Source organism: Lissotriton helveticus, chromosome 8, assembly GCF_964261635.1.
Source record: "Lissotriton helveticus chromosome 8, aLisHel1.1, whole genome shotgun sequence".
Classification (NCBI taxonomy): domain Eukaryota; kingdom Metazoa; phylum Chordata; class Amphibia; order Caudata; family Salamandridae; genus Lissotriton; species Lissotriton helveticus.
In genome coordinates, this window is record NC_136069.1 from 1,320,113,803 (window position 1) to 1,320,257,981 (window position 144,179).

Genomic DNA, 144,179 nt, shown 5'->3' on the forward strand with positions numbered 1-144,179 from the left:
TTTCGCTCGGATAGGGTGCAGTTGGGCGCTGATAGTCTATTGGGTCCACTGTATGATCATCGCAAGGTGAGCACTCTGGTCGGCCCCACCAAATTAACAGTGCAGATATGGCACGCAGCTACGGCAGCTCTGGGCTGGAAGGGGAGGGTCACGGGGATGACTCCGCTGTGGGACTCACGCACACTGGGCAACCTGAGGAACACCAAGGGGTTCGCACAATGGGACACGATAGGCATCTCTGCGGTGGGTGACCTGTGGGAGAGGAATGAAGTGGTCCCCTTTGCCCGACTGAAGGAACTCTATGAGCTCAATGACAGGGAACTCTACAGATACATTCAGGTTCGTCACGCGCTGCTGGCAGTCATTCCGGCAGGCACACCGCTCCCTGAGTCCTCGCCTTTGGAAGATCGCCTCCTCACCGATTACATGTTAGAACGGGCGACATCCCTCACTTACCGTAAGCTACTCAATAACAGCCCTGACCCCACGTCGCACCTGAAAGAGAAATGGGAGGGTGAGATTGGCGACATGGATGAACCTGAGTGGCACGAAGCACTTGGGTCCCCTAGAGAGGTAGGCATCTCGGCACGCATGCGGCTAGTGCAATTTAAGATTTTACACAGGGTTTACTATACCAGGACGATGCTGCATCACATACACAGGGCGCCTCATCCCTACTGTCTGCGGGGGTGTGGGGAGGAAGGCACGTTCTTCCATACTATATGGGACTGCTCCAAGATCCAGGAATACTGGAAACAAGTGCTCCGCACACTTTCGCAGACATTGGATCACTCCATACTACCTGACCCGAGGAGGTGCTTGCTAAATATATGGGAGCCTACCGACTTAACCAGATACGACCGACTTTGGGTCACGGCGGGACTAATGGTGGCGAAACGAGACATAGCACAGCGCTGGGGGGCTGCAGAACTGCCAACCAAGTCCATGTGGTGCTTGAACATGGATCGAGTAATGTTGACCGAGCGAGCAGTGTACATCAACCGAGCCTGTCCCGGGAAATGGAATAAGATATGGCTGAAATGGAATGAATACAGGGGGGACATCTGCGAACCTTTGCGTGAAGATGATCAGGATGAGTCAGACGAGGAGGGAGAGGAGGGCTAAACCTAGGCGGGAGGAGGGGACGGGGTGGAAGCCCGGGCTGCTGCAGGGGATTTCCTCTTAAAGCTTAGGCAGGTGAGCCGAGGGGGCAGGGGCGGGTGAGGTGCGTGGAGGCATGCGCGCATGGTGTAGGGCTGTTAGGTTCCCATACTCCCAAGAGGCACTAGAAACTTGAAATTCTTTGATTTGTGTTGGACCACACTGTCATTCCTAACTGTTGTTGTTATGTGTTTGTTATTTTTCGAACATCGATCAAAAACCAAAAAAGTGAAAAATCCATCAAAACCTCAATTTCTGCCTTGAATAATTGCACAACCGGCGCTTTTATTTTTTAAGTATACTCCATCTCGAATTTATTGTAACTGTAATTTTGTTATCCTTTTTGCTGAAAATCACTGTATACAACGATCCTCCGATGGCGGCCAGCCCACAGGGTTGTAGGCATTCCGCTGTGTACTATGCAAAGTGCAATAAAGGTTTTGAAAAAAAAAAAAAAAAAAAAAAATACAATTTAGCCTCCGACCACTGTTGTCCTATCTTATCAGTCCACTTTGTTATTGCCAGCACCGGTATATCAATTCAATGTTTAATTAACCACTTATACAGTTTTGTTATGTATTTCCCCATTTCTTCTAGTCTAATGGTTCCAGTGACGGGTTCTAAGGCTGGGGGCTCCTCAGGGAAAAAGGGATAGGCTGCTTTTGCAACATTATGCAACTGGAAATAAACAAAAGTGTCTAGTAAGCTGCTCTGTGCCAGCTTTTTAAAATGTGACTAATTATCATAGGGGTGATTTTAATAGACCTTTGAACTACCCTCCACAATCACAGATTTGACAAGGGACGAGGAGGCTTAATGGGGTTTCCCAGAATTATTTGGTCCAACCAAAAAACAGTTATCGTGTATGGGGCAGCAGCTGGAGTCAGGGGGAACAGTTCAGACTTCTCCCAAATAATGTGAAGTCCCAAAGTTGCCCCAAACTGCACCAGCTCCAGTAGCAATGGGGAAACATATTCTGCTGGTCTCTTCCTTTCACAAAAATAAGTCATTGTCTGCAGTTGTGTTCTCTACTGGAACAGGCCAGGGACTCTATTACTTGTGCAAATGGTAGGGTGAGTTGCCCTGTCTGGTGCCTCTGCTAACTGCAAAAGACCTTGAGACAATCCATGGAGCATAGCTGTGGCAATGAGGTTTGAATACAATACTTTCATAATTCTCAATGCCCAGGAAATAATACAAATAGTCCCACCCTAGTGATTTTTTTTTAGCATCTAGCATCACAGAAGTCGCATTCAACCAGGACCATAATAGCATACAACAGGCATAAATTATAAGCTGTTTTTTCTGCCAGGTATGAAGCCCGCATGTTCTAATATGACCAGACCTCTCACCAGGGGCATAAGTCTATTCACCACAATGTGCCGCAGTATTGTAATACTAACATTCAGGAGACAGGGGTCTGTACGAATACGTTATAAGAAGGTCTTTCCTACGTTTTAATAAGGGGATCATGATTGCCTCTCAGCACAGCATGCACATTCTATGGGTTAGCCAGCCCTGCCCCAAAAAATATTTTTAAAATGTAGAAAAATAGGAGAGCTTCTTCCATTTGGTTACATAATTTAGAAATACTATGTATTATTAACTCTGTGAATTTAATTTGTTTGTTAATGAGTGTGTATTGCATGGAAGCTGGAAAATGGAACCACAAATTCCGGATCTTTGCCTAAATCCCATTATTGGCATTATAGAGTCCCCAGCATCCATGCAAGGAAATATGTGCTATTCATTCAGAGCCAGGGAGCCACAGCAGTTGGTGCCAGCATCTGTCCACGTTACCTATGAATGTAAAACCTCTGTAAAATTAGAAAAAGGTGAGGGTTAACCTTGATGTATTCCTGCACATGCTTTACTTGTTTTACTGCCAAAGGTAGCTATCTTTTGGTATAAGTGTGACAATTAAAGTTTGAATTTTTCAGAAGAGCTTTTTTGCACATATGGTTTAATTTGTTACTGGCCCTAAATTAAGTCATGTTCTTAGACTGTCACTGTGGAAAGTAGTGTTGACTTAAAACAGACACAGTGTCTGTTCCCAAGTGTGCATTTTTTCGAAATGTATTATTTGGGTTTGCTTCAGATTACCATTGGATCTGGCTGAGATACATTTTGGATTAGGTATTGTTTTGAACATTGGATATTAAAATACAGAGTCAAAAAGTAACCTTCCACAGATGTCATTCTTTTTTTACTTTAACAAACAGAGCATTAATTGACTTTTGGCCAGAAGCATGACCATTTGTTTTGCGAGTCACAAATTGCAATGTTTTGCAACCTGCAATTTGCAACTCACGAAATAAAATGTACTACTATGTCTCAGACACATTTAGTGATTCCCTATGGGATCACAAATGACCTGCCTCATCAAGTATTCATGAGGAAAGACGCAATTTGCTACCATTAGGAATGGGCTACAATCACAGGGATGGTGGCCTGCTGGGGACATCAGACCACTGTGTCACCATATCTGTGTTTGCTTTTTAAATAAACTAATATATGTTTTTCAAATGCAACTGGTTTTCCTTAAAGGAGAATGGGACGTATCTAAAAGAAAAAAATGAAAAGTTTTCTTTAAATCTTTTAATGGGACCACTGCCTGCCCCTAAAAATATTTTCGCTGCCAAACACAAAGGGGAAGGGGTCCCATGGGGACCCCGTCCCATTTTCAACTGGCTTACCACCAATTTGAAATTGGTGGTAACTGCGATTGCAAAACAATCTTACATTCCCCATGCAACTAGCTGTTATAAAAGGACGCCTTTTGCATGCCCCTTCCTAGTAGCAACTTGCAAACCCCGTTTTCGAGTCGCTAATAGGTTACCAACTCACAAAATAGGGTTTGCACCTGCTATAACCCTTTTTAGAAGTCGCAAACAGCCCTATTTTCCATTGGTGACCGTTAAAACAGCCATACATCTGACCCTATATTTAGTAGTTGTGAACCTACTCACTTAAGAGCTGCATACTACATTACAAACCCTTAGAGGCTATATTTTAATTTATATGTGTATGTTCACAAATATAAAGGTTACTGTGTACTTTATATGGCAGTTTGCCTTCAGCACAAAACAATTTCTCATTCAAGTCTTGCATTGTTTGAACGAGTGAAAGAAGGGCGAGTTTGGTGTGCGCAATTCATCTATTTTCCTTTTGCTTAATTATGCAACATTTCAGGAAAATTAAGTAAAAAGCAAATCTGACATTTAGCACTATATTTCAACTGTCCCTTATTCCATTGTGAATATGAGGATGCATTTTATGCAAAAAATAGAGCAACAAAAACACAGGTGACACGAGCAAAAGTAACTCGTGTTCTGTGCATTTTTGTTGTTACTGTAGTCCTGCAATAGGATTTTTTATTGAACAAGCTTGAAATTGTGGGACAGAATGGGAGAAATGTGTAAATTTTCTGAAAGAGTAACGGGAAATGCGAGAAATTATGTGACATTATGTTTTCGAGCAACCTGTGATGTCATTCTAAAAGTACTTGTTAGAAATTCGAAATTAAAACCTAAATGAAGTGTCTTGAAGTTTTGAAATGTTGCTAAGCCAAATACATAATGTATGCGGTCGCATGCTTAGATTGAAGTGCAATTAGATAAAGCTTATGGTGTTTGGATTTAGATGACTATTGGAATGGAAAGATATATTTGCTTAGTTTCAATTCTTCTGTGTTGTAATGGTGTTACTGTCCAGCTGTCTGCGTTAAGCAGAGCTATGAGTTGATGCTGTTTGAAAAGGAAATCTGATCAATCTTATATTATTATTTTTTTTTTTTAAACTTTATTTTTGTGCAGGTATGAAAAGAATACAGTTGTGACACGTCCATCCCAATATGTCAAACGTACATCAATGAATTCGTCCACAGCCGTCATGCCCACAACCCGGAGGCCGGGCGGCAACACCTAGGTATTCCAGTAGTGTGCACATGTGTCCATTTTTACGCGTTCCGCCTGGAACCTTATAATCCTGCTTTTGTCATTTTCTCCCACAACACCCCCCCCCTTCCCCCACCACCCCCAACAAACAAATAGCACGTCCCCCACAAGGGGTGATAGACAGTTCCCATGTTCATCATACAATGCGTCACCAGTCCGCCGGTTCCCTTCGTGTCCAGTGTAGTAGTGCTTGTCCTCACTCCCATACCACAATATAGCATCTCTTATACAAGGAGTCTCTAAGGGAATCACCGTCTCAGGTTTGTATGGATACTCGTCGTTATCAGGTGGTCCCTCCCGCCCATCCCCGCCCGCTGCCCCTCTATGGGTTGCCTCCTATGTGCCCTGCCTCTAGGCCATGGTATTGTCTCCATTTGCTCCATATCCTTCGGAACTTTTTTGGACAGCCTCTAGCTTTGTATGTCACTCGTTCTGCTGCCATATAGAGGTCCAGACCTCTCCTCCATTCCTCAATCTCTGGCCGCTCCGCCACACCCCAGTATTTCGCTATGTCCCTCTTTGCCACCACCAGGGCCAACACCAGGAAAATGATATGCGGGCGCGGCAGGTCCACTTCGGTCACCATTCCCAATAGCGCCAGTTTCGGGTCTAGTGTTAGCTCTGTTCCCAGCACCTCCCCCAATTCTGTGAAGATGTGAGACCAATACGTTTGAATTTGCACACATGACCATATGGTGTGGTAGAAATCTCCCTGTTCAGTATTACATCTAAGACACGTGGCGTCCGCTATCCTACCCATCTTGTGGAGACGCCTCCGGTCGAAGTATGTCCTGTGTAGCACATTTAATTGGATCAGCCTCAACCGTGACTTAATAGCGACTTCTCGGGGATGCATCAGTATTAGCTCCCAGTCTAAGTCTTCTAGCTGCCCCACTTCCGCCTCCCATGTACCTCTGAGTTTCGCCAAATTACCCAACATGTTGTTTGTGAGGGTTTTATATGTAAGCGACACTGCCTGATGTACCATCTGTTCCTGTAGGAGTCTCCCTTCCAAAGGTGCATATTCCGGTATGTCCTGTAGTGATATCTGCTGTGCATGCCAGGCATGTGCTAGCTGTAGGTGTTTGTATCGTTGTGTGTGGTGTAATCCGAACTCTGCCTGCAGCATAGCGAAAGTCTTCAGCTCACCTTTGCTAATCACGTCCCCAATAGTGGAGATCCCTATGTCGTCCCACCTTTGGAAGCCTTTCAGTTTACGGAGTTCCGTGAACCATTTGCAATGCCACAGTGGTGTCTGACGTGTTGGCCTCCCCTCCCATCCCGTGGATTTAGTAGCTCGGGACCATGCTCTAATCGTAATCAGAGTCGCTGGCAAGAGCGTTCTCTCCGCCTTTCCCCCATATAGATAGTGGAGTATATTGTGTGCGGACAATTTATGCCTCTCCAGTGCATACGTTGGGTGGTCCGCTGGTGCGTGCAGCCAGTCATTAATGGGGGTCAGGTGTTCCGCCCAGTAGTATGCCTCCAGGTTCGGTAAGGAGATCCCCCCATTATATTGATGACGTTGGAGTGTCCGGAGCGCTATGCGTGGTTGTTTGCCTAACCATATGTATGACCGCAGGTCTGCGTGGATTCTAGTGATAGTATTAGTCGGCAGCGGATAGTACTCATTTTGAAGTGCGTATAGGAATTTGGGTAGGGTAATCATCTTATACATCGCCGCCCTTCCCAGTAGGGTGAGCGGCAACTGTCTCCATCTTGTCATATCCTCTACCGCCTCCTTTAGTATCCATTCCACATTTTTCTGGAACGAGAGCTTTTTGTCCAAAGTGACATACACCCCAAGGTACTGGAACCCCTCGGTGGTGGTGAGTAGACGGTCCGGCAGCGGTATTCCCTGTACTGCTCCCTGTGGTGTATACAAGACCGATTTATGCCAGTTGATGGTGTGGCCGGCCAGTGCCCCAAAGTCTTCCAACTCTCTGAACAACTTCCCTACGGAGACCTCGGGGTTCGTGATGTACAACAGTACATCGTCTGCATACAACGAGACCTTTTCCTGAGTATCCCCCGACTCGGTACACCTGAAGCCATGGATCTCTGGGTTCTGACGGATTTTGGCCGCCAGTATCTCTATAGTGAGAGTGAAAAGGAGGGGGGACAGCGGGCATCCTTGTCTGGTGCCCCTCTCCACCCGGAATTCGCGTGATAGGCACCCATTCACTCGTACCCGCGCCTTCGGTGCCGCGTAGAGCAACCCTATCCATTTCTGAAAGTGTGGGCCAAAGCCAAACCGACGCAACACTGCCATGAGAAAGGGCCAATGTACCGCATCGAACGCTTTTTCAGCGTCCAAGGACAGGAACCAATGCGGTTCCGTTCTACCCTGTATTTCTTGGAGCCAATTATGGGTCCGTCGGAGATTGAGTTTTGTCGCTCTGTCCGGCAAAAATCCGGACTGGTCAGTGTGTATAAGGTCTGAGACCACCGTCCGTAGGCGCGCCGCTAGAATTGTGGCCAGTACTTTGACCTCCATATTTAAGAGGGAGATGGGGCGATATGAGGCACAATCGTCCTCCGGCTTGCCCTGTTTGTATATCGGCACTATGGTTGCTAATACTAGGTCTCGAGGGAGTCTCCCTAGTCCGTATGCTTCAACATAGAGCGCCAACAGATGGGGCGTCAATAGGTCGGCCGTCTTTTTAAAGAATTCCGCCGGGAACCCGTTGGGCCCCGGTGTTTTCCCCGTTTTTAATTTATTAATGGCAGTGGAGATCTCCTCCAGTGTGATTCTCACCTCCAGAGGGGTGCTGAGGTCCTCATCCAGTACTGGGATATCTAGATTTTCCATATAGAGTAGGGCCTCGTCCACTGACCCGAGGTCCCGGCCTCTATAGAAGTTCTCATAGTGTAGCGCGAAAGCTTCTGCTATGTCCCTATCGGTAGTTTCCAGGCCCCCCCCCCATCCTTTCTGATTCTTTCCACCCATCTCGCGGCTTGTTCTTTCCTACTGAGCCACGCCAGGAGCTTGCCTGACTTGTCGCCTACATCATACAGGCGGTGTAGCGTTGCTAGGGCCTGCGTCTTCGCCTCATTAGAGACCAGTTCCCTATACTCCTTCTGTTTGTCCTGCAGCTGCCGCAGTATACCTTCCTCTCTGTTTACAAGGTAGCGTCTTTCCAGGGTCAGGATTTCAAGTTCTAACGCTGCTGCCTCCCTGTGCCGTTTGCTGCGTTCGTCTCGCAGCCTCCCTCTAACCCTATCTCTCACCACCGGTTTCATGGCCTCCCAGAAAGTAATGTTAGATTCCACTGAGCCCTTGTTCTCCGCTACGTACACTTTTATGTCTGCCCTCAGACCCCGCACTATTTCCGGGGATTGAATATCCCAGGCTGCCAGGCGCCATTCCGTCTCACGCCTTTCGGTGTTCTTCCCTAATAGTGCATATAGGGGGGAGTGATCCGATATTCCCCTAGCCTTGTACGTGAGTTCGTCCCCCTCTGATAGGTACTGTCTTGCCACAAAAATATAGTCCAGCCTGGAAAAGGTTTTGTGGGCCCCTGAGTAAAAGGAGAATGTCTCTTGTGTCGGGTGTCGCCATCTCCATGCGTCAGTGAGTCCCATGTCCGCCACATATTTTGCAAGGGCGGTTTGTGTCCCCCCTCTGCGTGTTGCCCCTGAACGATCTAAGTCTTCCGACATGACATCGTTGAAGTCTCCCCCCACTATTTGCATCGTGTCCGCCGTGTCTAGTAAGATGGACGCTACCTCCCTAAGTGTGCGTGGTTGGAGTTTTGGAGGGGCATATACTGAGATGACTGTGATGCGTTGTCTGCACCATACTCCCTGCACTCCCACATACGTACCCTGTGTATCGCTCCATGTGCGCGCTACGGTGAAGGGGTGTGTTTTGTTAATTAGTATTGCCACTCCCCTAGCGCCTGACGTGTAGCCCGCGTGATTCAAGACTTTGTATCTACCCCTCGCTATGAATGTGCATTTTCCCGCCCTAAGGTGAGTTTCTTGCAGGAGGATGAGGTCCGGGGCGGTCCTCTTTATGTATGAATTAACTAATCCCCTCTTGATTTTGGAGCCCAGGCCATTAACATTCCAAGTCATAATGGAGATCCCCTTGTGTATCCCATCTGTGTTTGTTAGTGTACCTGCCATACTGTGTAGGTCTTCTGGAGGTCAATAGGCGACCTTAGCGGCTGTGCGTGACAATGTTGACTCCCATTCCTCAGGTTGTGCCTCTTCGTGCCATTCCTTGCCCAACTCCCTCCCCAACTCGGTGAAATTCCCCCGTGCCCTCTCCCACCCCCCTCCCCACCTCTCTCCCCTTCCAGACTCGTTCCCATCAAGGTCCAAGCTGTTAGTAGAAGTCGGTCTGTCACCCCCCCCACTCCCTCCCTCTATAGAACTATGGCCCGCTAGAGCCCCCTATAGCGGCCCGTGTTGTATCCCCCCCGTCGGGCTTTTACCCCCGACAAGGGTATGCACCACTCCTGGGCTCTTGTCCAAACTGTTAAGAACCGTTGTTGCTAACAAGTAAACTGTTCCTGAGACCACAAAAAGATTCAACGAGAGGAAAGAAGAAACAACAACTAAAAGGGTGCTGGTCACTTGCGTGTCATGGCCGCGTCCCGGCCAACAATCCGATCATCCACTTCTTCCAGGTTCACGAATGTGAGTCTTGTGTTGTCGGTACTGTGCTGCAGTGTTTGTCGGATATGTCCTGTTCCAACAGCCGGATCTCCGTTTCCAGTGGGTGTAAGGAGCGTTGATCAGTGTCTGACGCCTCGTCCTCCACCTCCGAGTCCCTGAGGTGTTCCCCTTCCCCTTCCGAGCGTGCCTGGTCCCGTGGCCCCTCCTGAGTTCCGTGGGCCGTCCTCGACGTCCCGGGTGACTCCGATCTCCCCCTCCTGGATCCCGCCGATGTGCGCGAATGGTACGGGGTGCCTGTGTATCTCGAGTAGAGTCTCCGGGATCTCCTCCTCTGCCGTTTTGGCGAGCCCCACCTCGCCTTGTCCTGTGCCACCCTCACCAGCTCCTCTCTCCCTGCCGTTTCCCGACTGTTGAGGACCGGTCTCTCCTCCAGCCATTGCCATGCATCTTCCGGATGGCTGAAGAAGTGCGCCTTGTCCTTGTAGATGACTTTGAGTTTTGCAGGGAAGAGCAGCATATACGTAATGTTCAATGATCTCAATTTGACTTTCACCGAGTCAAAGGAGTGCCGCTGCTTCTGGACCTCCTGACTATAGTCCGGAAAAATCATTATGTTGGTGTTCTCAACTCGGATTTCGCCCATTTTCCTCGCTTCCCGCAAAATTAAGTCTCTGTCCGCGAAGTTCAGGAATCGCGCGATCACTGGCCTGGGCCTCGCGCCCTCCGGAGGTTTCGCAAGGAGCGCCCTGTGCGCCCTTTCGATTACAAAGCAGGAAGAAAAACGGGCTCCAGGGAAGGTGTCCGTGATCCACTTGTGCAGGAAGGCTGCCATACTGTGCCCCTCGATCCCCTCTCTAAATCCTACGAATCGGAGGTTGTTCCGTCTCGCCCTGTTTTCGGCGTCATCCACCTTCCAGAGCAGCTGTTTGTGCGACGCCTGGAGCTCCGCCATTTCTCTCCGAAGGGTGGTTATCGAGTCCTCAGCCTCCCCAATGCGTGTTTCCGTTTCAGACACCCTGGCAGAGAGATTCTTGAAATCTTGGCGCAGGAGTGTGACTTCAGCGCCCACTTCCCCAATTTTGCCCTCCAACGCGGATCGGGATTCCTGGATATCCGATCTCGATGCCTGGATCGCTGCCAGCAACCTGTCCGTGTCAGTTGCCCCCTCCGCCGCCGCGCCCGAGTTGTCCCTGGGTGTCCTTGGCGCCGCGAAGAGCTCCAGAGTGCCCTGTTTAGGATGCTTGGGTGGGAGGTCTCTCTTCCCCATCCTCACTGAGTCAGTGGCGAGTCCAGCTATGAGGGATGTGTGTAGAGCCCCCTCGTTGTGGGCCCAACAGGGATCTAGGGTGTCCAGGCACTGCCCTCCGTGTGTCGAGCCTCCGATGCCAACCCGTCACTCGGCAACCCCCCCCTTATCGCCTCACTCTGATCGTCCCAGGTGGTGTAGTTGGTTGGTGCTCCTCGCCTTCCCCGCCGATCTGGTAGCGGGTACTCCGGCCGTGTGTCCCGAAGTGACCCTCCGCTCTGCCCGCCCCACTTCGCTTCGGTGCCACTGAATGCGGTGTGTCGCGTCGCCCCTCAGAGGCCGCTCTGGTGGGCCCTCCCAATGCAGAGGCAATGCAGAGGCAATGCAGAGGCACCTCCAGCAAGGTTCCTACTGGGGCCCCCGTCCACACCGTCGCAGGTTGCGGCCACAGCCCTCCTCCAGGATCCTTCAACAGTGCAGCGTAAATGTCCCGTCTCCCCTGCTCTCCAACCTGCGCTGCACCACCCCTGGTTCTTTGCCGGGCCGGCCCCCTCAGTACCACTGGTCTGCGCAGCAGTGCGGCCTCGGAGCGGTCATGGGGCGCCTCTCTCAGATTTGCGTGGTTGCCGGTGTGTGGCGCCGGTGTTGCCTGGTCGCTCCCCTCCGTGGGTCAGTAGTGAGGGCGGGAGGAGCGGTGGGGGCGGGGGGGGGGGGGGGTGGGGAGGGTAGCTGCCACAGTCTTCCCCCGTTGCCGGGTAAACTCACCCCACCACCTGTCTCTGTGCGGCTGGGTACGCAGGGCTGCCTTTCCTCACCCCGCTCACTCACCGAGTGCGTCCGAGGTCGCGGCCGCCATCTTGGTGAAGTCGGGCTCCCGGTGTCCGCTGCTCCCCCGCTCCGGCCGTGACCAGCGTGCCTCCTCCGCTTCTCCGCTGTCGCCGGTGTGGGCAGGGAAGTCCCTCCTCCCTCCGGGGTCCTCTCCGGTCGTCAGTCCGGTGAAGCGGCCGCCATGTTGGATAGGTGTGCCTCAAGTCCCAGCGACACCCACAACACCCGGTCCGTTCCGCTTGCGGCCCGACGTCTCTCACCGGTCCAGTCGAGGTAGCCTCATAACACGCTCCTCCGGGCACCAGCTCCTCCGCGCTCCGCTTCCCTGCAGCCGACCCGCACCTGGGCGCCTCCGCTGCGTTCCTACACTTCGCCCGGCGGGCGGTCCTGCAGGTTCCCGGGCTCGCGTGGCTCTCCGGGTTCGGCTGGTTTAAGTTTCCGACGGCGCCTCAGCACACACTGGTAGTCTCCAGCGCCTCACGGGATGCGGCGCTCTGCCCCGGGCCGGTCACCGAGCCGCCGTCTTGCTCGGCCGTTACCCCTTCACTACAGGCTCCGCGCCAGGGTCGGCTAAACACCCTCTAGACGGTTCGGTCTTGGGCTTTGCCTCGTTCGTCCCTCTCCAGGCGTCCTCCGACAGCTAATAAGTGAGTTTTATCCAGTTGAGATGTGCAAATTGTCGGATATTTAGATGTCGGCCGGGAGCTCCCGGGAGACACGTCTAGCCCTGCATGCTGCTGGCCACGCCCCCTCCTGATCAATCTTATATTACAGATGGAATGCAGAAATAATGCGGAATAGAGTTGGTTGTGGAATTGCCCTATACAGATAGACATTTTCAAAAGTAATTTCCAGCCTGGCAAGTAACGCGGTGGTTTCGCATACTTTTTTTTTGCTCATAAAATGAGAAACGATTTATTGTGTGGTCTGTTTTGGAAAATATTCGGTTTCAAAAAATAACTGAACTTTATGGGTATCCCTTGCATTATTTGTCTTGCTTTTTAAATGTCAAAGTATGATTACAGTGCACTACTAGTTTCTGGCTGTGTCTGTGTGATTGAAAATAACTTGGGAAATGACACAAATAGATTAACAAGCTGAATATGTGTTAACAGATACATTTACGTGCAGATTTTCTAAACTTCAGTGCCTGGATGCTTGCTATGCAAGGGGGTGCAACACAAATGGCAGAGTTGATCAAATTCAGGCACAACAATATTTTAATCTATGTTCACAAGTCAAAAGCTGAAAAAGCATTGCTTCATGTAACTAGAAACCCCTAATAATCTATACAAAGTCAGTGTAACAAGGCACGAACGCCGCAAACACCCTTAGGATTTCAGGAAAAGCCAGAACAAAAAAAACTGTTTTAACTGGCTTTTTGTGGATTGTAGATCCACATTAAACCATGCACAAGCAATGGACAGGCTGAATTTTGTTTGACATTTCCGGACTTAACAACTAAGTTCCTAAAAATTGTACACTCAATGCAGTTTTTCCTTAAGGCAGTTGTCAGACTGCAGAAAGTTGTATTGAGCCATGTTCCTTAAGTTCAAGTCTCACGAAAGAGGCCACTTGCTTTCCTATGCACCATGGCATCATCATGCTTATATTAAAGTCTTCAACCTTGATAATGAATTGGTGGTAGTGGTATTTACAGTGTGAAAGTGTAAACAGTGCATAAATGTACTGGCCATTTTGATCACAATATAAACATTGCATCTGATATTTATTCCATGTGCTAAATACTACATGTATGTGGTCATGTGTGGTCTATTTATCTTGTACTATTTGGAGCAAATCATATTTACCACATGTGAAGCATCACACTTGTGTTAAGTTACTCCCAAGTAAAAGTATGAGAAATCATTAAAAGCCAGTAGAACATATCACCTTAAATACCTCCATTCAATAGCAGGTAATACAAGTGTAGGGAATGAACCAAAACCTGTTAATCAATGCAAAACAAACTAAGACCAGCACAATAATGCAAGAAAGCATAGAACATTCATTGTTTGCGCACAAAGGGCCAGAACTATGAAGGCATCCATGGGCAGGGGAAATTTTGACAGATTGACTGGAGAAAATCACACTTCTATTCTGCAATTTACTACCATAGATGCAGCACTGCTAGGCCACTATATCATGCTCTGCCAGATCCCTTTTCTGCTACAACAAACCATGCAGTATGAGAATGGCATGCAGGCCACCAAACCATGGCCTAAACGGCACAGTATTGGAGGATGAAAGTCAGGAGTGACAGGATAAGGTTAGAACCCATAAGCATGAGACAAATTGATATCCAAGAATATACATGATCAATTTGGGCACGATACATTAAACATTTGCATCCTTATAGAGCCCAACATATGGATAGTAGGAGGCTGGCTTTGTATATGGTACACACTTATTTAACTGATGCACCTTTCACTAATCCAGGCAAACCTTAGGGTGATTTAAGTGGTCTTTGATAACCATCGAAAGCTCTCAAAGTGGTCAGCTGTGGAGAGCAGCCTTCAGGCTTATCTGTGAGGAGCGTTAAGCAGCTTGTTTTGTCAGTTCAATCATGTAGTGCAGCTTAAATGAAAAAGAACCACACACTGTTTATATAGCAGTACTTCTATTTATTACACAACACTCACTAACACCTCCTACCAGGAGATATCAACACAATCCACAAAACTTCTTTAAATGCAATTAGGTAAGTAGCACAAAATACAGTGATCCCCAGGGGGAGACCAAACAATATACTAAGGAAGCGGAATGCGAACTGCAAAGGAGGACGGGACTTGGACCAGAAAACCCGTAAGGAACCGAGACACAGGTACCCACCCATGGTAAGTACCCAGGAACCCCACGGAGGCTGTAAGCAGAGTGGGAACACATCTGCATGCCCAATGGAAGTAAATGGATATGTTGTGGTTGCAGTTATGCAGAAGAAGGATGGAAGGTTGAAGAGCCATTCTACCCATGGCACCAGGTTACTTACACCAGGGGAGCCAGGTGCGTAGGGGTGAAGAGACATTGGAAACCTCTGTAGCTGACAATAGAAGACTTGGAAGAAAATGCCTCTGGAGAAGAAGTTGAAGTAGTCCGATGGAAGCTTCTTGTTGCCTGATAATCTCTAGAGTCCAGAATCCACAAGCCTTGGCAACAGCAGTTTGACACAGCGCAAAGGGTTCAGTCCCAGTGGTTCTGATGAGGGATAAGGCCTCAAAGTTGCTGAGAGGTCAGGTCAGGTCCAGAGGGAGTTGCAGAACCACCACCTGTCTTGCTAAGCCACAGGAAGTTCAGAGAATGACAGGAGCAGCAGACCACTCAGCTTTGTTGCGCAGCCTGCAGATGCAGTGCACTGATTCCTTCACTCCAAAGAAGATTACTTCGGGTGTCCTTGATGCCCACAACTCTGTTAAAGATCCTGGAGGAAGCACTTATATAGATGATGAAGAAGACTTGCAGAACAGTCAGACCAGGTGCAGCAGAATACTTTCTTGGTGCAGTCTCGGTTCCGGCTGAAGTCAAGTGAAGTCCAAGTGTCCAGATGGTCGAAGAGTGATGTGGTTTCAGACGTGAGTCTTGTCCCACTATAACTCTACTGAACCACCCACAGGTAAGCCCTTAAAAACCCTAGAGAAAGGGTTGTGATGACTCAGGGGTCCCCTCCCAGAAGAGTGTTTGCAGCCCTGATGGACCCTGTTTAGGGAGAAACGCGTTGGCTTCATGTTTCAAGAATTGAAATCATTAAAGAAGAATTCTGTATTCAATTGAAGGCTCAAGAACGTTCTTGTCTGTTATACGACTGTTTATACCTGTTGCCTTTCTTTCCTTTTGTGTATTAGCTAGTAGTTTTTATGGTCCATAAGCAGCGGACCTTAGAGGTGGGCAATAGTTTATTTAAAGAAACTCAAGTTGCTGTTATATATTGAAGTGACTAATTGGGCTGTGCGGCTTTGAAAATCCTTTGCTACTTTTTTTTAATATCTAGAAGTGACTACACAGTGGACAGTACAATTGGTGCACTGCATTTCTCAGTCAACTTCAGCAAACTACTCTGTTTAGTTATGAATGCGTTGCAGAGAGTGAATGGGCATCATGTTATGTTATGTTAGCAGTTTGTAAAGCGCCTGCTTACTCCAATCTTGAATGTCCTCGCGCTAGATTTCAATCAACAGAACTGGCAGCAGGCTTCCCTTAGTTGTTAGTAGGCGTTACACTTCCTGAATAGCCAATTTTCCAAGTGATTTTGAAAAAGAGCCTCCGAAGGCTCTAATCTGAGATGGGGCAGTAAACTATTCCATTGTTTAGCTGCTAAGAATCAAAAGGAGCTGCCTCCAAAACTCGTTCTACAAAATTTTGGGATGCTTGATAGGCCTATTCCAGCTGATCTAAGACAGCGGTTAGGGAGATAGGGCTGAATCAGAGGACGGAGATAGCCAGGGCCTTTCCTATGAAGGATCCTATGTACGAAGTACATGGCTTTGAAAGAAATCCTTTCCTCAATGGGAAACCAATCGAGTTTTTCATAGGCTCACCTCATTGGGGCACATTTAGGAATATTCAGCAACAGGCGAGCTGCTGTCTTTTCTATTCTCTGGAGCATTAGAAGGCACTTCTTATAGGCCCCTAGAAAGAGAATTTTGCTGTAATCAAGCCGTGCTATCGCAAGAGCCTTGACTGCAGTTCTTTTCGCAGAGGCCAGGAGAAGCCCCAGGATCTTCTGGAGCATTTTCAGGGTGTCAAAACACATAGTTACAAGAGTTGAGATTTGATCTCCAAAAGATGGAGCAGGGTCGAACCATACTCCTAGATGTTTCACTTTAGATTTGGGAGTCGGCAAAGGGCATAACTCATTTGGCCACCACAAAGTGGACCAGATGGACGGTTGTTTCCCTATCATCAGAATCTCAGTTTTGGTCACATTCTGCTGCAGACAGCTATTTTGTTATTGAATTGGCCAGATCTACTAGACTGTGTTTAAAATCATCCGCTGCTTGGTTGTTCTCCTGAGCCAGCGTGATGATCAATTGTGTGTCATCAGCGTAGGATGCTGTTTGAATGCCATGGCCCTCAATAAGTTTGGCCAAAGGTCGCATATAAAGATTAAAAAGGATCGGAATCAGGGCAGTGCCTTGAGGCACTCCCTGCTGTAGCGTCCGAACCTTGGATGTATGCGGCTGTTGGAGGTCCTGAAACGTGTGGAAAAAGAGAAAACCCACTAGCCAGCCCAACATGGTGCCAACCACCCCTGAGTTTTCTAGCCTATCAAGCAGCAGTCCATGAGAGACCGTATCAAAAGCTCCACTTAAGTCAAGCATGACAAGTACAGCTGTTTTACCTTCATCAGCCGCTTGGCAGAGCGATTCTGATGTGGAAAGGAGGGCAGATTCTGTACTAAAAAGTGGCCTGAACCAGATTGCAAATCGTGTAGAAGAGCTTTTTCTTCAACAAAATTCATCATCTGTTGATTGTCGAATTTTCCTGCAATCATCGCAAAGAAAGGCAACATGGATATTGGTCTTAAATTCTCAGGTACAGAGGGATCTAAGGTTGATTTCCTTAGGAGTGGAATTACCATAGCGTGCTTCCATTCCTGGGGGACCTGCCTGGCGAGAAAGGATAAATTGAGCACATCAGTGAGTACAGGAACAATGGCTTCTTGGCCTCGCTCAAGTATAGCTGGAGACGTTGGGTAGAGAGGCGATCTGGAAGGTATTTTGGACATTAAGCTGTGAGTCTCAGCTGCTGATATTGCTTTAAGATTTTAAAAAGTACCTGGAGAAGCCGTAACGTTCCAGGCGGAAGCAGCAAACTGGAAATTCCGAACACTCTCAGGGAAGGAAGAGTACATATTTTCTATCTTATCAAGGAAGGAAAGTGAGATCTGATCGCAGAGGGCAATGGTGGAAGGGACTGATGCCACTGTCCATTCCAGGGAAGTCAAAGATTTAATTATCTGAAAAAGTTCCTTCAGGGCATTTTTTTACTGCTCGATTTTATGAGCAATGAACAGCGCACATGCCTGCCTTATAGCCTTATGAGAGTCTCCTAGGGAGGCCAGATATGTAATTTTGTGGTGTTCTTTGTAGTCTTTGTGCCATATGCATTCCAACCACTTACAAGATTTCTTTTTTCCAGCAATGCATCTGATGGCTGGGACGCATGCTGGTGATGGTTTTCCTGGGAGCCATATCATCTAGGGACTGATTAATCCACTTCGTTAGTTGTCTGTTTCAAATCTGGGGACAAGAGTTGAGTACAGGTGTTTCCTGCTTGTACAGCATGTATAGTTCTCCTTGGACACCCAACCAGCCAATAACCAGTATAGCAAACATCTATGATGCAACAGGATTTCCTGACATCCTAGTGTCAGCTGACTGCACGTATGCACACCTGGTAGCCTTCTGTAGACAACAGCCAAGTTTGATGCAATTGAAAAATCTCACTAATAATGCGAAAGGTCTGTGTGATGTGGACCTGTGCATAATGAACTGCAGTGTTAAGTGCCTTGAATGAGGTGCCTTGAATCAAACCACAATGCAATGGCCCCACGGAGAAGCAACAATAGTCATACTGTGCTGACACATCACCCAGATTACAATGTGTTATGATTGTTGTATTCTACCTCAACATAAGTGAGCAATACCATTACAGAGTTGTGCCACATACATTGATTAATGTGAAAATGTATAACAAATTACATTGTTATGGAAGTTGGTGGCTGGGTAGATAAGGCACACACAGAACCAGTGTCAATAGTAACACTAATCAGATAAATACAATTAATACATTATTATAAACAAAAAGGTTGGGTGCTCCAGGGTGAAGGAAAGCCACCAAGTGTTCTTCAAGGAGGACAAGTTCCCTAGAGAGAAAGTTAATCACCGAGCAGTCCATCACAAAAACGCCTCACTCTTGTGTAAAACATCTTCTCATGTTCTATATTCATAAACTGCAGTTATCGTATCCTTTGATGTAAAGTTCACGACTGGATAGTTATATTCCAACTGACTTCCTCATGGCTAGACAAAGTAACAAGCATAGAAACATTACGATACAAGTTTAAAAAGGAAACCTCCACCAAATTTCCAGGAGAACTAAAAACTCTGCATATCAAAAATAACTGAGTGGTGAATCCATAGTTATAGTAAAAACAGCATATCCAATATAAATAGTAAATGAGATAAAATTCTCAAGTGTGTTACATCAAGTATAGTGCTTCCTAATGTAACATACCAGAGCTGTCGACACCCACAAAACAAGCCTTAAGTGAGAAAGCAATCTGAAGAATAAAAGATGTGGATGTTTAATTAAACTGAAATAGTTCTGGCAGAAAAATGGGACGTAGCCAAAATAAGAGCTTGAATAGTAATATGGATGATACTATTTGAGTCACTAACATCTAATTTAGATAGCAACACGTTCCTTATGCACTGGAAGATAGCAACAAAACCTTGTAGTGAGTGATTCCTCTCACTGTAATCAACATAATTATACACTGACTAAACCCAAGTCTCTCATTATCAAGAGAAACCAGCGCAAAACTGAAAGCTCACCTTACATATCCAAAATAACCTATCATCCCATGGATGTAGTTGATATGATAAGCCTGAAAGAAAGGGAAAATAAAATGTTTGGCCGTATAAATCAGCACCATATTGGAGTGGGTTGAGTACCAAACCTATGAAAGAGGGCTAGTCTAAATCCTCTCAAGAAGGTATCTTAAAGGTACACATTTCTAGGTAACCTAGATCAGTTTGGGAATACAAATGTTCAAACTAATGACTCAAAATAAGGAGAATAAAAGGAACAAATCATTATCAATAACATTAATATTATAAATCAGTGCTGTGTTAAATAAAAAGAGTGTTTATTTTTGTACGCAATTATTCTTGGATGCAATACACAGGATGCTCATTGATTTCCTGATTTTCATATGGTCTTCCTTCAGAATGTTCTGGTAGTGAGGTGATCTTAGCCCCAGAGCGTGGGTGCATGTACTTACTACTATTATCTATAGTACATATTTTACTTATTCATTGAAGAATTTATTTTTTTGATCAAGAGCAGCAGATTTAGAAGGCTACTATGAATATTGGTTATGTAGCTACGTTTTTTTTCTTTTGCTGTATGGACTTTGTTTATGACTTAATTTACCTCGTAACAGTAACCTAAGAAGGCTGCCCTTTTCAACCTACACTGAATATATTGCCATATTTGTGACATCCTCTTTTTATTTTCATGCTAACAGTAGTATTTGATACCAGATGATCATAATATAATATATCATATCCTGGGTCTGACTGTCCATAGACGATTTACAACATAGGTAATGTTCCATCTTTTGTTGACTTTCGCTATTGATAATGACTGTTATGAACGCTTATATTCTAGGAATGGTATTTTTCACCATGTTATTGTTAAGTACATCTACATCTTAGTACTGGTATAATTGACCCAGGAATCCAGCTTTCCAAGATGGCTGTCATGCTAATTGAGAACTAGATATACACTCTTTCCAATATTTGATTTTTTTAAACAAGGCATTGACTTATAACGTTCACATTCTTTGATAGTGATTTGTTTTTGATTCTCGTTGTTTTGAGTGATTAGTATGAACACATATATTCCTGAACTGGTCTAGGTGACTTAGGGATGTCAACTTTTAATATGGCTCCTTGGGACATAGACTAATACTCTTTTGTAAGTTTGATATGTAAGCCGCTCTAATATGGCGCTGATTCACAATGCCACAGAAGTTAATTGGAGTTACATCGCTGAGGACTATAGCTCCTACTCAGTAAGTTTTGCTTCAATTGTTCTTTGAGATTTTACTCCATATTTTTTGTCAAGCGGAAAGAATATTCACCCACTCAATACGGTTAGTGTATTTGTTGTCAGGCAAGGAAGGATTTCCTTGCCTGATGTTTTATATTTGCTTAGTTAAGGGTATGTTTACTTATATGAGCTTAATGCAATATATTTTGCCGTTCAGTCACTATAATTTATTCCTAATTATTTATTTCTGTTATCAGTGCTACCTTGTGTGTCAAAGTACCTGTCCAATCTGATATTAGGGGTGTCATATATTATTTTCGGTAGGCAGACAAAATATCGATTTTTTTAATATCGACCTACCATAATATCGATGTTTTAATATCGATGGGACAGAATATAGAAGGTAAGTAATATCGATTTTTTTAATACCGAAGGGACAGAATTTCGGAGGTAAGTAATATTGATTTTGTTAATATCGATGTAGGTAATATCGATATTACTAATATCGATTTTTATATGATTTTTATGTATATTATTATGTATTTAATATGTATTATTTTTTTGAATGTAATTTAAGTAAATGTTGTATTTTAGTACCGTAGCGGGTTGTGGGTTTATAGGGCAATAGGGTGGGAAGTAATTTAATTATATTAAATTAATTATAACATTTTTAGGAATGATAAATTAATTTTAATTAATTGGTAAGTAATTTGTATTAATTGGTAATTTATTTTAATTCATTGATTAATTGATAATTATGTTCTGTAGCGGGTTGTGGGTTTATAGGGGAATAGGGTGGGAAGTAATTTAATTATACTAAATTAATTATTAATTTTGTAGGAATTATAAATTAATTTTAATTAATTGGTAATTAATTTTTATTAATTGGTAATTTATTTTAATTCATTGATTAATTGATAATTATGTTTTGTAGTGGGTTGTAGGTTTATAGGGGAATAGGGTGGGAAGTAATGTAATTATAGTAAATTAATTATACATTTTTTTAGGAATTATACATTAATTTTAATTAATTGGTAATTTATTTTAATTAATTGATTTATTGATCATTATGTTCTGTAGCGGGTTGTGGGTTTATATGGGCATAGGGTGGGAAGTAATTTAAATGTACTTAAGTAATAATTTATTTTCATTAATCGTTTTTGCTAATTATATTATTGTTAATTAATTATTACTTGGTAATTCATTTTTATTAATTGGTAAGTCATTTTAAATAATTGATTAATTGATAATTATGTTAAGTGTATTATTTTATTATTGGCGGTTGTTGTGCTTTAAAAGTGTGTAAAGTAATTGATATGTAACTAAGTAGGTATTACATTTATAGTTGGGTATTGATAATTAATTTATTGTATACTAATTATTAAGTGGTAATTATTTTTTTAATAATTATTTATTGGTATTTGTAAATAGTTTAGATTAATTTAATAAATATTTTTTTTATATTTTAAAATATTAGTTTATTTATAAGTATGTTATTTTTAACTTCTACGCTATCCAACACTTTCCCTACTGTTGCACTCTCTGGAGTTGGAATAGTAATTTTTACCCCTACGCTATCCAACACTGTCCCTACTGTTGCACTCTCTGGAGTGGGAATAGTCATTTTTACTCCTACGCTATCCAACACTTTCCCTACTGTTGCACTCTCTGGAGTTGGAATAGCAATTTTTACCCCTACGCTATCCAACACTTTCCCTACTGTTGCACTCTCTCGAGTTGAAATAGTAGTTTTTACCCCTACGCTATCCAACACTTTCCCTACTGTTGCACTCTCTGGAGTTGGAATAGTAATTTTTACCCCTTCGCTATCCAACACTTTCTCTACTGTTGCACTCTCTGGAGTGAGAATAGTAATTTTTACCCCTACGCTATCCAACATTTTCCTTACTGTTGTGTTTTTTGGGAGTTGGAATAGTATTTTATTCCCTCTGTACTTAATATTTTTTGTATTGTTTTAGTTAATGTAGAATATAATTAGTTTAAAAAATATTAAAACGAATTTTTTTTAAATTTGTTTTGCATAATTATTTAATTTGTATTTATGTTATTATTTTATGTGTATAGATGAATTTGTAATATATAATATTTTTAATTATTTATAAGTTATTACAATAAATATTACAACTGATTATTAGGTATATATATAATATGTATATGTTTAATTGTTTTTTTATTAAATTATGTATATTACTTATTAATTTTAAATATTATAATATATTTTGTACTATGTTTATTATATTTGTAAGTATTTTTAATTAATTTAAAAGAAAATTATCAAAAAAACGATATTTTTAAAAAAACGATATTTTTGACATCGATATTTTTTTTCTCGATATTTTTGTACTTACCTTTTAGTAGATAGGATGTCGATATTGTTGACATCGATATTATTGCTCCGATATTTTTGTAGGTCGATATTTTGTTTTTCTATATTTTGTCATACATTCATTATTTTCAATGCCATAGGTTGAATAATACTTTTCCGTTCAATGTTACTTACACATTGCAGATCACTTTACACTATAAGTATACTGCCATAGTTTCTGAAGATACTACTATCAGTTTTGGAGATTTAAAAACTTTTTATATCCCTTTCCCCCAGGGCTTACCATATCAAATAAATGTATGGGCTTATCAATTATTTTGAATATGTAAGGTGAGCATTGTGTTTTGTGACTTTTTCCCATGGTGATGAGGGGCATGTTGGTTAGATTTTTCGTGAACACTTGCATTATCATATGACCCTATTTGGCCTGACTAGGGGTTAGCCAGTTCATGATTATGGTAACTACAGTTGGAGGAATTACTTACTGCAAGTTTTTTCTGTTATCTTTCAGTACATAAGGAACATATTCCTATCTAAACTAGATGTTAGTGACTTGAATAGCAATATTAATGTAAGGTGATATCTTATTTTGGCTATGTGCCATTTTTCTGCCTCTACTATTTCAGTTTAATTCATCATTACATCTTTTATTCTTTGGATTTCTTTCTCATGTATCTTTCTCATGTATTGCCGAGTTTGTGGGTGTCAACAGTTTTGATATGTCACATTAGCAAACACTACGGGGTTGATTACGATCTCGTTAGGGAGGGCACCGAATCCGATTCCGGCATGCAGAATCCAATTCGGAACCATTGTTTCCAACCGAATCGTACCCAGTTCCGAACAACCGATTACGATGCCTGGAAACCATAAGGGCTCTCTGAATCAGTTCTGAAAGGTATTCAGACAGGTTGAGCCTTTTGGAGCCGAATTGTACAGCTCAATGGATTCGGTTTCCGCGTGAGCAATTACAAGGACCGATTTGGACAGCCGTTCCGATTCAGTATGCCTGGAACAAAACGTCTGTCAGAATCGGTCTTTGGATGCCTGTAGCAGGCCCCCTTTCACCCAGGGTCCTCCAAATCTGGCCGGTGGGAGTACCCATGGATCCTCTCTCCCCAACTATGCATACTGTGGTAGGCACAATGGGCTGCCCGCCACAGGGTGCATGATTTTCCCCAGCCACCGCTTTCTTCAATGGGAGCCTCTTTTCTCATTCGGAACACATGCTCCCATTAAAGTTAATGGGAGTACAACCGAATCGTATCCAGATGCATCCGGATGCATCCAAATTACTCGGTCAGACTCCCCCAATCCGAGTTGTCTGGAAAGCATGCCAGAACCGATTCGGTCAAAATGCTTTCCGAACGGGATCGTAATCGGCCTCTTTATGTGCTGTAACACACTTGGGAATGTTATCTCATTTTCCATTACTATTGGATACCCTGTTTTTTCTGTATGTATGGATTTACCACTCAGTTACTTAAAATATGCAGAGATTTCAGCTCCTCTCTCAATGTATGCAAACATCCCTGCACTACATTTGTGGTCACAGATAATTTGGTGGAGGTTCTCCATATAATCTTTGAAATATTGGTTAGATTGTAATGCTTTTGTTAGTTACTTTTTCTGGACTTGAGGAAGCTAGTTGTAATATAATTATCCAGGGATGAAACACGTGTTGGCTAGCTCATGGTGAACGTTACATCACAGGATATGCCGACTGTGGTTTAGGATTCAAATGCTCGAGAAGGCCTTTTACACAAGACTGAGACTGTTTTGTGAGGTAGTACTTGGGGATGAACTTTCTCAACAAATTACATTGGTCACTCTTCACAATAATGATGATGCTCATCCAAGGCAACTTTGTAACAACCATGTGCACTTGAATTGCATTTATCCACACTTGAGACCTTCTTTCATGCCTTCCACTCTTTGTTGAGGGGATTCAAAATGTTAAAAATCCATTGCTTGCAGTAGAACTGAAGTGGAGAACTACCGCCAGATGCCATACACTAGTTCTTGTGTTTGGCAATTCACAAACGTACCTAGCATTTCAAGCTTTGGATCCTGTTTTTAATGTTCTCAACATGTTGCAGATATCTTGATACGTTATTGATTTTGTCCATTATATCCTTGCACATGCATCTTCAACATGAGGTGTCACATTTGATGGTCATGGTTTCTACCACCTCTTTGGCCAGGACTTCCAGTGCACAATCAATAAACATGTACTTTCTTCCCCTGCTGTGGTCCATAATTCCATAATGGTAGAGCTTGCCAGGTTTTCCTTGTGATGACTAGGTGCTATCAGGGGATAGCAGTGGATTCTATATGTCTTGTTACAGGTGCATTTTCAATACAAAATAAGTGCCTGCATATGTACATACAGGAAGCAGGTATTGGTGTAGTTTGGGGGTGACCTGCAGTCCTTCTGTGTGTTGTTCTGGCTATTTCTGTTCTATTGGGAGTGATTGTCTCGCCCAAGAAACTTCCTATGTCCAAAATTGGGTACTTCTTGATGTTTTTGTTCATGCGCTATTTTTTCGGGTACAGTATTTACCACACACAGTAAATAGCCCACATTCGGTATTTCATGCAAGCAGCAAGCACTGGTTCTGCGGTACAGAGTTAAAAACTCATAATCAGTGGTATGTACCAAATGCGTTATTTACCAAAACCAATGGAATCAGCATTTACCAACTGTACAAGTTTGGCCTTTTTTACTATCAAAGTCATTATCAAGGCTTGAATGCAAGTGAAGCCGATGACATAATCAGAGTAGAACACGTATTAACTCCGTAGCTGTGAATTTGTATCCTGTTTGTGAAACGTAGCACTGTGTATTTTCACTCATTATTGCACTCCCAGATTTTAGTACATGTGGGTCCATCTGTTTCCTTTCATTCAAATTCGCTCAAAGCCACAATTCTGCACTTCTTTGTAACTTGTTTGTCATCGTTGACCACTTTTATCTTCAAACTTTCCTCAAATATTCACTCACAGTCTGGACATTACCCTTTACAAAGCTTTGATAGACATACTTGCGATTAACTACAACCCAACTAATGTATCTCTGAAACTGCTTTAGGATTACCGTTCTCTATTATCGATCACAGGGTATTGTGTCCTCTATAAAATGCAAATAAATGTTAAATAGGAAATGGGAAACACTAGTGTCTAGAGATATCTGCACTGCCAGAACCAACAATGGTTAAAAACTACAGCGACTTGAAAGTGCGAACTAACTGCGTTTACCAAGATGCAACGGGGTTAAACAGCGCTGAGATGACAAGCAGGGTGCTCCGTCCCCCATTTCCAAATAAATGTTAAATAGCTTAGCTGAACACCCGCTTAGCTTAAGGTACAAACCAACAATATTTCCATTCTCTGATAATTAATGATAGCTGTGAGTCATAAGGCAGCAGTTTTATACAATACACATGTATGTTTTCCTAGACAAACATACAGCCTTGAGGTGCTTGAAAAAGAAATTCCAGTGCACGAGCTTCATATCTACATCAAATAAATAAATAAACAGGTGCACAGTGCAGCAGACATTGTGCAGGAGTGCTCTGTATAGACATTATATTACAAGGGCGTTCTTTTGATATTAGTGTGGGTTAGCAGAGTCCTAAGTAATGTTTAGCCTTAAAGGTTGTGTTTTACCTGTATGCAGTTCAATGATCATGTGCTGTCCCATATTTCGTAGCATTTAAAGTATATTTTGCATAAGGAGATACATGGAACCAAGCCAAAAAAATGACATCATTTTCAGTCAATTTTGTAATGTAAGAGGCAAATAGGGCCCTGTCTTTGCTCAACATTTGCACCGACTGACTGGTACAAAATATTGATTTAGCAGTGGGATTAAATGTCGTTGTAAAACTACCCAGTACCAGTGCAAATAGGCCCAGACCCTGTAGTAAGTTGACTGTATCTAACGTAAAATCGCCTGAACCATTGTAAAATTGACATTCAATTGTATACTTTAGGTGATCTGGCGCCCTCTGCCCATCACCTACACAAAACCAGCAGCAGTAAAATGCAAATTTCTAAGAACTAGATAGGAAGAGCGTTCAGGGCACGAGTTTGTCATACGACATGAACTGTCATTTATCATTTTTCCTCCTGCCTTCAGACAGACATAATTTAAAAAAATTGCACTGGAAAGTCTTTGCTGGAGCCACATGTCTCGGGATTAAAAGGTGAACAAACGAAGCAGTCATCATTAAGGACAAACACGCGTGACTAATCCACCGAGAGTGATGGCCTGAAGATGAAATGTAATCATGAGAAAAGGTGGCGAAAACCAGAAGGAGAGAATGAAGAGTAAAGCACCGCTACGTCATATCGAGCACACCCAGAGCCTGCAAAAAGAGTCAGAATTTTGTTAGACTCGGGAAAAAATCTATTCCACTGCCACACGCCTAGGTGCAAAAATACACGGGTCTACGAATTGTGCACGGGGCAGCCTAATTGCGAGGCTACGCTCAGGCAAAACAGAGGAGGGGAGCATTCTGACGCTGGAGAGAAACCTTCCAGATGTGTCGTTAGACCGAAGTTTCATTTTTTGCTAATTAGCACCGGAGGGGATAAGCAGCAAAAACAGAGAGAAGCCTGCTGGCAATATTAATTATTCACAACAGGAAGGGACAGAGCAGCCGTAGAAGCTGTCAGAACAGGATGCGCCCTATTAAAACAATAACGACAGGAACGATATAAGTAGCAGGGCTTCCCTCAGATATATTTGCATTTACCTCGAGAACACCAGACATGACAGGAGGTGAAAAGAAACCGAACGAAAACGCAGTGTGCTGCTGGATTTGTACTCATTTCACTTTCAATTAGGGCTATGAGGTTAACGTGGAGCAGGCTCCGAGCAGCCAGCCCACAGCCAAGACTGGGGGCATATTTACAAACCCCTATCACCTTTCATTGACGTTGTGATGGCGATAGGGGCTTTGCCAAATTTACAAGGCAGCGTTCAGCCACTTAATGTGGCTGAACACTGGCTTGTAAATAAGACACCATTTTACTCTGTATTTAGCATGAAGTGGGGGGCAATGGGTGTTGCGGTGGGCGTTCCACCGCAACACCCGATGTTGATGCTGCCCTCTATTTTCAAGGGTGACCTAAATAGGAGGCAGCGGCAAAATTAAGAGCAGGGAAAACCTAGGGTCTATGTACAAGAATTGCAGCTAACTAATGCTAACGTTAGTTAGTGGCACTTTTTTTTACTGCCACATACCGGTGAAAACAATTGCCTTGTAACCTATGTATTTACAATATGTCACAACAAGGCGATCGCTTCTCACCACCGTGGGAATTGTCCAGGTTAAGACCAGTGTTACGGCAATAAAAATATTGCCGCTAACATGAAAAAAGTGACAGTTGTCCAGTTAGAAGGCAGAAAATGCATGTGTCCATCTGAGGGGCATATTTACAAGCCCCCATCACCACGCTAATGTCATTTGATGTGATGTTAGGGTGATGATAAGGGCTTAGCACCTCTTACAAGCCAGTGTAAACTGCAGCCATTTAATCAAGGCCCACTGGCACACTTCATGTCACGTGAAAGGTTGGCATAGGCGCACTACGCGAGGCTACACAAAGTTGTACAGAAACACCGTGACGCTACGCGAGCATGAGGAGTTGCTTGTTTCCGCATGCTTGCGTCGTCTCGCGTATGCTCGCGTATGGTCACGAGATGTTTTTGCCATTCGGCAACATGGATGACGTGCTTGGGGGAAATATCGCACGAACTTCACCACGTGGTCGCCAATGGGTGCGGCCATCTTGTTTTCCTATCTTTTGCATGGTTCTGGGGCCTGTTTTTCAATCCCTCTCCAATCTTTTCAATCCTTTGTATTTTACCCTGTTTTTCTGATCTTTTCTGATCTTGATTTATTATCTCTGTCCCTAAGTCTATATTTTGTGTTTTATTTCTAGTTTTACTGCGTTTTTTTTGCTTTTCTACTGTTTTATATTACCTCCTTCTTTAATCTACTACTTCTTCTCCTAACTTTATTTTTTCCTGCTAAATTTTCTTTTCCGCCCCGTCCACCCCAGAACCATGGCTAAGGGAAAGGGAACCGGCTCCAAGGGCAAGGCCCAACAGCCAACGCCTGCCTTGCGGCAGACTGCACCCTGCAGTGGTGCAGGCCCAGTCCCTATTTAGCGAGGCAGAGGTGCCCGCCCTTGTTTTTTTGGTGCAGCGCCACCTCACCTTGACCTTGGCAGCAGGCCTGGCTCCGGATACGCTACCCAGGAGTGTCACCGCCAGTGGGAGAGGGTGTGCTGGCCAGTGTTCTGCTGCTCTGAGGTCCGGCGCACCTATAACCAGCTGACCCACTGGTGGTCAGATATTTTGGACCGAGAGCAGGACCTGCTGGACGTGCTAGGTCTTGAGGTCGTGGGGCTTGGTAAGTAGCTAATACTATTGTGCATTCTCTAGACTGTGTTACTGTAATCGTGAATATAATTTTATTCCGAATAGCAGGAATGCTGCTGCTTACATTGCAGGTAAATTAAGTTTAAAAATCTTTAGTGATTGTTATTCTTCTAGACACAGATGCTCGGTGCTACTAATCTTACTTGTTTGCAACTTTGCGCTCGCTTGGGCTGATTATGTAAGAGTTTACTTTAGATAACTTAAGTTAGGAAATGCTAGAGAGACTCTAGTCCTTCCTTTGTCCACCTGTCACTAAGATAGTGGTGGATAGGTAGTTTAGGTGCTTAGTTACTTAGTATTAGTTGGTCATTTTGAAGCGGTCTGCATGACGGTAATGCATCCTCTGTCACATGACTCACGTCACGTGCTGCTGAGTGCTGCTTTCTCCAGTCCTAGTAGAACCTTTTGTAGTTTGTTTAGTAAGTGAGTAATTGTCTTAGCAGAACAACAGCAGCAATCAACCAACAAGTTTGTGTATGTTAAAATGTATGCATGTGTCCTCCATCTATGCATTTTTGAGGACTAAAATACATGGAAATTCAGAGTTAGTGAACAATTGGCCTGTCTGAATGGGTTAGCAAGGTCAGGTGGTATTTAGGCATAATTATATGGAATCAGAATGGAATACTGAATTAGTGTTCATAAATAATAACTAGATGGTCCATGAATCCCGCAATACTACCAGACGATCAGATTAGATAGGTTAATTTTATTGCAATTGTTGTTTCCAAAATGTTTTTGGAAGCGTTTTATAAAAATATTTTATTTGTTTCACACCAATAATCAATGTGTGTCTCTTTCTTTATTGTATCTTACATGATCAGCACCCAGGGGCTAGAAAACGTGGTCAGAGTCGGCGGAGCAGCTGGAAAGCACCAGGGCTAGGACCGTTCCTCCACCGAGGGCTCTGCTGCTCTCCCCAGTAAGTCTTCCTCCTGGTAATATTAATCATTATATTTCCCTAACTTTCACTGCACCTTATTTGTTTCAAACTATTATTTCTATTTCCTAATTTTATTTTATCAAATCTTCTTCGATCTAGACTATCTGTTTATAAATTCTTGTTATGCCTGCCTCTAACTGCCTTTGCTCTGACTCTCTGTAATACTACTATATTATTAGTCTGTCTGTAGCTAAGCTTGTCCAGTTGGCCACTCTTTATTTTTATTTAAAACTTTTTAAAACTCAGAATCACCAATAGCTCTAGCCACTGAGTCCAGACCTTTGGGTTGCCCTCTTCTAGTCTTCTTAATCTTGATAGGCTTTGACAATTTCCACCAACAAAATGCCCAACCAGATATTTTACTATTTTTGTTCGGATAGGACATACTCTTACTAGTGTCTACTCTCCACTTTAGTACCCGGTTTGTACTAGTGATGTATGTGGAATATATATGTATTTTAACTATTTTTTCAATCTTGCTAGTGAAAAAGCATTAATAGGGGGTGTATATGGCATCTAAAAAATGTGTAATGTTTTTTCTAGGCATACTGACCACCAGTCCGGGGGCCAGCGGCGGGGCAAACGACTCCAGCCAGGAGGAAGCAGCGGATGCGGCAGCTGCCACATGGGTGGGTGAGGCAGCAGCAGTTGCGGGCAGTGGTAAATTATACTTATATTCCTTACTTACTAACAAAAGTTACACACTCGCTGCACTACACTCGTGAGTCGTGACTCGACTCCACCACCACACAGACATGTAGGTCTGCTGTGGTTGTTGTTGACTTGTTTACCTTTTATGCCACTCATGAAAAACGCCCTGAGTAATTCCATCAATCATCTTCGATCCTACTGACTGACTGCGAAGATACTATGTCACTGAGGTCATCATCATAGTGTTGTCCAACTCAGTCTGCAGTGTACAGAATGAGTCCATATTCCATATTAAAAAATGCAATGGATCGGCCGGCAGTAGAAGTACAATTTTGTTATTAAACAACAAAAAGGGAAACATTAACTTGAGTCACTTTTAGTGTGTAGATTAAATACTAGTACATTTTGACTTCACTTCAAGCACAACAAATAACAATAACACAAACACCAATCACTCAGAGTCAGCGCGTTCAATGCATGCCATCATTCATTACCTGTTCCTTCTCATCTTAACTTAAGGGGACAGTCTCTCTCAGCTCTGAAAGGAGGATAGCTTTATTCATCATGTTCCACTTATTTTGGAGGGACACAACGAGGCAACATTTCTTGTACTATTCTCCAACCAATCATCTGGCTTGAGGGAAATGAGCTGCACTCAGGGGAGTGAACTTATAAAAATGCACACAGCTGCAACTCCAATATGGCAAAAAAACAGAGAAGACGATGGTGATGGATTTGTTGTGATGATTCGAACTAGAAAGACAGAGACACACACTAATAATAAAAGTAAATAAGGAAGAAAGAAAGTAACAAGTTGTCAGGGAAGTATAGCTCGACTTCAAACTCTGGTGGTTCAACCAGAAGTAGGTAATCATCTAACACACTAATTCTGTCACCTAAGTCGCTGTCCTCATCTTCCTGCTGTGATTCATGCATTTTGCAATTCCGTGGTATAAAGTGCTGATTTATTTATTTAAGTGCTGGTTATACTCTCCATGTTTTTGGGAAAGAGACTGGTCCTTTTCACTGTTATAATGGTACCAGCAGCACTGAAAACACGCTCAGAAGAGACACTTGCAACAGGGCAAACTAGATCGTTTATTGCCAGACTGCTGAGCCCTGGCCATTGACCCCTTTACCCATACCAATACAGCAATGGGTTTTGATCAATATAGTCCTCTGTTGGGTCATCCAGATTGGCCTGGACCATCCACTCAATGCTCATAGGCACTCCACTTGGCGCGGGCTCTTTTGTCTTTGCATCAGCACTGGACCTAATAAGCTCTTGCTGTTGATACCAATTGTGTACCGATTTTACTGGGGCTGATGATCTGGTTCTTGCTGTTGTTGATAGTGTTGGTGACTGCTGTGAGCCAAAGGCACTGCCCTCAGGCTAGGAAGTTGAACTAGATGCCCGATGCCCTGCTGCAGTACTTGTTATGGGTTGTAGTAGCAGGCCTTTTCTTTTAATTACCAGCTGTTCCTTTTCCAAGTCACTGGCTGCCACAGCTATCCAAGTTTTTTACTGTGCAATATCCACTTCTGAAAAAGGAATTAATGTCTTAGTGTTCAGTGCTGTTTTGTACCGTGGATCCAGAATTGTGGCATAAATGTAACATTTGTCTGACACAATGCTAGTTTGCACCCTTGTATTTTCAGCTAAGCGAAAGGCTAAGCTCTGCACCAACTCACATGTTTCTTATTTTTCCTCCACACCTGCGTACAAATCAGACGCTTCCTTCAGCTGTTGCTCTAGCATGTGCAACAATGGGATAGCTTGGCCCATAGTACAGTCCTCCTTACTGACTTCACGTGTGAAGAGCTCAAAAGGAAGTAGCATCTCTGTCAGGCATTTAACTAGGCCCTATTGGTCCATCTGAGTGGTCATGCCTTTCACAATATCATCCCCTAGCCATTGCATCACATAGTCATTGATTGATCTGTACTGATCAAACAGACGATCAAGCATGTGATAAGTTGAGTTCCAACGTGTTGGCACCTCCTGTATGAGTATCTAGACTGACATTCTATGCTCACGTTGACTGCTACCGGGCTTTAAAAAAATGGCTGCACTGTGTGCATATTCTTCTGCAGGTGGTCAGTAAGTTGGTGACTTGGACTTCTTTTTTCAGCAAGTCTTGAACAATGATGTTAATGCAGTGCGCCAACCACAGGACCCTGAAAGAGCCACTAGTGCGCAGGGCCTTAACTATATTACTGCCATTGTCCGTGGCAACAAAACCAATGTTAAGCCTTCTTGGGTGCAGCCATTCAAAGACCTTGCTGTTAAACTCTTCCAAAATGTTTGCAGCAGTATGAGATTTTTCCACGGCGAACATGGCTACAGTTGTATGTTTCCGAGTGGCATTAAAAATCTCAGCAGTGTCAACACCTGCAGATATCTTTTCTCTAACCCCCTCAACACATATCCAGTGTGCAATGATGCACATCTCATCAGTGGCTTAGCAACTGGTCCACATGTCTGTTGTCAGGTGGATATTGTGAACAGCAATCTGCTCTAAAGCTTGTCCAAGCAATTGCAGCACGTCGTGATGTAGTGCTGGAACAGCAACCCTGGCGTAATAGGATCGGCAGAGAATCTTCCATTTTGGGCAGATGGCTGTCACAAATTCCAGAAAACCCACCCCTTCCACAAAAGAAATAGGGAGAAGGTCCAGCACTAACATTTTCGCCAGCTTTGCATTGTACAAATGTGCCATTGGGTGGCTGCATTCGAACTGCACCTCTGACCTAAAGATACTGACACTGGTAGGCTGAATTATTTTTGTTTCTTTTGCCGCTGATGCAGGTGACTTCTTGAACCCAGTTAGGCTCACCAACACATTTTTTTTCAATGCAGTACTCTGTTGCCTTGTTGTCTCAGCATGCCTCTTTCTACGTTGCCACTGAGATGTTGCTGAGGCTAATCAGGATGTGGCCAGTGCCTCTGCACTGCTAGGATCAGGGCTACTTTGTGTACCAGAGAAAATGTCTACTTCTTGATCACCTTCCACCACGGGCATATCTTCTTCTACTTCTTCATCCTCACCAACAGCAATGGGTGCAGTTTTCCTTTTGTTGCCGCTAAGGTGCGCCTCCCACTGGATCATGTGGTGTTTTTTTCAGATGGGTTGTTTGGCCTCCAGTACCATAGTTTGTACCAAGCTTACCCCGACTAACAATTTTTCGACAAATTGAGCACATAGCAATGTTCTCCTCCTTATTGCTAACCAAACAAAAGTCCCAAACTGGGGAGGTGAACTTTCTTGTGGTGCTGGAGGTGCCACTTGCAATGCCGTATGAACTGAAGGGTGTGCCTGGAATTTGACTCTGTGCAGTGCCACACACACTGCCTACTGAGGTGGTGTTTGTGCTGGGTGTAGGTCCATGCAGGGTCTTTGCAAATGCAAATATGGAAACTGGAGGTGTGTTGGTGTTAACTGTGTTGATGATATCCATGCCACATCCCTCACAGCAACTTGGGATGGGGTAATAATGTTGGTCTCCATCTCCACTGTGGCAGGAGTGATGTTCATGATAACTGGCTCGTCATCATCATCTTCCTCTCCTACATCTAACTCAATAACTCTAATGCTTTCTGGAACCTTCCTTTTCCCTAGCCTTATCGCGTGGCGTGCCTCACTCTCAGACTGAGCTGGTGGCTTCCAAGTGGCATCTAGATCATCAGATGGGGGCTTGAAGAAGAAGTTAAAGGACTAACCCTCCTTTTCCTTGCTGCTGATCTGGAAGACAATGGATCTTCTGAAAGAGTGGCTCGCTCTTCTTCTTCCTCTGCAGTAAGCTCGATTTCCTGAACTGCCTCTATTTTGGGAGGAACAACTACTATTGTGGGCGGTGGTTGCGGCTGTTGTTGCGGCTGTTGTTGCCCACTTATCTGCTGCCTTTCCTCCTGCGTTGATTGGGTCCTACTTTGCGATTACGAAAAGTCCATTTCAACTTCACTGCTCTTGGCATTTGCGCAATTAGATTTGCTGCCTCTGCGACACTCATGGATTTGGGCCTCGGTTGGTGAGTCGGGCCCACTAATACAGAGGTGCTGCTCCCAGCTTGGTCCCTGGACACCGCTGTCACCGGCGTAATATTTTGTTTCCCAAAAAACATGTTGGTCAGCACACTAGTCTTTGTAAGTGCCATTTCCTTCTTCTGTTCCTTCTTCTCACTGGCCACTTTCTTGGTACTGGAGAACCTGGTAACTTTCTTTGGGGCCATCTTCTTCAGATGTCAGCAGGACGCAGTTGCACAAGTTGCAGAGATGTCTATGGTCACACGTCACGTGATGTCATGCGCAGCAGGACTTCTTTCTGGCAGTACAACGGGTGATGATTGATGACACTTCCTCCTCAGTCTTTTGTACACCTAAAAGCAAAGAAGCCAGAAGAACATCAGTGAAATGTTGCATTTGTTGTTGTGGTTCAGTTACTACTAGTGCAAACAAACAAATATAATATCTAACTTAGTGTGGTGGTCACACTTGTTAGTGTCATATTATATTATAATTTTTTTTTAAAAACTTTATTTCTGTCGCAGACAGTTACAGTATACAAACAGTTGCGCCGACAGTTCCATAAAAATAATGACATTCCGTCAAGCCACATGTAACTTTTCACACGGCCCATCAGCCCACATCCCGAAGGCCGGGCGGCGGTAGGTGGGAGCATGCCAGAACTGGCGAAGAGCCTAGCAATGCAACTGTACGGCAGGATATTCTGATCTGCTTTTATTTTTCCTTTATGCAGGTTACCCCCAACTCCCCAATGGAAACCTCCCCCCCTCCCCCCTAACAAAACAAACCCCCGGCATCAATGAATAAGACATGTGTATGCAGTTCGTTCACCTCATTATGGCACTCCTAGTGGCAGATAAGACAGCAATGAATGACTAGATTAGGAATGAAACCTTCCGGAATCAAAACATAACTTCTCCAATATGTATCATGTACGTGCGTGAACGGCCAGGCACTCCCCCAATTACTGCCCTCCCTCCCCCTCCCCTCCACCCTCACCCTCAGACCCTGTATTCTCAGGGGTGAACAACTCCGCACTCGTGCCATCTGAATCCTCGGTGGTCGCTCCCACCACTCGCATCATTCTCCACGCAAGCAGGTCGTCTTGTAGCTTTACATCTCTTCGCACGCTCTGCATGAATGTTTCTTCCACTAGGGACCATTCCCCCACATCCCTAAGCCACTGCGACACCTCCGGGGCCCTCTGTCCCATCCATGTAATCGCTACCCTCCTCCTCGCCAACACCAAAAGTAGTTGTAACATTTTGTAGGACAGATTACACTTCCTGGGCTTGGGGACCAAGGCTAGTAGACAATGGAGGGGGGTCAGCTCCATCCAGAGATCAGTAACTGTGCAAATTTGCTCCACCACTGACTGCCAGAAGGCTTTAAATAACGGGCAGTCCCACGCCAGGTGGAGGAAGGTCGCACCAGCCGCGCCACATCTAGGGCAATCATCCCGTTTGTCCGGGGAGATACGTCTCAAGTGAACCGGAGTCACGTATGTACGATACATAAAGTTAAAATGGGTCAATTTAAACCGTGCATTGCACGACACCTTTCGGGTGAGAGTGCCTATGCGTTTGCGCTGCTCCGGTTCCAGAACAATCCCCAGGTCAGTCTCCCAGGCCGCCCAGGCCGGAGGGACCGGTGGGGTGGAGTCCAGCTGCATGGCTGAGTACAATAGGGTTATCAGCCTCCTGCCCCTACCACAGGAAAGGATAACATTGAGGGTATGGGACATCGGGGGCGCGTCAGGGAATTGAGGCCAAGTATCCCGTGCCATTGCTTGAAGGCCTCTATAGTGTAAGAATTGGCCCTCACCGAGTCCGAAAGTCTCCGTTGCCCGCTCGACGGATAGAAACGTGTCATCTGGGTAAAGGTCAGCTAATAACTCGCATCCACCCGCTCTCCACTCTTGGAAGGGCATATGTGCCTCCATGGCCACCACCGGGGCCATGATCCATATCGGCAGCTCCCTGTGAAAGGGGGCTCTCCGTAAGACTTTTTCCACAAAACGCTGCCAAATTGCTGCGGTGTGGCGCACTATGTGTGGCAGATCTCCATCTGCACCCCTTCCGTGCATCAGGGCCATCTACACCGTTCTCTCGTCCGCACTCCCCGCTAGGAGTCGCAGTTCCCAGTTGTCTGAGTCCGCGAACCACCTGGCCGCCGGCAACAGCTGAGCTGCATAGTAGTAAAGGTCAAACCTCGGCGCCTCCAACCCCCCCTCATCCCAGCTCCGGACAACCGTGTGCAAGGCAACTCTACTTCGCCTGCCCGCCCAGAGTAAGGACGTAAGGAGTGAGTTATTGGTGCGGAATATCCGCGGGGGAAGTGGGCACAGCGAATTCTGCAACACATAAAGCATTCTCGGCAGCATCACCATTTTTGCCACCGCTAGACGTCCCATTAGGGAGAGAGGCAGCGTGTTCCAGAAGGACACCAACTGTTTCAAGGAGTTAACCACCCTATCCGCATTACGAGTCAGTAACTGTTCGTCCGACGACGCCACCTGGATCCCCAGATAGCGGAAGGCCTCCTGTTCCCACCTCAGTCCAAGGTTTGGTAAGTCCCCACGCATGTCCATACCATATCCCGCTAGGGGGAATATCAGGGAATTCCCTGCATTGATACGCAGGCCCGAGGCTGAACCAAAACCGTCCAGCAGCTGCAACAAAAACGGCAGCGCCTCCCGCGGAGACGTTAAATAAAACAGAGCATCGTCTGCATACAAGGACACAGTGTGTACATTACTCCCCACTTTGATCCCCCATTGAGTCATCGTGGTACGGACTTCAACCGCCAGTGGCTCAATTGCCAGGGCGAACAGGAGCGGTGAGAGGGGACATCCCTGACGGGTGCCCCTCTCCAACGCCCAGTCTTCGGAGCGTGCCGCCCCTAGTTTAACTCTGGCTCGTGGCGCCTGATACAATATCTGGATCCATCTGCAAAACACGGGCCCCAATCCCACCCGCTGAAGCACCTCTAGCAGGTACCCCCAACTAACTGTATCAAATGCTTTGGCTAAGTCTATCGAAACCAGGACCTGGGGATCCTCCCTGCCGTGCACCTCATGCAGGATATGGTTTAATCGCCGCAGATTCATTGCGGTGTTGCGTCCGGGGATAAACCCGCACTGGTCCTGGTGAACCAACTGGGCCATGTGTGGTGCCAAGCGAGCGGCCAACAGTTTGGTCATATTATATTATTAAATTTTATTAACTCAGTTATTAAAAATAAAAAACAACAATGTAGCCATTTGTGACTGTGGGACTTTGACAACAAGGGCTTTCATGGTATACTGTGTACACTCAGGAAGGATAGGGAAGAAGATTAGAACAAAAACAAAAAATCAAATGTAAAGGAAGTGGAACCTTTTTTGCATTAATTTGCGCATCATGTCATTCAGGGAGCTCCAGCAAAGGGGATGGAAGCTGTAAACCAAGAGGAACAAAAGAAAGACGTGCATGCCTATATGGCAACAGCGGTACAAAAGGGGGTGGTGATGGACGGAGCATCTGAACCAATCAAACACTCACACCCAGTCAAAAGATCTGGGTTTAATCCATCACCGTTCTTTAGCCCACTCTGCCACCCAGTTCAGACATGGCTATATGCAAATCAGTCTGACCCTGTGCCTCAAGGGAACAGGCCAGCCCGAACTGCCGAGCCATGCCTTCCCTGGACCGGAAACAAGCTTCCGAGGACCGGTTTCTGGCATTACAGCCGTCTTTAGCCCGGCTTGCTTGAATCCAGTGGCAAAGTGAGCAAGGGACTCACGTCTGAGCATACCCTGCCACACTTATGGCGGCCAAAAGCGGTACAAAAGGGGGTGGTGATGGACGGAGCATCTGAACCAATCAAACACTCACACCCAGTCAAAAGATCTGGGTTTAATCCATCACCGTTCTTTAGCCCACTCTGCCACCCCAGTTCAGACATGGCTATATGCAAATCAGTCTGACCCTGTGCCTCAAGGGAACAGTCCAGCCTGAACTGCCAAGCCATGCCTTCCCTGGACCGGAAACAAGCTTCCGAGGACCGGTTTCTGGCATTACAGCCGTCTTCAGCCCGGCTTGCTTGAATCCAGTGGCAAAGTGAGCAAGGGACTCACGTCTGAGCATACCCTGCCACACTTATGGTGGCCAAAAGCGGTACAAAAGGGGGTGGTGATGGACAGAGCATCTGAACCAATCAAACACTCACACCCAGTCAAAAGATCTGGGTTTAATCCATCACCGTTCTTTAGCCCACTCTGCCACCCCAGTTCAGACATGGCTATATGCAAATTAGTCTGACCCTGTGCCTCAAGGGAACAGTCCAGCCCGAACTGCCAAGCCATGCCTTCCCTGAACCGGAAACAAGCTTCCGAGGACCGGTTTCTGGCATTACAGCCGTCTTCAGCCCGGCTTGCTTGAATCCAGTGGCAAAGTGAGCAAGGGACTCACGTCTGAGCATACCCTGCCACACTTATGGCGGCCAAAAGCGGTACAAAAGGGGGTGGTGATGGACGGAGCATCTGAACCAATCAAACACTCACACCCAGTCAAAAGATCTGGGTTTAATCCATCACCATTCTTTAGCCCACTCTGCCACCCCAGTTCAGACATGGCTATATGCAAATCAGTCTGACCCTGTGCCTCTAGGGAACAGTCCAGCCCGAACTGCCAAGCCATGCCTTCCCTGGACCGGAAACAAGCTTCCAAGGACCGGTTTCTGGCATTACAGCCGTCTTCAGCCCGGCTTGCTTGAATCCAGTGGCAAAGTGAGCAAGGGACTCACGTCTGAGCATACCCTGCCACACTTATGGCGGCCAAAAGCGGTACAAAAGGGGGTGGTGATGGACGGAGCATCTGAACCAATCAAACACTCACACCCAGTCAAAAGATCTGGGTTTAATCCATCACCGTTCTTTAGCCCACTCTGCCACCCCAGTTCAGACATGGCTATATGCAAATCAGTCTGACCCTGTGCCTCAAGGGAACAGTCCAGCCCGAACTGCCAAGCCATGCCTTCCCTGGACCGGAAACAAGCTTCCGAGGACCGGTTTCTGGCATTACAGCCGTCTTCAGCCCGGCTTGCTTGAATCCAGTGGCAAAGTGAGCAAGGGACTCACGTCTGAGCATACCCTGCCACACTTATGGTGGCCAAAAGCGGTACAAAAGGGGGTGGTGATGGACGGAGCATCTGAACCAATCAAACACTCACACCCAGTCAAAAGATCTGGGTTTAATCCATCACCGTTCTTTAGCCCACTCTGCCACCCCAGTTCAGACATGGCTATATGCAAATCAGTCTGACCCTGTGCCTCAAGGGAACAGTCCAGCCCGAACTGCCAAGCCATGCCTTCCCTGGACCGGAAACAAGCTTCCGAGGACCGGTTTCTGGCATTACAGCCGTCTTCAGCCCGGCTTGCTTGAATCCAGTGGCAAAGTGAGCAAGGGACTCACGTCTGAGCATACCCTGCCACACTTATGGCGGCCAAAAGCGGTACAAAATATGGCAACAGCAGCACACTACAAAACACCACCACAAAATGGACACCAGCCACATGGTCACTCACAATCACAACAAGCAGGAGGCCTGAAAAACAATTAACTCAAGCGGGCCAATAATGGCCAGGCAAAGGAAGCATTCTAAACAACACAGCTTCAATGCAAAAATGCGAAAACAAAAATCCACAGGGCTAAACAAGATTTGCAAGTTACACAATAACCACAACACACACACACACACATCCAACAAAGGTATTTGTTTTACACATACCAAAAAAGTGAAATACCCCCCAAAAAACACATTTTGAAATTCAATCTAATGCCACCCGTGCACTAAATTATGTTTGAATTCAACAGGCACCACAGAGACAGTTGTTTCATGCAACCATGAGTAGCTCTGGGCCTACTGACTGAAAGCCCTATATTGGCAGACAAGGCCACAAGCTTGCAGGCCTATGGCAAAAGCACACTGGCTGGCTCCACATAATGGCCACCAGCCACATGGCCAGGCCACCCACAACAACAAGAAAGGGAAAACAGACAATGCAGGCCTGTGGCAAAGGCAAACACACTGCCTGGCTTCACAAAATGGCTGCCAGCCACATGGCCACACCACAACAACAAGAAGCATAGGCCAAGAGGAACAAAGGCATGCAGGCCTGTATGGCAAAAGCAGCACACTACTTAACTACCACCACTTTGTGTACTGGGACGACACAAAGACAGCCTAACCTATACATCAACTATCTAAACACGCATACTAAACAAATATATATATATATTTTTTTAACAAGTCCCAAAACATATCAACCCCACCACACTAAGGAAAAATAAACTTTATCAAAAGTACTAAGAAGAGATTATTAAAAAAGTAAGAACTACACGTAACACTATACTAGCCCTACATTAAAACTACACTCAACACTACATAACAAATTATTCTATGAAAAGGAAGGTAAGGGGGACTGTGGAACTGCACAGGTTGGGAGATGGAATCCATTGCATATCAACAGGGGAGCCCCAGGGCCCACTTAATGTCCCTGAGGTGGCCCTTAACATCATCATTGTCCCGTTCCAGTCAGGCCACTTGAATGTACAAATTGAACAGCAGCCTCCTCTCCCTCTTTGTGAGGACAGACCTCTTGTTGTATCCTGCAGCTCTTGAGGATGTGCCCGGTTGAGCAATCTGTAAGGGGGCTGGGCTCTGTGTTGTAGAGGTGGGTGCAGCACATGGAGCACCTCTTGATGGTCCTGGTACAGCCAACCTTTTCTGAAGTTTAACAGGCTCATATAAGACCCTGCCATTCCAACTACACAAAGACTGTAGGCTGCACAGTTTGCAATCATGTCAGATGACTAATCACAACAGTGGTAGTCATGTAGTACATTTGAGGAAATAGAATTTCTTCGTATTATGGACCTTTTTGGAAGTGTCAACACAGCTATACAACCATATTAGATCATGTACACATTTACTAGCAAAGGTGTGGAACACTGCATATAATTAGACATGCATGCAAGGAAAGAGGGCATATGTTGAATTAATCATTGTGTAGCAGTATTAACCTGCTCTTCACATTCATGTGCAAACACCCAATGGTTTGTAGAAAACAACCGGAGAACGAGGAATGGGTAAAGTGGTGGGTCCTCTTCCCCAATATAACAATAGAAACAACGTGGACGAACTCACAGGTAAATATTTTAAGTTGTATTGACTCAATGTGATGTAACAGAGTACAGACATCCAATGGGTTTGTAAAAAGAACTCTCACCCACCAACCTAGTTGGTGGCATGCTTCATCATTGGGTTCCCAACTAGGCTGCGAAATGTAACCCAGCTGTGCTTCAACGCCTGCATTACAGCGGAGCGGGTTTTGTTGTTCAGTGAGGTGTGTACTCAGAGAGTGGTGAGGTTAAAAATGTATCTGAGGAATGCCCATCCGAAATTTTTTAATTATAGGGTCTTATGACATAATTAAAATCAAAGGCAGGGATATAGTGAAGATTAAAAATGAGTCTTCAATATCCCTTAAGTGTAGGTCAACATAGTTCAGCCTTTTCGACAATCGTAAGGATTTCTTCAAGACCAAAGCTGGTGAGAAATAGCTTCAAAAGTGGAGGTAGCCATGTAAGTGAAATATCAGCACACACGGTAAGGTGTGCTGTCTATGTAGCGGAAACTCTTACGGACCCACTTAATTGTTGAAATCTGTAAGATAAAAACACATACAACATGAAGGACATACAAAACATTCAGACACAATTGCATGGAACATGTAACTGTCCTTTCTTGCATGGTGCATGCTTTGCTGTGATCTGATGCATCTCATGAGTCGAAAGTATCTGTGAAAATAACCCTGTCAAGGGCATGGCATGCAATGAATGTAGATATAATTTTGCACATCATGCATGGTGAGTAGTATTATAACATGCATATTTATACCTGAGCAAATACCTTGAGTGGTCACAAGTATGCGCAAATAATTCAGCCAAATGTAGGTTTTTACTGGACAACTGTAATTACTGTGTGGGACTCATTGGGTCTTGCTGTTAACGCAAGAATAATATTTACGCATATAACAACCATATCAATTAATTAGCGAAAATGTTCCTAAAACCAAAGTGAATACATGGGGCCAGAGAAGTGTTAACTGAGCTGGAGAAAAGGGAACAATAAGGTGACTTACTTCAGCCAAGTTAAAAAGGATCAGACGGATCCTGCAAGGGGGAGCCTCCTGTAGTCACACACTGGGTAAGCAAAGGATGGTAAGTGGGGTCGTCGTAATGAAACAGGTATGCTGATGTCATCCTTGCAGCGTTTTCGCAATCGAAATAAGGTGTAAGCACTTACTTCTTCAAGGATGGCCTCCCACACTTCAAACCTGTTCTGCTCTTGACAGGATCCTGCCAGTAACTGTGTCAGTGAATGCTGTGTTGATATACCGGTTCCTAAAATGGGACTGGCCGCGTGAACTGTCATGGACCATGTGATCCCTGGAATCTAGCTAGAGTGTTAACTGGGCTAAAGTGGTTGATTGAAAGTAGGGTGGAGGCCCGCTATGGTTGCAGCTTCCCCGTTACAGGCTCAGATGCTGACGCAGTGAGAATTGTGCATATCTATGACGACTGATAAAGTTATGTGGGATGGTTAATACTCAAGATCCGTATGGTAAATGCCTGCAGTCAGTAGGACTGACACAGTCAGTGGTCATACTGAGCAATGAGGGGAGTGCATAATATGGGCAAAATAATAATAGTGTAGTAATATATATTGTGCCCTGCCATAAAAGGAGCAGTGTATGTTAAACATGACTGGAGCGTTTTACTTATAAAATGAGGAACGGACGCTTGCATAGGTAGGTATGGGGGAAGCATCCACAGGCTTGCACGTAAATGTAGAGACCCTCGTTACAAGCGAATATCCCCCACAGAGGAAAAAAGTGTCTCCAAACCTACATATAAGTGTGGTAACGCTGGTTACAAAAGAATATGGCAAGCATCACTGGTCCTATGGTAGGAGAGTCACCATATGGGCTACGGATACATGTGTAACAGTTTGCAATAGTATTGGGAAGTGTGCAGTGGTTTAGCTACGTGGTGAGGAGACAAGAGTGTCAAAACCTGAGTTCAGGGTTACTATGTGGGAAAACCCAGTCTACCGGGTTGATAATTGGAGACTAGTATATTGTACAATTGCACTGTCTGAAAAGTGTGATATTGTTTGAAATTGCAAAAAGCATTGGGGAGTGTGCAGCGGTCTTGCCACGTGCTGAGGAATCAGGAGTCTCACGAAATCTCACTTATATCTTTTGGAGTGAGTTCCATGGGATGTTAAAATTCAGACCATTTTGCTGAGTAGATAGTCGGTAAACCCAACGTTGCTCCTTTTCTAAGAGACAACTATGTAGGTTGGTGGTGCCCTTGTCCACTTGTTCAATTATCACCCCTCGCATATCATTGGTAGTATGGCCAAGTTCAAGGAAGTGTTCTGTCATCTTTGTCATGCTACGTTTGTAACGGATGTTACTTCTATGTTCACATACCCACATTTTTATTTCACGGCTTGTCCTCCCCATATAAAATAGCTTGCAGGGACAGGTGATGAGGTAGATTACATTGCATGAGTTGCAGTTGTTATGTTTTCTTGATCTGCCACGTCCTACCATGCTCTAAGTTTAGGGTTTTTGTCAGTTTGGTGAGGTGGCATACGCTGCAGTTTCCTCAGGGAAAATGGTCAGTCACATTGGGGAGTCCCCAAGCATTTAGAACAGTGACTGACCGCCCTGAGCTCCTCAAATGCGGTCGCTCCTCACGCTGCTCCCTGCCCTGACCCAGAAGCTGGTATCGTAGCGCAATACTGCCAGATTGCTACTTGCTTGAATTAAATAGCGCTTAGCTCGCATTACAGCTCCTTTCATTTGTGCCTGATTGATGTTTAAATTTGCCCTGACCCAGAAGCTGGTATCGTAGCGCTATACTGCCAGATTGCTACTTGCTTGAATTAAATAGCGCTTAGCTCGCATTACTGCTGCTTTCATTTGTGCCTGATTGATGTTTAAATTTTCGTAGCGCTACATAGCTGATTGAATTAATCATAGCGCTATACTGCCACAGTGCGCATTAATTGCTAATCAATTGCGCTTTGCTGCCTTTGACTGTGTAATCGATTTCTGCCTGATTGTGCTGGTGCCATTGCCCATTCCCTAGCCATTACTCAGGTTGTGCCCCAATCTCTTCGTGTTAGGCTTTTGGCTTGCTGCCATTTTGTTGTTTGTTGTTGGGCCTCCCTGCCCAGTTCCCCACCCCGCTCCCGCCTCCCAGCTGCTCCTCCCTCGCCCCTCCCAACTCCACCATCCACTTATGACAGATGCATTGGCGCGCAGCGTTCACGCGCAGCGATCGCGCCCCATGCGCGCCGAAGGTGCGCCAAAGGTAAGCCCGTCTGTGCCCGTCCGCGCCTGGACCGCGCCCAGCGCCAGACCCCCTGGTCCCCTCAAGACCCACTCCGCCTGCCTTACATACGACGCTGCTACCCTCTCAGTACTTAACCCCAGCCGACTCCCAAACTGCTACCAAGCCGCTCCAGGTCACACCCATGGACCCTTCACCTGCCCCCCCTGCAAGCTCGACTGCATCAGGACCCACACCAAATCCACAGACTCTTAACAGAGCTCCGACACTAACCACCTGAAGTGCATCCTGCTCAACACCCGCTCGATCCACAGACATGCCATTGAACTTTGGAACCAACTCGACACCACTTCGCCGGACGTCGCCTTTCTTACAGAAACCTGGATGAACACCTCATCAGCCCCCGACATCGCCATAGCCATCCCGGACGGCTACAAGATCATCCGAAAGGACCGCGTCAACCAAACAGGAGGAGGAATCGCCATTGTCCACAAGAATACCATCCGCATCAGGACCAGTTCCGACGATCACCTCGCAGCCGCCGAACACCTTCACTTCCAGATCCACACCGACCCCAAGTCCACACTCAGCGGCACCCTCATCTACAGACCACCAGGACCCAGCTCACAATTCAGTGAAGACATCACTGACTTCATCAGCCCACACGCCCTCCCCTCCGAGGACTACATTCTACTGGGAGACCTCAACTTCCACCTGGAAAAGAACAACGACAGCAACACCACCACCCTTCTGGACAACCTCGCCAATCTCAGACTCAATCTTCACCTCCAGCAAGAACATCTCCTTCAATCACACCACAGCTCTCCACTGGACAGACCACAGCTGCGTTCACTTCAACTACAAAAAGACTACGACCCACAACCACCCACAACCAATTCCCCGCAGAAACTGGAACAAAATTACCACCGACCAGCTCTTCACATCGCGTCACCTAAACCCTCCTACCAACTCATCAGACCCTAACCAAGCAGCCACCAACCTCACACAATGGATCACCCACAGCGCGGACGAATTAGCACCCTTGAAAAAACATCAAATCAAGCAAAACAGCAAAAATGCCCCCGGGTTCAACGATGAACTTAAGAAATCCAAAAAGGTCTGTCGCACCCTCGAGAAAGCCTGGAGGAAAAACCCTACCACTGACAACTTGACCACCTTCAAGAACGCCACCCGCAAACACCACCAACTGATCCGATCCACCAAGAAATCAGCATTCAAGGATCGAATCGACAACAACGCCCACAACAGCAAGGAACTATTCAACATCGTCAAAGATTTTACCAACCCCACCGCCGGCACCAACGACATCACTCCCTCCCAAGACCTCTGCGACTCCCTAGCCTCATTCTTCCAAAACAAAATCGCCGACATACATAACAGCTTTGAAAACCAGCCCGGACAACAGTCCACCCCACCCACCACCGAACAAAAACACCCCCCCAACAACCTCTGTGCCTGGAACCCAATCACCACTGAAGACACCATCCGTCTGATGAACTCCATCCACTCAGGATCGCCAACCGACCCATGTCCCCACCACATTTTCAACAAAGCAGACTCCATTATCGCACCCCATCTCAGAGACGTCATCAATTGCTCCCTCAACTCCGCTACCTTCCCTGAAAGCTGAAAACATGCCGAACTCAGCGCACTTCTGAAGAAACCCACAGCAGACCCCACTGAACTTAAGAACTACCGCCCCATCTCGCTCCTCCCATTTCCTGCTAAAGTCATTGAGAAAGCCGTCAACAGTCAGCTCGCCGCCTTCCTCGAATCCAACAAATCCCTCGACCCTTCACAGTCCGGCTTCCGAGCCAAACACAGCACCGAGACCGCCCTCATCGCAGCAACAGACGACATTCGAACTCTACTGGACAACGGAGAAACAGCTGCCCTCATCCTACTTGACCTCTCCGCAGCCTTCGATACAGTCTGTCATAGCACCCTTATACAACGCCTCAGCAACATCGGAATACAAGGAAAAGCACTAGACTGGATCATCTCGTTCCTCGCCGGATGAAACCAGAGAGTCCGCCTCCCCCCTTTTAGATCAGAGGCCACCGAAGTCATCTGCGGAGTACCACAAGGATCATCACTCAGTCCCACCCTCTTCAACGTATACATGAGTCCCCTCGCATCCATCGCGCGACAACACAACCTCAACATCATCTCCTATGCAGACGACACCCAGCTGATCCTCTCCCTTACCAAAGACCCAAACACCGCCAAAACCAACCTACACGAAGGGATGAAAGAAGTAGCCGAGTGGATGAAGAACAGCCGTTTAAAACTGAACTCGGACAAAACGGAAGTCCTCATCTTAGGTTCATCCCCCTCTGCCTGGGACGACTCATGGTGGCCACCGGCCCTGGGAAACGCACCCACACCTACAGACCACGCACGTAACCTGGGCTTCATCCTGGACTCCTCCCTCTCGATGTCCAGACAAGTCAACGCCGTCTCATCATCATGCTTCAACATCCTACGTATGCTCAAAAAAATCTTCCGTTGGATCCCCACCGAAACAAGAAAGACGGTCACTCACGCACTAATCACAAGCCGAATGGACTACACCCTTTACGCCGGAACCACAGCCAAACTACAGAAAAAACTCCAGCGCATCCAAAACGCCTCAGCCAGACTCATACTTGACATCCCCCGCCAAGCTCACATTTCCGGTCACCTGAAAGACCTCCACTGGCTCCCCGTCAATAAGAAAATAATGTTCCATCTACTCACCCACGCACACAAAGCCCTCTACAACCTTGGACCCGAATGCCTCAACACGCGCCTGTCCTTCTACACCCCCACCCGCCAACTACGATCATCCAATCAAGCCCTCGCCGCAATTCCACGCATCCATAGATCCACCATGGGAGGAAGATCCTTCTCCTACTTAGCGGCCAAAGCCTGGAACTCTCTCCCCACCCACCTCCGCCTCACTCAAAACCACCTCTCCTTCAGAAAACAACTAAAAACTAGGATATTTGATAAATAAAATACCCCCTCCCTCAAGCACCCCCTCCCTCAAGTGCCTTGAGACCCTCTGGGTGAGCAGTGCGCTATACAAATGTTAAACTTGAACTTGAACTTGGCATGATAGCTTGTTGGTGTGGGAGTGTGAACACCAAACTCTTAGACTTTTTGCTCTCCTGTATGAAAAAAGTGTTTTTTCTCAGTTCAATCTCAATTCTTTTGGATAATACGTGTTACTTTGTTGGAAATGGAGTTGTATGTGGTTACGCATGTGAGTGGTATTTAGGGAGTTGTCCGCTGGGTTTGTTTCAGTAGGCCTTTGTGATTCTGATTTCTGGCTTGTTTCTGAGCTTTTTTGTGATTTTCTCTGAGTACCCTCAGGTTTTGAGCTTGGTGATCAAAGCAGTAGCCTGTTCTCTGTAATCATGGATATTGCTGCAATTTCTGCGCAGTCTAAGGTATTGTCCATATGGCAGATTCTCGCGCAAAGGTCTGGAGTGAAGCTTTTAAGGTGTAAAAGGGAGTTTCTCGCAGTAGGTTTGAAATTAGTTTTTGTAGAGAGATATCCTCCTTCTGCTGTGATGTCTAGGTCCGGGAAGGTGATGCTGTTCCTACTTATGCTGTGAGTGAACTTGAGGTTAGTGTCCTGACCATTGATCCAAGTTAGAAAAGATTGTAGACTGTCCTCAGTACCTTCTCATATAAGGATCACATTATTGATGTATCTCATGTAGCACTTGATGTTTGTGGAAAATGGTGTTGCGGGGTTAAGAAGATGAGTTTTTTCAAAATGGTACGCATAGAGCCCCACCACACTGGGGGCGAATGTGCTTCCCATTGATGTGCTGTATATCAGTAGAAATTGGTCATCTTCAAATCCGAAATAGTTGTCCTTCAGAGTCATTTCTGAACATTGTAGCACAAAGGATTTGGGCGTGCTGTAATCCCAAGTAGTTGTGTCAAGTAAAGAACATAGTACTTGTAATGTGTCATTTTGTGGAAGGCTGGTGTATAAGCTTTCTCTGTCCAAACTGACCAAGGTTTCAGGGATGAAGCTCAGAGTGTGCAGATGTCCCCGCAGGTCTTTGGTGTCTTTCAGATATTTTGGTGTTGATTGTTCTATAGGTTGTAAATAATATTCGCAAAAGCGTGAGACTGGTTCCAATAATTAACCTATGCCTGAGACTACAGGGCGTCCGGGAGGGAGGGATCTGTTTTTGTGAATTTTGGGGATGGTGTAGAAATATGGGATTTTTTCTCCACCAGAAGTCAAGAATTGGTCCTCGTGTTTGCTATGTCTCATTTCGATTCGGCGTCTTGTACTAAGGTTTGTAATCTGGCTCTTAGAACATCAGTGGAGTCTTGTTCCAACCACCTGTAGCTTTTTACGTCCAAGGAGTCTCCAGCATTCTGTTTGGTAGTCATCTTTGTCATGGAGAACTATCCCACTGCCCTTTTCTGCCAGTTTGATTACGATGCGCTTGTTTGATTTAAGGGTGTGTATGGCATTGAATTCAGTGCCACTTGTATTTATGAATGGAGGTTCTTCTTGGGTTTCTTCAATTTCTTTAAAGACGGCCTGATAGAAAGTTATGAGCTCCACTGGTATGGTATGTAGGGGGAAGTGAAAGAGGATTTCAGCTTGAGATTCGTGTCACCTTCTTCACCTCTTGGTTCTTGTGGTGGTTGGTTCACAAAGAAGGATTTTAGTTTAAGTTTGCGAAAGAACTCAGCCAACTTGCAATGCAATTTGAATTTATCAAGTTTTGCAGTGGGTGCAAAACCAAGACCCTTGTTCAGGATTGTCTCTTCAGCTTTGGTGAAGGTGTGTGATGACATGTTGGTGACTAGATTCTGTGCCCTGCTGGGTCCCGCGTGTTGCTCTTTGGAATTGCTGCATGTGTGGGCACCCTGATTTGGATGCTCTTACCAATGGACTTGATTCTGTTTCCAACTCCTGTTGTTGCCTCTTCGGCCGTTTCCTAAAGAAGGAAACCTGCAAATGGTATTCATGTATAGCGTTTGAGGTTGGGCGAATGGAGTGTTCCACCCATAAAGCATGTGTGGGTTTGTCCGAGGGTATGGAATGGGGTAATTCATTAGGCCCCCTTGGGGTGCTTGGGGCCAAGGTTGGTGCCAATTAATGTTTTTACCTCTTCATCTCTGTTTGTTGTGGTGACTTCCACCACAGGAGCTGCTGCTTACTGATGAGTCATCATTGGAAGAGCCTTACAGTGCAGTGCGTGTTGGTGATTTATGGTCAGCGTCTGCATAAGGGTAAGTTTTGACATAAGAACATTTCTTTAGGTCCATTTGGAATTTGTGAATTTTAGATTGGGTAAGGTCATCCTTGTATTCAGCCATCTCTTTATTGACTTCGTCCAATCTTTTATGAATGTTGTTAGGGTAGTTTTAAAATACTTGTCTGTAGCTTGAATGTCAATGAGGATTGCGTCAGACAGTCTTTTCGCTGTATGGATAATTAAAATGATCCAGTCTCTGGTGCAGTGCCAGGCTATTTGTGCCCAGTCCTTCCAAAATGCTGCTTCCTCTAGGAAGATGCGTGGGGCATTGGTGACTATCAATCCCTTAGGGGGCAGTGTTGTTGCGTAAATACTCTGTGAGAATCACACCGTGTAAAATAGATCTGATGCGATTTCTCTTTTTTTCAGTGAGATTTTCCCAATCTGCACTTTGTGCTATAGTCTGTGCAACATTAAGATCAGCCATTAGAGGAGAGACTGAGAGGATGTTGTTACTATTACTATTAGCGTATGTTCTTCTAGGAACATACGCTAATAGGAACAAAAACACTTCTCTCACAGCTGTGCGCTGTCTAATATATAGAAAACAACGGGAGAGTGAGGGAGGGGTAAAGGGGTGCATCCTCTTCCCCAAAATAACAATAGATACAACGTGTATGAACCCACAGGTAAATGTTTTAAGTTGTATTGACTCAATAAAATGTAACATAGTATAGACATCCAATGGATTAGGAAAAAGAACCCTCACCCACTAACTAGTTGGTGGCATGCTTCATCATTGGGTTCCCAGCTGGGCTGCCGAAAGCAACCCAGCTGTGCTTCAATGCCTGAATTACAGCGGAGTGGTTTTGTTGTTCAGTGAGGTGTGTGATCAGGGGGTTGTGATGTTAAAAATGTCTCTAAGGAATGCCCATCCGAAAAATTTTAATTAAAGACAGGGATATTGTGAATATTAAAAATGAGTTTTCGATATCCCTTAAGTGTAGTTCAACATGTTTCAGCCTTTTCGATAATCGTAAGCTTTCTCCAGGACCAAAGCGGACATGAAAAATAGTGAAGTAGCTCCAAAATTTGTGTTTGCTACTTCAGTGAAATATCAACACACACGCTAAGGTGTGCTGTGTATGTAGTGGAAAAACCGTACTTACGGACCCACTTAATGGTTAAAATCTAAGATAAAAACACATACATCGTGAAGGGCGTACAAAACATTCACACACAATTTGCTGGAACACGTGACTGTCCTCTCTTGCATGGTGCACGCTTTGCTGTGATATGATGCATCTTATGAGTTGAAAGTGAAAATAACCCTGTCAAGGGCATGGCATGCGATGAACGTAGATATAATTTTCCACGTCATGCATGGTGAGTAGTATTATAACATGTATATTGATACGTGAGCGGATACCTTGCGTGGTCACAAGTATGCGCAAATCATTCAGCAAATGTAGGTCTTTACTGGGCTACAGTAATTACTGTGTGGGACTCATTGGGTCTTGCTGTGAACGTTGGAATAAGTATTACGCATATAACAGCCATGTCCATTAATTAGCGAAAATGTTCCTAAAACCAAAGTGAATACATGGGGCCAGAGAAATGTTAACTGAGCTGGAGAAAAAGGAATAATAAGGTATCTTACAACTGCCAACTTAAAAAGGATCAGTCTGATCCTGCAAGGGGGAGCCTCCTGTAGTCACACACTGCGGGGGATATTCATATGTAACTAGGGACCTCAGATTTACATGCAAGCTTGTGGATGCTTCCCCACTTAGTTCTGTGAATCGGCCCCAATGAGTCCAAGTTGATCCATGAGGTCTCCCTCACAGCCCACACAATCCTGTCACCGCTGCTCCACTGCTGGACAGTCCTGTCCACACCAAACATATTGAGCATTTTCTCCTGGGTGTGCTCCCACCTCACTTTCCGGACTTTCACATTGTATCAATGTAGGATACGTCCCCAGCCTCTACCTGCTTGGGCAGGTAAAATTTAACAAGCCAGAGGAAGCCCACCAAAGCCCCATCCAACATCCTGCCCTCCCTATCCTGGCCTAACATCTCCAAATACACTGTTGACCCCAGGCAAGCAAACAAATACCCACAAATAACCCCTATTAACTATGGAAAATTACAAAGATAACCCCTGAGACGTAAACCTGACCAAAAAATCAGACAGTCGCAAAAAACACATATGGGCAGAGACACAGGACTCAAGAAGGACAGAATGGACAGTAGTGTAGTGTAGTTCCTATTATCCCAATAGGCTCTGCGCATTGGAATAATACCTTCAATAGTATAGGCCTAGACCAGACGTTAACTAGGTCTTCTATTGTCGATATTAGACTTAAAGTTTTGGGTTTGCCAGCTAGCTCAGAGTTCACTAGAAACTTTCTCGAATAGGCAAGGAGGAGTTGAACCTCCCTGGATAGACAAGAAGGGATTTAGTTTCTGACAACCATAGAACATGACAACTTTGCTCTCCCCTAATCAAGAGTGTATCTCTAGAGTCGTGTGAAAACAAAAGACAACTTATTTTACTCAGTCAGTACGTGCATTCTTAGTCTCACCAGATTGTAGAGAAAAGGAAGAGACGGGCGTGTTCAATAAAAGATGTTATTTATTGATCAGTCTCTTTTCTCATACAAGAGAAATGGATCGATATTATTGCAATACTTATGGTTAAGTAAAGTGCATACAATAAAAGCAGAAGTATAAAATAATACTGTAAAAACATTTATATGGTTTCTAAGCCATAAGGTAGTTTAAAATTGATAAAATAGATACATACATTTAAACATTTGACTAATCGTCCTCAACTGGTGCTTCTAACCAAGCCTACCCCGGTGTACCTGACCTAAGCCTAATACGTGGGCGGGAATAGAAAGTAGCAGTTTAAGTTAAGTTTGTTTTGCCAAGTGACTGACTCAAGAATTCTCTGCGAGGGGTTATTCAGTTCTGTACCTGGAATCTAGGATGAATGAGGGATGGTATCTCTCGTCTCTGGTCTCGATATTCCAGGCTGCCTGCGAGGGCTACCCGGAAGCGCCGGAGCTGGATTTCTCGGCAGGAGAAAGCAGCGTCTCATTCTCAGCGCGTCAGGAAGGCGGGGCTGCGCCAGCGGGGTCTGCTCTGCTCTGGGCTTCGGCAAGTCTGGCTGCTCCGATCTCGTCACCACCGCGTGTGTTTGCTTAAGGCAATACCGGTAATATTTATACCTGTAAGGTGCCGAGATTGACGTAAGGATGGACATAGATACGTCAATAAGGATGTCATACGACTTGGTCGTTAGCACATTCTTTTGCTGAAGTTCTCGATGAAATCAAAACAATGGCCGCAGGGTTTTTCCCAGGTTGTCATAGGTTTGATTTGTTTTGAGAACTCCGTATGCCTTATCAGGGGCTGGAGGAATATCGCTTGTCTAATTAGATGGCAAGCGTTATGACCTAATCAGATAACACGTTCCTGTGCCGTAGTGTGGCTTAATCAGATAACGGTTTCTGCATCATGGGATGGCTGCTAGTTAACTCGTTAACCAGAACAGGGTCAGGAATAGGGGGATCGATACAGAACCTATAGTAATACATCACACCCACTCCACGCTAACTATGGCCATGTTTATGAATCTAGGCATAGTAAAACATACTGTAGAGTATCGTGTATACCTTACCACCCCAAAATACATATAATGCATTTCGAATAATGAAATATACGGAAAAAAATATTCACATGTACTATATGCACTCAAGCTGTAGAATAATGCTAAAGTAATCACGCATATGTATACATTATTGCTAATTGGTATATGAGAATTTACACATGAAAGGCTCTTAATACAGAAGAAAAAAGGTTCGAGACCATTTCATCACAGAATAAAAATAATTATGAACATACCAGCGGGCAGCTAATGTCTATAAAGTTTCTAAAAATAGAAATTTTAGTTCTCTAAGAATAGTTCTTACTTTAAGCAGAAGATAAGTGTCCCGAAAAAATCGAAAAATATTTTGGGGCTGCTGAAAAATTGCTGTCCGTGAACAGGAGGGGAAATTGTTCATGGTATTCTGTTATTAAAGTTGAAGGTCAAATTCAGGGAACGCCGTGTGCTAGCTTGCTCAAAAGTCTCTATTTCTGCTCTGGTGAGAACATCATATCATTTAGACTGTCGAAAAAGCTGTCAACAGCTTCCTGGGAGAGTTCCACTAACTCGGAAAAGGATGTAACCATGCATTCATGTGCATGATTGTCTCCATTGACGTTTTGATTAGTATTGCTGACAGAAGGTCGTACCTGATCGATGCTGCTTTCATCTTGAACTCCACTACCCCTTAATCGTAGCGGTGAAGTCTCCACGAATGCCGTCATCAGGATTGGCAGCCGTTGAGGGCAGCACAAAGCATGAGCCTTTATCGGACTCAACAATGTTTCTGCATCCATTGGCGCATCCGATTGTAGCGTCAGACAGGTGTCCAACACGCATTCTTCTCCGCACAGCATGCACCTTAATACAGGTAAAACACATCGATGCCACATTGGTCGAAATGAAAGAAACCAAGTCATGTTCAGGTCTCTAAGCCGGGATAGTCCCAGGATTTTTGATATCCGGTCCCGGTATCCAATGGCTCGGATTGTTTCTTCCCTTGTCGCAGGTGTTTTGTCTGTGACACGGTTTGCCATAACGAAATATAAGGACCAAGTATAGGATTCCTGCAATTAGTCCTAAAATGAGGGGAAGTCCGCCAAAAATCGAATGGACGAAATCTGGAAAAATACCCAGTATGGCTTTGAATGGTGTTAATGCCATCGAAAATACTGTCTTAAATACTTTTGAGACTCCACTGGTATCAGAAATATTTAAGATTTCATTCAGGATTTCTGCGAAATGTATGGGGGAATTAGTTGATAACAATGAGTGAATCTCTGCAGTCGTCCTTGCGACTAGGAGATCATACGTTTCTTTTGATGACGTGAGTCTGGTCTGCGTCTGAAGAAGCACTGTTTTCATTCTGCTTAAAGTATCTATTCGAATAGAAGTAATTTTCAAGTTGGGCCATGCCCTTGTCTCCCTGTCTGGAAAGGAGCTGGGGAACAATAAGCGTCCACAGCACTTGACCTTCGCAGTCGTAGTTACGAGATAAGGAGTCCCGGGCATAAGACTACAGCATCTGCGGTCCACAATTAGAATGTAACTCCCATTATAGAGTCTTTGAAAGAATGGTTCTATCTCTGTAGCAGGTGTGCCTAGCTGGTGACATGAAAGGTTATGAATTCCCTGCAACGTGAACGCCATCACGCTGATGACTCAGTGAGTGTATCACGTGAGTCTTTGGTAGTTCTTTTTGTAACAGAACTATTTGTTCCGAAAGCAGTTTTTGCTTTATTGTTGCACCTGTGTCATTTTTGTAACCGTTTTGAATCCATTTCTGCAAATCGTTGTTATATGATTTGACGCAGTAATATGAATCGGACACTATAAGTGTCGGGAATTCGCGATCCGCATTATCTAGCGCCATTTTCGATGCTATTATTTCAGTCTGTTGTTCTGAATTAGTTTCTACTGAGTGTGTTTTTGTCAATAGAGGTCTTAGTTTACCTCCGCGCCACACTTCTTTTGTAATCTCACATGTGGGGTTGTATGCTTGTTCTCCCCAAACGGAGGGTTGAGCATGTCCATCTGTATAGATTACACAAGCGTATTGTCGTAAAGGCAGAATGTCGATTGGCAGAGGGAATGTTCTTTCATATTCTAGATTTTTCAATTCTTTTAATTCTGGATCAAAGTAGTATTTTACTTTGTCCGTTGTAATTGAGTTCACCCATTGTATCCATTCCGGATTCAATGCTGTTGTTGGTAAATTACACGGTGTTGTTAATGCCTCAAAGGCTGATTCTGCTGTTCTGACTGTGATGTGTCTACCGTCAGCTTTATCTTTTTCTCTAGCTATTGCGGTTTGAACTGCATGAACAATGTTTTCTTTAATGCTGAATTTCTTTTCAGCTTCTGTGTACAAGTGTGATTTGAATGCAATTGGTTCCTTTTCTCCCTCGTTAGAGGTCAGGTATGTGAATCCGCATCTTCCTGGGATGACTCGAATCACAAGATTGCGTGTGTTATCACGTGTTTCTAATTTTGTTTTAATTAACATGTCTGTTTGTAAGGATCTCAAAATTTCTGTGTGTGTTTGAGTCCAATTGGTTCTTTTAAAATCTGGTTTTATTAGATCATAAAGGGGCTTGACCCTTTCTGCGTAATTTGCAATGTATGTTCTTCCGAAATTTAGGAAGCCTAGAATTGACTGTAGGTTTTTTAGTGTTCTAGGTGCTTGGAGTACGGCACATTTCTCGAGGAAATTGTCAGCCAGGCTTTTGCCTTCACTTGATAATTCATATCCTAAGAACAGGACTGTTAGATGGGCAATTCTAGATTTTTTAAAGTTGAATTTGTAACCCTCTGCTGCGAACCCAAGTATTATGGTGTTCACTCTCTTCAAGTGAGTATCCAAGTCATCATCTGTTAGGTATATGTCGTCGACATAAGATAATGCCTCTTCGTCATATGTTTGTAATAATTCTGTTACTCTCGCTGAGAATAATCCTGGGCTGTTCTTGAACCCTTGGGGTAACCGACAGAATTGTTTTTGAGCGCCATTTATTGAGAACGCGGACAAATATCTGCTCTCTGGTGCTATATTTTGACAAAAGAATCCATTAGAGATGTCTAATGTTGTTTTGTATTTTTTGCGCACTATGTTATTCATTAGTGCTGCACTATGCGAGTTTTGTACTGCAAAAGTTTTGCAACATGAGTTAAGGTGTCTGTAATCCAAAACTAGACGATATGAATTGTCTGGTTTGGAGACAGGAAACAAAGGGTTGTTCATTTGTGAGGTGCAAGTTTCAATCACCCCCTGGTATTCTAGTTGATCTAGGATTTCTTTTACCTGTTTTTTAGCTTCTTGCTTTATTGGGTACTGTCTTTGTGCAGTAGGTTGTGATTTTAACTGGATTTTGTGAGGAGGAGAGTCCTCATCCCATCCTACGTGATTTTTATATAAAGCAGGAGCTTGAGCTACTGCCCACTTTCTTGCAAGTGTATATTTTTTATGAATTGGGATATGATTTGAGAAGGCAGGCATAATTATTTCTTCGCCATGAGGGCAGTCCCTGACAAACTCTGGTGGCCAGTCTTTTTCAGCTAGAAGGATGTCATAGCCCTTGGAGAGATTATCCCAAAATAGTCCCCTTATTTTTCTAGTCTTATCCCCTTCTATACGTAAAGTTATTTCATATATTTTGTGAGGTTTGTTAACTCTGGTGTCTGCAGTTTCCACTTGAAGATATTCATTCGTGTCCACTGTCTCCAGATGATTCATAAGGACTTTGCGAGCTATGCTCACTTCTGCTGCGCTGTCTAGCATTGTCTGAGCCCATTCTCCGTTTTTCAGTTGTGTCCTCAGTATTCTCGGCATTGTTAACTACTTTAATACTGGCTACCTTCTTTTTTGGAAATTGTAATTTCTTATTTGGATGAGCAGGTTCCTTGTCTTTGGACTTGACGTGCCCTTCCCTGGGTTCCGATCGTCCTCTTCTTTCCGATTTCTGCGAGGAAGTCTGAAAAGATTGAGAGGGACGTGTATCAAAATCTTGATATCTATCCGGTTTCTTTATATTATCCCTATTTCTAAGGTTGTATTTTTTCACAGAGGGCTCACTTTGGGGAGACTTGGGTCCTTGGTCCGGAGATCTTTATCTCCGCCGAGGAGACCTTCCTCTGGACTGGAATCTCTTTTCTTTTGGATTGGATTGTTTGTTTCCATCCCAGTTCTTCTTTTGACTGTTTAGATGATTTTTAATAAATATTTTTTCAGGACTTTCAATCAGTTGGGGTTTTACTGGTATTCCACCTAAACTATCTCTACCTAGTTCCTCATAGGATTTTTCTATAATTCTGGCAATTTCAGCTGGTTGGTCTGCTATATCTGTCTCTTTTAACCTCTGGCGGGTCGCCACATTCGCTGCTTCTCCTTTTATGTTGGCTAGTAATATAGCCGAGACCTGCTTGAAGTCTTTCAGTAATTTCATACCAAGAGTAAAAGCGGGTTCTGGACCGTATTCGTCTTGAATTTGTTTTAGCACATCTGGTATTACTGACATGGATGGAACTCCATGTGTTTTTGTGTAAATGGAAGCAAAGACTGTACCCCAAGTGTCACAGTCCTCCACGTGTGGTGCGATTCCCATTGGAAGACAGATAGTCAGAATCCTGTGTTTATCCACAGGGGTGGTGTCTGGAAACACCGCCTCTATTTGGATGATTTTTTGTGCTAACCAGAATGGTATCTGTTCCCTTTTAGCTGGTACTTTACCTAGGCAGGACTGTATGTTCTGTGGTGTAATTTTATTTGTGTTCCCCTGATGAGGGGTCAGCTGTGGAATTTTAATTGCTGGTTGGATTGTTGAAGTCCGCATTACATATTGGACTAATTGTCTATGTACTTTTATTAATTGTTTTAGTTGTATTAGAAGATCTGCTGCAGACATTCTTTCGATGTCTGGATGTGGTGTGTATCCGGCTAGGACCGGCCACGTTGCTCCTGGTCTACCTAATGGACCGAGCCTGGTGATGTGATTGTTGTGTTTTAGGGCGCCATTAAACAAGAGCAGGTGCTCTTGAAATTTAAGTGGTACTTCCACCTCCTCGAAAGGAGTGTACTCTTCAGGAGGTTCCTCTGTTTTGTAATGGTGGAAGACCTTTGTTACAGCGTTTGCTGCTGGAAAATGTATCCATGAATAGAATACCTCTGTCTGCCGATATTCGTGTGCCTCTATTACGAATATGACTGTGCCACCTCTAGGTGTCAGTCCATTTTCTATAAGTTTTAAAGTTATAGATTTCCTTTTGTTGACCGGGATGAGTATTATATCCGGGTCTGCTTCTTGCATAGTATTATCAGCTGCTACGAGTTCAGCTGCTACTCTAGCTATCTCTCTTTCTTCTTCAGTGTCTGACATTCTACTGTCAGGAAGGTTATTTTGTTTGTTTGCAGATCAGGTTTCTTTGGAAACAAAGATTAGATGCACAATATTTTGGAACAGTGTATCCTTCAACGTTGACTAAACCAAGAACCATACATAGGAGTTTCTTCCTGCGAGGTTTGGCGGATATGACCTTTCACCCACTCCAGACGTCTTTGGAGTATTATGGGAAAAAAGGGGTCTGAGTGAAAAAGCACGACTGAGTTACTCTAATGTCTTGCGTTAGTTTTATCGCCTTTCCAAACGTTTGGGCGCCATGTAGTGTAGTTCCTATTATCCCAATAGGCTCTGCGCATTGGAATAATACCTTCAATAGTATAGGCCTAGACCAGACGTTAACTAGGTCTTCTATTGTCGATATTAGACTTAAAGTTTTGGGTTTGCCAGCTAGCTCAGAGTTCACTAGAAACTTTCTCGAATAGGCAAGGAGGAGTTGAACCTCCCTGGATAGACAAGAAGGGATTTAGTTTCTGACAACCATAGAACATGACAACTTTGCTCTCCCCTAATCAAGAGTGTATCTCTAGAGTCGTGTGAAAACAAAAGACAACTTATTTTACTCAGTCAGTACGTGCATACTTAGTCTCACCAGATTGTAGAGAAAAGGAAGAGACGGGCGTGTTCAATAAAAGATGTTATTTATTGATCAGTCTCTTTTCTCATACAAGAGAAATGGATCGATATTATTGCAATACTTATGGTTAAGTAAAGTGCATACAATAAAAGCAGAAGTATAAAATAATACTGTAAAAACATTTATATGGTTTCTAAGCCATAAGGTAGTTTAAAATTGATAAAATAGATACATACATTTAAACATTTGACTAATCGTCCTCAACTGGTGCTTCTAACCAAGCCTACCCCGGTGTACCTGACCTAAGCCTAATACGTGGGCGGGAATAGAAAGTAGCAGTTTAAGTTAAGTTTGTTTTGCCAAGTGACTGACTCAAGAATTCTCTGCGAGGGGTTATTCAGTTCTGTACCTGGAATCTAGGATGAATGAGGGATGGTATCTCTCGTCTCTGGTCTCGATATTCCAGGCTTCCTGCGAGGGCTACCCGGAAGCGCCGGAGCTGGATTTCTCGGCAGGAGAAAGCAGCGTCTCGTTCTCAGCGCGTCAGGAAGGCGGGGCTGCGCCAGCGGGGTCTGCTCTGCTCTGGGCTTCGGCAAGTCTGGCTGCTCCGATCTCGTCACCACCGCGTGTGTTTGCTTAAGGCAATACCGGTAATATTTATACCTGTAAGGTGCCGAGATTGACGTAAGGATGGACATAGATACGTCAATAAGGATGTCATACGACTTGGTCGTTAGCACATTCTTTTGCTGAAGTTCTCGATGAAATCAAAACCATGGCCGCAGGGTTTTTCCCAGGTTGTCATAGGTTTGATTTGTTTTGAGAACTCCGTATGCCTTATTAGGGGCTGGAGGAATATCGCTTGTCTAATTAGATGGCAAGCGTTATGACCTAATCAGATAACACGTTCCTGTGCCGTAGTGTGGCTTAATCAGATAACGGTTTCTGCATCATGGGATGGCTGCTAGTTAACTCGTTAACCAGAACAGGGTCAGGAATAGGGGGATCGATACAGAACCTATAGGAATACATCACAGTAGACTACACACAAAACTCTCTCAAAAACACCAACACCAGCAGACACCTTCCAACACCTCCACAACTAACAATAGACTCCAACAGTGTGGTTGAGAGAGAAAGTCAAAGTGTACAGTACTCCTCCATGGAACAAGATGCACACTGACATATTTTCCTGACAGTTTGCGACCAGTTTTCATGGTTTGCAACAAAATTACACACACCTAGGGGTAAGCGGGAAGATTTCATGGGAATACATTGTTTTTGTGAGTATTTTCCGTGCCAGATATGAAAAATATTACTGCAAACATGGATTTGGGTTGATTTTTCTACCGCTTATTGATACTTGATTAGTATATTACAATTTTATCTGATTTGTCTGGACTAACAACACAATTTGTATTTGTGATGTGATCTGTGTGTTGTACTTTAGTGTAGTCTATCTGTACTGTACTGGTATGAGTGGTCCTGAGCTATCACAAGGCACTAGTTACTCACAGTGATGTCTGTTCATGACTGGTCATGTGTGTACGTAAACACATGCCACAGTGTCACACATTAGGGTTTGCATTCGTGGTATGTGTCACTACATGTGAGCCTCTTACATCACATATTGCTATGATGTCAGGTGCCAGTTAGATAGTTTTGCTACACAAACGTACTTGAAGAACAAGCAGTTGATACTTGTCTTTGATATTTGCAATGCAGCATGCAATGCACAGCTATGAGTGCACATTCACATTTGAGTATATGAATAGCTGGAGGCATAGAGGGGCACATTGATGACAGTATGTGCTAAGGCACTCATGACTTCATTTTCAAAAGATATGTCTATGCATTTCATGCTGTGCTATGCATATCATGGTCTATGACCGGTGTGCAATGACCATCTCCATTGTCAACATTACAAAAAATGCTAAACAAGGTGTTGGATAGTGTAAGTATGTTTTTGTTCAAGCAACATCACAAGATAAGTCTAGCATGTAAGCAATGAGCAAATATTAGCTGGTATAGACAATGATGTTATGGCTGGACAGATAACATTTTAAGTAAATGTTGGTATTGTGTCTTCACATATTATTAATACCCTATGGGCTACAAGATCTTACAGGGACAGCTCAGATAATGCATAGTTAAATGTGTGTGACAGACAGCAGAATGGAGCGGAAACTTCCTAATTATGCTTAGCTCAACACGCCCCACTCAGCCATGTCCAAGCATGTTGAAGATCCAGATTCACATGTGAACATATCATTGTTACTTTAGAACAGCAAAGCTCCCCTTTGCATTTCATAATCCTTGCAACAGCAAAACTAGTGATGGCCGTAAGCACAACCATTCCGCATGGCCTTTAGATCATGCCGTGCTTTTGTATGAGACCCAGGTGTCTAGACACAGATACTGCTGAGTTACAGCAGACTGACCTGGACGACAATGCCTACGTTGTGCATGATATGGTGGACCCAGTTACTTGCCATTGTTGCATGAGCAATGAACATTACATGATGTTTTAAAATCGCTGACATGAGAAGTGTACATGGTGCAACTTGTGTTGATCATTGAAGGAGCCACTGTTAATGCACAAAGGATAGTGTGCATTGCTGGACATACACCAAGAGGACACTGGTGTAACAGGGTAGACATCCTATCTCTTTGAATGGCCTCTAAACGTCATTAAGCATGACTAGGTTGCGCTGTCTGTCACTGTCGAGGATGAGGCCCATCTACTCTACAAGACTTGTGATGCAGGGAAATGTGAGTAGCCAAATGGAAGTGTCCACTTGCTCCCCCTGTACCAGTATTTTAAAATGCATAGTTTGCGTACCATGTTGTATCCTTGATTGTATTATCTGGACTCACCGAGGATTATGCTGGCTGAGTCAGTGATCCAGAGAGGGTGTTGTGATCCTACATACATGTCATTATGTGCTGTTTGCTTACCATTTGTGCCATGTCTGGCATATGTGTCATTGTTTGTGCGTATGCGACTATAGCATTGATAGATCATTCCTGTGTTCTAGAATGATACATGCACAGTGAATGATGCATGTCATGTGACTATTGATCATTACAATGGCATGTGTGAGTTATTCACAATGTCAGTTGTTGTTTCACAGTGTGTGCTTGGTGTTTGAGGCATTCGCAGAACTGTATTGACACACCAGTTATTGTATCTATACTATCATCTGTATCTTCAGCCTCCACACCCAGAAGTGGATACAGTACAGATCTGCAATGTATATAGGATACTGTTGTCACTTACCATCATTCTTGTGCCATTGAATTCACAGATATGTTTGATTACACATGTTATGATGGTTTCTAGCTATGTGGGCATAGCCACAATTACGCATCAGACATACAGTGTATGATGTACTACACTCTTGTATGTCATCAGACATATATGTGCTCCTGGGATGACAAAACACACCCATATTGATTCTCACTGAGGGACCACACACATTAATTTACTCATATGCACAATAGGTTGCCATAGCTCCAAACTTCGTCTGATCGATGTTCTGTACTCTGCTATATATGTGAAAGCTGTGTAGCCCAGTTTTTTTGTTACCTTTCACTTTGCAGATATTTGAACGTCTGAAGATATAAATAAAGCATACAAGACTTTTGTGTAGTGATATTTTGTTAACAAAGTAACATTCTTTGTTTTATTTTTAAAGAAAAATCCATGCGATGGGATTTTTGTTTATTATGACTATGGTAAAACACATTACTGATGATTTTATCCCTTTTTGCTGTTCCACCAGCAGACGCTGTGGTGTGTCTAGCATCTGCCTCTTCATCCTGGCCATCCTCTGGATTGTCCTGATCCTCCTGGTCTTCATCCACTGGCGTATTTGTGCGTACACAAATATTGTGCAGAATGCAACATGCCATTATGATCTTGCAAACATGTTCAGGACTGTGCAGGAGGCCCCTGATATATCTAGGCATCTGAACCTGGCTTCAAGGATTCCAAATATGCGTTCAACAATGGCCCTTGTGCCTTCCAGTGCAATGTTGTAGTAGTCTGCCTGTGTGTGGGACCCTCTGATGGGCGTCATTAGCCATGGCGAGATTGCATATCCTTGATCACATGAAACAGAAAATGAAGAGATGTGTCTATTAGGATTTGTTCCTGCTGTGTTTGCACAGTACCTTTTTAAGTGTGTGTGCATTGTGCAACTTTGTACACTCTGGGTTGTCATGTGGAGCACCAGACAATTCTCCTGCATCACTGAAATTAACTTCCCTGTACTTGACAGCCTACACAGCACCATGTAGTCATTGTACAGGTCCCGTGTATTATTTCCATGTTGTGACTGTCAGGATGTATGGGTCACTAAAAAAGAGATTAGAGTTTCTTTGTAGGCCCGTTGCACAAACTGAACGTCTCATGTGCATGTATTTTATAGGGTGCACCATTGGCACATGTGCCTGCTGAAGCATCCACCTTAACCTTTTGATGATTAGTATGTTGGAACATCATCTAGATACCTCATTGGGAGTGATTGTGCTGAGGGTAGCTGAGAGCGAAAGTTCTTGTCTGCTAAATGTTGAACTCATTGTGGGCTCTTTACATCCACCTTGCCCCCAAGGTGGGTCAGTGTTTAAGTGACAGTGGCACAGCTACCTGGTGCACTTGACTTACTGGTAAATGTGAAGACAACTTACATATGCATTGATGTCTTTGTGCATGAGTTGTCTTTGACTCTCCATGTATGCATGTTCGGGTAATATCCATCAATATTGCCATGTGTGTGTCTATTACCAATCGAAACACATTATAATTTCTGAAGTTGTGCATCAGATAGCTACACCTCACCAGGGGAGTCAAATGGATGCACAACATGCAGTGCGATTGTGATTTGAATTGTTTGTATTCTCTTCCTATGAATGCTCCATTCTGCAATGACATAGTCTGATATTTAATCAAGTTTGGTGATTATTTGTGTGCAGTTGGTGCTCCCTTTATGCAGCACTACTTGCAAACCCATGATGCAGGAAGACACGCTGTATGGTGCATGGCTGACTATGTTTTTGCATGTCAGCTAATTGTGCACCATCACATGTAAGAGCAGATTGATCTGTCATCTTGTTGTACATATGGCAAATGTGTTTTTTTCAAAATGTATGTAGCACAGCAGAAGCATATGTTCTGTGTCATGTGCTGCATTGATTATTTTAAATGTTTGTCTGATGAGTCCTACAAAATCTATATTCCAAGGGTGCCATAGTGGTTTGTGTGAGATTTTCTAGGCTACTCCTTTGTTGGGCTGTACATATTTTGTTTTGGGTGCTTGGGTATATTGTTTGGACCTGTTCAAATGTATGTCGTATTACATTGGCTAAGTGTGCATTCTCACATATTTGAGCTACATGCTTGAGTACTTGAGGTGTATGGATTGTTCAGTTTGTAGTTACCAATAAGCAGTCCATTTCCATATGGGTCATTCTCAAACCGCTGGTTGATGAGCGATTGAGGAAAGATGTAGGAGTCATGCACACTCACAGGAAACTTAGCAACAACATTGATGAACAGGCCCAGGTGGTCCACGATTGCCTGAACATTCATTGAGTGGGTGTGCTTCCTGTTACTGTATATATGTGCAGTGTCCACAGGAGGCACAAGTAGAACATGGGTGCAGTCAATTGCCCCCTACTAGGCCTGGGTGTAGTTCGCAGAGTTTTGCTATGCAGAACTCTGCGAAGTTACAAAAAACCTCTGCGAAGTTCGATGAGTGGCGGAGTGCAGTGCAAACTGCAGTTTTTGCTGGTATTCCTGCCACTCGGCAGGAATACTACTCAAGCGGCAGCTCGCGAACTTACCGTTCGCGATCGCGAGCGGGGAAAAAACGTTGCTGCACATCGCGAAGCAGAGTTTTCTGCACTCCCCAAATTCCACGGAGTGCGGAGTGCAGAAAACTCAGCAAACTTCATGAACAGAGTGAAGTTCACTGCCCAGGCCTACCCCCTACACATGCGGAAACCGAGCAATGTCATAGAAGCCTTGCTTGTTATCAAGATGTTCCTGCGCAGTGTTGGGGAAGTGTAGGTGCTGCGGCGTCAGGCTGATAATAGCATTCAAGACAGTTGGGAGGAACCTGGAGAAGGCTGTCAGTGAGACTCCACCCATTCTGGCAGTGGTTGGCTAGAAGGTACCAGGCCAACATGTGCAGCACTGCAAGAAGCTTTGTCTGAGGTGGGATGTTCGTGCAGCGCTGTGATGGTACCTGCAGTCTTGGCGCTATCTGGGTGAGTATGTGTAGGATGGAGGTCCTTTTTAGCCTGGAGTGGGCTATCACATCCTGTGGCCGATGGTCTATCCGGGTGATGCATTGCTGGTAGACCCGCTCTCTTCTGTGGCGCTGCCTCTGTGGTGGAGCTGGTGGTGGTGGTTGTGGTCTTCTTGGAGCTCCAAGCTGCAAGCGTAGTACCTCCATGGAGTCATTAGGTAAGCAAATGAAGGTCTGGGTTAGTCTCCCTTATGTACAGATGTGTTTGCACCATTTTTTTGACCAACTTTTTTTCTGGCCTTTAAAACCAGCTGCTAACTGGCCTTAATGGCAGTTTTTTTAATTATCAGAGGGCCGAAAATTCATTGTAAATATCACGAAGTTGGGTTAGCAATTTTTACACTGGAACGCCTACCTTGCATATCATTTTCGTTAAGTCCCGCTAAAAAGCATGTTTACACCCGAAAATTGCTGCTAACTGTGGTTACCTGCAACTTGTAAATATGGCAATAAAAAAAAGCCACCATAACATCAAAACAGTGACACTACAGTGGCGTTAACTCCTTGTACACATGCCCCTTACTCTTAAACAGGTGAAATGAGGAGAAATGCTTTATTTCTTCTCGTTGTTGCTGTTTCCATGTGTGCTGAGTTGTGTAGCACACATAGAAACAGCAAATTGCCATTGATTGTTTATGTGCAGGAAGGTGTCCCTTCCTGCAAATAAACAATAAAAAAAATAAGGAATTACATTTTGCAACCTCTATGTGTGCTGCATTAAGCAGCACACATAAAAGGTACAAAACATCATTTGAAGATTGTTACTGTGCAGGAAGGGAGACCTTCCTGCACATAAACAATCTTCCCCTGAACACAGACACCCTTGCACAATGGTGCAAGGGTACCTGCATTGGTGCTAAGCTGCTAAGTTTACAGCCAGCGCAGGGTGAAAGGCAGGGCTGCACCATATTGTTATATATGGTGCAGCCTTGCGTTTCTAAAGTGGTGGAGTGCGGCGTTAAGCCAAGAAGGCTAAAGTTGCACTCCATCACTTCATTGGAAATATGATCCTTCATGGCTTGGAAAGGTCAGTGTCCTACTGTTAGGTACATGTTGAACACTGGACAAACCTAATGTGTGGGTGTATATTTTGTGGGGAAAATAGATATTCTAGCAAACACAGAAGCAGTTAAAAATGCCACAGTGCTAAGCAGAGAAAATAATCAGAACAGAATAGCTGAAAAAGAACTCAGCAGTTTAATAAAAGGCTCAGTGGTCATTTATATATTTTGACTGAATGGAGCCTCTATCATATACCAGTGGCTGTACAGTTCCTCTAAATCGGCATCTCCTGCTCCTCAAAGAGAGGTGGTGGACTCGTTAGTTTTCCACCAGGTAAACCTAAGCTCGCTCTGCTAGTCGAAACCCTTGACCCAGAAGTATACTAACTGTTCTCTAGATTACCACCAGGTCATAGTGACAGCTGCCCCTCACTTTTCAGGACGAAGTGACCGTACCTTATCTCACGTCTCTGGTACCCCATGCAAGATGTAGAGGCACCAGGTTTGAAAATAGTACAATGACCCCAGGGTGCTGGGAAACAAAACTCCATCTGTGTAGGGGCCATTTATGTTTTGTACTGCAAGTACAAACTGCTGCATTCAGGGCTTGTTTTTGCACAGCAAAATATTTTAATGACCGGGCACAGGAAAGCATGGCACCCACTCAGAAAAGGGTCCGTTTCTTCAATGAAACCATTGTGGCAGTGGTTCCACTGGAGGCGCAGACAGAGATCCTCCCCAGATCTCTAAATCTGGTTGATAGTTTTCTGCCAGAGGAGTGGATGCCATAGCCACAGCTGATCTGGCGGACTAGTGAGTCACCGCCAGACTCTAAATGAGTCCTTAAAACACGTAAGTAATGATTGAGGCTTAGCGTCTAGTTTCCATGTTTTTGACATCATGTGAATGGATAAAATGTTTATTTCCTAAATAGGCATATTAAATTATTTAAAAGTGTCTTTCCGAAATGGCTTTAAGCAGCATGTGTTTGCCACAGGTGAAGTAATAACTACAGTATAGTTTTAAAAATATATATTTTTAATTAAGTGATTGCGACCTATTAATTGCTGTCTCATTTTTTTCAGCTTTGATAGGGTTCCTTCATTAACTGATTGTAAGTCATTTCCACAAGACTCATTTGTTGCCTGTTGCATATTCATTATTTGCTAATCTTAAATAGTGAGAATATCATGTAAGCGACAAGGTGACAGGTTGGAAATTGCTCAAACCATGACTGACGACTCAAAAGAATCTGACCACCCTGAGCTGCTGTTTGCAGATTCACTAATGTAAAAATAATAATGGAGAAGTAGATGAAATATTAAATGAAATATTAATGAACAATGGCGAAGGATACTGACTGACCAACACCAGCTCCTCAGTTTACTGGACAATTTAATTGGTAGTCTCGCCTCTTTTTGTTGCTGGAGAATTAGGGGTAGATGTGTGGTGCACAATTTTGCTCCAATTTTGTGCCACCCGGACATTGCAAAAACAGTATTTGAACTGAGCAACCGGGGGAGAACCACACCATTTCAATCATTGGTAAGTACAAGTGAGTTTATGCACTACTCTGAACAAATGGTGTTTTGAGTTGGATGCATGGTGAAAAGTTACTGCAAATTTGTCATGCACTGATGCCACTTCAGGTAAACATCTCCTTTTATATTTTGCAACTCAAAGGCAGAGCCTGTAATCTCAGGGTGTTGCTTGGGAGATCAACCACATCAACTACGAATAACAGCTGTCACCTGCGTTTTGAAATGTACATTATGAGTCTTAAATACAGTGGCATAGGAAGGGGGGTGTGGTGCGTGCGGGCCGCCCTGGGAGTCTTCACTGAGGGGGGTGAAAAAATTGCAAAAATATGTGTTTTAAACACATATTTTTGCCATTTTGTCAAGCCAGGGGAGATAAGAACTTTTCCGCACCGGGTACCACCAGACCTTGCTACGCCACTGCTTAAATATTCAGGGCCTCATTTATGAGGCCCCTTGCGCCATCGGAACGTTACTTTTTCTGACGTTCCGTGGCGCAGAAGCCGGCGTGATATTTATCAGGCAGCACTAAGCCACTTTTTTTGGCTTAATGCTGCCTGATAAATATCAGTCCCTTTAACGCAGTGTTCTGCGTTAAAGGGGCGTGCAATGAGTGTTGCTGGGGGCGTTCCCAGCAACATCCATAGCTTCTTGACACTGCTCCAGATTTACGAGAAATCGTATATCTCAGGCAGTGTCAAAAGCTTACGCCTCCCCAGGGGAGGCGTAAGGGAGGCGCAACAGGGAGAAATATCTTTATTTCTCCTCGTTTTTCCTTTTTCTACTTGTGCTGCATTCTGCAGCACACATAGAAAGAGGAAAAACCTCTTATGATTATTTCTGTACAGAAAGGTTTCCCTTCCTGTATAAAAATAATCATCCCTGCAATGCAGGCACCCTTGCACCATTGTGCAAAGATGCCTGCGCTGGCGCACGCAGCCTATTATGTGCTGGTGCAGGGAAAAAGGATAGGAATGCGCCGTATCTTATAGATACAGCGCATTCCTGCCTTTTTCTTTTGTCGTAGGGAAGGGCTGCAGGAAGGCCTGCTGCGTTTCCCTGCGGCAAAACCTCATAAATGAGGCCCTCAGATGTTTACCCTTACATCTGACCATTCTATTTTTTCTTGGGAGTGTGAAGTGCAGAGCTTAGTGAGGTGGAGCAGGAACACCCACACTCATACAGAACATCTGTGGTGCTCTTATAGCTTATTCTCTGCCACATTTCACTTGCAACAACGTCACGTCCTAAAGGTCGGTAGGAAAGCACCTGTTACAACCTTGGAAAGGAATCTCTGTCATGCTATTTATTCACCAAGTGGCATACAGTCTGTGCGCATAATCTGTCTTCAGAAGAGGCAGCCACAGAAGAGAAAGATTCTTCCTCTCTACTACACACTACAGGAGTTCAAGATTTGGACGCCAAAGCTACTAGCATTCACACAGAGACAGAGGGGGGACTTCTCAAACATTTTGCTCTGGGTTAGCGCCACAAAAGTGATGCTAACCAGCACAAAATGTTTTTTTCCTGATTCACTTTCCAGTACAAAACTTGTTTTGCAATTGAAAGTACCCTTAAGTAACCAAAGCAGTGCAAAGCACTGCTTTGCGATACTTAGAGCTAAGGGGAGCTTCATGGGTGATACATGGTACTTCCCATTCAACCACCCATGCCTTTTGATGCAAAACCCTATCTACAAACAATAGTAAACAGGGGTTAGCACCAAAGATTAAGGCCATTTAAAAGATGCTTTAAAAGGAGAAATGTTTTTATTTCTCCTATCTTTTCTGACTGTCCATGCGTACTGCACTGTGAAGCATACATACAAAGTAAAAAAAGTTTTAAAGTGTATCTAAGCATAGTATTTTATGCTGGAAGGGTAATCTTCCAGTACAAAGCCTATGGTAGACTCAGGCACGCACTCTAGCACTATGGTGCTAAGGAGTGTGCCTGGGGCAAGGCAGCTAAAATCAGTGTTGGCGCAATGCAGCACAGAGCAGCATTTTTGGCTGATGCGCTGATTTCTGTGATCTTTTTTTAGAAACTGGGCTAGGGTATCTTCTCTTTTGTTGGTAGTATATGAAAGACACTGTGGGTGGGGGGGAGTACTAAGAGCAAACTAGCAATATAGGTTTAATGGAGCATGCCACAAAAAATGTGCTTAAAGGGACATTGAGCAAACTTTGCTTGCTGAAACACTATGCAAATAGAAGTGTAAACAATAATTGTGCAATATGTACTTATATGGACATCATCTGTAGGAAATCCACCTTTCCTATGTGTCGCCCCCAAATTATCACCATTTGTTGGACCCTATTTAATTGTTAGTTTTTACAATCTGCAAAGTGGGGCACTGCTGCCCAGTGCCCAGTGTATGTGATCTCTGCCCTAAAACATGGAGACATTGGCTAATCCCTGATCACAGTTTTTAACTTTATTAAAAGGCCATATTATTTGGTGAGGAACTATACCCATGGCATGAAAAGCTACTGAAACCTGGGGATTTCAAAACTAATTGAGCCATCCACTAGTGTGCCACAGGATAGCATGGCTTTAGGCCTACCCTGTGGTGCCTGACTGTTGCACTGAAAATTATGCAGTGCGACATCTTAAAATAACTGTTTTTGACAGTTACAAACCTACCTTTTAAATATTATTAAGTCACCCCTATGTAAGCCTCGAAGCCTACAAGGTAGGATGCATCATATTTAAAAGTGGGGCCTGCAGAAAAATAATATTACCAACCATGTCCCTACAGTAACAATGCTTACAAAAGCTATTTTCACTGTGGAAGGCTTAGCTGTGCTATGTAGAAAACCAGAGTGTAGATTTTAAATACTAATACTGCTAACTCTAGAAAGGGACCTACTTAGACCACTATTTTTAATAGTTATTAAAATTCAATTAAATGGTGCAATTGGATTTTTATAACTAATAAAGAAACATAACTTTTAGAAAGTTACTGTTTACCTGCCTGAACTTTCCGATGGCTAATTAGCATAGTACTCTGCCAGCTTTCAGATTGTACTCAGACTTGCATATGTGTGGAGGAAGTATGAAATGCCTCCCAGAGTGGGGCTGTAGGCATCTTGTAAAATCACACTGTCAAACCTTGCTTGACAGATCTGTTGAGCCATACCTTACTCACTTGAATGGGAAGCCTAGAAAATTCTTGTGGATTCCCTGTCTGGTTGATGAAGGATCATTTTATTGTCCTACCAGACTTCTGTCTCTGGGTTAATTATGGGTACAGAACCTGCTTCAACTGGATTTTAGTGTTATATGTGGGAAGGACTGGATATTTCCCTATGACACCCCCACACACACTTCCAGCTCTCGGATCCCAAGTTTAGTGTGTCAGAATACTTTCACTACCTTGATAATGACCTGGAACATGTCATTTAATCCTGAGTGCATTAAGGCAAACAGGAACTACTGAACAACTGGGTAGGATGTCCCCAGCAACAGTTACCATTTGGTAGGGGAGTGCTCAGGAGTCCCCCCACCCACTGCCAAGAGCCAGTCATCATTTTGGCACCTACAGGCACCCACTTCATCATACTTTCTATACCTGCAGAAGGTCTGGAGGTCTGGAGAAATAAGGACCTGCTATATCTGACCAGAAAGGAGCCCTGAAGAATTGAACCGGCTCCCTCTTATACCTAGAACAAAGAAGTGTACTTCATGGGTCAGTAACTAATCCAACTTTAAAGCTGCAGGGATACAACAACCTGCTAGAGGCCTTTTTCTGGAAGTAACCATTTCACCAGTGGCAACTGGACCTAGACTGGACCCCGCTATTGACCTCTGCCCGACACCCTTTGAGTATCTATGTACCTCCACTGAGGTCGAGGGGGCTTTAGAACTGAACACCGGTGTTTGATCGGGACTTAAAAGACTAATAGCTGATTTGAAGTTTGGCGGACTCACTGTTCCTTAGTGCAACGTTGTACCGGATTGTGACAAACAGTAAACATTTGTCTGAAAAAATTAGATGTCAGCCTACCCAGAGAATATCTCTTGCATTTCCAGGAACCTCCGTCATGGCGGTTCCTGTAAATGCATTGAAAGTATGCGAACGGCTCCGTCAACATGATGAAGTCATATGGCAAACTTTCAATGTTCTTTTATTTTCAAAACCAAAATCCCAAACCTGGGTATTCTTTTTTAAAAAGAAACAATAGCCCCCTTGCTGCGGGAGTTCTTTTCCATGGTTTTGAGTTCATTTTTACAGTTTTCACTGTCTTTTGCTGCCAGGTTTTAATTGGTTGTGACAGACAATGACAATTTGTCTGCCCACTCTAAATAGGGTGGGCAAACAAATGGCCAAACCTCCCATTGGCCAACAGAGTAAGGCGTATGTCAGCGGTCTAATTTAGTAGTGTTGTAGTCTTCACTGTTGACATGCTGCAGGTCTGCCGGACTTTAAATTAAGTGGGCAGACCTTCCTTTTAGCAGAGAGGTAACGGAGTACCCTCTCTGCCAAACTATAAATTGAGCGCTAAGTCAGAAGTAAAGATGTTTGACCAGGACAAACCTGGTTTGTGTATCGAACCCACTCATGCTCCATCATGGTCAGTTTCAAATTGCTTCTATGTTCTGGTTTACCGACAGCATTGAAAATCATTGTCACCCTGTGATTTTTGGCACTATTTATACTTAAAACCTTTAAAAAGTCATATCTCTGGTTCCTTGCAATGAATGTATGCCATTTTGAAGTAATTTTATTTATTAAAGTTTACTCTATTTATCTAATTCGGTTTAATATTTTTATTATTTGCCATTTTGACTTTATTACTGTTTCAGTACTGCAAAAATACTTCACACATTGCCCAAGTTAAGCCATTGCTACCAGGGGTTTGAGCTCAGGTTATTTAGTGACTTTAATGGTTCATACTGACCTGAGTAGTTTGAAGTGGGTGGTCACTCACCCCAAATAATTATCAAATTTCTTACATTGTGGAAAGTGCAATTAATTGCTTCCCTTTGTTGTTTTACATCATGCCAATTGAGTTTACTTTGGCATTGTGTACCTGGCAATTTTGGCCCTGAATTATGGGACATTTAGAATGTGCTTTATGTATTCCATCTAAACTACTTTTCAGGAAAAAACAGATTTGAACCCTTTGGGTGTTTAACATGTTTCTAAACACATTTCCATTGATTTTATTTTCGAAGGTTCACCAGGGAAGTGTATTGGTTATCCCTCCCCCATGGAGTGATAGGGACAACTAGGTATTGTGCTGGTATTTTAAGGTTCACTGACTTTAGATACTCAGTAGAAATTGGCCTTTGTCAGCCCCTTTGGCTCAATAGGTATACTGGATGGGTGTTGAAGGCCTAGCTCAAAGGAGGAGAAGGGTGAGTCGAGATATAGTTTAACACAATGATCACTGTCACAAAAAAGATGTTGGGCCAGAGTTGTGAGCAAACAACGCTTTAGTAAAATATCAAAATACACAGAAGATATTTATAGTGTACATTATAATAAGGAAAGAAAGAGTAAATTAAACATGTTACATATAAAACAGTGAATTAACACAAAACAGTGATAACACCAGAGACCTTGGCTATCAGTTCAGTTAGCAGTCATTAAATGAACATGCACACAGCACAGGTGAAAGAAAAAACATAACACGATAGAACTGCTGTTATTAGAATGTTAGTATGATTCAAACATTCACAAACATACTGATTGCAATCACCAAATAATCTAAGTCACAAATGTAGGAAATGAAAGATTACAAACCTCAGGCAAAAAATAGGTGAGTCTGCAAATCTTTACTATTTCTGAGCCTAATATTTGTAAGCACCTATTTCAAAATGAAGCATAGCAAACATGTAGGTATTCAAAACTGATTTGTACCTGCAACCTGAATGGCAAATTAAAGTTTCTCAGAGTTTGGCAAACTATTTCGCTCTGGCCGAGGTAATAAGGTTACCTTCTGGTTTAGCTTGTGTCCATCCCTAAAAATAGGGATAGCAAGTACATCGACTCAAAGCCTAGAGGCACTCAGTCAGTGACTCCTTCTTTGGGAGGGAAGTCTTGTTAATGCAGGAGTCTACACAGTTTAACCCACTGAAACAGCCACAAAGTGCTTGATCAAGTACACACTATTTGCTCTCAGTCCGGTTATCTTGTAACCTGACCTGGTGCCAGACCATTGCCAAAGCAACAGCTGTTATTAAAAAAAAAAATTAAAAGCAGCTGGTGCTGGGTGGAAGTTTGCTTTCCATATGTCTGAACTCTCTGGGATATCTAGGGCTTTTATGCAGCAAGGGCTGTTAAAGGTCAGGCTACCAACCAGATTAAAAGATCCTTAAGTATTGCCCGGCGGTGTCGCCTCCTAAACCCACAAGATATTAATCAATGAAGAGGCAGGCGCTGGAGACTGGAAGGCAGGAAACAAGGGTTTTTATTCTCTCCGGAGGAGAACACATCAGTTCGGACAGCAAGTATCGTCACGAGGTGCTCTACCCGCATCTCTGAGGCCTGGCCTCTTATACACAGGTTTATTGCTTTATTACATACAACACATTCTTGGTAATGCTTTGATGTACGGAAAGGATATCCTCCGAATCTCCCCTTCAGGCCCGTTCCCACACACAGTTACAGTTGAAGTCCCCACCCCGGTCACAACAGGTGATGATTATTGCGCAGCGGGACATTCCGCCGATTCACGGAATGTGGGGGGTTTGATCGGATCTCATAGGGTGGGGGCTTTGATCAACTCGAGGGTCCTTTAATGAGGGAAGCTTCCTACTGTACGGGGGGGCAATAAACAGTATCCGCAGAGCTTAGGTGGTGGCCTGGGAACGGGGAAGACAAACGGGCACACAGGAAAAGGGGGTTTGCATCAAAGGGCCTGGGACCATGAAAGGAATGAAGGGAAGTGTCGCGCTGGGAACAGGATGGGGTTCCGAGGCAGAGCCGCGCAGAAGAGGGGTTTATGACCCAAGACATGTGAGAGTGGAGGGGGGTTGTCAGCGCGCGGGGGGTTGCCTGCGAGGTCGGGAGGGAGAGAGAGACGCTGGCTATCGGCGAGGGGCAGGGAGGCCATGGTGTACAAAATGGCTGCCGCTTACGCGCACGAATGGGCCCAAGGAGAGCAAGATGGTGCCGATAATGTTGACATTTTCAGTCTAACTTTTAACAGTCCTCCCTTTTCAACATATCTAGCCAACTTGCCTACTCAATGTCAATCTTCATCAAATTCCCAACCTCGGCATCATATAATGCTCCCATGCGTTCGTTTCCAAAGTCCACGGCCTTAGGGCAAATACAGTTTGCACATAATGAACACAGGGGTGGCAGACATTGAATTCCTAAGCATAGGCCACATATTACTACTACAGGAATTAGGATAATGGTGAACAGTCTCCAGCCCCAGTTCTTAACGGTGTTCCAGAACCAACCACCAAGCGACCATTCTTCCTGTTCCTGGTGGACTTCCGAAGAGAGTCTGTGAAGATGTTCGATGGCTTTGTACACTGAGGGCGAGTTGTCCGGTATGTATGTACAGCAGCTGGACCCAATAATGCGGCATGCTCCACCACGGTCCGCAAGAACCACATCTAGGACAAGGCGGTTCTGTAGGGCCACCAAGCGGACCGCTTGGAGTTCGGCGGTGTTGTTGGCAAAGATACCAGCTGTGATGTTCATTGTTGTCTCAACTGCCTGAGTCAAATGTCGGATGGCCCGGCTGTTTGCCATCGGGCCCCAAAGAGGAACAAGTCCCTTCATAGCATCGAGGTACTGTGCTCCTGTTGAGTCGGCTTGCTCAATGTCCTTGGCTCGTTTTTGCCTATGATGATTCGCTGGGGCCACATAAGTCGGAGGAAGGACGAAGGAGATGAAACAAGTGCCCCCCCAGCCTTTGGGGAGCCAGGTGTAGGCCTTTGTGCCGCAGACAAAATACATGTTTGGGGACGATACAAAGGAAGGTGGATCCGTAGTGTCCAAAGTTCTGGTAAACCGGCAAGCACTGCGGCCCACCAGCTGTGTCCCATGTCCTTCTATGCACATGTGGCCTGTGACGTTGACGACTGATAGGGCCACAGTCAGAGTGGCAGCCGTTTGTTTCCGCAGGTAGGAGAAGGTGGGTCTGGTTGGATTGTTGAACACCTGCATTTCAATTCGTTCTTTAGCAGGGATGTCCATGTGGATGGAGTCGTTGAAGGTCTGCGGGCAGAAGTGTGTCTTTGTTTTGTTTCGCCGGACCCCGTGGGAGAAATGCGTTACGGTTTTGCTGGAGGTGGCATTGTCCTTATAGCTTTCTTGCAGGAGGATCAGCCAAGCAAGGCAGGAGCCATGAACTGAGAAGGGTGAAGGGATGAATGGTATCGAGTGTCCAGTGGCGTGGGGTAGCAACCCACAGATCCAACAGTTGGTGGCATTGGTGGCAAGATTGTGCTGGTGAAGGAGCTGTACGAAAGAGTTATTCCAAAACTCCTTTCGCCTCTCTCTGAGTTGGGGAGAGAGCGAAATCAGATAACGTTCCTTCGTGGTGGTAGGCTGAGCAGTGGTCAGGAATGTTTCGTGAGCAGGTGCATTTTCTTCCACAATCCAGAGTGTGGTCATGAGGAGAAAGCAAAAAAGGATTGCGATGAAGAGTGCAATTGTCTTTGAGCTGTGGAGTCTGTCTGTTCTTGGGTTTCTGTAGTGGGTATTTCCTGTTGTCTCCATCATCTTCTTATTTGGCGCTTCCATCATCTTCTTATCTGGCGCTTCCATCATCTTCTTATCTGGCGCTTCCATCATCTTCATTTTCAAGGTGCTCGGTAGTGGGCAGAACCACAGACTTAGTTTAGCTTCTCTCTGGGCAACCCTAGATTGCTTTGGGTCACCGTTTTGAGATTCAACTTAGTCTGTGGTCTACTTAGCCGAAGCTCCCTCCTTTCGACGCAGGAAATACCCTTCTCTGGATGGCACAGTGGGATCAGAGAATTTTGAAAGTTCAAGTGCTTCGGTATCAGGATAGCAGGTTAGTGACGGTCGGTCCTTGTTCAGGAGCTCTTCTTGGTCGCCGATGTGTTCTGCCGTGGCCAGGGTCGGGGAGACCTTCTTACAGTGGTGCGCGTGCAGCCAATGCCTTTTCCCCTCCACACGAAGAGCCGTCCGGGTGGTGATTAACACTTGCCAGGGGCCCGTCCACCGGGGTTCCAAACTCTTCATCTGCTGAAAGTTTCGGATCAGCACGAAATCCCCGGGTTGGATGGCGTGACCCGGACCCCTGGAAGCATCGGGGATGGCCTGCTGCACCTGCTGATGAATGACAGACAGAGTTTCAGTCAATTTATACAGATAATCAGACATTAGGACGTCCGGGACGTCATGAATGGAAGTTGGCTTCGGTGCAGACCAGATACTCATGGGTCGGCCGAAAACAACTTCATAAGGGGTTAAGTGATGTCTGGTGGGGGTGGAACGCATTGATAGCAATGCTAGTGGGAGGGCGTCTGGCCATTTCAGACCCGTGGTAGCTACTATTTTGGCCAGTTTGAGCTTCAGTGTGGCATTGTGTCGCTCAACAAGTCCAGCGGACTGGAGGTGAAAGACTGCATGAAATTTCTGCTTGATGCCCAACCCCTTTAAGATGAACTGGATGACTTCGGCTATGAAGTGGGGGCCATTATCGCTCCATAAAATACGACAAAGGCCGTAACGGGGGAAAAACTCCTTCAACAGTACTTTTGCGGTGGCCATAGCAGTGTTGTCGCGGGTTGGGTATGCTTCCACCCATTTGCTAAAGGCGCACACCACGACAAGTACATATTTCAGGCCTTGGCACCTATCTAGCTGGATGTAGTCCATTTGCAGGACCTCAAATGGGTGGTTTGGGACCCCAAATCCTCCCCGGGGCACTACAGTTCCTTTCCCGGGGTTGTGTTGCAGGCATATCAAGCATTGTTGGACCAGACGTTTGGCGGAATCCGTGATTTTATCATTGTGCCAAACTCTGGAGACAAGTTCAATCATGGGGGCTGATCCTATGTGGGCAGGGGAGTGTGCCATAGCCAGTATGGGAATCAGGTATGAATCGGGTAGCAACCATTTGTTTGTGTCTCTTGTCCGCCAGCAGCCTTCATCGTCTTTTAATCCCACCCGTGTCCATTCAGTCAACTCGTGTTGTGTGCTAGCCGTTTGAATGTCTCTAATAGTGTCTCTAGCGTCAGTCCATTTTTCTGCTTGTGACCTGGTCACGTACATATGTGTTGTCGTCCTATTTTCAGCTGTCGTTCGGGCAGTGATGTCGGCTAGCGCATTTCCCTGCCCAATGATGTCTGTCACCTTTTTGTGTGCCTGGCATTTGACGACTGCAAGCTTGTTGGGGAGAAGGACGGCCTCGATCAAGGCGGAGACTAGATCCCCGTGCAAAATGGGGGTGCCTTGTGAGGTCAAGAATCCCCTTTCCCTCCAAAGGAGCCCAAAATGGTGAACCACCCCAAAGGCATACTGGCTGTCGGTGTAAATGTTCGCTGTAGTTCCTGTTGCCAGGATGCAGGCTCGGGTCAGGGCAATCAGTTCCGCTGCCTGGGCAGATCGTTGCGTGATACGGGCTGTCTCAACTACAGTTCGGGCCGTGGTGACTGCATAGGCAGCGGAAGTGGTGCCATCAGGGAGTTTGATGCAAGAACCGTCCACCCACAGCTCTCCGTCAGGGTCAGGGAAAGCCGTGTCTCTGAGGTCAACCCTACTTCTAGTCTGTTCGTCCGTAAGAGTCACGCAGTCATGTACAGGGTGCACGTTGGGATCGTTCTCTGGCAAGGGTAACAGAGTTGCCGGGATCAGTGTGGTGCATCTTTTCAGGGCGATATGGGGTGCAAGCAAAGTCAGTTCGTATCCAGTCAGTCGTGCACTCGTCAGATGTTGCGTCTTGGTTTGGTTCAGGAGGGTATCGACTGCATGGGGTACCAGTACCGTGAGGGAATTCGAGAGCACGATCCCCTCACTCTGTCGGATAGAGATCGCAGCAGCAGCTACGGCTCGAAGGCAGGCAGGCAAGGCTCTGGCTACAGGGTCATGAGTGGCAGAGAAGTAAGCGCACGGTCGTTGCTTAGGGCCAATGGCCTGGGTCAGGACAGATAAAGCCCACCCCTCCCTTTCGTGAGTGTAAAGGGAGAAGGGCTTTTTGTAATCAGGGGGCTGAACAAAGGGCATCTCGTAGTTCCGTGAAGGAGGTTTGACACTCAGGGGTCCAAGGGAGTGGGAAAGGGACGTCTTTACCTAGCAGAGAAAGCAGTGGTTTCACAACGAGGCTAAAGTTTGGTAACCACTGTCGGCAGAAGGAGGTGAGGCCTAATAGGGAGCGAACCTGCTTCTGGGTCTTAGGGACAGGAGTATCGAGAATGGTTTGGATTCGATCAGGGGTGAGTTTTCTTCCTTCTTTGGACAAAAGGTGGCCTAGGTAAGTGACCTGGGTTGGCAGAATTGCAACTTCTTCTTGGAGACCTTGTGGCCATTTTCCGCAAGGAAGTGCAGGAGTTGAATGGTGCCTGTGACTGCTAATGGAGTGGTGTCGGCTGCTAAGAGGATGTCATCGACATATTGCACTAACACCACTCCGTCGGGTAACTGGACTTGATCCAGTTGTCACTTGAGGGCCTGGCTGTAGATGCTAGGGCTTTCTGTGTAGCCCTGGGGTGCTCGGCAGAACCTATATGAGCGGTTTTTCAGGGTGAAGCCGAAGAGGTATCGGCTGTCTGGGTGGATGGGGATGGAAAAGAATGCGTTTTTGAGGTCAATGACAGTGAAGGTGGTGGCAGTAGAAGGAATCAAAGTCAGGATGGTGGTGATGTCCGAGACCACAGGGTACTGGGGTACCACCACTTTGTTGATCTCTCGAAGGTCAATGATAAAACGGTATGCTTTCTCATCTCCCTCTCCCTGTTTCTTGATGATGGGCAAGATAGGGCTGTTGCAAACGTTGCTAACTACTTCCTCTACCACTGCTGCGTCGACTAGCGACTGAATAATCTTTACCAATGCCTTCTCGCGCGATATCCGATATTGTGGAAGTTTTGGGAGAGTTGCGTCTGGTCGGACAGTAATGTGCACTGGGTCGATCAACATGCGCCCTACGTCCGAATCCACCTTGGCCCACAGATACGGAGGCAGAGTGTCAAGCAGGGATGCGTCAGCGTCGGTGATGGAAAACATGCGTCGGGGAGGGCAATGTCTAAGCAGGACAGGGTTGTCGTAAAGGAAAACTCGAACTCCGTCTTGGGAACATCTGATCGTCGCTCGGAAGTGTTTCAATAGGTCAAGTCCCATAATGGCGTCCGGGCTATTGGAGGAAAGCAAAAACGTGGTGTCAGTGGTGTTGTTTTCTACGTCAAAGAGGATCGGGGCGGACAAAGGGTTAGTGGAGGGCGTTCCATCGAAACCTGTCGATGTTATAAGTGAGCCAGACAAGGGTGCCCCCGGAATCAGTCGTTTAGATAACGCACTACGTGTTGCGCCAGTGTCTACCAGAAATGGAGACTTGGTACCCAGGACCTTAGCAGTGACGTAAGGGCCTTGCTGGTCAACATAGAGCTCGACTGGATCCCTCCCTTGCCCGTGGCAGTCCTATGCAAAGTTGTGGGTGTCATCATAGTCAGATTGCTGGTATTGGTTCTGTCTGGGTCGATCAAATGTATTTGGTCTGCCTGATCTGTCGTTAGTCGTGTCATTTGGGGGCCCTCGCTGTGGTCCCTTATTTCTCGGCCCATTTGCTATGTCCTTGGGGTCTTTGTTTCTGATCATGTCCAGAAGAACTGGGCACTGGGATTTCCAATGGCCAGTTCCTTTACAGAAAGCACACTGGTCCTCTCTAATGTCTGTATGTCCACTGTGGGGAGTCGAGGTACGGTCCTGGGACTTAGGGGCGTTCGTCTGATAGTTTCCCCGGTATTGGTCTCGTCCTATAGTCACCCCTTGCAGTTGGGCCATCATCACCCTCTCTTTCAAGTCCTTCTTCTTTCTCTCTGTTGCCCTATCGTTTTCATTTTTCTGATGTTCATAATATTGAGCCATCTGGAGGATAGCCGTAGGTTTGGAGGCTGCCCAACTACTCTCGCTAGCCTGCAGTTTCTGGGAGACCTCGGATGACAGACCCTTAACATAATTCTGGACAAACAGATGGTGTCCGGTTGCGGTGGTCATGTCCTGGCCGCTGTAATCGGAGAACACCGTTTCGAACCGGGAGAAGTATTCCGATACATCCTCCTGGGGTTTCTGGCGACAGGCCGTTACTATCGACCAGTCCACTTTCTTTTCTGGAATCAGGGTTTTTAATTTCTGTACGATTTTATCTGGGAGGTCTAAAATGGATTTCAAAGGCTTTTGTCCCGGTCCTCGTTGTTTGTCAATTTCCTCGAGTTGTACCCAGGTATGTCCGAGCAGCTCAAGGTGGTCGACTTTCCGGATTTGCTTCCACACATCAGCTGGTAGACATAACCCGAAAAACAAGTCGATGTCAGCCAGGGTCATAATCGTTGAACCTAGGGCTGTACCCAATTCAGTATAGAAGGCAGTGGGGTTTTTACGTAGGTCAGGCAGAGATTTTCGGAATGTCAGAATCTCTTGCCGGTCCCATGGCTGGTAGACCCAGTTGTACACTACTCTTCCTTTTGCATCTTGGTGGTTTGCATCATCGTGAGTCCCTGCACCTCGTGGAGGAACCCAGTAAGGGGCAGCCTCTCGTATTGGCATCATGGTGCTAGGTTGCTCAGTTTGTGGTTCGGTCGCCACGGATGTCGTGGGTTTAGTTCCCGATTCTCGTTCAGTGAGGTGGCGGAAAACCTCAAGCGTGCGCGTAAGGAGGTCCGTCACATCACACTCGCCCTCATTCCCGATATCGACCTTCCGGTACAGAGTCGCTAGGCTCTCGGGACCTTGGTCTCGATATCGGTCCTCGTATGCATTCAAGACATGGTAACACAGTCGTACAGTAAAGTGTCATCTGTGACTCCCTGTATATGATTTAAACATATCCGTGATGTACTCTTCACCTTCCTTCCTTTCTACCAGTGTTCTTACTATCTTGTCGATTCCTGTTCGCTCATCTTTGCTTAGTCTGTTTATTCTTGCGGAACCGGCCCCTCGGGTCTCAGGGTCGCCTAACGTTGTTGTTTGCGGAGTATTTGGTACAAGGGGTTCGGCCGGCACAGGGACCATGGGGGCCGAAGCTGTGGCACTACCCTCATTTGCACCTGGGGGTGGTGGGTGTTGTGCTAAGGGTTGGGAAGGGGCATATGGAGGGGGCATGTAGATGGTCGGAGGGCCTAACAGCAGATCATCGCTCGCTCGTTTTTGTCTCGAGGATAAATCAGGGTAGAGCATGGAGGGCATTCTAACCGGGCACTGGCTTGATGTTTCCATTTCTAGTTTCTGTTTGGCTTTCTCTCTTTCCTTTATCTCTCCTTCTAGCTTCTGAGCAGCTAGGTGGGCTGCTTTTCGCAGCTCTTTTTCCAACCTACTCTCAATTTTCCTTTTATGTTGTTCAGTTTCTTTGCGCCACATGCCGAAACTATCAAGCATAGTGGGCGTTGTCTTATTTTTACCTAGGGCTGTTTCTAGCGCGTTTATTTTGTCATCATCGAAGGATCCTATCAGTGGCCACTGACTTTCTCCATTCTTTTTCGTATATTTATGCCACAGTTTGTTATAGGCTATAGCGATCAATCCATGCTTCATGAACATGTCCTTATTAGGGGTGCCTTCCGGTGGGGCCGGATGGTTCATCTCTAATAAGCGGTCCGGGCTAAACAGGCTACCGATCAGTGGGGAGAAGACAGACATGACGGCTCGCAACGAGGGACAAAAAGTCAGCACTGCCTATCTTATCACTGTGTGCAAAGACTAGACAGAATATTTCTATTCTACCTTGTTTGCAGGCAGTGAATACCTCATGAACCAATATAAAATAAAAAAACAATTCAGTGGGGAGAATAAGTAGGCTCGCAAAGGTCTGCGTTACCTACCCTTTCACTATCTGTAAAAAGGGGGGGGGAGAGGGGCTCTTTCCTGTTTGCAGACAGAGAATCTCCAGAAAACAGTCTGTGAACAATAGTTCAGTTTCAAGTAATTAATCAGTGGGGGAGAAAGATAGACACGACAGTTGCATTACCTATCCTCCACTGTTAGCAAAGGGAGAGCCTGTTGTTTCTCCGTTTGCAGACAGAGGATCTCCAAATAAATTAACAAAGAGTAATACTAGTATTTTCTGGACAATTCAAATAACCATTTCGCAATTCGTCGTGTTTACACGACCTTACCCGGACCGCATGGACAGTTTCTTGTCTTCCGAATCCAGCGCCTGATCGTCCTCTTTTCCTCGTATTCCTCGCGGCACTCCTGATGGTTCCCAGTCAGGACCGTAGATCACTCGAGAGAGGTCTGTTCGGAACCAGTGAAGTTCGGATGATCGGCTGTCAGACGAGGGTCTATCGGACAGGCGCGCTCCCGATCGTTGCAGTCGTTCACTCTGTCGTCAGGACCTCTCCCACTGGATCCACGAGTCACTGATGGGCCCCACGTTTGGGACGCCAATTGTTAAAGGTCAGGCTACCAACCAGATTAAAAGATCCTTAAGTATTGCCCGGCGGTGTCGCCTCCTAAACCCACAAGATATTAATCAATGAAGAGGCAGGCGCTGGAGACTGGAAGGCAGGAAACAAGGGTTTTTATTCTCTCCGGAGGAGAACACATCCGTTCGGACAGCAAGTATCGTCACGAGGTGCTCTACCCGCATCTCTGAGGCCTGGCCTCTTATACACAGGTTTATTGCTTTATTACATACAACACATTCTTGGTAATGCTTTGATGTACGGAAAGGATATCCTCCGAATCTCCCCTTCAGGCCCGTTCCCACACACAGTTACAGTTGAAGTCCCCACCCCGGTCACAACAGGTGATGATTATCGCGCAGCGGGACATTCCGCCGATTCACGGAATGTGGGGGGTTTGATCGGATCTCATAGGGTGGGGGCTTTGATCAACTCGAGGGTCCTTTAATGAGGGAAGCTTCCTACTGTACGGGGGGGGCAATAAACAGTATCCGCAGAGCTTAGGTGGTGGCCTGGGAACGGGGAAGACAAACGGGAACACAGGAAAAGGGGGTTTGCATCAAAGGGCCTGGGACCATGAAAGGAATGAAGGGAAGTGTCGCGCTGGGAACAGGATGGGGTTCCGAGGCAGAGCCGCGCAGAAGAGGGGTTTATGACCCAAGACATGTGAGAGTGGAGGGGGGTTGTCAGCGCGCGGGGGGTTGCCTGCGAGGTCGGGAGGGAGAGAGAGACGCTGGCTATCGGCGAGGGGCAGGGAGGCCATGGTGTACAAAATGGCTGCCGCTTACGCGCACGAATGGGCCCAAGGAGAGCAAGATGGTGCCGATAATGTTGACATTTTCAGTCTAACTTTTAACAGGGCCAGTAGCAGCAGCAATGTAAGGATCTACTCAGGTATCTGCTCGAAAGATTTTCAGTAAGCTAGATGGAAACCCTTGTTTATATTTCAAAATCCTAGTAGCTGGGTGGCAGCCCACAGCCAAATATCCTACTAATGTTTAAAAGTCAGCCTGGCTAGGTGAGAGTTTGCGTCGACAAATGGGAGGGACATCCTGTGCCCTCATGGATCTTGCCTACATGAAGATGGCCAAGTATGCCCTGAAGGACCTGCACTAATCTAACTTGAATTTGATTCAGCCATGGTGGCACATTCTACTAGAAATGACTTGCTCCTCCACCATTTGCTTCCACCTCTGATTGTAGCTAAGGTCAATATTTTGTCAAAAGTCTGAGCAGTTGTATACAGCACAGTTGTTGCCTCGGTCCCACCAAATTGTGGCAATGCCAAGGGCATTGTTCGTTTGTACTTTTAAAAGTTTAGAAAAGGTCATGTTGGGCCCCCCTGGCCATCTGTTTTCATATCTTCAAAAGGACTAGTATGTTATGTTCCATATAGTTACCCCAATACAGGCTCAGGAAGCCACCTAAACTTTCATCTTTGTTCTCCCCTACCATTACACTACATAATGGTTCTTAGTACTGACCTTTTACTTAGTTACAATAATGCCTAAAGATATCATGGGGTTTCCTCCAAATGGTTTAAGCCTCATTCATTATGCATGAGGATTCTTGGAATCACAGCAGGATAGTAGGCCTTCCATCTCCTGCACAATAACTATATATAAGGGTCATTCCTTCTGTCATCCTAGTCTGACATAATTATTTACAACAAGGGGTGGTGATGGACAGAGTCTCTGAATTAAGCAGAGTACTCTCACCCAGTCAAGAGATCAGGGCTAGATCCAACACCGTTTTTTAGCTCATTGCACCATCCCAGTTTCTAGTCTGACATGACACAGCATGGTATATACCCAGGGGGTACCACTTTGGGTATATATACACCATATCTCACTGAGATAGTCAGAGGAGAAAAGGACTTCCATGCCGACACACCAACGCGAGATGCTGAGGCTCCTGCACGCAGACACTCCAGCTCGCAGTGGTCTGACATCCCTTGCGTGGTGTCCATCTCGAGACCAAGAAGGGGTCCCGCAGTCTCTCACTTCAGGTAATTGGGTTGCCTTTGTCCTAGAGCGTTACTTAGCTTTTACACCTCCATACGTGCTAGGTATGCTTAGGTACATCTAGTTAGGGTTGCATCGTAGAAGTACGCATGCTATGGTCATGTATTTTTTATACTTGTCTTTATTCATTGTTTTAGCACAATGGTAGGAATATACCAGCCTTTTACTCTGTTAGTATTGTAAACATTTATATCTGTTACTGTCTAATGGTTGTTTCAGCACACCTATTTTAGACTAGAATGTCACTGGCTCAATAAATGCTTATTTAAAATGTCCCCACCGTTTCTTCTGTGTATCTCTCTGAGCACGATTGACTGAGGGGTCAGAGTTGTCATGTTCAATAGTTGCCAGGAACTATTCTCTCCTTGGTAAGAGGGGTTTCCAGTGGCACTGTGAGCTAGCTGGTATACAGGCTAATATACCCGGTAGGGGTGTCTATAATCAGTCTGATACCATTCATATAGCGTTTGTTATCTAAACGTGCAGACCTTAGACAGGTTTATAGAAGCACCATGACATAGCACCCAATGTTGATTTGGTACTTGTTTAACAGTCAAATCTGAGTCGTTCAGTTGTGCTATTTTCCGAGACCCCTACTCACAATTCCCCTAAGTGGGAAGGGAACTATCCACCACCGCTGTGTAGGCATATTCTATGTATTGGCTGTAGATTTATCAAGCTTGAAGGACCAACAGTTCCTATTGTGCATAAAACCATATCTCAGTTTCCTTGAAACTCTTCATTGAGAACCCTTTGTCAACAATGGCTGACAAGAACTCCGGTGCGCCAGCACAACATGCTGTAGTCAGGGAGAAAAACGAGGAAAATTAAATTAACATTTCAGAAAATGTTAGAAATGGGAACCATCCTTTACAACGCAACTTTTACCGCGCAGTGCCTTTACGACGCAACTTTTACAACGCAAACCATTACAACGCATTGCGCTGGGGGGCGCTCTAGGATAGGGAATAGATTTAATTTACTATCCAACACCTTCCCTACTTTCCACGGGGACTGGAGTTGGAATAAAAAATTTAACTATTCACTATCCAGCGCCCCAAAGCACTATGCGTTGTAAAGGTATTCGTTGTAAATACCACGTTGTAAAGGCATGCGTGTTAAAAGCATGCGTTGTAATGTCATACATCCGTTAGAAATGCCCTTACTCAAAAGCTAACAGACTACAGCGTCTCAGCTAGGGGTGGGACATTAACCTTTGTGATTGAGGCTCACAAGTTATACAAAACAGAGGTATTCTATTCATGGGTTAAATTCCCACAAGCAGATGCACAATCAAATACCTTTCATTCTTACACTGAAGATGAAACATCAGATGAATACTGTCCGTTTGAGGACATTGAAGTTCTTCTCACCTACCAGGAACACATCATCTGGTTTAAAGTCGCCCTCCCCTACACAAAAGACAAAGTAAGAAACGGTCTATTCGGAAGAGTCGGAGCCACTTGGCCAGTCCTCTTGGCTTACACACCACAACCAGACATTGACTCAATGCCAGTAGCAGACCTACGAACACTTTATAAAGAAATAATAAAACTTTACAGAAACCTGACACAGTGTGTGATGAGAACACTCACACTCCAGCCAACAAGAGCTATACAAACAGGACAAATTCAGGGTTCTACAACTTCTATACACAGTTATGGGTAAAATGCCCACTAAATGTGAGCAAATGCCATTCTGGACAGCTCAGAAAACAACACAGCCCTCGATAAAAACACAGAATGCTAACAATCTGCTTGCCAAAGGGGATAGCTCCCCAGATAGAGGATTGTACCTCTTGGAATACAGTTTCCGAAGCCATATATACCAGAACACATGATATCCTGTCATCAGCAGTTATACCAGACAAATTAAGGCAAATACAAACTGAGTATGGAGCAGAACCTGCTCTAAACCTAGGGATGAAACTATTAGGCAATTTTGCCCAGGTATCAGCTATAATATTAGCAAATATAAAGAGAAGGCAGCAGCAGTGGCAATAGCTCAACACCTGAGGGATTTCACTCCTTTGCAACAGGAATCTAAATTACCTCCAATTATCACAGGCACCTATGCTGATTTAGGTAGACATAGTTTGGGAGCCAGAGCAACAAGAACTCAACTCATGGGTGGTCCTGAAAAGGATAACTTAAAGCAAGCACCAGATTCTTCCAAAAAGAAATGGGATAAAATAAAATAAAACAATAAAAATCAAATGTTTAGAGAAAATAGATCTCTATCCAGGAGTGAGTCTCCTCAACAGGAGCCCTCCGAAATGAGATGCAACCTTAGGAACAGAGATAACATTAACAAAACTGACAGGTATCAGTATACTGATACATGTTCCTCTCGTTCCCTTCAGGGTTCACCAAGAAACTCCGAGAGAGAAGTATCGTCAGAACACAGACAAGAAGAGCATACAAAGTCCAGTGACATGCCACGCACTTCAGATTATACTTCCAAGGAAGAAGACAAGCCAAAATCAAAACCTCAATTTAAAATGAAGAAAGTAGCAGGTCTTAAAATTTAACATGTACAGAATTCTGAGGACTCAACTTCTGAACGGGGACTGTCTGACGATGCTAGGCAGTGCAGGGGAAGTAATAATAGCTTACCAGAACCTGATGGAATTTCTGGTGTCAACGGAGTTGAATGAGCATATCACAGTGGAAACGCCTGATACACGGGTAAGTGTCCTACTTAGGTTACATGAGATAACACTCCAAATGGAGGGGAACAAACCCAGGAAAGTTAACGGTCTCCTTTGAGAGAACCTGAATTTTAGCTATGACATCCTTTCAGCTGAAAAAGATTGGCTGCCTGAAATTGTTATGGATTGCCCAAAGGGAGAAACTGTAATTTTACTGCCTTTTCTGACCACCTTCCAATTTACTTGAAACACATATAAGCGCAGGAGTGGGCGGTAGCCCTTTCACCAGCATTATATCTCAACCATGTTGGGCGGGATGCTGAGTCAACACACCATGTAATCCCAGTAAAAACTACTTCGACTCCACAGAGACAATACCCAATAAAACAAGAAGAGAAAAAACAAGTCAGGGAGATCCTAGATCAACTTGAATACCAGGGTTTAGTTGAAACTTGCACCTCTACAATGAATAATCCTTTGTTTCCCGTAATTAATGAATAACATTGTACAGAAAAAATACAAAACAACATTAGATATCTCTAATGGATTTTTCTGCCAAAACATAGCACCTGAAAAGAGGTATTTAACAGCATTCTCCAAGCTAGGTTTGCAGCTCAATTCTGTCGACTCCCCCAAAGGTATAAGAATAGCCCTGGATTGTTTTCTGCAAGGGTAACAGAATTACTTCAGAATTTGGATGAGGAGGCATTGTCCTGTGTAGATGATTTTTATCTGATGGATGATGATGTGTAGGATCACTTGGCCAGGGTGAGCAACATAATTTTGGGGTTCACCTCGGTGGGCTAAAAATTTAATTAAAAAAATCATAAATAGCCCACCTCAGTGTCCTATTTTTGGGATATGCGTCATCAAGTGAAGGTAAAAGCCTAGCAGATAACGTTTTAGAAAAGTGTGTGCTGCTCCAACCTCCAAAATCGCTGAAAAACTTACAAGCTATATTGGGATTTTTAATTTTGGCAGAACGTACATCTTAGATTACGCAAAAAGAGTAACGCTTTTCTACAACTTAATTAGACCTGATTTTTCAGTTAGGTATTGGGACACAGGAAGACACAGATATCCTTAATTCCCTACAAACTGACATGATAGGTTCAAAACATTTTCAGACATGTGTAAGCGTACCCAATCTAGTGATCCACGTTATAGCAGGTCAATCTGGGTACACTTACCTAACCTTCAATGAAAGTGAAACAGTAGCCATAGCGTACAAATCGCACTTGTACACACACGCTGAAATGCGCTTTGCTTCTACAGATAAAATCTTGACAGCAGTTCAGGCGGCTGTAGTAAGAGTAGGAGCACTGGCTCAGCGCAAATTAATAATTGTCATAACTCCAGTACCGGCCTTAGAGGTTGCTACAAAGGCTAGTGTTCCTAATGGTAAAGCCTTAAGTCCTCCCAGATGGATACAATGGGCTAATTCTCTCAGTACAACAGATGTAGAATACGGATACTACCCAGGTTAAAAACCCAAGCATTCCTGCAATATGAACAGGAATATCCTCTTCCAAATGAAATGATGCCTCTAGATCAGTATAAATACATTATTACACTGATGGATCTACTCAGCCGGCTGTAGGAAGTAAACAGCAATACAACGCCACTTGTGCGATTGTAAAAGGTTGTATGCAGGATGGCACGTTCCATCCCAACGATAGGAAGACACAGTCCTTAGGAGACGGCATGACTCAGCTGGCAGAAGTAACAGCCCTATTACTGGCACTTATAAATATGGATCGGGAATTCCCCACATTGATAGGGTGCAATTCTTTTTATTGTGTCTAGTCGTACAACGAATATCTTCACTACTGGGGACAAATGGTTTTAAAGACTTAAAATGGTTCTGGTTGTCCTCCGTACTTACTCTGACAACATACATTGTGCTTCGCTGTTGATTGGCTTTTTTTTCAACTTTTATGATGATTTTTCGCACCTGATGTGTGGGAATTGCAGGCCTGTTGCTTTTTTCACTGGTTTTTGTGTCGCAATTGGCCTCTGCGCATCATTTTATGCATTCGTGGTTCACATTTTTGCGGTGTCGCGTTGATTTTAAAGTGTTTATTTGATGCGTTGTCTGATGACTGTTGCATAGTATCGCCGTGCTGTCAATACTTAGTTAACATGGCGTAATTTTCCGGTGATACACTGCGATGTGGAAAGTTGCGTTAACTTACTTTCGCGGTGGTTAATACACATTCTTGAGAATATGTCCCTTAGAGTGAATAATTGTAGGTGCGCAAGATGGGAATGCTAAGGGGTCGATTTACTCACTATGGGCCAGATGTAGGTAATTTAGATTTACCGACTCTTAAATACCGACCCATACCGAATCGGTATTTAAGAGTCGGTAAATTTGAAGGAGGCAGATGTAGGTAAAAAATTACCGATTCTGTAAGAGTCGGTATTTACCGATTCGGTAAATACCGAATCGGTATTTCCTATTGATTCCTATGGGCCTTGAAGCCCATATGAATCAATGGGAAATACAGATTCGGTATTTACAGAATCGGTAAATACCGAATCCTGCAAGGGTGCAGGGGGTGTTACTTTGACACCCTCTAGCACCCCAACTACAGGCTTGTGTGCCATGTGACACACATACATGCCCTAAGGGCATGTCTGTGTGTCACATTGCACAGGTGTGCATGCACCGATGTGCATGCATACCTGAATTCTCTATTTTACCACCCAATAGGATTGGGTGGTAAAATACCGACTCTGAAGGGCCTGTGGCACTCTTAGGAGTGTCACCTACATATGGATTTACAGATTCGGTATATTTACCGATTCGGTAAAATACCGAAGTGGTAAATTTACCGAATCGGTAAATATACCGATTCTGTAAATTCAGACCCACCTACATCTCAAAAGTCAAATACCGGTCGGTAACGGCCGAAATCGGCCGTTACCGACCGGTATTTGGCTACCTACATCTGGCCCTATGTCATTACCATGGTAGGCAGTAGGTGCAGGGGAAGCAATACCACATTAGTGAGACTCCCAGGGACACTAAGTAACTGGAGGTCTATCAAATGGCTCACAATGTCTTTAGAAGACACAGCGTCTTATATAATCAAAGAGGCACATTGTTCACTGTAAATGATGCAAGCTGAATGAACAATTACATGATAACTAAAGGATGTTTGTCTCTTGCCCACTGAAAGATACTGTAGGCGATTTCATAAAGAATGTTTTGAGGCACAGGCAAACCAATAAACACAAAAAGCCATACAACCTGCATGCACTATTTTCAATGATGGCGATGTCAGAAGGACATATATGGCCTGATCAACAAACCTATTTGTACAACATTTGCGCAAAATCATGTTGCTAGTTCCGAAAATTAGGAATGATAAGATTTTACAATAAGGTGTAAGCAAATCTGCTGTTTGGAGCTGGCTTGTCTGTATTTCATGGTGGTTTCACTAGTAACGTTGGTTCACACCTGTTTGGGGCTTTGCACACTAAATATGCGTGGAAGTTTACTCTTATTAATGATGGCGGTAAATGTATATCCATGTTGGGATTGTGGAGGCACAACCCCCAAAACTGACGAAGAAGGATGATTTGGAAAATAATTCCTTCATATTGACAAAAGATTTTCCCTACAAAGAAACTAAAAATACTCAAAATCAAACGACTGTGTTACATTTCCATATGCACAAATGAAAATAATGGGAATCTGAAAGCAAATATGTTTTTCTACAATATTCCTTGAACTAGTCCTTGAATTCCTTAAAAGTTACAAATGTATTTTAAACATCAACCTACATTTGCTAATTTTCGTCTTTTAATCAGTAAGCTTGTGAATTGGGTCTTAGAAATTGAATTGTTTACATAAAGTAGGATACTATTGCTTATGCTTGGGGTGAATGTGAATACTATCTCAACATTGAACATTATGATGTTTTAGAAATTGGTTAATTGGGTTCCCAGTAATTTTCTATATATCAGGTTCTATAATTAACATTATTGGCTTCACCATAAATTGACAGAGCTATCACTCCGACAAACTTGTGATTCCTCTGCTGCATTTAGAGTTGTAGTGGCAATTTGGGTCCTCATTTATAAAAAGTGATGCATCTCTGTGAGAAGAAACAGCGTTGCGCCACTTTTCATTGCACCCTCCTGCGACACCAATGATTCGTCATATTTATAGTATCACGCATCATGTCGCAAGCAGTGACAGATACATCAGTATTTCTGACGTATCTGAAGGCGCAAAAATGACACATTGCTCGAGTGTGTCACAAAAGTGACGCAACCCCAGCAATGGGTCATTAGACATGGGAAAGTCCCATGTGAAATGTGGCTGCATCAGTCTTACGCCTGCCATGAGGCAGGGGTTAAATATTGACGCATTTGTGTCCTAAAAGTGGGGCAGTGAAATCTTATAGATTTCACTGTGCAACTTCTATGACCCTTTCTTGCGTCAGAACGCCCCCCTGCATCTATTATACTTGGTGCAGGTATAATGTGGTGCAAGGGTTTACAAAGTGACGCATTTACCTAGAAGCCTCACTTTGTAAATATGACGCAACATGGCACATTTTTTACACTGCTGGTGCGTCACAAAAAGTGATGCACCAGCAGCGTAAGACTGATGCACCGGCAGGGTAAAACTGATTAAAGGCCTCATAAGTAAGGCCCTGGGTTTCTGACAGCAGACCCTCACTTGGCTCACCATCGGAAACCCTTGACTTGGTGGCCCGTCCAGCCCAGTGTCACTAGGTCATAGTGGTAATGGTCAAATCTTATATAGGATACTATTCCTGAGACGCCAAATTGAGGCAAATTGTCTACAGACACTCAATCCTTTGAGCACACTGCTCATCTGACCCTGCCAGTCTTGTGTTTGCATCTTTGCCAATTGTAACACACTCACCCCTGACTATACACTATGTATTTTATTCGTCACCCCTTTTAATCACAGACAGGCGTCATAGTACGTTCCCTTTAACAACGGAAGTCTCTATCCCATTGACGTCAATTAAAAGGTCTATCTGGTATCAATCATTTATCTGTCGCTTCTGCCGAGTGAGTTATAGTGATCCCTTGAGCTAGAGAATGGTAACTTCACAGTGGACACATTATAATCAATAATGGTCTCACTTCGCAAAGAATTGGCTTTGAATAGTTATAACTTACTCTTGACTGTCTCCTGAAGTACTCCAGAATATGCATATGTAACTCAAGGTAACTTATAGAAAACAATCTGTGTGTATTGAAGCCATTAAAAACAGATGCAGTCCACTTAGCATGATACATATTGATTTAGCATCTACATTTTTCTTATAGTTTCAAACTAGCTATTTCTGTCTGACCATCAAACTGTCCAGGAAAAGATGAGGATAAGTGTAATAAGTTTATTAGAGGTTATCCAAAACAGAGAAGTTATATCTACGCTTATCTAATGTAGACAATACAGACACTTAAGAAAATAAATTATTGTAACCTCAATGCGGACGGTAATGGAGTCAAAGCAATAACATTAATTATTTTCAAGAACAAAATCCTCACAATCACAATTGCTATATATTTTTTTTAAAGTAGAAACACAAGTAATCCAATGATATTTTATGCCAAACTTCTGTCTAAATAGGAAGTTGCAACAGCAAAATAACTTTATAGTTGTATTTTAACTACATCAGCATCCCGCTGTTTTTCTAATCTTTTCCTCAATCTCATTATGTTTAAGAACCTTCTTCAAATAATATAAAGGAAAAGTAAGTTGCCTTTGAACACTTGAATCTGAACCCAGGAGTGATAATGCCTTTGCATTACCATTGTTAACTCCTGGAGATAATCACAGTTAAATATGGAAAATAAATATTTAAGACAAAAAGGACAACCCAATATTTCCATTAGGCAATTGTGTAATTGGTAGTTACTCTACTTAACATCATATTTTCAGGGAGCTATTACTTCTGGAATGTTGATAGGAAATAAATCACAGCAGACATGCCTTGGGGAAAATCTCTGTGACAACAGGTCCACTTTGGCCCCTGGGCAGTGAGAGGTCCTGCCTTATCCTATGCTGAGAATGAGGAGGGGAAAGCGAAGATTAGTATAGTACATCTGATATTTTGGTGGATGCCCTGTTACCACCAATCTCTAAATTAGGCTGTCAGACTTTTACATCTAAAGGTATACCAGAGGCACTCAGTGTACTATTATTATTATTTTGCTCACGGATGAGATTTTTTGAGTGAAATCCTAATGACAAGGACTATGAAATTCTTTACTGCAAACCAGGAAACAAGGTATCAAATAACCATACATAGTCAAATGTCTGCAACAATAGTGTGGACCAATTTTAAGAGTGAGGGTACTGCCATCAATGTTACATCACTGAAGTAATGAAGATTGTGAAAAATCAAAGCATCACACAAATAAAAAGTATAGTAAATGAGCCACAGCAATTCGGCAGGACAGTGGTACGGGTGCAGTATGTAGCTGGTAGGGCATTTTGGAGCACACTGTCACAAATATATCACTAAAGCATAGTGTGGTAGCACGCTGTCATTAACAGACAGCAGAATTTCCATTGAAACGGCTGCTAAATTTGCATAGACATGCATTTTTATTGATAAATCTATATTGTGCACAAACAACGTGAGATTGCGTTATGTGGATTTGTCAAGCGTGCTTCTCACTGAGGGGTATCCTGGTGCTGGGAAGACAAGTAGGCGAAATGGACTCCTAGGTGAATAGCCCAGTCTTCATATTCTTGTGGATTTTGAGAAGGGATGGGGAGGTCCTGATGTAGTGTGGAAGGCAGTTCCAGGATTTGGCGGTGATATAGGAAAAGAGGGTCCTCATGACTTGCTCCTGGGGATGCAGGGTATTTCCCTGAGGTGGAGGGCCGCTGAGCACTGTTGCCTGGTGGGCTGGTGAAAGTAGAGTCATGGTTGAGGTAGGCAGGTTGGACATTGGTTAGGGCTTCGGATGCATTGGTGAGCAGTTTGAATTGGCATCGCTTCTGGATTGACAAGCAGGGTAGCTCTCTGAGGTGGGGTGTGATGTGTGCTTTGCTGGGAATGTTGAGGATGAGTCAGCTTGTGTTCTGAGTGGTCTTGAGTCTTTGTATGAGTTGATGTCAGCATAAAGTACATTGCTATAGTCAAGTCTGCTTGTTACGAGGGCCTGTGTGACCATGTGCCTGGTGTCGATGGAGAGCCAATGGAAAATCTTGCAGAGCATACGTAGGATGAAAATGCAGGAGGAGGTGGTCATGGGGAGTCTGTCGTCCACGATGATCCCAAAGTCTTTGGCATGGTTGGTGGGAATGTGGGTGGGTGTGGGTCCCAACTCTGTTGGCCACCAGGGGGAGTACCCTGGAGAGAATTTGTTCCAAAGATCAGGACTTCTGTTTTATCTGTGTTGAGCTTTAGACACGTTTGTTTCATTCAGTTTGCTACATTACACGTGCAGGTGTTGATGCTTGTTCTTGTAGTATGGTTGTGTCTGTTAGGAAAATGATAATTTGGATGCCATCTGCATAGGATACAATGTTTATTCCGTGGGATCTTAAAACATGGGCGAGAGGCACCATCTAGATGTTGAATTGGGTAGGACTCAGCAATGATTCTTGCGGGACTCCACAGATGAGGTTCTTGGGTTCTGCGGTGTAGGGCAGGTGCCTGATTTGCTTGGTTCTGTCAGAAAGGAAGGTGACCAGCCAACTCAGGACCGGGCCATGTATTCCAGAGTTGTGGAGTCTTGTGATAAGGGTGCTGTGGGAGACAGTCTCAAAGGTTTTGAAGAGGTTGAGTAGTATGAGTGCTCTGGGTTCCCCTTTGTCCGTGATTTTTCAGATTTCATCCGTTGCTGCAATGAGAATAGTTTCCATGTTGTGGTTAGTGCAGAATCCAGACTGCAAGATGTCTAATAGGTGGTGTTGTTCCAGCTGGTTGGAGAGTTGTTAATTGATAGCTTTCTCTATGACTTTGGATGGAAGGGTAGGAATGAGATGGGTCTGGAGTTGCTAAGCTCTTTAGGGTCTCTGACATGTTTTTTTTTCAAGAGAACAGTGATTTATGACAGGATCCCCATTTTCTCTCCAGCTGTTTGCAGAGTTGTTTGGAGTTCCTGAGGTGTTTGGCGTACCAGCTGGCTCAGGTGTGGTTCTTGATTATCTGACATTCTTCAGAGGTGCTAAGTTGTCTGCACTAGTAGTGATCCAGTTGTTGAAGGCTTTGATGTCGGCATGCAGGTTGCCGATGAAGATTGGTTGGTGGACATTGAGGGTGTTGGTCTAGTCCATATCCTTTATCTTGCTCGAGCGATGTCTGAGGTTTTAGGTAGTCTTGGATGAAGGCGTTGTTGGGGTGCGCTGGTTAGGAAGTGCACACAACGTGTGGAAATTGTTTGTCATTTGCATATCACCAAGAAAAGTGTCTTCAGAATTAGGTGCCCTTTCCTGCACAAAAACAATTCTGCCTGCAAAGAAGGCTCCCTTGCACCATGGTGAAAGGGTGCCTATGTTGGGGCTAGGCAGCAAATTGTACAAAAGCGTAGTGGGAAAGGACAGGAATGCACCGTATTTCATAAGTACAGTGCATTCCAGCCTTTTCACATTTGAGTAGGGCAGCACCGCAAAGAGACTTGCAGCACTGCCCTATGACAATTCCTCATAAATGGGTCCTTAAGTTTCTAAAAGATCATTACCCTAAATATATTACTATACTGTGATCCATCTTAAAGTCTTCTTTTATTGCATGTCACATAGCTAGTGATTTGAAATGTGGAGGTACTTTTACTGCTACAGAACTTGCATTAAACATTGGTGACACAGAAATAATTTGGGCAAGTTTAGCAGTTCCCTTCTCAAGAAAGAACTCCTGAGTCGCATTAATTGCACATCTATATAAAATCATATAATCATAAAAATGAAAAGCATCAGATTATTTCCAAGTGGATTTCCATTATGAGATAGGAATTAGTTGTTTCAGAGCTGTGTGATTTAGGAGGGCTTACCATTATGCTTCAGAACCTCTTACCCCGTGGAGACGTTGTTGACCTTGCAACCTATAATTGATCATGCCCCTACCTCCACATGAAAAAAGTTTCATGCTAAAATTGTGGGTAACAAATTGCTATGCATACTATGTCGCACTACCACTTGATCTCTAAAGATTGTTAGCAGTGACACAATTAGCAGCACAAAACTATTCATCTACAGGGCTCTATGGAAAGTAACTTATTCAATCACCTGATACCTTAGTAGGTACTACATGCACATAGGAAATTTCGCTACATAAGCAGCTTCCTCCTTGGCATGGATGACAAAATAATAGCCATCAAGACTCACCATTGACAAATGATTTCGAATTCAGGCAAGGCAGACTCAGCCTTTCATCCATCTGAGATGTGTAAGCTGAATACAATAAATTGAGCATTGGTAACATCTGTTGATTACTGTACATAGAAATGGCAGAAGTGCAGTATTTAGAGCTACATAAAAAAACAATTTATGATTATCATTATGCTTTTTTAGAAGATTCACTTGTGCCATTTAGGGCTTGGTTATGAGTTTGGTGCTCTTACCGTCGTACTGCCTGTGTTCGTTGTGGTGGTCCCACAATGAACACCGCTGTGGTGCTCCCAAAAAGAATGGAGCAGTCTTCTGTCCACCAAATTACGATGTCACCGCTAGGCCAGTGGTGATGTTTCTGATGCTGGGCAATATGTTTTTAAATTTGTCGATACAGGTGTGTATATTTTGACTGAGTGTAAATATATGCATGACATGATGAAAATGATATATGATAATATGAGTACTTTCTCATTGCTGGAGTCTGGACCATATGTGCCCAGTCCAGTCAATTCGTAAATATTTCAAAATGGACTTACCTGGAGTTTGGTGCCAACAGGGTCCTTTTCTTTGGGGTCAAGATTCTGCTGGTAAGGGGGGCCCTGGAGGAAGTGATCCATGTGGGAGACTGAAGGAAAGAAAAGGAAATGGGTGAGTAAGCATCCCAATTCCTTTGATTCCAAGGACTCGAAGCAGGCTGTCTTCCCACCTCGGTCAGCCCACTGGAAAACCAACTGTAATTTGGATGGTGGTGAACTTCTCTGTACTGCCCTTGGCCAGCTGCTTTTCCCCTACCTCTACCAAGGCAGTCTGCGAATGGCTGTCAGTGGCGGCAGTGCTCCAACAGTCTTTCGTTCAGCAAACCCCAACATCATAATAAGGTGGACAGACCACCAACTGTGAGGTGGGTATTCCGGTGCTGACCCCGACGTGACAGCAGTACCAACACCGCCAAATTCATAATCAGGCCGTAAATCTACATAATCTGAAAATTATACACCATCCTCAACACTAAATTTATATGTAATGTCAAACTATGCAATCTCTCAAACACTCCCAAGGTTCATCCCGTGAGAGTGCCACCCTGAAAAGCAGTAGCATCTATGCAAGAGTGCAAAGACACATATGCTGTTGCATGTTAGGTGGGTAGGCCACATAAGTACACATCTAAAGGAGCCTGTATATGTCACTGCCACCCCTCTTTGTATAGACCCTGAAGAAATGGATTATAACATTCAACTACAAAGTTCTTCACTACTTCTGATTCTTCGAAGCTGTAAATATTCTCCAACGGTGAAGTGGTGTACCTCAATTTATGGTTGAATGATCAACCTATGGCTATCTCAAGAGCATAACACTCAGTAATGAAATATTGTCACAGTGGTCCTAATAAAAGCCAATGTACACTTACCTTAGCATCCTGTTGGGAGACATAATTAAGGTCTTTATATAAATGTGTAGCTTTATAATTTGGGAATCAATGTTTTGACAAAACAACCAAATGGAGTATTATTTATCTCTTTTGTAGGATAGCAAGATTCAGCATATGCAATGTAATGAAAACAACCTGCTATCTGAATTGTTATTTTGAATAAGTGCTGTCTAAAAAATTAATGGTGTTTACTGTTTGTGAATGTCAGTTTGACACTATTTCTAGCCACTGACTCAAGGTATTGTAATATATCCTGCTTTTTGCCATTACACATAAGTTAAATGCATCAATATGGTATCTCCAAACATAGTCTCTTGAAAAATGCTGTTGTGGGAAACCCAGGTATGATCTGTCGCACACATGTTCATGAAAGGCTAGATAAAAGAGGGAGCAAACTTGTATCACATAGCAGTATCTGCTGCTTGATACAGCTGTTGCACCCTACATTATTAATGTTATTTTCATATAAGAAAATGTTATATCCTAGAATAAATCTAGACATTGCCATACTTGATACTTGATACTTAGGTCATGATTATTACAAATACCAAAAACAAAATATTACTTGTACTTGGAATGTTGTCAGGAGACCTTAACATGTCTTTTATATCAAGAAGATAAGAAGGAAGAGTCTAACTAAATATATGAATAAATCCACACTATCAGCTATGCCTTTAGTCGCTGCAACTATACTTTCTATATTTAGTCAAAAATCATATGACTCCTAAATCATGGGCAAATAATGTATCACATGTGTTGCTGGACATTCAGTGGGTTCTTTGAGCCGGAGGGTTCCGGTGCTTGGCACCGGCGCTTAATTGTCAAAATCAGCACTTATGGCAGCTGCCACCTGGTGGCACTGGTTGTGTAATTTAGACATGAGCAAAAAAACAGTTGTTTATTAATTTAATATACATTAAAAACAACTAGATTATATGGCCACCCAAACCATTCCTATAGCTTTGGGGCCTTGAACAGTCCAAATTGTTGCATGTGTAGCAGTGTGATGTTAGTAGTCGTGTAGGTACTGTCATTGGCAGCACTTGCAGGACAATGGGTGGCGCAAACTGTGGTGGCTTCCTGACGAGGGTCTGGCACTTATTCGTTTACAAATTGAATGACTATATATTTTTTCTCGGATTTTCTTAGTTTCAATAAATTTTTGTAGTTTGAATTGAAAGAAGAAAAAACAAAAAAATTTATATGCAGGTCTTACTTGGTTAAAGTAGTCCCACTGGGGTAAATTAGATTTCTATTGCCAATCTTCAAGATTCGGAAATGGATCATATATTGAATCACCTTAAATGTGGTATTTTCATTTTATGTAAATTTTCACAATACTTGAAGCAATAATTTTATTAAATTGATTTTAAAGTTTTTTTTTCTGGCCAACAACCTTTTTTCATTCCTCTATATAGTAAAACACATGGTGCAAGACTGGAATATTTTAATATGTTATCATATCTTATTAAAAATGATTGGCTGTATAGTTGGATGCATTTTTGAATTTCTTGTATACTCAAATGAAAAAGGATGAAAAGGGATTAAACTATTACATCTGTAAAATGAACTTACCTAAGATTGCATGTGTTCACGAGAAGATGGTGCACTCCTTGCATAGTCAGGCAGGATACTGCTGAATGCCATACTCAGGGCATGGTTAAACATCTTTGCTGCCTAGACTACATTGACATTTTCATGCTTGTGGTCACCCAGAGGGGTATTCTGTGAGCTGTGCTGAGCTTTGGGAATGGAGGCCTTTGGCAGGACTGGAGAATTCAGCTCTGGGCAGAGGATGTCACTTCTAATCATCTTTGTGTGCCAAATCTATGCTGTGAGTTTCAGGAATGGGTTGCGGACAAATCTTATTTTCTCTTCTCTTTCTAAGATGGTGGTCTGTCCCTAAGATTGTATCTGAGGTTCCCAATCAAATATGAATTAGAGTCTTTATCTGTCATGAAGTTTCTCTTAGAACATATAAAAATAGGCATTTAAAAGTAATATATTTGTTGCCACACATCTGTTCATTTATATTTTGTCACATTCTCAACTCCTTTGTTACTGTGTTTGTCCCTGAGTTTTGCTTTGGTCAATCATAACGTCTACGGGATATACTTTTCCATATCCATGCTCGACTCTTTCCTCTTCCTTAATATCAGGGGGACTTTGATGTCTTGTTAATAACCCATTGTATTAATCTTCATCTTCAGACAAGCACTACAAGAATACCAAGGAGTTTCTACCATTCGAGTTTTTCCCTCTTAACTGAGACCCTCTTAAGAAGACAATTGACATATGTTATGCTTATGTTGTGCAGTGGCTTAACAGACCTCAACATCCAGTATTTGTCATTAAAACATATTATAAAGGACACAATTTGTAATTACCAAGAAAGTGCTTTGCGAAAAATTATTGGCATATTTGTGCCTGGTATAATGGCGATCCTCCAAGGCATAATACTTTCCTTGGCATAGTGGTGGAAATACCAAGCAATCGGAATGGTACTTTTGTGCCACCCCTGGGACAAAGGTTCACATGGCATAATTATAGCAATTCATGACATATTGAAGGGCTCATAGCATAATCCTGCTTATGCACAACACAATGCTTATCCTGTTATATTGTGATAACTCTTGTTATATCAGAGACATCCAGGAAACTTTGGCAGCAACCCTTGATTCGATTTAATATGGTTTACAAGTCGCAATTCTTTGATTAATGTGAGCATCCACAGCCAGTGCCATAATGGTACAACCCACAAAATTGTAAATCAATTCACTTTCATTGGCAGTCTTTGTTTCACAAATGATAACATTGTTTACATTTCTGGTTAATGCCTAACCCTTGGAGGCACAACAACATTACAAACATTGCATAACAATCATTGACTGAGTATATAAGTTGTCTGAAAGTGAGGAACTTGACCCTGCCCATCCAGTAAACACAATCTTAACAGGCTGCATCACTTCTGAACGAGAAAGCTCTGCTGAACCCTTTGTAGATAAAGCACAAGCAGAAAGCTATTCCTCAGTAAAATAGGTGATAGGTTCAATCAGGACTAAACAATATTAATGATAAAAATACAACAAAATAAATGTCCTCATATAGAATACGAACAATGTAATATTTATTTATTATTTTATTGTTCTCCGCATAAACAAACGTAATTAAAAGAGGGACTACTTCACCTCATTAACATCTTTTTAAACCTTAAGCAAAAGATACTAAAACAGTGCAAAATACAAATCAATTATTTTTCAATTTCCCACTCAGAAACCAAGCACTTCAGGTATAGATAGAAACTGCACACTAGATCTCTGGATGGTTTGTCCTATAACAGAGAGCTAAGGTATCCATCTCATTTCAAACGTTGTGGGTGGAAAACAAAGGGTGAGCTATTTTGTATGCATGTGCAATACATTTGGACAAAATAGCATAAAATGAGTGATAGTTTCAATTTCCTCACTTGGACAATTGCACAATTCATCAATATCCTCAGGCTGGCTTTGTTTGGCAACGTAAACTTTCAATGGAAGGGTCCCCAGGCGCATTTTTACGTATACTGAATGCTGTACCTCAGGGTAGATGTCATTCAGATAAGGTAGAAGGCCAACAACAAATTATTGCTTTGAGAAACCACATACCAAAGTCCCACTCTTGCTAGACTCATATACCATTTGATTTTTATATTGCCAATAATATATCGCCAAGGTATTTTGACATTTGATATCAAGTTTCAGCTGCTTTACAGTGCTACAAACATGGTTCCACCAGGGCATCCCAGGAAGACCAGTGTAATTTGCTGCCTCATTGAGGGCATCTAAAATAAATGCCTGCTAATCGATTTCTTTGAAGCCGAACCTAATAAACGTTTGGAGCAAGGGCAAATATATCTGAAATAGGTTTAATACCCAGTTCCAAATATAGTGTTGCTAAAGGCATGCCCGAACGCAACATCAATAGTGCTCTCCGAAACCTGTTCTTGTTTTTCTGGAGTATTTATTTATTTATTTATTTTATTTATTTATTTATTTATTTATTTATAACACATAAAGCGCACTAATACCAACCGCTGTCCTGGTGCTGAGTATAGAGGAATCTGTATTGTCCCAAATTTCTGCTCCATATGTTGCAACTGTAACTGCCTTTGCCCTAGAGACATGAGGCAATAAACTCAGTGACTGCCCCCTGTTCTTTGTTTACGACTAAGAACTGCAGCTGCTGTCTGCATTAAAATTGCAGTTGCTTTGCCCCTCTGCTACTTTCAAGACAGTTTAGTGCTGTAGAAAATTCCTAGATAGTCAAAATAGTGTACCAGTTCCCCAATCTCACTGTTCACCGAAAAAGGACAATTTAACTCATTCCTTGGTTTCAGTATCATAGCTTAAGTTTCGGAAACATTGATAATAAAATGTTCCTATGCACAATAGTGAAGAAAGTCCTTAATCAGTCTATGCATAGAGTGCCTCAGTAAGAGAAAGCATAACTACATTGTTCGCAAATAGCAAACCAGATTTACGTGATTTACTGAGCTTCTGGCAGTCTACATCCAGACTATCTAGGTACGGTCCAACATCATTCAGAAATAATGAAATAAGCAGGGAGGCGGTGAGGTACACGTTTAGTATCATAAAGAAGGCAAAGTGGATTAGACAGTTTCAACCCAAGTTTATTTACACATGGGAGACCCCGTCTGGCAGATCCTTCCTCCACGCATTCCGAACTCCAACTAAGCAGGAGTGGGGTCAACACACACCCTTGCTGCACATCAGTAGTTACCGAAAAACTCTCTGTGCATTCTCCCCAAGGTCCATAACACACTTGAGCAAATGTGTCTCTGTACAAGTTCTGCAAGGCTATAATCAAATACTTGTGCAGACCTGCTGTTGTAATGTTAACCAAAGTATGTCCATGTCTACTAAATCAAAAGCTGATTTCAAATCATCAAATGTTAAAAAGAATGGGACCTTCCTTTGCCTAGTACATTTTTGACATATAGAGTATAACAGCATGGCCTGTTCCAAAATTACTATGCCCCTTCTGAAGCCTGTATGATTGTCTGCTAACATTTCCTATCTTCAGCTCAATCATAAACACAATTGGAAACCACCCTCTCATAGATTTTTCCCACCCCATATAATCATGGAATTGGGCAGTAGTGAAATGGACCATTCTCACACCTTTCTTAAACATTGGAAGAATTTGGCATATCTCCAGATCTCAAAAATGCATTAAAACGTTAGTGAGAAACTGAGCCCATAATGAAAGATCAGTCTTATATAAATCTATGGGTACAAAATCAGGTCACGGGCATTATTACCTTATGTTGTTAATGGCTTTTTTAACCATGGATTTGGTAAAATCCCATCCATCCACTCCCAGGTGTGTGTATTTGCTTAGACCTAGTCATAGCATGTTGGGGACAGATCCTCTCACTGGTAGACGTAAAAGACTGTAGAAATGCAAAGCCCAATCCTGCACCTCTTTACAAGTAATTTTTTTGTCCCTTCAATGGTTGCATTTCCATATAATAAGTGACTAGAAGTTCTTATAATTCTTATCCCTGGCTACCTGTATGACTTTATCCTAGATCGTAAGTCTGATTTCAGTCTTTTTCCCTGGATCAATTCTTCATATTCCCTTTTCATTCAACTAAAGGTACTGTTGGCAGCTCCGCTATCATGGTGCCTTGCCAGGGCATAAGATAATACCTTCTTTATCATCCAACATTCATCATCAAACCAACGAACAATATGATATTGACACTAATATATTTAACACTCTTAGAAGCCATCTTATGGGGTGAAATATCTCTCACAAACAATGATTGATTGATTGATTGAAATATCCTCAATTGTTTGTTTAACTAAGGTTAGTACTAGAGGTGGGCAGTAAACTTTGCTCCGCTGGTGGATTTCACAGATTTTTGCCCCTCCGCACACTTCGTGAAGCATGGAGTTCAGCAAAAACTCTGTCAACTGACATGTAACGGAGTGTTACTTGCATGCAGCTTGGCAATGTTACGTTGCTGAGCCCGAGCAATAAAAAGCAAGTGCTAGACCTCCTCCCAGTGAGTTTTCTCAACACAGGTGGTCGCTGCAAGTCATGATCTCTCGCATCGCATTGAGAACATTGCTGCTCTTGTTGTCAAAGTTGCCACTTGAGTAGAAAATCGACATGAGTAGCATAACGAAGCAGCACCCTCTGCCACGCCATATGGGACTATCTGCACTGATTTTACAGCACATGACAAACAGAAAGCAGCATAACCTGCGAAATGGACCAGAATTCCTCTCACTGAACTCTACTGAATCTCATGAAGTTTTTAGGTAACTCCTCGGAATCGCGCAGACTGTAACTCTGTGAGTTCTGTCCAACCCTAGCCAGTACCCTTTCATCATCAGGCTCTTCTCCCCTTTCATCATTACCTCCTCAACTGTAGCCTGGATTCAGATCCTCAATTATTGTGCAAAATAATAGAATATTTCAGGATTCCACCTAAATTGCCCTTCTCAAATCTCCTCCCTTAGATAATCTTTCAGAAGTTCATACTTCCAAATTAAATCCGAAATAAGGGGATGCAACAAATGGGTTATGGCCACTATCTGGGTAAGGTTCAACCTACATATCCCTAAAAGTAAAATGATACAAAATGGTTAAAGTACACTTTTTTATGTTTTTTATTACAAAGGGTGCATAGGAAAGGAAACTTATAAACATATCAATCAAAGGCTGTCTGCAATGGACCAAGGGTTCATTAAGCCTTGTGGATCACATCTCTCAAAGGTTTTATCTTGGCACTTTGTTTCTTATTTGGTTCTCAGTTCCTACCAGTTGAGCTAGGTATGTTATGTTAGGAAGGTTTTGTAGAGCGCTCGTTCACCGGTTGGTTTCTTGGTGCTAGTAAGGCAGAGGGATCGCCACTCCAAACAGATTAATTATAGGCGCATAAGAAAAGCCACGTGTTGAGAGACTTTCTAAAGTTCATCAGGTTTGTTCTTAATCTGATTTCCAATGGGATGGAGTTTAATAGTCGAGGGGCAAGGTTTGCCAACCTGCAGCCCCCTTATCGCTTCAGTTTGATAGTGGGTACTGTGAGGAGGTGTAGATGAGCTGAGCGGAGGTTGTGCGAGGGGGTATGATGGGAAATACGGTCAGTGATAAATTTGGGGCTGCGACTGTTTAGGGATTTGTACACCAGGCAGGCAATTTTAAAGGCACACGCTGGGGAATAGATAACCAATGAAGTTTCTTGAGTAGTGGGGAGGCGTGTTGCCATCTGGGTTGTTGGTAAATTAGTCCTGCTGCTTGATTTTGAACTAGTTGTAGTCGTTTGGTTAGTCCAATTGGGAGTCCCAGGAAGGTGGCGTTTGCATAGTCAAGCCGGGATAGAACCAGGGCTCTCACGACCTGGACCAGTGCAGTTTGGGATAAAAGCCTGCTTATTTTCCTTATTTTGCGTAGCTGCAGGAAGCAGGTGGAAATCACGGTGCCTATGTGCGCTTTAAGGGACAGGTCATTGCTTATGGTGACCCCAAGGCTTTTTACTGAGGTGGCGGGAGAGGGAGGGGGGCCCAAGTTGTCTGGCCAGTAATGTGGCCCCAATATCTTTGTGCAGTACCTATCAGTATTAGTTGAGTTTTGCTGTGGTTCAGTTTTAAATGATTGTGATCCATCCATTGGTGAATGAAAGTCATGGTGTCTTTTGAAGTCCGATATTGACTGGGGGGAGTTGTCGATCTGGAACAGAGGTTGTAGGTTGTTGGCGTAATGAAAAATGGTGACTCGTCTACCCTTGAGGGAGCTTATTAGTGGGTGGAAGTAGAGATTGAACAGGTGGGGGAGAGGGAGGAGCCCTGTGGAACTCCACAAGTTGTTATTAGCTTGGGGCGGTGAACGGGCCGGCGCAGACTTCCTGAGAGCGGTTGTTTAGAAAGGATTTGATCCAGCAGAGAGCTGGTCCCCTGATGCCTGCCTCCTCGACCCGGTCAGCCAAAATCCCATGGTTGACCGTATCAAAGGACGCCGAGAGGTTATGCAGCACCAGAGCCTGTGGCGTGCCTGCATCTGCTTTTTCATGTAGGGAGTCAAGTACAGCTAAGATCACAGTTTCTGTGGAGTGTGCTGGTCGAAAGCCGGCTTGATTGGGGTCGAGAAATCCTGTCTGTTCCAGGAAGTTAGAAAGGCATCTGGCCACATGAGCATCCAATAACTTGGCCATGTAAGGGAGCAGAGAAATGGGGCGGTAGTTGGCTGGTACTTGTGGGTCTGCGCCTGTTTTTTTGAGGAGGGGGACTACAATGGCGTCCTTAAAGTCATTGGGTACGCAGCCTTGGTCCAAGGAATGGCTAAGGAGGGCAAGAGCTGCGTCTGGAAAAGCCATGAAGGCTGGTCTCAGAATATGAGGGGGTAGTGGTCCCGAGGGGAGTCAGATCTGACCTTGGCCATTAGTTTTCACAGAGTCTCTGTGTCGATGGGGGTGAAGGAGTCAGTTGTGTGGGGGTTCCTGAAGGTGGATGAGGCAGTGTTTTGTAATAATATAGGGGGAGTACTGGCTTTGATGGTATTTATTTTGGTGATGAAGTAGGTGTTCAAGGAGTCACAAAGGCTTGAGAGAGTTTAGGTTTATGTAATACTCTCTCTGGGTTCGACAGCTCATTTACAATAGAGAAGATTTATTTGGCTTTGAATATGAGAGAAGTAAGTTGCCTTTGCTATGATGATGGCTTTTTTATATTCCTTCATGGCTCTAACGTAATTGTCTTTTCCTTCTGGTGAATAGTTATGTCTCCATTTTCACTCTGATTGGCAAAGGAAGCGTTTTTGAGACTTCAGTTTGGGTGAGAACCACCTCTGAGCCTCATGCCGGCGGGTGAGTCTGATTTGTTTGGGAGGGATGTGGGCGTTACTGGCTGCTAAGAGCCAGTTCGAGAAAGATTCCTCGTGGTGATTGATATCTTGATTAGGGCAGGGTGCGGTGCTGATTAATGTGTTGGCAAACTCGTCACTGTTGATGGTGTTCCATTTTCTTGCTGTGCCGCCCTTTAGGGGGGCTATTTTCCAGAGGTTTGGGAGTTTTAGGGTGAATTTTATTAGATAGTGGTCTGACCAAATGCAGGGCAGTATGGATAGAGCTGAGACTGACAGAATGGCGATCCAGAGATGGTAGAGAGTATGACCTTTAGTGTGTGTGTGGGGGAAGAGATCTGTTGGGTGAAGTTCAGGAATTCCAGTGATTCGGTCAGTTCAGTTGAGGGTGGCCCTCCTTGAGGGTCGTTAGCCCAATAGTTGAAATCCCCTGTAAGCAGAATTCTCATGTGTTCGGTGACTAGGGGTGCTGTATGTTCTCTTAGTGAGTGGGGGAACAGGGGCATATGTTGGGGGGGCTGTAAATAAGTATACAGATAATTGGGGCTGACTTTGATTCGAATTTGAGCACAGGTTGAGAGGGGTGAGGGCTGAAAAGTTCAATTTTTTGTTAATGATGGCTGCGACTCTGCCGCCTGGCTTTCCTGTAGGACGGTTGGTTTGCAGAATGTAGTATTCATTTGGTAAGGCGGCTATAATGTTGGGTGATGATTCTGCGGTTAGCCATGTTTCCGTGAGCAGAAGAATATCTGGACTATCAGAATCGTGGAGATGAAAGGTTTCTAATTGGTGTTTTATTAGTGAGCGTGTATTGAGATAGCAGATTGACATTTCCTTTTGTTCCGAGTTTGCTTGTTTTAGTTGCTGTCTGAGCATAGCGTGAGGCGGCCTGACCTCTGGGAATGCAACTTGTTTATGGCGTTTGTTTGGGGTGGTGGCAGCACCTCGATATCCCGCTTTGTGAAGGCGAGCAGATTGCGAGGGTTCTCGTCTGCTCTTTCCTGTATCCCATCGCATTACCGAGTCATTACTGTATTACTTGCAATTGATTTTACTAATTGTTGTGTAATAACTTTTGTGCCTTTTAAATACCTTTTAAAACTTTTTACCAACCATTGCGCTTGAGATTTGGTCCCCCTGTGCCCCGTTCCACCGCGGCTTCCAGGTGCCGATTGATGTGGAGGGCTAGACGGGCGCCATCTTGAGTGAGGCCCGGACCCGGCTGGACCTGAGTTAGCGGTCCAGCGGAGGGAGATGCTTGGGCTACAAATAGATTTGGTGTCGGTGGGCCCGTGTGGGTTTATGTTTGGGGTGGTGGCAGCACCTCGATATCCCGCTTTGTGAAGGCGAGCAGATTGCGAGGGTTCTCCTCTGCTCTTTCCTGTATCCCACGGCATTACCGAGTCATTACTGTATTACTTGCAATTGATTTCACTAATTGTTGTGTAATAACTTTTGTGCCTTTTAAATACCTTTTAAAACTTTTTACCAACCATTGCGCTTGAGATTTGGTCCCCCTGTGCCCCGTTCCACCGCGGCTTCCAGGTGCCGATTGATGTGGAGGGCTAGACGGGCGCCATCTTGAGTGAGGCCCAAACCCGATTGGACCCGAGTTAGCGGTCCAGCGGAGGGAGGGGCTTGGGCTACAAATAGATTTGGTGTCGGTGGGCCTGGGCGTTTGTTTGGGGTGGTGGCAGCACCTCGATATCCCGCTTTGTGAAGGCGAGCAGATTGCGAGGGTTCTCCTCTGCTCTTTCCTGTATCCCACGGCATTACCGAGTCATTACTGTATTACTTGCAATTGATTTTACTAATTGTTGTGTAATAACTTTTGTGCCTTTTAAAACTTTTTACCAACCATTGCGCTTGAGATTTGGTCCCCCTGTGCCCCGTTCCACCGCGGCTTCCAGGTGCCGATTGATGTGGAGGGCTAGACGGGCGCCATCTTGAGTGAGGCCCGGACCCGGCTGGACCCGAGTTAGCGGTCCAGCCGAGGGAGGGGCTTGGGCTACAAATAAACATGCACTTTAAGACGCGCAGCGGACACGCGCAGCGGGCGCGCCGACTGCGCGCCGAAGGAGCGCCAAAGGAGGGCCCGTCTGTGCCCGTCCGTGTCCCGGACAGGCCCAGGGCCAGCCACTCTGCCGATGCTTCACGGCGGCCCTATAACACCTCCAATCGGTATTCTCGTGAGTACCCTATGACACTGAAAGCCAGGACCTGTATGTGTAACGCTTCATGGGAAGTGGCAAACAGTGCTTCCCGGGTCTGCCATACGTGTAAATTTCGTTTTCAACCCATTTTTAACTATTCTATTCCAAGTCCTGTTGATCTTTCACTCATCAGAGCCGGTTTGATTAATGCTAGGTCATTGGTCAAACATGCAGCAGATATTTTTGAACTGCTGAGTGAAAATCAACTGGATCTACTTTTTATAACTGAAACTTGGCTTAATGAAACCTGTGCCCCTTCTGTCGAACTTGCTATCCCTCGGGGTTTTAGGATTTTCAGATCTGACCGTCCTCTGGGTAGAGGAGGTGGTATCGCTGCTGTTTATAGAGAGCAGTGGGCCTTTTCCCATGACCCTCAAGAGCAGCTGGCTGATGCAGAGGTGCTCCATTTTTCTCTAATATTCAATTCTCACTCTTCTATAGGTGGCACGCTGGTCTACCGGCCTCCAGGCTATGTAGGTAACTTCATGGGGGCCTTGGAAGAGGCTATAGTCCCTCGGACTTTAAGATACTCCAGATATCTTCTCCTGGGGGACTTTAATATTCATGTTGATAGTTTGAACTCACCGGAGGCCGCTCGCCTCTACGAAGCTCTCTCTATGGCCCAGCTAAAACAATGGGTGGCGGCTCCTACTCACCTGGGAGGACACGTCCTGGACTTGGTATGTTCGAACTTCGACATCGACATGGCCTCCCCTGAGCCAGTAACCTGGTCAGACCATAAGCTTATCAGGTTCTCCTGGTCTTTATCTATTCCTGCTGAGATCTACCCCCAAATTGCTCATACGCAGAAGATTAACCTAGATACCCTTTCAGACTGCCTAGCCGCCTCTCGCCCCTTAATTCCTCTAGAAATTGAGGCGGCAGCCAGTTCATTTAACCTATGGGTTGAGCATGCGACTACTGCCTCAATTAATAAAAGCCGGGTTTGTAGACTCCGTTCTACCCCTTCTAAACCTTGGTTTTCTCACGCTCTCCGCGATCTTAAATCAGGCTGTAAGAAGCTTGAGAGGACGTGGAGACAAGCTTGTCTTCCTGAGGCTAAGAAGGATCTGCAGGTTGCGCAAAAAAAGTATTACGCAGCCATCAGATCTGCCAAAAGCAGTTACTATGCTGGCCGAATCAAGAAAGCTAATAACAACAGCAAGGACATTTTTACTATTGTAAAAAGTTTTGTATCCCCTTGTGCGGCACAACCTCTGCTACCCTCATCGGAGAAATGGGGTGAAGAACTCTCTGTATTTTTTGCTGAACAAATTGTTAAGATTCAGGATGATCTGCAAACTACCAGTAATGGTTTTTCGTCGCATTTGGCAGCCCCTCTTCCTGTAATGCCACTACCTACAGAGCAATTTGTTAATTTTGCTCCGCTACCGAATCCAGACATTGTTGCTATTATTGCAGCCTTAAAATCAGGATCCCCCTCCGACCCTTGCCCGGCTAGAGTACTTGCGGGTTTAGCGGAAACAGTTGGAAACGAGGTTACTCAGATCATTAACCTTTCGTTTCACACTGCAACCGTTCCAGCCTGCTGGAAGCAAGCTAAATTGCTCCCACTCCTGAAAAAAACTGGACTGGATCCTGCCGCCCCTTCTAATTTTCGGCCAAAAAAAGATTGCCTTCAAACAACTGGATAAGTTTGTTGAAACCACGGAGGCCCTTCATCCAGCTCAATCCGGTTTCAGGTCTGCCTATAGCACCGAGACGGCTCTAGTTGAAATATCTGAGGCTATCCGAGAGTGTTTAGACGAAGGTGGCAGAGCGGCTCTGATTTTACTAGACCTCTCTGCTGCCTTCGATACGGTGCCCCACTCTCTTTTACTCTCTAGACTAGCCGCTATAGGCATCATTGGCCCTGCTCTTGACTGGTTGACTTCATTCTTAACTAATCGAACGCAACAAGTCTGGATGCCTCCCTTTGCCTCTTCCCCTAAATTACTTTCCACGGGTATCCCACAGGGTTCTACTTTGAGCCCTCTGCTTTTTAATATTTACCATACCCCTTTAATTTACCTTGCTGAACAGTTAGGGGCAAAAATTATGGCCTATGCCGACGATACACAGCTTTTGTTTACCTGGTCAAAAGATAACTTAGATACGTTGACGGCCCAATTCTGCTTATCTTCTGTCTTTCAATGGTTAGCACTTGCCCAGCTAAAGTGCAATGAAAGTAAATCTGAGATTCTGCTGTATGGCTCTTTCCCTGATAATTTTAATGGTCTTCTCTGGCCTGCTGACCTACCCTGCCCTAAAGCCATTTGCGGCCCCGTAAAAAACCTAGGAGTTTGGTTCGGAAAGGACCTTAAATTTGAAGACCATTTAAATAAACTTACTGGGGTCTGCTTCTCCACCCTGAAAACTTTACGCAGGTTCTTTCCTCTCCTCCCGAAAGAGGCTAAAGAGACTGTCATTCGCGCCCTGATACTCTCTAGGTTAGACTATGCGAATGGACTGTTCTGTGGACTACCGGCATATTTGATCCATCGCCTACAGGTTATACAAAATGCCGCTGCAAGACTCCTGTTTAATACACCTAGGCGCTCCAGTGCTCGTCCCCTACTCCGTGTTCTTCATTGGCTCCCAGTTGCCCACAGGATTTTGTTTAAAATTCTAGTGCTCTCCTACCGTGGTATCCATCAAATAGGCCCAGCCTACCTGAGGAAAAGGTTCTCCCTCTATGTTCCCAACCGCCCCCTTCGGTCGGCCAGTCTGTGCCAAATGTCCGTGCCTAAATTCAAGTACTGCAGACTGGGCGGCCAATCCATTTCAGTTAGAGCCGCAAAAGCCTGGAATGCCCTTCCCCTTCATATTAAAACTGCACCTACCATCAGTACTTTTAAGAAAGAACTAAAGACCCATCTTTTTAACGTCACACTATAAGTTTCTTTGCACTGTAATCTCTGTTATCTGTCTTGACTCCCCGCTGCTTAGCCTTTACCGCGCCAGGATACTATTTTTTTAGTAATAGAGCGCGCTATAAAAGCCTTTAATAATAATAATAATAATAATGCTGTGCTGCTACAGGAGAGCTAACGTAGTAGTTTCAGGTACAAGTGAGGTAGAGCACATCGTTCTAAGTTCCTGGGAGGTGTATTTATGTTTGTGGGCACAGTGCCTGGGCCCTGGGCCCGGCTGGGCGCGGACGGGCGCAGACAGGCTTGCCTTTGGCGTGTCTGCGGTGTGCCCGCTGCGGCCGGCATTTAAATCTGCCGGTTGCCTAGGCCCCTCCTAGTGGTCACGTGATTTGGACCCGGGAGAAGACCGGAAGTTGCTGAGGCACTCTAGTAGTCAGAGTTAGCCTCAGGGTGAGTTGCTCTAAGCGGTGGGGGGTTTTAAAAACACAGAGTAAATGGTGACATTTTTAAAACAATTCCTTAAGTTTTAAAAAGCAGAGATTATCAGTTTCAGCGAGCGATAGAATTGCAGTGATTGGGCGGCCTCTGGTCTTGAGTGCCCGCTCCCGCGCTGCAGCAGGCTTTTATATCTGACGGTTGCCTAGGCCCCTCCTAGTGGTCACGTGATCTGGACCCGGGAGAAGGCCGGAAGTTGCTAGGGCACTCTAGTAGTCAGAGCAAGCCTCAGGTGCAAGGCTTAAGCCAGTGAGGGCCTTTTGACATTGGATATTCTATTGTCAAGCTTCCACAGAAGCCTTATGTGTTGTTGCCAAATCTCCAAAGGCATCAGATATGGGTTTCCTAGCTACTGAGAGATTTACATGAATGTATGTCACCTAATACTGGTTCTAACTCTTACATTTGAACTGAGCCTCTTCTGGTTCTCAGTTCGTCCACCATGGGATGGAAAAGACGGTAGCTGCCAAGTGTTTTTGAGAGTCAGATCAATTTTTTTGTTGTGGTCGGCAGTATCCTTGATCTTTAGCAGAAAAAGCTTCAAGTGCCCTAAACTAGCAATACTAAGCAAGTGAAGACGTAGATTTCTTTGGGAGCTCTTGGTCATTGTCCCTAACATCATAAGATCACAAACATGTCAAAGTCCCAATTCTTGTTGCTGCTGGGAAAGTAACTCCTGCCCTCACCTACAACTCACAGATTCTATGGGAAGCCTTTATGGTCCAGGTCTTTCTCCAGTCAACACTTTCACAGAGACTTGTGCAGTCCATTTCCAACCAGACTATAGGGTGTTCCACGCAGAATTTAGCCTTTCTTGAACTATTTATATCTCTGAGGCAGTTACATAACGCCAGCCAACTGCCCCCTGCTATTCACTTCCAGTCCCTGAGTTCAAGTAGACCTCACAATTGCCTCAGTCTTCTTCACAGCCTGATCAGTTTGAATTATTATGCTTCTTTCTCCACGGTCAAAGCGTAATTTAACAAGCTTATGATGGGTTGTTTTTTTGTCTTGTGCATTAGCCAATGATTGCAGTTTTCCTTGGCCCAACCCCTTCGGAATTCCCACCAAACCATATTCCCCTCTTTCAGCCCTTTGCATCCTGCTTGACTGTAAACCTTCCCAGAAGCTTCTATTCAACATGGTAAACATTAAGTTGATCGTTGAAGAGATCCAGGTCCTTTTCTAGATGCAGGCTAAAGAAATAATAGCCCACTTATTCCTTCCATATCTTGGAACAACTTTCTGTGATGTTATTGGCAGAGAAGAATGTCTAAGCGGACACTCTGGCAGAAAAGCTTCTGCAACCTGAACCTCGTCTGGGTATCTTAGGTCGTTTTTTTAAGACATTGAGTTGTTGGTTGACTGAGGTGTGAGTCCAGGTCAAGCAGCAACCACAATCTTTGTAAGGATAAGGCATTAGCAAACCCAAAATTAACCTGTGCTCAACCCCTTGGTAGTGTGGCACAGGGTAGTCAGGCTAAAATTAGACACAATGTGTAATGCATTTGTGCAGCCCTTCAAATAGTAAGACAGGAAAAATACCACACAAAAATATCCCACACCAGGTACTGGAAAATTGCCATCCCTGAAGGGTCACCTCTAACTTGTTGCCTTCCACCTCCTATTTTTCTGATCTTCCTTGTGTTGTCTTTTTCACTGCTAACAAGTGCTAAGTACTTGTGCTCTTTATTTTAAATGTGGTATAATAGGTTTACGCCTGTTTAGTATATCGAAGGTATTGGTAAGTCTCTAGCAGAGTGCAGTACATGTGCCCAGGACATGTTTTAAATGCTGCTTGTGGGCTTTAAACATGTCTTAGGCCTGCCGCTGCGGAGCCTGTGTGTGCAGTTTTACTGCAACTTCAACTTGCCATTTAAAACTCTTTGCCAAGCCTTAAACTCCCCTTTTATCAAATATAAGTCACCTGTACCGCAGGCCTAGGTAGCCCATAGGGCAGGGTGCTGTGTAAGTAAAAGGTAGAACATGTACTGTTTACCTTTTACATGTCCTGGTGGTGAAAATCACCTAAATTTGTTTTTCACTACTGTGAGGCCCACTCCTCTCATAGGTTAACATTGGGAATTTGTTCATTCGCATTTAATCTGTAATTCCTGATTTGAAAGGAGTAGATGTGTTATGTTTCATATATTTGGAATGGTAACGAAAAATCTTCATTACTGGTAAAGCTGAATTTAACATTACTATTTTAGAAATGCCACTTTTAGAAAGTGGACATTTCTCTGCTTTAACAGCTCAGTGTGCCTACAGCCTATCTCCAATACACATCTGGTGTGGGTGCCAGCTACACTTTGTTCACTCTCTCTAGACAGCCACAAACACAGGAAGGTTAGGTGTGCCTAAGTACTTATCTGCTTTCTGATGGCTCTTTCTAGGCAGAAAGGGAAGAAGAAGCGACACTTATACCCAAATATTAAGTGGCGTGTCCCCACACTAAGGGCTGATTACCCTCTACAGATAGTCTGGAACCAGGACTGGGAAGAAAGTGCTTCTGTACACTTCAAAGACACTTCTTTAAAGCCACCCCCACTTCAAAATCCCAACTGGTTTTTAATATGTTGTCTCTAACCCCACCAAATGAGACACTTCTAGACCTGTAACTGAACTCTGTCAGAAGAACTGTTCTGCTGCATTAAGGACTGACACACTGCTGGACTGCTCATCTGGAAGACCTGTTTTTCTGCTGCGCTGCACTGCTTCCTGCTTTTCTCTGACCCTGCTGAGGGAGAGCTGGACTCTGCCTTGCAGTGGAAGGGATCACCCAAGGCTTGTTGGCTGGCCTCCTGTTGCTGCTTACTCAAGACTATCAAAGTCTCTACACCTGTGCCTGTGCCTGGTTCACTGAAAGTGGGCTCAGATACTTGCACCAGAGTAATCAACACACCTCGAGTCTGTGTGTAGAAGAACCGGTGCATCATCCCTGTTGTTGGAGTAGAGTCAGCGCATCACTCTTGGAACCAACGTATTGCCTTGAGAGTATGACACAGCAGCAGTGTGGAGAGATTGCTGATTTCTTGACTGCGCGGAAAAACTTGGCGCTCCACTTTCTGAACCAATGCATCTTGGCTCAGCTGTTTGTCTATGGAACTGACAGATCGCCACCAGTGGATGGAGAAAATCAATGCATCACCTTGATTGCGGGCTCGACATCGAGCATTGCTCCTCTGCACACTGTATCTCGCTGTTGCAACCAGGATCAAGGCACTCTGTTCACTGGGCCTGCGTTGCTCTTGTCCCTGGCCAGCATTCTATGGTGGGTGGACTGAATTGTTGTCTTTGTCCCTGTCCAGCGCAACTAGATGACCCCCATTGGTGTTTACTGCTTCTAAGCACTAGAACTCTTTTTATTCTTAAAAAAAAATCATATCTCAGCTTGCACTTTATGAATCTTTAAATACTAAAGTGTAAAGTAGCACCTAAAAATACAAAGTGCCACCCCCAGCTATCTGGTCACTCTGGACTGGGTCAAAGCCAAAGGTTCAGGACGACTGCAATGAAGGGCAGGTCAGATTCAGTCCCAGATTAGTCCAGCTGAAGTTTTACCTTGTCAAGTTTTGTGCCAAGTGTCCCGTTCACATTGGTTAGGGCCATGAGTAGTAAGGAGGTCATCTTGGGAGGCAGTCGGTGTGGTGAGAAGAGAAGGTTGGGTGCGATGGATGGGTGAGCTGGAGCTTTGCATTGGGAGCCCCCCGTGGGCAGTCAACACTGCATTCCAAGGAGATTGGCTAGCAGTGCTTTGCACTGATTTTCGATGTGAATAGCATGCCCTCTGATTAAACCTTGCTGTGTCACACCATGGGTCCAGGACCTGAAGGGCACCACTTGGGGGTTAGAAACTCTCTGCAGCTGGGTCCAGGAGCCGGTTGGGGAGAATTTATGTCCCTAAGGCTCAGATCAAGAGGCCAACAGACTAGCCCTTGGAGTCACTCTAGGGTCCTAGGTTAAAGATGTGGTTGCAGGTCCAGTTCTTCCTCTCTAGGGAAGAGGGCTACAGGCAGCAAATCGGCACAGCAGGGCAATGCCTCCTTCAGAGTAGCAGTCCAGCAGAGTGGCACTCCTTTCAGCAGGACAGCAGTACTTCTTCCTGGCAGATAATCCACAGATCAAGAAGTGTACTGAAGAGTTGATATCTGAGGTCCAGTATTTATACTCAGTTGTGCCTTTGAAGTGGGGGAGAAGCGTGTAGAGTTATCCCTTTGGAGTCCCCAGGCATCCTGCCTTCTCTATTATGGCTCCAGACTACCTGCACGGGATATGCAGCCCTTTGTAGAGGCAGAACACAGTCTATACAAGTGTAAGTGGGGTTATGCCCAGCTCTTCCCTCCCATCCCTCCAGTGATGACCCATATAGGCACACCTATGCTCCCTATTATGTGTTGCTGTCTAGTAGGCATAGACAAAGCACAACTGTCAGCTTCACTCAGTCATGTGACTAGAGCCAGGCTAAAGGCACTTAATGGCAGGAAAAGTCCAACTTTCTAAAAGTGACATTTTCAAAACTGTAATTAATAATCCAACTTCAAAATAAGTTAGGATTTTAAATTCCAATTCCTGAGACATCAAACATAAATTGAGGACAAACTCCCATTCGGAAATTACAATTATGAATTGTAATAAGGTAACTCCAATGTTATCCTATGGGAGAGGTAGGCCTTGCAGTAGTGAAAAAAAAAATTGAGTTTTTTACTACCAAGACATGTAAAACTTAAAAGTACATATCCTACTTTTTAAAAACATTGCATCCAGCACTGTGGGTTGTGCAGAGCATACCCTATGGGTGATTTATATGTATTAAAAAGGAATGTGTGGGCCTGGCAAAAGGTTTATTTTGCCAGTCGATTTGGTAGTTAAAAATGCACACTCAGGTTGCAATGGCTGCCCTGAGATATGTTCAAAGGGTGGCACAGTCAGTGCTTCCGGCCCACTATTAGCATTTAATTTACCGGCCCTGGGTACATGTAGTGGGGACTTATAAATAAATTAATAATGCCAATTGGGTGTTAGCCAATATTAGAATGATCATGGAGTGAGCATATACACTTTAGCACTGGTTAGAGAGACAGCAACTGGGTTAGACAGTGCATGCTCCACTTTAATCACTTGAGAGTGATATCAAGGTGAGAAGCATGGTCCGTGATTCTTAGAGCATCATTCATTATTTGCAGGATGGTGATCGCTATATTTTCGATGTTCCAAAAACCCAGGGTACAGTTTTTACAGGAGACTATTGTCAATAACAGATTGTTTTAGTTGAATGCCTAGACAGGTTTCCAGGTTTTGCTCAAAAAGGGAACCTGGATATAGGGAATCCTGCATTATCTGTTGTTTTATTAGTATAGGGGATACTTGCTCAGTTTACAAAATGTCCTGACCTGCCAAGAATATCTGTTAACAGAATTCACAGGGAAGTATGTAAAAAATAAAACTAAAAAGAAAGTCTACATTATAGCCAAATATTTTTTCGATGTCGATAATACTGTAAACAAGTAAAACTATGACATACTTACCTTCAATACATTTTTCCAAAATATTTTTGTTGTCACAATACTTTAGTTATTGGGGTAAAACAATAGTTGTTATTTGAGGTAACAACCTTCAGACAGGACAAAGTATAATGTTTAAGTTATATTTCTGATCCATTTTCATTACTAAGCTAAATATTTGGTAAAAAGTAAATATTTACTTTTAGGCACATTTTTATGACTTTCCTTACTAAATCACTATCAGAACACATCATTGGAAAATGCCACTTCTCTTATACTTGATAAACAACATTTGGTCCTTTTCACTGTAATGACTTACTAGCTTGCCCCCTTTTATACATTGAACACTCAATCATATAGGTACATTAGTTAAAATTAGGGATGAAATAGCTAAAAGTAGGTTTTCCACTTGACAGAGTACTTCTCTTTGCCATGTTAGTGTGGTGTTTTCCACTGCAGCTAACCAGACCACAATGATGGGCCATGAACCATGCTTGTTCAGTCAGAAATGTGGATGCTGCAATTGCACCGGCAGTCCACATGTGGCATTTAATGTCCACATTACTGGTGCACTGCATCCTCAAACTCCCCATGACCTTCCTAAGAAAGTTGGTTTAGTCAATTTTACTTGTCTTTATGGCCACACAAAATCTTACTGCCAGCAACAAACAATACAAGAAAGTCGGCGATTTTCTAAAACGGTGTCCTTTCTCTTATTAGCCGACTTAGAGTTTCTCAACATAGCAAAGTTCATTTTTATTCAAACATTGCGCTAGACCTGAATCATGATGTTGAAAGCAAGGGTTGTAAACAGTTGCGGCCCGTGGAGGGAGTTCCATGGGGCGGATAGGCGGGTAGGGGCAGGGTCGGGGGTAGTAAACACCAGAATATGGATTGCAATGAAAGGAATAAAACGAATTTCGTAGCACGCGTTGCATCGCAGTTTGCAATGCAGGGCGCGCAACGAAATTCGTTTTATTCATTTAATTGTTTACTTACCTGCAATCATCCATATTCCAGTGTTTACTACCCACCACCTTGCCTCTCCCCCGCCCTGCCTTTCCGCCCCACGGAACTCCCTCCACGGGCCCCAACTGGTTGTAAATACTGCATCAGATTAATAAGATCTACTTTTAATGTAGTTTATTATCCTATGTCGGAGTAGATTTAAGCTTAGGCATTCATGACAGCATGTACTGTCATTCAATTATTTGCACCAATCCCCTGTAATTCAGAAGGCCTCCTTTTCACTCATTTTCAATACAAAATTGACATTCAAACTGAGCAAGATCATCCATGACTAAGATTTGTCAATGTGTAATGAAACAAATAGTAAACCAAGGGCAATGGAATAGGCTCAGTGACATAGCATATGTTGATTAGAGGCCACGTTGAGTGTTATGTGCCAAGTTTTGAGCACTTCAGCAATTGTAGTAGAGATCACTGTGTTACACCACATTGCAAATGTGAATCAATCAATCAGGGGTTCATAAAGCACGCTACTCACCCGACAGGGTCTCAAGGCACTGTGGGGGGGGGGGCAGCTTCGGATCAGTCGAAGTGCCAGGTCTTGAGGCACTTTTTGAAGGTATGCTGAGTGGGGGAGCGTCAAAAAATACCAACACTAAATAATGGTATTATATTTTACACAATAACAACTCCTTTATTTTTTTTATTTATAAAGTTTTGTATAGCGCGAACATGACCCTAGTGGGTATCAGAGCAATTTATGTGGCAAAAAGGAGAGTGACAATTGGACAGGTAAACAAAAAAGCACATATGTGAGAGCAAACATATAAGAAAGTAAAATAGGATGAAACAGATTGGTCTTGATTAAAGTCAGAAATAGGAAGGTTAATCATCAAAGGAGATTGGTAAATATACATTTTCATTGTCACCGATATAATGTCTTAGGGTAAAAACTTAGGAGAAAAGCTTTTGTTTTCTTTTTGAAGGAGGCGGTCAAAGAAATCAGTATGCAGCAGAAGTTTGCCAGTTTCAGTTTGGAATTCTAAAAAAAACACGTTGACATAAATTCACATCTTCTTACCAAAATGTGACTATATTTAAGTATTTACCTGGAATACACTCATAGTCCCCAATACACCGAGCCATTTTATTCCTAAACCTAAAGGCTGAAAATGGCACCATTTACACCTGTCACAAAACCATAAAAGGATACCTGCCAGGTGCAAATGCATTTATTACTGCATAACTATACTCCAAGATCATATACACGTATGCAGTAGTAAACTCCCTGCGAGAGGATCAAGGTGTTGTTTACCTTAAGAATTTTTGAACACCAATGATCGATCGCATGCTTTTTTAGGCTTTCAGGTATTCGTCTGTGACTCCTTTCCATCCCGTAAGGGTTGGAGTAGCACCCCATATAGGGTTGAACAGGAAATTGATCCACCCCAAAAACCTGTGATGAAAGAGGGATAAAGTAGTTTCTCCATCTGAAAAATGTTTTCACCCGGAAAAGCAAAACATATCTATCTATCTATCTATCTATCTATCTATCTATCTATCTATCTATCTATCTATCTATCTATCTATCTATCTATCTATCTATCTATCTATCTATCTATCTATCTATCTATCTATCTATCTATCTATCTATCTATCTATCTATCTATCTATCTATCTATCTATCTATCTATCGAGAGAGAGCGAAGGAGAGAGTGAGCGAGAGAGAGGCATAGAGAGAGGTGTTAAGTCACACATCTGTCTGCATTCCAGCAATGGGAAATATTCAATTCCGCCCTGGGAAAACAGCAGATGTCAGACAACATTCCCAGTGGTGTATTTTTAAATCAGCACCTGGTGTAGCTTTCCAAACGTACTTCTGGGATGTTTGTGAAGACTCACAAGTAACACCTTCACATCTTTGCAATAGTTTGGAACTTCAAACGATTTTCTTAAAAATGTGTGAAGAGTTTTACTACAGCATCCGACGAAATAACTTCTGATGCACTGATAATGGGCATATTTTATAGACCCGGTCGTTGCCTGTTTCCGCACTGTGCACATTTTAGCCACAGCAGGTTATTTGTGATGGCACCATGGAACTGCTTCGTAACACACAGTGTATACTAAAAGGAAGCACCTTTCTCGGCTAGCCACTGATACAATAGTCACACATTCCCTGGGCACATATGAGGGAATAAAATAATGCATTTTTACATTCTAATCATCATTACAGACTATTGGTTGGGTGTCGTCTGAAATGCATTAAAAGTGGGGAAAAAATGTCACCCAAAATATCGTCAGTAAGGAATTGTATAATTGTTCGACTAAGACGACGTAGAGAATCCCTTTTTATAGCGCTGGATTTGGAAATAGGCAAAGGATTACATTAAGAGGATTTCATTTCAATTGTCATGCCTCTCCAAATCGTCTGAACTATCAATTTTCATTTTTCTCGTTTTGGGTAGTTTTTGTCACTTAAAGCTTTCCTCACAGTCAGGGCTTTTCAGTTTTCGATAGGCTGTTCTGTACTTTGCGCTCCCGTTTAACAGCATAGCAGTACGTAATTGTCATCTCTGAAGAGTGGCCGCTCTGTTTATTATTACATTACTAATTCGGTTCATTCCTGTTACATAACACATGGCAACATGTATCTGGGAATTACCGATTGCCCTATTTAGGAGAATCCCGGCTCCTGTTGCAGGGTGTGTCAAAAAGGAAAAAAAATAGGCAAAATCTGAGAATTATTTTCACAGCGTGGAAACTCTCATCCCATAGACCGACGCGTAAAAAATTAAAATTACACTGTTCCAAGTAAAAAGTCCTTTTGCACCATACATGGTTCGCACAATTTCGGGCGCATTTTCACACCCTTAATTGCATAAGAGAAGCTTGTTGTATTCGCATGTGCACAATTTGCTGCTGATTCTCAGTTGTAGACCTCCGAGCGCACCAATTTCGTCTGTTTGCCCTCATTGTGAGATGCCTGAAATTATATTTTCTATTTGTTTTCAGGATTTGTTACAGGTTTTGTTTACGCCCAAATTAGGAGGCCAGGCACCAGGGGCCTTATTTATGAAGGCCTTGCGCCACCGGTGCGTCACTTTTTCCCAAGTTAAAAGTGGGATGAAAAAACGGGGCGGGTCTCTCAAAGGGGGTGTGGCCAATGTAATTAAGGGTGTGGCGAAAAACACAAGCTAAAAATCTGTGCTTAGCATAGTGGGCCGCCCAACTTTTATTTTGCTGTTTCTGTCATTGCATCCAGATGTATGATACAACAAGTAACATCATACCTATAACAAGTCAGGACTATTGGCTTTGTCAATGGTTGTTAGTTGCATACGATACGATAAATAGGCCGCAACTCTGGCTTGTTGTATTTAATATTGAAAAAGCTTCCACTTAAAGCCCTGGTGACATCATGACAATCTTGCTGCTCCTGAGTTTCAAAAAGAGAAGGGAAATCCAGAGAGAAAATGTCTCTCTTTAAAGGATTTCCCTTCCCCTACAGGTGTTCCAACAACAAGCTTAATGTTCATTGCCTGCGAACCATTGAAAGTAGAAGTGTTGCCAGCCATTCCCTCCCCCTCGGCAGAGTAGTAAGGACATCTGATTGCCTTACATGTTCCAAGCAGGACCTTCCCGGGCTTAATGTTGATTGACAGCGAACCATTAAAAGTAGAAGGGTTGCCAGCCATTCCCTCCCTCTCCGCAGAGTAGCAGGGACATCTGATTGGCTGACATGTTCCAAGCAGGACCTTCCCAAGCTTAATGATCATTGGCTGTGAAGCATTAAAAGTAGAAGTGTTGGCAGCCATTCCCTCCCCCTCTGCGGAACACCATGGACATTTAATTGGCGAAAGTGTTTCCAGTACAAGTTTGCTCCTTATTGTCTGGGAACAGTTCACTGTTGTCAGGCATTTAGTGATGCACTTCAAAGGAATTCGGGAAAAAAAAGTAGGAGAAAGGAGGGTAGGAACACTATTAAGTCTGACAGTGGTCACATGGTGGTGGACAGGGACTATGAAGGTAAAAATTTTTTTTTATTTATTTTAAGGGCCATTTTTATAATTTGCATGGGGCCTACAATTCACGGCGGGAAAATAACAGCGTGTATTGCTGTTTTCCTTTTATTAAGTCCGCAGGTGGGATACTTCGCAGAAGCACTATTGACTTATAATGTGGTGTTTACTTTTCTGACGGGGAGTGCTACATCTTTGGAGCTAATATTATAATAAGGGAGGTGGGGGTTGCAAAAACAATGCGCGCTGTTGCGGTCTTCATTTAAATAAGGTTCTGAGTAGGCTACTTCTCGGGAGCAATGTTGACTTATAATGTATACTTATAGTGAAGTGCTTACTTCTGTCCCAGGGAGTGCTACTTTCCTGCAGCAAAATAGTAGGTGTGGTTGCGCTGTAGAAATTTCAGTTCAGTTTTGAAACAGTTTTTATTAAGCAATCACAAATATACTTTCATTAGGAAAGTGTAGCTGTATATATCAAAGGGGTAACAAATAAAAACGTAATTCATAAGATATCCCTTAAGCGTGGCCACACCCTATCTTTTTTCCCCGCAGGCTATATTTTCTCGCCTATAGTTTGTAAAAGTATTGCCCCATATTCTTGTTAATATAATTGGGCAGCAGTTACTTTTAGATAAAGTAGAAAAGAAGTGCTACAACAAACACTCCAGTAGTAAATTTCAATGGGGTACACCCTAAGAAATCTCTGACCTGGGTCAGTATAAGCAGTTACAGAAAAAATGGTCAGAGTCTATCGATTCGTGAAAGCAATCAATGTTAAGCAAGTAATTAATCAAAAATATAAAACCAGACAATGTTGTATCCACAGTGTGCTTACACTATTTATTCCTAAGTTCAGCATAGTATAAATCAAGTACCTGGTTCAATTCCATAGGTACCTAGACACAAGGAGTATCTTTACATACAGACACAGGAGATACATTAATCAATTAAGTCATTGAAACATCTGTACACCAGTAGGTGTTATTCTTATATCGAATACACCGTTCATAAACTTCATATAGAAAAACCAAACATTTTGCGCAAATTATTTACATGAATGTCGCGCTCAAAGTGATAGAAATAGGGGAATAGTTAAGTGGGATGGGTGTGATAGGAAAAAAGTGGGGACTAGGTAAAGGTGGTTGTGACTAGAAGCAATCACAGTGGAATAAAATAAACCCTTTACAGTCTGTAGTTCGATCTGCAGTTCCAATATACACATATACATAGGATTCGTATTACTCTGTAGATTTAATCCTACGATTGGAGATTGGTTGTAATGTTAGGACCACCAAGGGTTCACAGCCGGCATACGAGGAAGAAGCCTTTGAGAGACAGCCACTGCTGTCAAGACTTTACGAATCGCTCGTGGTGCGAGAAACATGACCACATATACGGCGACTTAGCTGTGAACCTTCATGAAAGAGAAACAACCCTTTGGAGGAAAAGCTTTTTATCCCAATAAAGGCGGAGTAACCACCCCAAAGGAAAGGAACCCTTGGTGGTCCTAACATTACGGCCACATAAGGGCCTCTGTTAAAGCGCTCCTGCTTTGCCCCGTCCTGATGAAGACCCCACTATGAGGATCAAACCTACCCTGTAAACCTGGGGGTCGAAACGTAGACCAGATTACAACCAATCTCCAATCGTAGGATTAAATCTACAGAGTAATACGAATCCTATGTATATGTGTATATTGGAACTGCAGATCGAACTACAGACTGTAAAGGGTTTATTTTATTCCACTGTGATTGCTTCTAGTCACAACCACCTTTACCTAGTCCCCACTTTTTTCCTATCACACCCATCCCACTTAACTATTCCCCTATTTCTATCACTTTGAGCGCGACATTCATGTAAATAATTTGCGCAAAATGTTTGGTTTTTCTATATGAAGTTTATGAACGGTGTATTCGATATAAGAATAACACCTACTGGTGTACAGATGTTTCAATGACTTAATTGATTAATGTATCTCCTGTGTCTGTATGTAAAGATACTCCTTGTGTCTAGGTACCTATGGAATTGAACCAGGTACTTGATTTATACTATGCTGAACTTAGGAATAAATAGTGTAAGCACACTGTGGATACAACATTGTCTGGTTTTATATTTTTGATTAATTACTTGCTTAACATTGATTGCTTTCACGAATCGATAGACTCTGACCATTTTTTCTGTAACTACAACAAACACTCCAGCACTACATCATCTCAAGTCACAACAACAATAACAAGTAAAAAACAGTCAAACACAAATATGGTCATATTACACATGAATGTACACTTCATCAAAACATTAAATGAAGCACTATGAATACAATTATTTTTTAGCAACTACTATTTCATAAAACATTAGCAGTGTTACAAACTGTGAGGTAGTAAGTTATCAACGGAAATAACTATAGTATACTCACAGATTGATGTCCAACCCCTTTAAACAACTATAAAGTCACAGTATTAAAATATACACGGTCAGTGTCACTGTTGTCAGACAAAAGGAAAAGGAAAATAAAGTCAAGAACAGAAAACAAGATCAATGACACAATGTTTTCCAGCAGTGAATATGTTCAAAGCTTCTTTTCTCCAGGACTTCAAAATCTTTCGTCTTTCTGAACGACGGGTCAATAAATCCTCTAAGAGCATATATAGCGCAAATAATACAATATACATACTCACACTATATGATCCCAGGGGGAAACAGAATAAGAACCAGTAGCTGCTCACGTTACATATAAATCTTTAGTCTTCGCGTTGACGGGTCACCAGCACCTCTAAGGTCTGCTATACTTTGATTAATACAATGTACATAGTCACAGTATATGACCTCAAAGGAGCCAGAAAAGGAACAGTGTTTCCTCTATTATGTGTGTTTCTGAATACAAGCTGCTGATGTTACATATAAATGGCTAAAGCAAGCAATAACATTTTTTACTAAAGACAAATCTTTAAATATTCATAAATAGCTATGTTTTATAAATATCTACTATGCTATAATCAAGCAACTTACAACTCCGTAATATGTTTTGTTGTCGTAAAAGAAGAATCCGACGCTAGAAAATGGAACCTCATCACAGAATGGACATGCATAAATAACTTGCTAAAACAAAACAAATCGATCAACGGGTGGGGTTTATATACTTTTAGGTTATTGAGTAGTCTATGGAAGGAACATGCGGCTCCGCCCATTTAGATGTCACGTTTTACAGTACACACATGCTCGCGTTTTCACTGTTTAACTTCACCTTCAGCCACTCCACCTTCAGCCACTCCACCGGACTTCACTGGACCGACCACAGCTGCGTCCACTTCAGCTTCAGAAAAACCACTACCCACCACCACCCGCAACAGGTTCCTCACAAAAGCTGGAGCAAGATCACCACCGACCAACTCACCGCCTCCCTCAGCCAGAACCCACCCACCAGCACACTGGACCCCAATGAAGCAGCCCGCAACTTCACGCAGTGGCTGACCACCTGCGCCGAAGACCTCGCACCACTGAAGAACCCTCCCACCAAACCCAGAAGCAAGAAGGCCCCCTGGTTCACCGATGAACTCAAGGACTCCAAAAAGACCATGCCGCACCCTTGAGAAAGCCGGGCTCCTCGACTGGACCACTGACAACATGACTGCCCTCAAACACGCGACCCGCAAGCACCACCAGCTCATCCGCACCACCAAGAAGAAATCACTGAAGGATCGACTGGACAACAACGCCCACGACAGCAAGGAACTCTTCAGCATCGTCAAGGAGTTCTCCAACCCCAGCACCGGCAACAACGACATCACCCCTTCACAAGACCTCTGCGACTCCCTCGCCTCGTTCTTCCACCGCAAGATTGCCGACATTCACAACAGCTTCGGCACACCATCCTCGCACCCAACCGTCGGACCAACGAACCCCACCGCCACCCTCCGCACCTAGACCGCAGTGACCACCGAAGACACAGCCCGCACGATGAACACCATCCACTCCGGATCTCCGACCGACCCCTGCCACCACCACGTCTTCAACAAGGCCGACTCCTCCATCGCACCCCAACTCCGAGACGTCATCAACACCTCCTTCGACACCGCCACCTTCCCGGAGAGCTGGAAGCATGCCGAGCTCAGCGCCCTACTGAAGAAACCAACAGCGGACCCCACCGACCTCAAGAACTTCCGCCCCATCTCGCTCCTCCCTTTTCCTGCCAAAGTCATCGAGAAGATCGCCAACAGACAGCTTGCAGCCTTCCTCGAGACCAATGGATCCCTCGACCCCTCGCAGTCCGGTTTCAGAGCCAACCACAGCACCGAGACCGCCCTCATCGCAGCCACCGACGACATCCGAGCCCTTCTCGACAACGGGGAAACAGCGGCACTCATCCTCCTGGACCTCTCCGCCGCGTTCGACACTGTCTGCCACCGCACCCTAGTCCAACGCCTCAGCAACACCGGCATCCAAGAGAAGGCACTGAAGTGGATCATCTCGTTCCTTGCTGGAAGAACACAGAGAGTCCGCCTCCCCCCGTTTCGTTCCTAGGCCACCGAAGTCATCTGCGGTGTCCCGCAAGGATCATCACTCAGCCCCACCCTCTTCAACGTCTACATGAGACCTCTCGCAGCCATCGCACGCCAACACAACCTCAACATCATCTCCTACGCCGACGACACCCAGCTGATCCTCTCCCTCACCAGAGACCCCGACACCGCCAGCACCAACCTCCACGAAGGAATGAAAGACGTCGCCGAGTGGATGAAGAACAGCCGCTTGAAACTGAACTCAGACAAGACGGAAGTCCTCATCCTTGGGCCATCACCCACCGCCTGGGACATCTCCTGGTGGCCCCCAGCTCTGGGCACTGCCCCCAAGCCGACAGACCACACACGCAACCTGGGCTTCATCCTGGACTCCTCCCTCTCGATGACCAGACAAGTCAACGCCGTCTCCTCTTCATGCTTTCACACCCTCCGGATGCTCCGCAAGATCTTCCGTTGGATCCCGATCGAAACCAGGAAGACGGTCACCCAGGCCCTCATCACCAGCCGGCTGGACTACGGAAACACCCTCTACGCTGGAACCACAGCCAAGCTACAGAAAAGACTACAACGCATCCAGAACGCCTCCGCCCGACTCATCCTGGACATCCCTCGACGCAGCCACATCTCAGGCCACCTGAGGAACCTGCACTGGCTCCCCGTCAACAAGAGGATCACGTTCAGGCTCCTCACCCACGCACACAAATCTCTCCACAACCTGGGCCCCAAGTACCTCAACGACCGCCTGACCTTCCACACGCCCACCCGCCAGCTACGATCCACTAGCCTGGCCCTCACCGCCGTACCACGCATCCGAAGAGCCACCGCCGGAGGCAGATCCTTCTCCTACCTGGCGGCCAAGACATGGAACTCCCTCACCACCCACCTTCGACTGACTCAGGACCACCTCGCCTTCAGGAGACAACTCAAGACCTGGCTGTTCGAGCAGTAGCGGCCCCCTTACCCCAAGCTCCTTGAGACCCTTCCGGGTGAGTAGCGCGCTATGCAAATATTATGATTGATTGATTGATTGATTGACTTGTGCACATGTTGGGAAAAGTTGCAAAATGTGATTTTGATCCTCACAGGTATAAGCTGCTTAATATGTACATACGTTGGAGAGCTTCAAAACTGTTACCCTGCAAACAGTGGTATTTCCTTTCTTGTGACTAAAACATCTATTAGTTGCCGTAATTTTAAATAGAAGACATATAAAAAATATCATTCCGAATAGAAGAAAGAAAAATATGTGCTAATATTGCTTATCACTTTGGTTTTAAATAAAAGAAAGGCCAGTATTTGTAAAGCGTCAGGTATGTCCAGAGAGATGTTCCGGCACTCGGGGGCGTCGGGAAGAATAAGCAAGGTATTGCCCACAGTGAAATAGTGGTGGGCTAACATGCCGCAGGAGCCGGGAATCAAACTGTGAACGCTGTCGTTCAAAGTCAGGTATCATAGCTGCAGCGTCACACTTTTTCCTCACTTATATGTTAATTAGTGCTAATTAAGTTTTAATCATCTTAAATTATAACTTATAACAGACTACTGTTACAGTTAGTTTTTCTCTACAAAAAGTATGCATGTCTTTTAAAAATTTGCTTAAAAACAATATAGGTTTCAGGGACATTGTACTTAGAAATTAGCATCTATAAAACCTTTGAAATTCACTGAAAAAAACATTGGTATTAAGAGCGTTATATTTAGAAATTAGCATTTAAAAAACCATTGAAATTCAGTAAAATACAATAGGTTTCAGAGACATTATAGTTAACTGGACATTTCACTGATATAAAACCAGAGACTTTCGTCCATTAAAGTTAGTGGAACTAATTATAACTTGCTCCCCCACAATGCCCTGCTGATGACATCATATATTACATCACTCATGACATGCTCAGTGACATCACTGAAAACATCTAAAATGACATCACTGATGACATCACTGATGACATCATTCATATGATCATCTGATGCAGTTCTTCAAAACCAAATAACACCTTTCATACACCCACTCACAAGTACAACCACCTATATAGAAACCATGTTCATACAAATAGCAGTTACTACATAGCTGTTTACTGGTCATCTGATGCAGCTCTTCCCAACCAAAAAATACCTTTCATACACTCACTCAAAAGTTCATACCACTAATATGGAATCCATAGTCATTCCAATAGCAGTTACTACATATCTGCTTACTGATTTATATGTCAACATACACATCCACCCACAAATTCATACAGTGTGTTATACACACAGTCATTTATCAACACAGCCACTAATATATCCACTCATACACCTATATAAATACTTACACACTGCTACCTACCCTATTAGTTAATCTAAAACATAGTGAGTAACCCAAAGAATTCTTTCCATTGCCATTTAGTTTTTTTACACAGTTGTACACACAGCACATCACTTATTCATACACATATGTACTGTGTTTAACAATTAGTGACATAACCACATACTTATCCATGGACCCACTGTCACAATCACTTGCTATCATATATACTCACTTATTTACTCCAATTCTATAAAATACAGCATTTTACAGTTGTAATTACTTACACATATATCAGCAACTCATTATTTACCAACAAAGCTATACATACGTTCAGTCACCAATACAGTCCTTAGCTCATACACTTATAAATGCGTACATGCACAGATTTAGTCAGTCACACATCTATGCAAACATTCACACACCAACACATGCATACAGACACTTTAGCAAATAAACAAGTTCTAACGCAACAAATCACTCTTTAATATACATTAGCTTATAAACATAAAACATTCTTTAACTTTTCAGAAATACACAGTCCGTGGATGATGTCATCAGTGATGTCATTTGAGATGTTCTCTGTGATGTCATCAGTGATATTACTGAGTATGTAATCAGTGATGTAATATATGATGTCAACAGCAGTGCAAAAAACAATGCTAATGACAAATAGCAAAATAGTAGCTCCATATTTAAAAAACCTTTGAAATTCAGTGAAAAAACTATAGGTTTCAGGCACGTTTTAGTTAGAAATAAACATTTAAAAAATCTGAGAAATTCACTGGAAAAAAACATGGGTTTCAGGGACATTATAGTTAGATAGACATTTCTCTCGTACAAAACCTTTACAGTTAGTTCAGCTAACTATAACTTGCGCAACCGCAATGCACTGCTGAAGACATCACATATTACATCAATCAAGATGCCGGTGGTGGCAGGTGAGCATTGAGGTCTGGGTGCGCAGGGTCGGGCAGTCATCGCTGGGTGGCGGACTGGTCTGTGGACCAGGGCTGGGGTGCTTGCCAAAGATGTAGGAATCATGCACACTACCTGAGAAGTTTGCAACGACATTAGTGTACAGGCCCCGGTGGTCCAGTTTTGCCTGCACATTGTTGGATTGCGTGTGGTTTCTGTTGTGGTGATTATGTGCAGTGTCGGCAGGAGGCACAAGTAGTACATGTGTGAGTCAATTGCCCCCAACATGTGCAGGAAGCCTGCTATGGCGTGGATACCTTGCTTGGTCTCCAGCTGTTCCTGCGCAGTGTGGGTGAAGTGAACATGCAGGTGTATCAAGCTGAAACAAACCTTGATGCTTACAGGTATGATAAATCCTGCATAATGGGACTGTAACAGATGTTGGTGTGGTTGTGTTGTTGTAATACTTTATTCGATAAAAAATATATCATAAAAGTGCAGATGAAAAGTACATAAAACAATTTACCAAGTATTACTACAATATCATTAAAAATCTTCCATATAAACAATTTAAAAAGTGAAGAGGGGTCTACACAGAGTTAAAAATACATACATTCTTAATGTGGATCTGATCAAACAATAGATAGCAGCTTTGACCGAATGAACCATGCACTTGCCACATACTTAGCGACCCCACAAACAATGTACATAGAGGTAGTATTGGTTAAAATAATACACAGAGCTGATCTACAATCCCTCACTCCCAGCTCCCTACACACTGGTTTCAACCATTTTCCTCTAAACTGCTTATAGGCATTACATGCAAACAAAAAGTGGCCAAGGGATTCTTCCAGACATGGGCAACCTGGACAATTTAAATCATTTACCTTCCTGACCTTCCACCCTTCCATACATTTTTTGAGGGGGAGGGTACCGTATCTTAGTTTCAGAAACAGAGTTCTATCTCGTGGAGTCTGGATGAAGTCCAGGAATGGTTCTAACTTTCTGGAAGGTTTATGTTCAAGGAAGTTGTTTGTCAAAGGTCCCCAGTTTGAATTGCTGAGGTCCCTGGCCTCAACCCAATCCCAGTATAATTTTTTAACAGTTTGTTTAGGTGGGGGGACTGTGAGGCCCAAGACTCAGCCAAAGTTATAGACTCCACCATTTTCTTTAGATTATTAAGCCACTAAATTTTGCTAGTTGTATTCAAAATAATTAGCTCGTCCAGTACTAAAGCATATTTTGCTAATTCAGGGGTCCTTCTAAGGCGCACCCAGAATAGCAAAGGGCGAAGTGGAACTATTTCTGAAATTGATCTTTTACCCAAATCAAGGAATAATGGTTTCAAAGGGGTCGAGGGAGGAAGGGAGACTATGTCTCTCATGAACTTATTTTCTGCACTTACCAATGCTTTACTATTCTCGGCAAACCAGAGTTCAGAGCCATAAACTGCAGAGGCTAAAGCTTTCCCCTCATAAACTGCCAGGGCAGGGGCTACTGGTCTACTGATGGAGAGGCGCTGGTTCTTTAATATAGCTCCTGAGACCCTTTTAAGATTTAGGACCATTTTTGTTATATGGGAGTCCCATCTCATGTTATTGCAAAGCCTGACCCCTAGATAGTCGAATTCCTCCACCACCTCTTGCGGGGTCCCATTCAAGCAAAGATAAACTTTCCTTGAGTTTCTTTTGGCACATATTACCATTAACTTCGTTTTCGAGGTATTTTCCGTTAACCCGCGATCTTTACAGAAAACGCTGAAGCGGTCGAGCAATTTTTGAAGACCCTTCGGGGTCTTGGACATCAGGAGGGTATCATATGGAAAGAGGAGTGTGGGGGTTTTCTCCCCGGCAAGGACAGGGGCATCCGGAGGGTCCTCCCGCAGATGGTTCACCACCCCATTGATAAAAAGGGAGAACAGTGTCAGAGCCTTCACACATCCCTGCCACACCCCTCTATTGACTGGTACCCTCCCTGTCAATTGGCCCTGACTCCCCACCGAATCCTTGCATAGTTATCTTCGTGGAGCTTGATGATAAGTTGCAACAAATAACTGGGGAAACCCATGTCCAATAAGGCCCCCCAGAGTTTGGCACGTGGAATAACATCGAAAGCTGTTTTCAAGTCGATGAAAGCCAGGTACAAACTACCCTTGGAGATGGACACTGACTTCCAATAAACAGCGCAAAACCAGAATACCTGATCCATCGCACCAACGTTGCGCCTAAACCCCGCCTGAAAATGGGTCAAAATGCTATCATCTATTAGCCACATCGCTATTCGGTTTATGATGACCCTGCCAACTACCTTTTGAATGATGTCGATTAAACTTATCGGTCTGTAGTTGGCAGAGTCCTCTCTATCACCTTTCTTGTATATAGTGATAACCTCCGCGCCCCTCCAGGATTCAGGGACAGGGTGGCCGGTCAGGATTAAATTCATCAGACAGGCTATAAGGTCTGCCCACATTTTGGGGTCATGCAATAATAAATCCCCCGGCAGGCCATCTGGGCCGGCCGCCTTCCCAGGTAATATTTTAGAAATAGCATCTTGAACTTCCTGGGGGGAGAATGACTCTTCCTTGCATCCTATCTCCATACTAGGTTCGTTCTGAATTCCCAAAGCTGGTAATGTTAAGTGGCCTTGAGCACTATCCTCACAGTACAATTTAAAAAAATGGGACTACCATTGGTGTTCATTTATATGATTTAAAATCGGATCTGCCCCCCTTCTATCAAGAGCATTAATCAATTTCCAGAACTCAATGGAGTTTTTCCCACAGGCTGCAACCTTAAGCTGCTGCCAGTGCTCCTCCTCCCAATTCTTCTTAGCTGAGGTTATGCTTCTGTGATACTCCTTTCTGGCTAATCTCACTGCTATAGGATTCTTGCTTTTTATGGCTAACGTGATGGCCTTCCTCTTTCCTCTACAGTTTGCCGTGTACCATGGGTTACCCTTAGGGGTTTTTTGATTTAACATAGATTTCCCTTGTGGCTTCTTGAGAAAGAACTCTCCTATTTTATCTATTAGGTTCTTATACAAGATTGGCAAGTTTGATCCTGGAGGATGAGGCGCTGTTAAGGCAACGGCTGTAAGGCTACAAGTTTCAGCTAAAACTAACTCTTTAATGCTGTTAAGTTTCCCCTCGATTCATAAAGGGGGTGGTGATGGACAGAGCATCTGAATTAAGCAGAACACTCCTACCCAGTCAAAAGATCAGGGCTTGATCCATCACCGTTTTTTAGCTCACTGCACCATCCCAGTTCAGAACCTGGCTACATGCAAATTAGTCTGTCCCTGGCCCAGTGCATCATGGGAACAGGGCAGACCAAACTACCAAGCCAATTCTTTACTGGAAAGGAAACGAGCTTCCGGGGACCGGTTTCTGGCATTACAGCCGTCTTCGGCCCGGCTTGCTTGAATCCTGATGGTGCAGTGAGCAAGGGACTCATGTCTGAGCATACCCTTCCACTCCTATAGTGGCCAAAACGATTCATAAAGGGGGTGGTGATGGACAGAACATCTGAATTAAGCAGAACACTCCTACCCAGTCAAAAGATCAGGGCTTGATCCATCACCGTTTTTTAGCTCACTGCACCATCCCAGTTCAGAACCTGGCTACATGCAAATTTGTCTGTCCCTGGCCCAGTGCATCATGGGAACAGGGCAGACCAAACTACCAAGCCAATTCTTTACTGGAAAGGAAACGAGCTTCCGGGGTCCGGTTTCTGGCATTACAGCCGTCTTCGGCCCGGCTTGCTTGAATCCTGATGGTGCAGTGAGCAAGGGACTCATGTCTGAGCATACCCTTCCACTCCTATAGTGGCCAAAACGATTCATAAAGGGGGTGGTGATGGACAGAGCATCTGAATTAAGCAGAACACTCCTACCCAGTCAAAAGATCAGGGCTTGATCCATCACCGTTTTTTAGCTCACTGCACCATCCCAGTTTAGAACCTGGCTACATGCAAATTAGTCTGTCCCTGGCCCAGTGCATCATGGGAACAGGGCAGACCAAACTACCAAGCCAATTCTTTACTGGAAAGGAAACGAGCTTCCGGGGACCGGTTTCTGGCATTACAGCCGTCTTCGGCCCGGCTTGCTTGAATCCTGGTGGTGCAGTGAGCAAGGGACTCATGTCTGAGCATACCCTTCCACTCCTATAGTGGCCAAAACGATTCATAACCTCTTCACACCTAACAACATTCCATTTTAACTTCCGATTACAACTGGAGGGAAAAATCTCTTTAGTAATCATCTCGGAGCCTCCACTCTTGCCGATCCCATTTACCCAGTGGATTTCCATGCATAATGGGTTGTGGTCACTGTCTGATGATTGCCTAACCTCCATATCGACTAAACTTGCCCAGGATTGGGTGTCCAGGAAGATATAATCAATTCGAGAAGGGCAACCTATCCTGTTGTAAGTCATTGCCCCATCGCGATCTGAAGCAGTCCGCCCATTAAGAGCCTGTAGATTATGTTCTAGAGCCAGAACATTCAGCTGGATAGCTCTGGCTGTCCATTTCTTAATGGGGGCAAGGACTAGAGGAGGTATAGTCTGCCTCCAATCATCTGAACTAAAACCTAGTACCTCTTCATCATCCAGGGGTTCAAATGTGCTGTGAAAATCCCCCCCACTAGTATTTTAGACCGAGTAGGGAGATCAGATAACCTCACATCTAGCAGCTCTATTGTGGGCGAGATTAATCCTCCCTGTAGGCCTCTTGCATAGACACAAAAGAGTTTGTAGGTGATACCCCCAGATGGGCTTCTTAAGGAGATATGCAGAATGTCGTTGGAAGGGAGTATATGGATGGTAACCACACAATTTAGGTTCACCTTAACCCAAATGTGTAGGCCACCTGAGGGGCGACCTTTCCCCACCGTAACGGCTGGGGTCAAGTAAGTCGAGTACCCATTTTTATATTGCGGGGTCAGGTACCAGGTTTCTAGGAACATACAAATGTCGAATGTGTTAATAAAATCGTTCCACTCAGGGTTTGCAAGATTTTTTTTTAGCCCTGCTATATTTCAGGACAGAATATTAATAGAGATAGGAGCTACAGATAAGTCCTTGATTGTAACTGGAATATTAAGGTTTCTTTTCTCTTAATCTAGGTCAAATAATTTCCAAACTATCTAAGCCATCCCAGACGATTTTGGTTCCATCCCGTGGGGCAACTACCACCTCCCTCTTTCTAATTTGTCTAGGGGACTGCATTGGAAGTCAGTCGACTGCTTCTAATCCACTGTAACGGTTGTAACAGGGGATTACAGTATAGTTGAGCTGTGGACCCTGCCATTCCCCATTGAACTGGTTACCACCTGGAGTAGACCTCCCTGGCCTTCTTCCTACTATGTTCCAACCTCCATCAACGCCCCCTCCCCAGTTGATTGTGTTCTGATCCCTCATAAACTCACCCCTCATCCCCCTCCTCACATGATTAGAAGCCCTCAACCAGCTCCACCTATTGTCATGATGTTCCGTTGGCGTGTAGAAATATGACACGGGTTTGACCATAATCGTGGAGTTGTTGAAACATGTGGGCCTAGAGCAGATATGCTCCACCAATCGCGGGTCCTCAAATGTAACAACAACGCAATCCCCCTGTAAACTTTTCTTATTCTCACCCACCCACGGTGCTCTCTCCACCATAAGCATTTTGGTATTAATATTAGGAGGAGGCGGAATATTTCTGTCTAGCCAATGACATACTTTGTTTTTGAGTGCCCAAAAGGATTCAAATGTTGCCGGGGCAAGCTCAGGGACACCTGTCAAGACTATCACATAAGGGCAGGCCTCGGGTGGTAAACTAATGTTCCGATGCATCTTAGTTTTCTCAGGATGGGATAAAGAGGGTTTGGGGACTGGAGCAGTAGGGCCAGCTGCATTCTGGGTTCGAGTGTGCGCGTTAGAGGCTGGCTGATTGGTGCCAACTTTATTACCCTTAGGAGTTGGAATTTTAGGGGGGCGTATCTTGGGGGTGGGGTTTTTCCCTACAGATTGATTCTTAATCGTGGGTAGAAGACTACGTGCAGGAGCCGGTGCATTAGGTGCCCTTTGGGCGTGGTTACTGTTTCGGGATTTTAATTCCTGATGGAGAGCCTGGAGCTGATGTTCTATGCCCTGGAGTCTAATCTCCAGGGGCAAAAGTAGAGACTTAATGAGGTCAGATAGAGTGATTATGAGTGGGTCATTCTTATCCTCTAAATCCACTGGAGTTTCATCAAGGCTACTATTATCAAGAATACTAACCAAACTACTATTTGAGATTGTATCATCTGGAATACCTATTGGTAAAGGGTGGGATACACGGTGTGCCTCATCTCTCACTGTATTGTGACCCAAATTATCCCTCCCCTCCTCAGTGCTACCACTAGCGCTAGCCACATCACTAGAGCATCCTACCGTGTCTTGTTTGGCTGTGTTATCACCATTAACCTTGGTGGTTAGTCATTTGGTTTTGGGGATTGCTCCTTCCAGTATACCCCTTTGGGTATAGGTATTCTCATGATGAACAAGAGCTGGTAGGGATACTAGATTATTAACCGTAGCGGTCAATATTAAAGAGGTTGAGGGAGGTGGGTCCAAAAGAACTGAATTGGTATTAGTAATAGTGTGGATCACAGCATCGACCTGCATAGGATAGGATTCGGAAATGCTTAAGGCTTTAACAGGGGTACGCGCAGAGGCTATGTTACCTAATGACAACCTTTTAGCTTGCGCGAGGTCCCGAGATACCCTTCTTTCCATCAGTACTATACCCTGATCGATTAGGAAATTATTATGAACGATTAAATTGTCCAGCATGCCTGTCAAATTTTAAAGCACCTGCCGCAGCCTTGCTTCGGGTCTCACGGGTAGACATAGCCTTAAGCAGAGAATAACAGGCTAACAATAAAATACAAAATCAAAAATAAGAATACTAGCAAAATAAGATGCAGGTAAACGAGGTACTCAATGTAACTGGGACCCTCAAAAACTAACAATCAGCATAGGCTAACACAAAGAGGTGCCAGTGAAAGAATCAATAAAGGGGCACGGCAGATAAAGGTATGTTTGCTATACAAAAACTTTAGAAGGATGGTGAGTCAAAGGACCTGGCCCAGACCAGTCCCTACAGGCCACGGAGGGCCACAGAGGGCCCGCCCTTTGCCCGGGCTTCACCCCGTGCTCCGACCCGTGCGCGGATGTAAGCGCTTCTATATGCAGGGGGGGAGGGGCGGGAAGAGTCGCAGGTGCGCCTGATGGTGCGCGCTCCGCCTGCTGGGACTCGCAGTCCGGCACCCTCTGGGCAGCAGTTGGCAATGTCAGTGGTTCCCAAAAAGCAAAAGCAGGTCCCCAGTTAGACTCCTCACGGGACACAGGGAAGCCTTTCTCCACTTCTCGTTGGGAATCAAGTTCTCCTCCTCTCGGCTGCTGGTGTGGTTGTAACATTCCTTTTCCTTCCTACGAGGGTTACGACCACACAAACTTCTGTTACGGTAATTTTGTGCAGGATTGATCATAAGTGCAATACATTGTGCCATATTACGTTTGTGACCATTGTCTTCATTTATCCAACAGGTTTCTGAATATGAAGTATTGGGATATTCAGGACAATCTACAGTTATTTCGATCCACAAGTTGCCCTGATGATGTTCCCAGTTAGGAATGTCACTCGTTTGATGTTTTTGTGTTGTTAATTTACGTTTTTCAAATAAAGTACTGTTTTTCCACTACTGTTGACTACTAGACTTCATGACCTGGCGCACCCCCATTTCAGTGACTACAATATTGTATCTGGAGCACAGAGGCATCAAGCAACTGCTGGGATTGGTTGTGCAGGAATACTACGAATTGGGACGAGCGGGTGGAGCGGATACAGGGGCCCTACTTTGCTTTTGTGGACATGCATCCAAGACGTGTGATGAAGTTTAATAGGGCTAGCTGTGAGAGTCCTTTCGACTCTGGCAGTTGTTAGTTGGAAGGTACCAGAGGCCAACAGGTGCAGCACAGCCAGCAGCTTTGTCTGCGGAAGGATGATGATTGTCCACTGTGTTGGTACCGTCAGCCTGTGGGCAATGTGGAAGTATGCACCAACTTGAGAATTGGACGATAATTCTTTCGCCACTTTTGCTGCGCTAAAGTGCTGATAACTCGGAGATAAGTCCCCACTGTTGGGTTATAGGGTGACTCTAACACAAGCCCTTGTGTTTATTAGGACTTTGTTGTAGCTAAATGCGAATCACAAGAAAAAAGATGAAAAAACAAGAAAAGTGGGCAGGGTACAAACACCCTGACCCACTAGGCCTTCTCAGGGGATCCCATAAAAACCCCCTGGGCCAAAGAATTCTTATTATTGAAAAAAAAGCGGCTGGGTGCGGCAATCCGGATGATTTTTGTTTTTAAAACTAGTCATGAAAAAGTGTCATGGAGACACTTGTCATGCAGCTCAGAGACCCAAGAGGGCCACAACACCCACTTCCACCACCCCCATTCACCCCCCCTCTGGACCACCAAGGCAGCGCAGCACAGGACAGCGGACGTTCCAGAAACCGCATGGCCCCTCAGCCACACAATAGTAGAATGTGGGGAGAGGTGGGAATCAAGTATGTGTGAAGGAGGCAACTCACCCATCAATAACAATGCACACAATGCCAAGTGTAACGGTGATGTGCTGGACAGACCTCACTATGCAGAGCACACACCTCTCCACGTAGAAATATACTGCTGGTTCTTGTAGTGTTGTGTACAGTTGACGCAACCATGTTACCTCAGGCAGTGGGGAAGATCTCGGTCATCTAGGTGAGTCGTCCTCCCCGGTAAGCGGAAGCGGAGTGGGCTGGTCAAACGTATGTCACTCCAACGTAGGCACTGCATAGTTATTTCTGTACAGACAACTGTCTTTGATGTACACAGGGGACAGCAGGACGAACAATTCAGATCGTGATTGCAGATGATGCAGTCCAGTAGGCAACAGACATTGCTACCAGTGCTGCCTTCCCGGACCACGCATTATCGCTGGCTGTGCAGACTCTGAGTGCTTCATGTGCCACTAACTCCGTGCAGCTCAAGTGAATGCCACGTGGCTGTTGGCCCTTGCTGACTGCTGCCTCCGGCCTACACTGTGGTCAGCTGGGCTGACAATTCAGATCGAGTTGTGATTGCAGATGACGCAGCCCAGTAGGCAACAAACATTGCTACCAGTGCGGCCCACCCAGACTACGCATCATCGCTGGCTGCACACAGGCTGGGTGCTTCAGGTACCACTAACTCTGTGCTGCTCAAGTCAGCGCCACATGGCTGTGGGCCCTTGCTGACCGCTACCTCCAGCCTACGCTGTGGTCAGCAGGGCTCACAATCCAAATTCAATCTTGATTCATTAATTTCAGAGTCCAGTAGGCAACTAACTATAACGTCCCTGAAACCTACATATTTCGACAATGTATTCCATACATATTTCATCTTTTCTACCATACTCCTACACTACGGTCAGCAGGGCTCATATTTCAAATTCAGTCTTCATTTATTAATTGCACAGAGAATTGTACTCTATGTCCTTGGATATTGTCAAGAGGAAGTGACAAAAAGCATTCTTCGATGTCTGTGCTGACTACTGCCCTCGATCTATAATGCGGACAGCAGGGCTCTCAATTCAGATCGAGTCGCGATTGCAGATGACACAGTCCAGTAGGCAATAGACATTGCTCACAGTGTGGCCCAACCGTACCACGCATCATCGCTGGCTGCGCACACACTGAATGCTTCTGATGCCACTAGCTCGGTGCACCACAAGTCACCGCCACGTGGCCCTATTGAGGCAGAATTCATCAGGCCAAAGACATTGCTCCCAGTGCAGCCCACCCAAACCACGTATCATCGCTGGCTGCGTATATGCTGAGCGCCACTGTTGCCACTAACTCAGTGCACACAAGTCAACACCATGTGGTTGTGGTCAGCTGCCTCCGGCCTACACTGTGGTCAGCAGGTCTCACACATATCCAAACTAATCCTGTCCTGCAAGGACACGGCGTCATCGCTGGCTGCGCACACGCTGAGCTCTTCAGGTGCCACTAACTCTGTACACAACAACTCATGGACCCTTTATGATTCATGATTGAAGACACTGGGCGCAATAATGTCACCTCAGGCAGCAGGAATATTCTGAAGGGACATTAACAATTTCTTCACATGAGCACGCTCATCTCTGGTGCCCCTAACTCAGTGCACTACAACTCATTGACCAACTTATGATATAACCTTTTTGTATGATTTCAGATCTGCTGCCCCTACCTCAGCCCACCACAAGTCATGGACCCTTTACAATAGAATCTTTCGTGTGTTATTTCAGATCTGGTGCCCCTACCTTAGTGCACCACAAGTCATGGACCCTTTATGATTAAATCTCTGTGTGTGATCCAATGATCACTGTTATAGTTGTTTCCAGCACCAACCATTCCCTGAGGGCTGGCTTACACTCACCCCACACACACCCAGCACAGACATCACTAGACATGTAACCCTGGTAATAAAAAGGGGCCAAGTGCACGTGCTCGTAGCCAGTTCCACTATCTAGCTAACCGTGCCTGTGTGTTTATTATGTATACATGATGGCCCTTGGCCCTACCACATCACATTGTGCTGTTGACTGAGCATGTAACCATGTTACCTCTGGCAGTGGGGAAGATATCAGTTATGTAGCTTTGTCTGGGTCATTCAATGAGTACATGGGTAGAGACTGGATGATTAGAGTACTGCAAGGAGAGTGTATGGTGAATCTGTACGTGCTTGGGGACTGGCAAAGTGATTGGATAAGTACATATGTTGGTGGAGCCTAACCCCGAGCACGACTTTGGCTCTAGTTGGCTGTCAACCAGTGGCAACCCTGGTGAAGCATCAGCATTGCAAACCAAGCCTCGGGAGAGTGGAAGCTACGCACGGAGTGTGAGTAGGCACCATGCTGGTTACTTCTATGGCACCCACCTTCTTTGCTACGGGATCCCCCCAGCCTTTGCTCTAGTACCCTGGGTTCCCGCTTACTAAAATCTGGGCCACTCGCTACCGGAAATACCGCATGGATGCCTGGAAAAACGAGTTCAGGAGCTTGGTATTCTCATTGTGGTATACTGCATTCTCCTTCAGTAGACAACCTCCCAGGTCGTTGATCTCTGGATAAAGGAATTCTGACTGTTGTATCCCTGGAGTCCCTTCCATTGGATCCCCTAAAGCAAGCTGCTGGGTCCATGGAGCACCGGTAATAAAAGGCCCAGAATTGAGTATGCAAGATATTCCCAGCCCCACAGCTGGATCATTGACATATGGCGGATAGAATATACGTAATTCTGTAAGCTGAAGCCAAGTGGGCAGTGCCGGCGTACACCTGTCCGAGGCAC